The 143,198-nt window shown below is 41.7% G+C and overlaps 7 protein-coding genes and 2 long non-coding RNA genes across 17 annotated transcripts; 3 read left to right on the forward strand and 6 right to left on the reverse strand.

The window, feature by feature from the left end:
• Nucleotides 1–3,889: 3,889 nt before the first annotated feature.
• LOC109204092 (hepcidin) lies at nt 3,890–4,725 on the reverse strand (the record flags this gene model as incomplete). Its single annotated transcript, XM_019364294.2, has 3 exons — nt 3,890–4,175; nt 4,341–4,427; nt 4,513–4,725. Coding segments are annotated over 3 exons (393 nt in total), but the record flags the coding sequence as incomplete, so codon positions are not given.
• A 3,409-nt stretch (nt 4,726–8,134) lies between these two features.
• On the reverse strand, nt 8,135–8,870 carry LOC109204255 (hepcidin-like). 4 transcript variants are annotated; one of them, XM_019365028.2, is made up of 3 exons: nt 8,624–8,870; nt 8,448–8,519; nt 8,135–8,311 (listed from the first exon to the last, which is right to left on the reverse strand). In XM_019365028.2, exons 1-3 carry the CDS (start codon nt 8,708–8,710, stop codon nt 8,216–8,218), a joined length of 255 nt encoding a protein of 84 aa, XP_019220573.1. In that variant the 5' UTR covers nt 8,711–8,870; the 3' UTR covers nt 8,135–8,215. The 4 variants fall into 4 exon arrangements, with proteins under 4 accessions (XP_019220573.1, XP_019220572.1, XP_019220571.1 ...); XM_019365027.2 differs by having other exon boundaries at nt 8,448–8,522; nt 8,624–8,865; XM_019365026.2 differs by having other exon boundaries at nt 8,448–8,525; nt 8,624–8,865.
• A 132-nt stretch (nt 8,871–9,002) lies between these two features.
• LOC109204258 (uncharacterized) lies at nt 9,003–9,800 on the forward strand. The gene is made up of 3 exons (XR_002063852.2): nt 9,003–9,285; nt 9,371–9,457; nt 9,623–9,800. It is a non-coding gene; the product is annotated as an uncharacterized LOC109204258 (long non-coding RNA).
• An 11,751-nt stretch (nt 9,801–21,551) lies between these two features.
• LOC109204254 (putative uncharacterized protein DDB_G0289963) lies at nt 21,552–24,378 on the reverse strand. The gene is made up of 3 exons (XM_019365021.2): nt 23,794–24,378; nt 23,222–23,266; nt 21,552–23,129 (listed from the first exon to the last, which is right to left on the reverse strand). Exons 2-3 carry the CDS (start codon nt 23,259–23,261, stop codon nt 22,273–22,275), a joined length of 897 nt encoding a protein of 298 aa, XP_019220566.1. The 5' UTR covers nt 23,262–23,266; nt 23,794–24,378; the 3' UTR covers nt 21,552–22,272.
• An 18-nt stretch (nt 24,379–24,396) lies between these two features.
• LOC109194331 (uncharacterized) lies at nt 24,397–30,893 on the forward strand. 2 transcript variants are annotated; one of them, XR_003222090.1, is made up of 4 exons: nt 24,397–24,585; nt 24,796–25,109; nt 29,902–29,988; nt 30,154–30,893. It is a non-coding gene; the product is annotated as an uncharacterized LOC109194331 (long non-coding RNA). The 2 variants fall into 2 exon arrangements; XR_003222091.1 differs by having other exon boundaries at nt 24,796–24,967.
• LOC100534415 (hepcidin) lies at nt 25,732–29,110 on the reverse strand. Of its 4 annotated transcripts, none has more exons than XM_025911268.1 (3): nt 28,873–29,110; nt 28,697–28,768; nt 25,732–25,984 (listed from the first exon to the last, which is right to left on the reverse strand). In XM_025911268.1, exons 1-3 carry the CDS (start codon nt 28,957–28,959, stop codon nt 25,889–25,891), a joined length of 255 nt encoding a protein of 84 aa, XP_025767053.1. In that variant the 5' UTR covers nt 28,960–29,110; the 3' UTR covers nt 25,732–25,888. The 4 variants fall into 4 exon arrangements, with proteins under 4 accessions (XP_025767053.1, XP_019220569.1, XP_019220568.1 ...); XM_019365024.2 differs by having other exon boundaries at nt 28,697–28,771; nt 28,873–29,105; XM_019365023.2 differs by having other exon boundaries at nt 28,697–28,774; nt 28,873–29,105.
• Nucleotides 30,894–31,379: 486 nt separating the features above from the next.
• LOC100697183 (uncharacterized) lies at nt 31,380–37,470 on the forward strand. Its single transcript, XM_025911618.1, has 6 exons — nt 31,380–31,897; nt 31,993–32,061; nt 32,198–32,286; nt 34,851–34,947; nt 35,053–35,130; nt 35,872–37,470. The coding sequence occupies exons 1-6, from the start codon at nt 31,811–31,813 to the stop codon at nt 35,971–35,973; spliced, it is 522 nt and encodes a 173-aa protein (XP_025767403.1). The 5' UTR covers nt 31,380–31,810; the 3' UTR covers nt 35,974–37,470.
• A 4,831-nt stretch (nt 37,471–42,301) lies between these two features.
• Nucleotides 42,302–103,774, reverse strand: rspo2 (R-spondin 2). Of its 2 annotated transcripts, none has more exons than XM_005472586.4 (6): nt 103,538–103,774; nt 102,659–102,945; nt 75,781–75,969; nt 67,689–67,832; nt 67,233–67,421; nt 42,302–43,837 (listed from the first exon to the last, which is right to left on the reverse strand). In XM_005472586.4, exons 2-6 carry the CDS (start codon nt 102,756–102,758, stop codon nt 43,722–43,724), a joined length of 738 nt encoding a protein of 245 aa, XP_005472643.1. In that variant the 5' UTR covers nt 102,759–102,945; nt 103,538–103,774; the 3' UTR covers nt 42,302–43,721. The 2 variants fall into 2 exon arrangements, with proteins under 2 accessions (XP_005472643.1, XP_003453515.1); XM_003453467.5 differs by lacking the exon at nt 103,538–103,774 and adding an exon at nt 103,249–103,483.
• Nucleotides 103,775–109,858: 6,084 nt separating this feature from the next.
• eif3ea (eukaryotic translation initiation factor 3, subunit E, a) lies at nt 109,859–137,569 on the reverse strand. Its single transcript, XM_003453468.5, has 13 exons — nt 137,414–137,569; nt 136,190–136,307; nt 135,882–135,999; nt 133,058–133,100; nt 131,503–131,607; nt 126,776–126,901; nt 126,288–126,412; nt 123,127–123,253; nt 122,436–122,537; nt 118,315–118,424; nt 111,743–111,845; nt 111,141–111,275; nt 109,859–110,015 (listed from the first exon to the last, which is right to left on the reverse strand). The coding sequence occupies exons 1-13, from the start codon at nt 137,501–137,503 to the stop codon at nt 109,980–109,982; spliced, it is 1,338 nt and encodes a 445-aa protein (XP_003453516.1). The 5' UTR covers nt 137,504–137,569; the 3' UTR covers nt 109,859–109,979.
• Nucleotides 137,570–143,198: the final 5,629 nt, after the last annotated feature.

Below are 143,198 nucleotides of genomic sequence, written 5' to 3' on the forward strand. Positions count from 1 at the left end.
CAGGTGATAAACAGACTCACATGCTCAAGATGGTGTCTAATCTTCATGAGCTCTCTTGTGTTTGTGTTAGTAGGGTTAATGCATGTTCTGCTTGTGTGTCTGATTTTGTATATGTTTCTTTTTGCAGCGTTTCAGATCCCTTCATAATTTTCCAACTTAAGCAGTCAGTTTTCTGTTTCCCAGGTTTGCTAACCCAAATTTTGATTTCCTACATTAAACAACAGCACTCTCTGTGTTCTCACCCCCTCTCACTCTGTTGTCCTCTCCCACTTCAACAGTCCAACAGCCGGCAGTTCTTCTTCAGCTTTGTCCTGCGTTCCACTGTCTCTTCTTGCCATTTTACTCAGAAAGTGGCAAATGTCAAACTCCAACAGTCTCCTCAGTTCTCCTCAAACGTTCTTTTCACAAGCACAGTGAAGTTGCAGCTTGTTGGAAACACAGTGACATTCATCCAGTCAGTCAGGATGATGGTTTGCTCTTCTTCTCCGATGCTGTTTGTCCACACTGCTGCTGCTTGCTGGGTCTCTCTGCTCAGGACTTTGCTGCTGTCTCTTTATCTGCCATGTTATTTTTCTTTGGAACTGCATTCCTTGTCTTCAGGGAAGAGTGAGAGCTCGCTTGTGAGGTTGAGGGACACATGGTGCTGTAAATAAGTTAGCCAGAAACTTGGCCTGAAGGTTTCCAATGATGTTAAACTATAACTTTCTTCCGACCGCTGCATGTGGAAAATTGATCCAGGTCTGCTTTTCATCTGAAAGTGACAAAACTAAGACATTTTTCATTATTATTATCACTGCTTAACCGACACACATCACTCTCTCTTTTTTTTGAACTCTCCTTTCTTAAAAGCAGAAAATGAGATTGTAGTTGTTCTTGGCTGATAAACACAAAACCTTTTTCCTATAATTATTTCTCATCTACAATGTAAATTTTGTCTCTTTTTTTCTCTTTACAATAGCTGGTGACCTGCAGAATCACCGCTCTCACAATTAGAGACAATTACTTTTACACAGCGCACACACACACTGCGACGTCAGGCACATTCACACTCACTTTTTTCATCTGCTTAAATAAACTATATGGCTGATGATATGTGCCATGGTGATCCATAAGTATGATCATAAGTTTATTTAATTATTTTTCAACCCATCAAAACAAATAAACAAAAACATGATGCTGATGCTATGAACACTCTACACACGAGTCAAGATGCAGGAAAACTGCTGCGCATCTGAAAGACGAAGCTGAACTCACGGATACGCTACATACTGGAGTTATCATAGTTCTGTTTCCCTTTCTTTGATGAGTTCTCAGCCAGCTCCTGATCTGACAATGTGTAGCTTGCTCATCAGCTCAGAAGAGACCGCAACGCAACCTCACACAGTGGTTGCGTGCTTTGCCCACAGTGGCAAAGTCTTGCACTTTCAGCTTCTCCATCATGTAGTTTTCAGCTGCTTTACACAGGGTTCAGCATAATAGTTGTATTCACAGGTGTGCTCTATATCTCAACAATGGCTCATAATAAGACGACAGTCTTTCAAACAGGTCAAGTGCCTCTATGCACGTCATTACTTTAAATATTTGCCTATTTTACTTCATCTCATATGTCATTGTACTGAATTTGAGCAACCCTAAGCTTAATGCAGATTGCTTTTAACACTTATCCACCTCAATTAAATCTGTGGTCTGGAGCACGGCTGTTGTTGATCAGGGCAAGCTAAAAAATAATCTAAACATGTGTGTGTATTGGCAGTTTTGACGGGTACTAATCATTTATTACAGGTGGGGTTACTCAGGCTTGCGCTTAGGACACTCTCTAGCATAGTGACCCCTTTCTCTACATGCATAGCATTTCTCCTTCCTTCTGTCATGTTCCCACCTAAATCCCCGCGGGCCTTCACCTCTCTTATTTCTGCCCCTATTCAGCCCTCTTCCAGTCTGTCCCTGGAAAATGATTTTATCTGCTAGGGAAGCGGCGACTGCAGAGTTTTGTGACTTCTTCTGTGTTTCTTTAATTCCTTCCTGTGCACAGCGGGTGCAGTTAATGCATGTGAAGGACCGGTCAGAGTTATGATTAACATTTTGCTTCCTAATGAAATCAGCAATGGGTGGGTGAAAGCCATTCACCAGAGCATAGCTTAACTGCTGCTGATGTGGGCTGGCCTTCTCTGCACGCTCTTCAAGGCTGCTGTGTTTTCTGAAAACTTCCAACATTTGAGATTCTCGCACGACCAGTTTACGCTCATGACAATTATGAGAATATAAATGGCTCGCGCTGCCGGGAGTGAATTCTTGCATGAATGTGTCATCTCCCTGTGAGGCAGTCTTACTTGCTCGGGGACCCATGATAACAACAACAACCGTGTCACAGACCGCGCCTGCTCCGCAGTCATTCACACAAACACAGCAACACTCTTTTGGGACCCTAACGCAGTCACGCGACTCAAAACCCAGTGAAGGGACGCTCGGGACACAAACCCAGGGCGATTTCAAAACCGGACACTCACCGGACACTTGGGCCCTTGGGCAATTTGACCAAAACCTCTCTTTCGGGACCCTAACCCAGTTTTGCGGCTATAGAGTCGCTCTCTCAACTTACTCGGCGTTGCTTAGCGTGTAATATCAGCCTCGGATCCTGCCGATCGTCATTCGTCGAGAAGAGAAAACAGACAGCTAATCCACCGACCCAATGACAAATTCTCACGTCTCGCTGATGTCAGGGTTCTCTCCTCGGTGAATGCCGACTCCAGGGATCCGGCTCGGAGGACCAATTAATGATAGGTTTATAGCTTAACCCGATTCGCTGGAACGTTGAAGACAATGTAATTACACAGCAAAGCAAGACACGAGTAGGCAAAGTTCTTTATGTTTCCGTGCACGGGGAGGCCTGTCTGGAGCCAAGTGTCGTTCCACCCACATGACCTCCGTCAGACTCTCAGCCAGGTTCCCCATAGCACTCCTGTGGTTACATGAATATGCATAGGATCATTAACATATAACATATAACATTAACATACATAGGTATACATGTGAACAAAGAATACCCTGTGTGTGTGTGTGTGTGTGTGTGTGTGTGTGTGTGTGTGTGTGTGTGTGTGTGTGTGGGGTCAAAGCATGACCCATATATGACTTCCCTAAACCTGCTGGCCTGGAAGTCCAGCAGTTCATCTAAACAAAAGGCACTTAGACTACAACACGTTTATCCTACCATAAAACAATAAAACAAGGTACGACCTCTCCCATGCTCCCAGAGTGTGGGTGTGAAAGCCAGAACACTCTGTAATGCACACAAAGCCTTTTACAGCCTACTGAAGATCACACATCCTATCACTACACAATCGATTATACACCTCTAAGCATATATGGTTAAATATTCCTAAGCATAAATGACAATCAACATTACAAAAACCTAACACACACTGTGAAAACACCTCCAAATGAATTCAGTGAAAGGTTGTCAAGATAATGTCGTCTAAAACATTTATGAATGAACTTGTATAGAAAGTGTTTCGAGTAAACAGTATCTAACACTTCTACATTCTTTAAAAAAAAGTATGCTTGATTTAACTTTCTAATAACCAATGAACCAGTCCATCAGCTCAAAGCTTTTGCACATTACTGCATTTTTGTCATAATTAGTGGTAATATTGAATGATGATGAAATGCTCTGTACTCATATAATTACAAATATGGGAAAATATGCTCACCTTGCTTTTGCTATCAATGACTTGGCTCTATTAACAGGTTGTACCACATATTATATGGGCAAGAGTATGAGGCCACAACTCTTAACTGGCATCAGCACAAAAAGTGTACATCAGGAGCTTCATGTCACTGGTTTCCATTAATGTTTCATTCTTGTCAGACAGAAACAGAAACAAACAGCACATGTTGTAGTATAGTGCCACTGAAGTTTAATATAATAACATACTGTAGTTCCAAATGCTGCACTGTTCACTGTTACAGCAGGATCACCAGATGAAGAAACACTGTCAGACTTTAACAAATGCTAAGCAGTCAAATCATTTCAGGTATAACCGTCTATATTTAGTGGTTAATGTGAGAATCGCAGGTAGATATTCTCAGAATCTGCAGCACAATCCACAGACACCAGAATTGCAGCAGCCGCAGCAAAAGCAACACTTGATGCCACGCTTCTGTCTGTGGTACGGCGTCTGTGTGAAAGAGGACAAGAGCAGAGAGTTTATCTTCAGCAGTAAGTCACTTCATTCTCTCTATTTTTACATAAAGCTGTGAGTGCAGAGTCTATTTTAAACATCTGCCTGCATTTGAGAGATCTCACAATAACTGTCTGAATTCATTTATTGAATTAAACACACCAGCCATGAGTCAGCTGATACCTCCTGATGTTCAGCAGCTGGACCGTCATTGTTCACAGCCTCTTGTAGCTCTTGCAGTTCTCGTATCTGTAGAGAAAGAAAACAGATCTTAGCATCTTCACAACAAATTCATGCAGAAGAAGCACATTACATGAATTTAAGAGTCTGTTACCTCAGCAAATGTGGCAGAGCTCTGCTGAATGCAAATACAGATGAGTGCAACGGCCACTGCAACTAACTGAACGCCTTCATCTTCAGGAGGTTTGAGTGGTTTAAGGTGGTCAGATCCTTTGACTCTCTCGTTGACTCTTGTCAGCTCCTTTGTGATGGTTGACTGAGGGAAAAGGTGCTGGTATTTATACTCATTTGCTCCACTGCTGCCTCGTCACTCAGAGTACAGAAACTACTGTCGGGAACACGCTTGCATCAATAGGACTGGGAAAACCCATATATTTAAACATCGGAAGAAAAGGTCAAAGTTCATGCCGACTGAGAAAAGTACAGATTTTCTCATTCCTCAGGAATTTCCCATTCCCAGAATTTCATAGTATAGGAAAATAAGGAGTTTTGCAAACTTTTGCACCCCCGGTATCTGTGGAGTTTGCTGTTTGTTCTGAGGATTCCTGCTCCCAGAACCACTCAGTATTAACAAACTGTATGTCACAGACAATCTGTGAGATTATACTGTTTTAGTCACATTGTGTCCTCAGTTACTGCATCACCTACATGCTTGTATTACACAGTTTATCACAATAAACTTTAAGGTTATTTAAGTATAATGTGCATTTTTGTTGTCATTTTAAATGTCGATTTTTCCTTTGTTATACTTGTAAAACTGAATGTTATCCATCCATCCAGCCATCCATCAAAGCTGTCATAGGGCTACAAGCAGACTCAACAATACATACTAGATTATGTATTATTGTTGGGTCTCCCTTATAATATAAAGTGCCTTGAGGCTACTGTTGTTGTGATTTGGTGTATAAATAAAATTGAATTGAACTGTATTTTGGAGTAATCATTGAAAATGTGTATCATTAAAATAGTCTTTCCAAGTGACATGGGCATGAATGCTGGTTAATGCTGAACATGCAAGTTCTGTTGCAATCTTTCTAGGGAGATGGGAAATCTTCTGACAATATACAGAGAGAACTGAGAAAGTGTTTGCCCTAAGCAAAGTGAAGTAGCAACACTCTTACTATGCAGATCTGACCACAACAAAAGCATAAACGGCATTCTATATAAAGAATAGAAAAGTGTAACCTATTGGAGTGTTAACTGTTGGCACTTTCACCTCACAGTGAGAAGGTCCTGGGTTTGAATCCACTGGTTGGCTAGTGCATTTCTGAGTGAGGTTTGCATGTTTTCTTGTGTCTGTGTGGACTCCCTCTGGGGTTTCCTGTCAAACTTGGATGTTAGGTTAAACATTCATTTTGAATTAGCCACAGGGATTACTGTGAGCATGAATGCTTGTTTTTCTGTGTGTGAGCACTGTCTAGGGCAGGGGCCACTTGTGGCCCATGGCACCCCTACTTGCAGCCTGTATGGCATGAAGAAATAAAAGGCAATTTTTTTTGTTAGGGAGGATTTGTTTGTTGCTGAGTGCAATGTTAAAGTAAGTTCTTTAAAAATAAAAAAAATGATTTTTTATGAAAGCAATATGACAGCTCATTTGAGTTTGAGACTCATGGTCTAGAGCAGGGGTCACTAACAGGCGGACCGGAGTCCGAGTCCGGACCCAGACGCCATCCTATACTGACTCGAAACCATAGTTAACAAAATATTAAATTACTTTTAATTGTGACAGGCGATTCAATTTTAAGCGGTAACGTTACCTTGTATTAATAGACCAGGGAATAAACAAACCAATTGTGTGCGAGTTAAGCCACCCACGTGACGCTACTTAGCCAATCAAATCTGTGCATTCAAGGCGATCGCAACGCTGAATGCACGTAGGCTGCATCATCTTCTTGTATACCGATTATGTCACAGCGTCGGACGAAGGCTGTCCCAATTCGTGGACTCCTCCGAATCCGGCCAACAAATGCGTCCTCCTTTTCCCCAGATTTGAAGGATGGGTCGGGTGTATTCTTCGTGGCCCACCATATCCCAGAATTCATACCGCGGCCCAGCCAATTCCAGTTTCCAACAATGGCGGCCACTACTAAGTTTTAATATTACTCTTATTAATCTTTGTGGGTCACTAAATAAACGTTAACATTTTCAGGCGAGAAAGTAACTGTGTAAACATCAAATATCTGCTTGGTTTATCAAGACATCGCATATTTGCAAAAGTGCTCCGACGTTTTTGGAGATTTTGGTCCATCAGAAGTGAAGCAGCAGCTTTCTTGGAAGAGCTGAAAAGTCAGAAAGCAACAAACTTTTCTCTCTTTTTAAATGATGAGAAAAACACGGATATTGTGGCCTTTTGTGTTGATATCACTTTACACCTGAATGAACTGAATTTTAAGCTGCAGGGGAAAGACAATTCGATGTGTGAACTGATGACAGCTGTCGCTCCTTTCAGAGGAAACTTGAAGTGTTCAAAGAAGATCTGCGAGGAGACTATGTACACTTCTCAACAGTGAATGGACAGGTTCAGGGACAGAGAGATGTGTCTCTTTTGTTGACTTTGTTGATAAGCTGATTGAAAACTTCAGCAAAGGTTTTGATAGCTTTGGACAGCACCTCACCATGTTCATAAAGAACACATTTCTCACCACTGATGTCAGAGGGTTCTTAAAGGAAGTCACATAGCACTTCAAGTGGGCAAATGCTGGGCCTCTCCAGATGCAACTGGTTGATCTCCAAGCAGATGTGGCCCTGAAAGAGCAGTTTGAAAGAACTGAACCTGACACTTTCTAGCTCCAAATGGTCTCTGAGACAGCTTTCCCAAATCTGAGGAAAGTAGCCCTTTACATCTTGACCATGTTTGGCTGAACATACAGCTGCGAGGCAGCTTTCTCCACAATGAACATAATAAAAACTAAAGATCGTTCCAGGCTCACCAATGAGCACCTACACATGTGTATGAGAATGGCCCTGACACCATTCCAGCCCAGGTTTAAAATCCTGGTAGGTCAAACTAAAGCTCAATTCTCTCATTGAACAACAGAAAGTGGGGAAGTGGAATATAAGAGCGAAAGAAAGAGAAACTGTAAAATTGTTAAGATGTTTTGATGTTATCTGTTGAAAAATGTATTGAGACTGTTAAGTCGAGATGTGAAAGATAAAGAAAAAGGGAAACTCAAGCTGCTGCTATTTTTTCTGAAATTAAGCACTTTGTTTTAAGATGCACAATTTAGCCATTTTATTTATTTTCTCTAATTCATTTTAAACTGCAGCGCTATATCGAATGTAGGCCCACTGTGTGTTTCAGTGTTAACAATAAATTTTGTTGAAATTTTTTAAACTTATATTTTTACATATAAACTTAAACTTATATATTGATAAAAAAAAAATAGGCTGCTTCTGTATCACAGTCATAACGCAAGTTAGACATTATGATGTCCCGGACCTCTGCTTGAGAAGATTTTCTCCAGCTGGACCTCCTCAAATTTTAGTTGAATACCCCTGGTCTAGAGTATACCCTGTACCGACCAACCAGAAAGTAGTTCTGAAAATAGATGGATGGCTGGATGGATGGATAACAGTCAGTTTTACAAATGTAACAAAGGAAAAGTCTACATTTAAAATAACAACAAAAATGCACATTATATCTAAATGACCTTAAAGTTTATTCTGATAAACTGTGTAATGCAAGCATGTAGTTGAGGCAGTAACTGAGGACACAATGTGACTAAAACAGTATAATCTCACACATTGTCTGTGACATACAGTTTGTTAATACTGAGTGGTTGTGGGAGCAGGAATCCTCAGAACCTGCAGCAAACTCCACAGATACCGGGGGTGCAGCAGCCACAGCAAAAGCGACACTTGATGCCACGCTTGTGTCTGCTGTTATACAGCATCTGTGGGAAACACAAGAGACATGAGCACAGAGTTCATCTGCAGCAGCATCACTGCTCTTTATTTTCACCTGCTCTAACAAACACTTTCATTTAGCTGAAGTAATTTGGCCACATTCATTCAGTTAGTGTTACTTACCTTCCATGAGTCCACTGATGCCTCCTCATGTGCTGCTGCTGGATAGTCCATGCTCATTGGCTCCTCCAGCTCCTGCTCCTGCTAATGAATTGAGTGCAGTAGAAACCACATTGTAGCATTGAAACAAACATTTGCAGCTTGTAAGCTAATACACTTGGTTAAAGTCAAGTTCTTACTTCAGTGACTGGGACAGCAGAGCTCTGCTGAACACAGATGAATGTGAGCACGACGGCCACTGCAACTGCAACACTGAACGTCTTCATCTTAGGAGGCTTTGAGAGGCTCAAGTTTGACTCTTTCTCCTGGTCTGGATGATTGTTGTGAGCTGAGTCCTTCTGTCTGATGGTAAATGTGTGCAGAAGTGCTGATATTTATACTGATTTGGGCCCCTGCTGCCTCGTCACTCACAGCTCTTACTCTACCTGATTTCAGGAACATTGCAAAATTCCTTATTTTCCTATGCTATGAAATTCTGGGAATGGGAAATTCCTGAGGAATGAGAAAATCTGTACCTTTCTCAGTCGGCATGAACTTTGACCTTTTCTTCCGATGTTTAAATATATGGGTTTTCCCAGTCCTATTGATGCAAGCGTGTTCCCGACAGTAGTTTCTGTACTCTGAGTGACGAGGCAGCAGTGGAGCAAATGAGTATAAATACCAGCACCTTTTCCCTCAGTCAACCATCACAAAGGAGCTGACAAGAGTCAACGAGAGAGTCAAAGGATCTGACCACCTTAAACCACTCAAACCTCCTGAAGATGAAGACGTTCAGTTAGTTGCAGTGGCCGTTGCACTCATCTGTATTTGCATTCAGCAGAGCTCTGCCACATTTGCTGAGGTAACAGACTCTTAAATTCATGTAATGTGCTTCTTCTGCATGAATTTGTTGTGAAGATGCTAAGATCTGTTTTCTTTCTCTACAGATACGAGAACTGCAAGAGCTACAAGAGGCTGTGAACAATGACGGTCCAGCTGCTGAACATCAGGAGGTATCAGCTGACTCATGGCTGGTGTGTTTAATTCAATAAATGAATTCAGACAGTTATTGTGAGATCTCTCAAATGCAGGCAGATGTTTAAAATAGACTCTGCACTCACAGCTTTACGTAAAAATAGAGAGAATGAAGTGACTTACGGCTGAAGATAAACTCTCTGCTCTTGTCCTCTTTCACACAGATGCCGTACCACAGACAGAAGCGTGGCATCAAGTGTCGCTTTTGCTGCGGCTGCTGCAATTCTGGTGTCTGTGGATTGTGCTGCAGATTCTGAGAATATCTACCTGCGATTCTCACATTAACCACTAAATATAGACGGTTATACCTGAAATGATTTGACTGCTTAGCATTTGTTAAAGTCTGACTGTGTTTCTTCATCTGGTGATCCTGCTGTAACAGTGAACAGTGCAGCATTTGGAACTACAGTATGTTATTATATTAAACTTCAGTGGCACTATACTACAACATGTGCTGTTTGTTTCTGTTTCTGTCTGACAAGAATGAAACATTAATGGAAACCAGTGACATGAAGCTCCTGATGTACACTTTTTGTGCTGATGCCAGTTAAGAGTTGTGGCCTCATACTCTTGCCCATATAGTATGTGGTACAAACTGTTAATAGAGCCAAGTCATTGATAGCAAAAGTAAAGTGAGCATATTTTCCCATATTTGTAATTATATGAGTACAGAGCATTTCATCATCATTCAATATTACCACTAATTATGACAAAAATGCAGTAATGTACAAAAGCTTTGAGCTGATGGACTGGTTCATTGGTTATTAGAAAGTTAAATCAAGCATACTTTTTTTTTTTTTAAAGAATGTAGAAGTGTTAGATACTGTTTACTCGAAACACTTTCTATACAAGTTCATTCATAAATGTTTTAGATGACCTTATCTTGACAACCTTTCACTGAATTCATTTGGAGGTGTTTTCACAGTGTGTGTTAGGTTTTTGTAATGTTGATTGTCATTTATGCTTAGGAATATTTAACCATATATGCTTGGAGGTGTATAATCGATTGTGTAGTGATAGGATGTGTGATCTTCAGTAGGCTGTAAAAGGCTTTGTGTGCATTACAGAGTGTTCTGGCTTTCACACCCACACTCTGGGAGCATGGGAGAGGTCGTACCTTGTTTTATTGTTTTATGGTAGGATAAACGTGTTGTAGTCTAGGTGCCTTTTGTTTAGATGAACTGCTGGACTTCCAGGCCAGCAGGTTTAGGGAAGTCATATATGGGTCATGCTTTGACCCCACACACACACACACACACACACACACACACACACACACACACACACACACACAGGGTATTCTTTGTTCACATGTATACCTATGTATGTTAATGTTATATGTTATATGTTAATGATCCTATGCATATTCATGTAACCACAGGAGTGCTATGGGGAACCTGGCTGAGAGTCTGACGGAGGTCACGTGGGTGGAACGACACTTGGCTCCAGACAGGCCTCCCCGTGCACGGGAACATAAAGAACTTTGCCTACTCGTGTCTTGCTTTGCTGTGTAATTACATTGTCTTCAACGTTCCAGCGAATCGGGTTAAGCTACAAACCTGTCATTAATTGGTCCTCCGAGCCGGATCCCTGGAGTCGGCATTCACCGAGGAGAGAACCCTGACATCAGCGAGACGTGAGAATTTGTCATTGTGTCCGTGGATTAGCTGTCTGTTTTCTCTTCTCGACGAATGACGATCGGCAGGATCCGAGGCTGATATTACACGCTAAGCAACGCCGAGTAAGTTGAGAGAGCGACTCTATAGCCGCAAAACTGGGTTAGGGTCCCGAAAGAGAGGTTTTGGTAAAATCGCTCAAGGGCCCAAGTGTCCGGTGAGTGTCCGGTTTTGAAATCGCCCTGGGTTTGTGTCCCAAGCGTCCCTTGACTGGGTTTTGAGTCGCGTGACTGCGTTAGGGTCCCAAAAGAGTGTTGCTGTGTTTGTGTGAATGACTGCGGAGCAGGCGCGGTCTGTGACACGGTTGTTGTTGTTATCATGGGTTCCCGAGCAAGTAGGACTGCCTCACAGGGAGATGACACATTCATGCAAGAATTCACTCCCGGCAGCGCGAGCCATTTATATTCTCATAATTGTCATGAGCGTAAACTGGTCGTGGGAGAATCTCAAATGTTGGAAGTTTTCAGAAAACACAGCAGCCTTGAAGAGCGTGCAGAGAAGGCCAGCCCACATCAGCAGCAGTTAAGCTATGCTCTGGTGAATGGCTTTCACCCACCCATTGCTGATTTCATTAGGAAGCAAAATGTTAATCATAACTCTGACCGGTCCTTCACATGCATTAACTGCACCCGCTGTGCACAGGAAGGAATTAAAGAAACACAGAAGAAGTCACAAAACTCTGCAGTCGCCGCTTCCCTAGCAGATAAAATCATTTTCCAGGGACAGACTGGAAGAGGGCTGAATAGGGGCAGAAATAAGAGAGGTGAAGGCCCGCGGGGATTTAGGTGGGAACGTGACAGAAGGAAGGAGAAATGCTATGCATGTAGAGAAAGGGGTCACTATGCTAGAGAGTGTCCTAAGCGCAAGCCTGAGTAACCCCACCTGTAATAAATGATTAGTACCCGTCAAAACTGCCAATACACACACATGTTTAGATTATTTTTTTAGCTTGCCCTGATCAACAACAGCCGTGCTCCAGACCACAGATTTAATTGAGGTGGATAAGTGTTAAAAGCAATCTGCATTAAGCTTAGGGTTGCTCAAATTCAGTACAATGACATATGAGATGAAGTAAAATAGGCAAATATTTAAAGTAATGACGTGCATAGAGGCACTTGACCTGTTTGAAAGACTGTCGTCTTATTATGAGCCATTGTTGAGATATAGAGCACACCTGTGAAGACAACTATTATGCTGAACCCTGTGTAAAGCAGCTGAAAACTACATGATGGAGAAGCTGAAAGTGCAAGACTTTGCCACTGTGGGCAAAGCACGCAACCACTGTGTGAGGTTGTGTTGCGGTCTCTTCTGAGCTGATGAGCAAGCTACACATTGTCAGATCAGGAGCTGCTGAGAACTCATCAAAGAAAGGGAAACAGAACTATGATAACTCCAGTATGTAGCGTATCCGTGAGTTCAGCTTCGTCTTTCAGATGCGCAGCAGTTTTCCTGTGTCTTGACTCGTGTGTAGAGTGTTCATAGCATCAGCATCATGTTTTTGTTTATTTGTTTTGATGGGTTGAAAAATAATTAAATAAACTTATGATCATACTTATGGATCACCATGGCACATATCATCAGCCATATAGTTTATTTAAGCAGATGAAAAAGTGAGTGTGAATGTGCCTGACGTCGCAGTGTGTGTGTGCGCTGTGTAAAAGTAATTGTCTCTAATTGTGAGAGCGGTGATTCTGCAGGTCACCAGCTATTGTAAAGAGAAAAAAAAGAGACAAAATTTACATTGTAGATGAGAAATAATTATAGGAAAAAGGTTTTGTGTTTATCAGCCAAGAACAACTACAATCTCATTTTCTGCTTTTAAGAAAGGAGAGTTCAAAAAAAAGAGAGAGAGATGTGTGTCGGTTAAGCAGTGATAATAATAATGAAAAATGTCTTAGTTTTGTCACTTTCAGATGAAAAGCAGACCTGAATCAATTTTCCACATGCAGCGGTCGGAAGAAAGTTATAGTTTAACATCATTGGAAACCTTCAGGCCAAGTTTCTGGCTAACTTATTTACAGCACCATGTGTCCCTCAACCTCACAAGCGAGCTCTCACTCTTCCCTGAAGACAAGGAATGCAGTTCCAAAGAAAAATAACATGGCAGATAAAGAGACAGCAGCAAAGTCCTGAGCAGAGAGACCCAGCAAGCAGCAGCAGTGTGGACAAACAGCATCGTAGAAGAAGAGCAAACCACCATCCTGACTGACTGGATGAATGTCACTGTTTCTCCAACAAGCTGCAACTTCACTGTGCTTGCGAAAAGAACGTTTGAGGAGAACTGAGGAGACTGTTGGAGTTTGACATTTGCCACTTTCTGAGTAAAATGGCAAGAAGAGACAGTGGAACGCAGGACAAAGCTGAAGAAGAACTGCCGGCTGTTGGACTGTTGAAGTGGGAGAGGACAACAGAGTGAGAGGGGGTGAGAACACAGAGAGTGCTGTTGTTTAATGTAGGAAATCAAAATTTGGGTTAGCAAACCTGGGAAACAGAAAACTGACTGCTTAAGTTGGAAAATTATGAAGGGATCTGAAACGCTGCAAAAAGAAACATATACAAAATCAGACACACAAGCAGAACATGCATTAACCCTACTAACACAAACACAAGAGAGCTCATGAAGATTAGACACCATCTTGAGCATGTGAGTCTGTTTATCACCTGGTGTGATGCAAAGACCAGTGGACTCATAGCACATTAGTTAAGAAAGGATCAATTAATAGCAGAGAAGTGTGTAGGAAAGGCAGCTTTAAGAACATGCCCTGCTGGAGATCCAGCTCCAGACATATCCATTAAACCTGCCTAATAACAAACACACATGCAATGAAAATCAGCTTCTCTCTCATCAGTGTTAAAATAGTGTCAATTTAGCAGACACTTGTTATCAAATGCTGAATTTATCCAATGCTGACAGTTAACTCTCTAGGTTACAGGACAACAGTTTAATTTTTGTGAAAAAAAAAAAGATTCTGGTTTGACCAACCAGTGATCAGACAATAAATTTAGTTGTTAATATAGTAAATTGGGAGATGCTTTCTGCTTGATTGATGCAGCACAAGTAATTTACTGTATGGGGGAAATTCTATTTTTGTGATAATATTTTCAACATGCATTTCTGTTGTCCTGTCAACTTGGTGGGTTAATAGCCGATATGCAAATTAGTTGATGGTTCTTAGATTAATGAAAGGTGATTGAATTCTAGCAGGAGTGAATGGGATGTGTTGGAGTGTGTTAGAGTGGAGACTCTAAAACACTGAGTTTCCTGTTGTGATGTGCGAGTGAATCCTGCACCCAGATACACAACTCTGAATACATAAGAACAAACTTCTTTTGTGAAATGCATGACAACATGTCACATGTTTCATGATGACGGGGAAAATGAAAAACTGAATAAGATGGGTCTGTGGCCTAAATGAGTGAAAAGCACAGACCTGGGGATTAAACTCATATCTAATAACATATTAGGGTTATGTTGTGTGTTGTGCGGCTGATGGTTGGTTTGGAATTAATCTAGCTGATGATTTTTCTTTTGTTGTGAAGTTGAGCCTGCCAATTAGTATGATGGTATGATAAATCATGCCAATAGTATGATTTACCCTCCTGAGATGAGGAGCGTGTGTCATGACTTAACGAGGCCTTTTTATTTTGATACTTTCACAGTGCACTGAAAGTTTTGTTTGATGAGCCCTGTTTGAGCAGATCTGCACGATTACAACAGAATACGACACGTCGTCGAGAAAACTGTTGCAAGTGGGCTTCTCCATTAAAATGGGCTCAGGAGAAAGTCACTTATTTGGGACAATTAGAAAATAGGTCCCTGCCCAAAAAAGGATTCAGCGAGGTAATCCGATCTAAATTCTTCTTTTCTTTTTGAAATGACGTCATTTTGCTGAGGGTGCAAACGGAACGCGACGATGGATTCCAGTATCAGCAAAGAAAGAATGAATGAATGAATGAATGAATGAATGAGTGGAAGAGAAAAAAAACCTGACTGACTGGTAAAAGCTGATAAAAGCTGACAAGACTTTACTGATGTAACACGACGGTGCGAAGTTAACCCCCACCTGACAAAGGTGCGGATGAATCTATGTGTGTTTCTTTTTACAGGAGCAGGACGATGACAGCAGCATCCTAGGTTGCGTGACGATTTAAACTTTTAGATGCCACTTTCTGTGTTTGTGAATCTATCAGGGGTGTGTTGTTCATGGGCTTGTGCGCAGCGTTAACATTTACATTTCTTTTCTACAGCAGAGAGTTAATCATGTGTTTGATTATGTGAGTTACAGCAGGACACACTAATGGTTAATGTTCTTTTACTACAGGAGTACTGGGTTTATGAGTAAAGGGAACTGTGTTTACAGGCTATATGTTGATTATGCTATTACACTGTGTTCTTGGGAAAATGTTGAATATTATGGGGGAGAAGTGAAAATAGCGTGAAACACATCCTGTGTTGAAACCAGTGTCATTCCTTTTACAGCAGGCTTAACTTTAGGACCTTTTATAGCACCTCTGGAACCTGTCGACCTGTGCCTGACCACCAGGACTGTCCATGTGTGTTGTTAATGTTTGTTTTTTCTAAGAGTGCATGTAGAGGATTCAGCAGAGACGGACAAGTCACATGAGAAAGTAAATAAGAGATGCAGTGTTTATGGAATAGTTTAATATGGGGCTCATTAGCTGGCCACTACTGAGCTCCTAGTGTTAAATACGTGGAGTGACTTTGCTTAAGGGAAGTCACCGATTACATTAATGTTAACTGAGTACATGGGATGATCCGTGTCTGAGGCAAATTATCGCAATAATTGTATTTTTCTAATTTGAGAAAACCTGCACATGATACTTGTCCTGTTGATGCCGAATGCTTTATTACTCTTATGATACAATTGTTTATAAGTGTGAAGTTTGATTTCACTTCCAGATCTTGTTTTCCAGGCCATGATGGTGTGTATGCAGGCTCCTGGCGGAGCCGGGTTTTAAGCAAACTTAATATGCAAAACACGCTAACATCTTTTATTGCAGGGTTACGGAGCTGCTCCAGAGGAGATGCCGATGTTGCCTGGGACGTGATCTAGCTAACCTTTTTCTTTAGGACAGGAATCTAGGTTTGATGAGTTGACTCATGGGAGTGTCCATGCGTCAAGAGGGAAGGGTCCAGAATTACATGAATTACATGAAACTATGTTTTCTAAACTATGTTTTTTATGATTTTTGTGTGATTTGTGTGATTAACAGTTCATTTACGGGTATTAAACCTATGTAAAGTGGTGCATCCATGTTCAGATGAGGCTTTGATGGTCCATAAATGAAGCTCACTGAACTAAAGAATGTGGTTTGATGATGGTTTACATGCTTTCCAGATATAAGTTTTTCCTCCTAGCAAGGAAATACAGGTGTAGCAGTCAGAGTGTTGCTGAAAGGAATCTCCTGAGAAATCTTCGGAGGCCCAGTGAGAAGCAAACCCATTCCAGGCATAGCTGACAGCCCAGGCAGTGGTTGAGGTCAAAGGTCGAGCTGTTTGGGGCCCATCATGAGATCAGATTCCACAGCCACAGCAAGGACCACGAAGCTGCGTTGGAATGAGAGCTGTGCCAAGGGGGCTTTCCAGAGGCCAACAGAGGAGATTGTGGACAACAGGCGGGCACCTGAAGGATGAGGGGAGCGTGCCAAGCTCCAACGACAGCGCAGAGGGAGTCCAAGGATGGCATCATAATTCTGTGAAAAGCACGGGAACCAGAAGCTATGGTGGTGATGACAGCAGTTTCCTATGAACATCACCTAATGCTGTGTCACTGTACTGTGCATACGATGACACACTGAAGACTGCTGGGATCATAACAGCAGTAAGATAACTGGATCCAGCACCCTTTCCACAGAGGGTTTTCCTGCAGAGGATGGACAATGGAGGATATGTATCCCCCACAGGACAAGGAGGCCTGAAGTGAGGTGATGGAGGTTGGTAGAGGCCATAAAACTAGAGTGCTGAAGAGGTCTGCAGCTTTCACAATAGCTGAGACCCATGTTGACAAACAACAAACTCAACTGGTATGTTTGAATGTCTATTCTACATACATTTGGACTCTGGTCCTATGAACAGTGATGGAAACAACTGGAAGAGACATTTATGACGCCCTGCAGAACTTAAACCACTCTGCAGAGAGACGTGTGATTTACATGTCTTGCGGAGGAGCACCACCAAGCTGGAGTGATCTTGAAAATGTTAATTTCTCTTTTGACCATTAACAATTCATTTGTTTGCTCGTAGGATGCAGTTTACCATTGGATGAGAACTTGGATAACTTCTAATATATTTGTCAGACTGTGTACGTTGACATATGCTGAGTATAAAAATGTTTGCCTTGACACTGTCAGACATGAGGTGATCATAACTGGGTACTTTTCTAGCATAACTGTCAAAGGGGGGAATGTTAGGTTTTTGTAATGTTGATTGTCATTTATGCTTAGGAATATTTAACCATATATGCTTAGAGGTGTATAATCGATTGTGTAGTGATAGGATGTGTGATCTTCAGTAGGCTGTAAAAGGCTTTGTGTGCATTACAGAGTGTTCTGGCTTTCACACCCACACTCTGGGAGCATGGGAGAGGTCGTACCTTGTTTTATTGTTTTATGGTAGGATAAACGTGTTGTAGTCTAAGGCTACGTTCACACTGCAGGCGAAAGCGCATCAAATCCGATTTTTTTGACCCTATGCGACTCATATCCGATCACGGTATGACAGTGTGAACGGCACAAATCCGATATTTTCAAATCCGATCTGGGTCACTTTCGTATGTGGTACTGAATCCGATACATATCCGATGTTTTAGAAAGCGACTGCTGTGTGAACGGTCAAGTCGCATTAAATCCGTCTTTTACGTCACTGACACAAGACAGACGCCAATTATCAGCGCCGGAGAAGCGCCCGATAGGACATCGCGAACGGTTTCTTGCCATCCGGTGAAACTGTTAGGAAGACCACGTTGGAGAAATGTGAACATTTTATTTTTACTGTATTTTCTGCAGATTCTGACAGAAATCTGCAACTATCCTTTGAAGCACCGCTCCTCTAAAACAGCAAAACGGATCATTGTTAGGTCATCTACATTATTATGTAAATAACAAAATAACTTAAAGCAAAAATTTGGAAACATAAAGTCCGAAGTCTTTATATTAAGGGCAATCAGTCAAACAATATTGTTTGCTCTGGGTCTAAACAGAGCGAGTTGTGTGTGACATCTTCTTTTGCGCATGCGGGCCGCTTTGAGCGTTCACACTAGAGCGCGTTTGATGTCGCATTTTATGTGTAGTGTGAACAAGCAGACAAAAAAATCGGATTTGATCAAAAAATCGGAATTGAGCATTAAGACCTGCAGTGTGAACGTAGCCTAGGTGCCTTTTGTTTAGATGAACAGGTTTAGGGAAGTCATATATGGGTCATGCTTTGACCCCACACACACACACACACACACACACACACACACACACACACACAGGGTATTCTTTGTTCACATGTATACCTATGTAAGATGTTATATGTTAATGACCCTATGCATATTCATGTAACCACAATAAAAGGAGTTCTATGGGGAACCTGGCTGAGAGTCTGACGGAGGTCAAGTGGGTGGAACGACACTTGGCTCCAGACAGGCCTCCCCGTGCACGGAAACATAAAGAACTTTGCCTACTCATGTCTTGCTTTGCTGTGTAATTACATTGTCTTCAACGTTCCAGCGAATCGGGTTAAGCTACAAACCTATCAGTGTGCATATGAAGTTTCTAGGCTGCATGATTAATGCAGGAATCCCTCACATAGAAGAAAAAGAGAGAATAGAAAGATTTGCGTACAGCAGAAATTTGATACTGGACATAATAATAGAACACATCTCAACAATACTGAGGGATGTTGCACTGTGGTGAAACTATAAATTAGGTGTAACACTGTATAATGCCGTTTCAGATAATATCTGTACCAATGTTCCCTCTAATTTTTCACGTGTCTGAGCGAACATACAAACTCCCTGAGCGATCCCTTGGACCACTGTGAGCGACATCAGACGTGTGCACTGTGGTCGCGCCGGCATCTAATCCATCCAAGTTACATGGTTTATTAAAATAATCAAATTACAGCATTTACATTTATGTTAGACTACTTTTAATTAACTGATTTAGCCCACTTACAATGAAAATGTAAAAAAAATCTAGTCATTGACCTGTGTAGTATGTTAACACTATTGGAAGTAAAAATAACTTGAACTTCAATTTTGAAAACACAACTTTCTTTCTTTTTAAAAAAAAACTCTGACTTGTATTATGAGTCTGTGGTCTGGGAGAGAGTCCTGTAACTCTCTGTCTGCAAAATACAGTATATAATGACCAATGCTGGGCAATTAATTATATGGTTACTTCTTCAAAAAAGTAACTCAGTTTGGCAAACAACAAAGATTTTTGCGGCTATTTTTTTTTTAAAAATGCAGCCAAGGCATTTTTAAATAAACATTTCAAACTATTTACAGAACAATCAGCTGTTCTGCATCAAATTTGATGCCACACAAATTATTTGTGCCACTCGAAAAAATAATTTCTGTCCCCTATGAGATAAAGGAGAACAACAGCCTGATACCTGCAGGCCTGACAACAGGAGATGTATCACTCCTGTAACACCTGTAACATTCAGTACTCGCCTCATTGTTCTGACACACACAACAAAACTACACTACACACTAACTACACAAGATTTGTGCTAAACGTGCAAATGTCTCACATATCAAAGCACCGCCGTCACTCCTAAAAGTTCCCCCCGTTTCTTAACAACTAGATGCCACGTTGCCATATCATTTTTTGATTGGTCGACATGGTACTTTTTTGGACAAATAGGAAAGGGAGAGGGGGGTGGAGTTTGTTTTTGCTCACGGAGAGTGGAGAGTGCTTTGGAGCCTTTTTTCTTATAAAACGCCGTTTTTACCGTTTATTCCGCAGTAAATATAAATAACGATAGTATTCAGGAAGAAAACCAAACATTGCATATATTGTTTTTATCACAACTCTGGTTTTACGTGGCCTATCAACACAATTTAAAAACTGGTATAAAGTCCACACTTTTTCCGTCAATTGTTCCGTCTGTCCTGCTCACATCTCCAATGGTTGGAGATGACACGTTGTCATTAACGTGGCTTCACTCCACATCAGCCACGCCGCTTTGCCAGCTAAAAGACCGGTGTCAGCACATAAGGACGCTGTCATAGCCTGTCAACCACGTTGATTAGCTGCGTATATACGAATGTAAATCGCATTATTGGCTGGACTATGGGATAAGGTGGCATCGTTCTAATACAATATGGGAGCAGCCAGTCACTCACTGACTAACACTGCAAAACAGGATTGTTAAAGTATTAATTTTAATTTCAATTCAGGTTAATTTTTTTTGTGCGCAACACAGATTTTCTGTGCGCAGAGACCGTGCCAGCAGTGCGCAATTGCGCACGTGCGCAGCTTAGAGGGAACATTGATCTGTACTATATGTGCGCTGCATCAGTTCTGCAGAACATGTAAGCAAAAATATTTCACGACACTTCAAAAAAGCTCGAGTAGCTGCATCATGTGGATGTAGCGTATCACAAGCAGGCTCAAAGCCAGTACAACCAAACGTGATCAAACATCAGGCCAAGCTGGAACTGATTCCTATCTCCTGTAACTTCTACAACACTGTCCAATAGAGACACATGAATGAAATGCAGTGTCATTAAAAACACTGATGATTTTTTTCATATTCAATGATCTTTATTTAAAAATGTAATATATTTACATCTGAATAAAGTTTTAGGCATCACGCTGACTGATGGATGGAGAATTCCCGTTGGATTGTTCCCATCACGACCCAGGTGATCAGTCTCTTGATAGCTTTTCCTCTGGTTCCTGCTCTCTGCTGACACTCCTAGCTCTAGCCACGTTCTCCATTCCCTCTCTTTAAACAAAGTCTTATAAATAGTTTAACCATGTGCATTGAATCTGCATTTGGGTCTAAGCCTTCTATGGAGGGAATATCTCTACACAGTGACATCCATTCAATTTTCAATTCAATTCAATTTTATTTATAGAGCGCCAAATGACAGCAACAGTCTCCTCAAGGCGCTTTATATTGTAAGGTATACTTACAAAGAAAAACCCAACAATCAAATGACCCCCTATGAGCAAGCACTTTGGCGACAGTGGGAAGGAAAAACTCCCTTTTAACAGGAAGAAACCTCCAGCAGAACCAGGCTCAGGGAGGGGCGGCCATCTGCTGCGACCGGTTGGGAAGGGGCAAGGAAAACAGGATAAAAACATGCTGTGGAAGAGAGACAGAGGTTAAAAACAAGTACAATTCAGCACAGAGAGGTCTATTAACACATAGAGGGTGAAGAAGAAACACCCAGTGCATGATGGGAATCCCCCGGCAGCCTAATGCTGGGCATATACTGTGCGATTTTTGGCCCATTTTGAGCCGATTTTTCAGTCGTGCGACCGTTTTGGGGATCGGCCCGAGTTTGGCCTTAATCACGTGTCGTGCATCGTATAAATGGGGTAACGAGAAGCGATTAACACCTCACGACCAGCTCCCAATCATCAATCGTTTGGTCGTAAGGAAATCAAACCTGTTTGAAATCCTGTCGGCCATCGTGAGGGTGTCAACGCAGCGTCTCACACTGCGCACGCGCAAACACAGAAATAAAAGCGAAAAGACGGAACAGCACGGCAGTGCGACGTGTGATCCGGACACAAGCGATGGAGGCACGACTTGTAGAACTTTGGCAAGGTCATCAGAGCCTTTTCGACGTGACCTCACAAAATTATCGCGACTGCAACAACCGTGAAAATAGTGTAAGATTTTGTGTTTTAACCTTCGTGCTATGGACGCACAGTGTGAGCACTCAGGTCGCACAGAGCATCGGGCCGTATAGTGTGAGACCCTGCATCGTGACCTACGAACTTCTAGCCCCTGCGAGTCAATCGGACAGTTTGAGCAGGAGCTGAATAACGCGACTGAAGAAATCGCACAGTGTATGCCCAGCTTATTGCAGCCTGCAAGGAAGATTCAGGGTCACATGAGTAGGCCATCAGCCTACTAAAAGGATACTGAAAACGCCGTCGGAATAGTGTTAGTTGTCATCACTGGTGCTGGTGGACTCATCTGAACACCTCCGAAATTTGCAAACATGCGAGTTTTCCTCTTCTTCCTCAAAATCCTCTCGGGACCGCTTCCTCGAGCCTCCAGTTTCATGGTTGTCAAGCTCTTCAAGTGCGTCTTCAAAAAGTTCATCACTACTGCTCTCGGAGTTTGCAAGCCTGGACTTTTTGCTATTAGGCTCTTCTTCATCTCCATCTTCCTTTCTGGACCTTTTCGTGGATCCAACAGGCAGCTGTTCTTCTTCTGGTACCTGCTGATTGATGTCCTCATCAGCAATATTACCAGCATGAGGACAGCCCTCGCTATCAGTGTCACAGGCAGAGATGAAGTCAGAGTCGTCATCAGAAAACTCCTCGCTCCATCTGAATCTTTTGTTTGGTTCCAGATCTTCTTCATCCATCTCTCTAGGCCTCCTCCTGGATACACCTGGCTGAGGATCCTCTTCTGGGATGTACTGGTGAACATCCTCACAGTCTTCAAATGCCTCATCAGAATCATCATTTTCAATGTCGACAACAACATCATTATGATCATCATCCAGTTCATTGTTGTCAACATTGGCATTATTGTCTCTCACATTAATATTGTTAATGTTTACATTGTTAACATTGCCGTCATTGAGATTATCAATGTCAAAGACATCATATTGTTCCTCTAATTCATCTAACAGCTCATTCAGCCTCGAAAAATAGATATTATAGAGAGCACGATGAAGACTGTTCAGTAAACCCCAGAATCCACCAACAGGTTCATAAGCTGCTTCATAAACTGGTTCATAAGCTGGTTCCTGATCTCCACTTGGAAGATTTTCTGGGTTAACCTGTCGGCCTGCAAGATCATTTTATCTTTTAATTAGCATTCATAAATATCTGCTGAAAATCAGTTTTTCATCAATTTCAAGACTGAGTACATGTGCTTACCATTACGGTTATTTTGTGATTCATCTCCTCTTCCATTCATTTTGACTACAAGGAACACAAAACAACAATGATCATTAAACCTCAACTCAGAATGTTCAGCGAATTTGCTTTTTTTGACAAAATGCATATAGCATACATAAATGTAATTTTTTGTAAATTACTAAGATTAACAGCAACAGTATTTTGTCTACATCAGCCATTGTAGAAATTGATCTGATGTAAACAATAACGTGGCCACAGCGTGACGTCAAAAACGGCGCACACTTTTGACATTGCCTGAGTAAATCTCCGTTTTCCTCGTCCACACATAAACACAAAAACGTACTTTTCAAAAATCTCCACCCTGGCAGGAGTTTTTAAAAATCTCACCTTTCAGTGACTCAATATGCTGTTTAGGTGTGGACGAGAGGCCCAAATGCATAGACAAAGCTTCAAACATAGCCGTGTACATGTGGACGTAGCCTCAGTTTCTCACAATGTAAAGTACATAAATACTGTCCTGGCCAGCAGGAAAATCAGGCTTTATATTTAAGTAAATGATCTTAAGTTTATAAACTGAAATCTGAGCTTACTTTAGTTCTTGGTAAATTGCAGAGCAGTTAATCCTCAGGGAAACGTAGAAATTTCACTAGTCGTCTGCTTTGGTTGCAGTGTCTCTTCAGTTCTGTTTTCATATGCTGATGTTTTCATCCAAAACATGTTTAAATGCTGTGATGTCATTTTAGCATCAAGGCATCACTATGGCAACCAAACAACATGCATTAAATGACGTTCCAAACAACAACAACCAAGCTGTTTTCAGTGCTTAATATTTAACATGTCTTTGTTATAAACTTTATTTGTACAAATCTGTGATGTTGATGTGCACAGCCTGGGATTCAGACCTCAGAGGGTTAATCCAACAAATCACGAAAAATTAGGTTTAAATTTTTGTTCATGACAGTGCAGATTTCTGACATTTTGTGTACTTTAAGTGTAGCCCTGGCTATATAAATAGGTAATTTATTTAAATAGTTCATTTATATTGATAGTTAAATGCAAATGTTCACTGTGTTCAATAATGTGTATACAAATGCCTGTAAGGTATGTGATGTGTGTCAGTTAAATGCACAACCTTTTTATTTGTATTTTGAGGTTTATGTCATTATTTTTGATACGGTATTGATACGTACTACAGCTCCAGTGAACCCTGAAGTAGTCTCAGGTAGAGGGGGTGGGTGGGGAGCTGTGCACTCTGCAGGAAGCGAGAGAGACGAGAGCTGAACAGTGTCGAGTGAACGCAGAGTTCATAGAAGGGCGACAGACATATTTTCGGATTGACGGATAGTTAACTGGAGTGAAAAGCTGTTGTACCCTACTGTGAGGTAAATGTGAATTTTGTCTGACACTTGTACCATATGTTATTGTGTAAAATGGACTAACTGCTAACCGCGGTTAGCCGCTAGCATAACTGCTAACATAGCCGCTAGCATATTCGCTAAGATCTTGTTCTGCTCTGTTTTATTAATTAAGCTAATGCTAAGATTGAATGTTATCTCATGTGAATTGGCATTTAGCGGGGTTGTGTGATTCAGTAGGAGGAGACGGACGTCTTGCTGGCGTGTCAGAGAGGTCCCTTCTACTGGTGTGCTGAAGTTATGTGTTCACGTGGGAGCACGTGGAGAGGACGACTGAGTGCTGCTGCCGCGGCCTGCTGGTAGCCTTGACCCAGTTTCCCCCTGCTATCCCCTTGAACTGCCTGGAGGTGTGAGTACTGTTTGCACGTGCTTTTTATTTTACTGCTTGGCAACAAGTGAAGCGACCATATTGTTTTAGGTCCCAACGCACCCGAGCCACGACTCAGGCCTGCAACGAGGGGTTTGCTAGCAGAAAGACTGTAGCACTTGAGGTGTGTGTGTGTGTGTGTGTGTGTGTTGGTGAGAGTGCGTGTGGGCCCACAATATTATTTGATGATTTTGTTTCTGTTGAAGTAGATACCATACCATTGTTTAACAAACTTTATTGATTTTACTTATTTTCTTTTGTGTTATTAATTAATCATTCACTAAAGTGGAGTTAACTTTATAATTGACCTGCTTGTGTGTGATTTTATTTCCATATAGTGTAGTTTTATTGCATATTTTGTACCATAAGCATTAAAAAGGGAGTATCAGTAGGAAAGTAACAACAGGAACCCAGGGCCCCTCTGTGGGACGGGTGTTACATAAGCATTTAACAATTTGATTATTTTCTAACAAAAAACTGTGTGAAACTCAAGTTAGACCTGTGTTTGTAAATGAACCGCCCCATGTTGTGTAGCTTTCTGGATTTTATACTTATTGGGCTACATATTTATTTATTATACAGGCTATACAGTACATAACATCAAAACTCACATGTTTTATGTAACTAAAGTGTTTAATTATGTGGGCTACAGACCAAATCAAGTTATGGACTATATTTATATGAAAAACGTGTATACTTACTGCATTTGAATCATTTTAACCATATGTAACCACCTGCACATTATATCTAAATGACCATAAAGTTTATTGTGATAAACTGTGTAATACAAGCATGTAGTTGAGGCAGTAACTGAGGACACAATGTGACTAAAACAGTATAATCTCACACATTGTCTGTGACATACAGTTTGTTAATACTGAGTGGTTGTGGGAGCAGGAATCCTCAGAACCTGCAGCAAACTCCACAGATACCGGGGGTGCAGCAGCCACAGCAAAAGCGACACTTGATGCCACGCTTGTGTCTGCTGTTATACAGCATCTGTGGGAAACACAAGAGACATGAGCACTAGGGCTGCACGATTAATCGTTAGAAAATCGCGATCTCGATTCATACTTATGTGCGATCTCATTTCCAAATGACAACGATTTAAAAAAAAAAAAAAAAAAAAAAAGACGACGACGACGATTGTACCGCAGGGCTCGCAAATCGCTAGCCCGACGTCCCGGGCTACCGATTTTTCCAGTCGGGCTACCAAAATCTATCTCAGCCCTGCCCATCGGGATATCATAGGAAGGAAAAATATATGTCAATGCTTTTGCATTCTTTCGGAAATGTAGGTGAGTAATTATGTCATTGGCATCGATGAGCCACTGCCAATATGTGACATACTGAAATCGCGTTTGAATGTGCGCTTGTTTTTTGCTTTCACTTTGCGATTGCGCGAACGGTGTGTAGAGAGCGGCAGCACTGATTGGTGAGTGACGATTATTTGCGCAACAATTCCTCTGACATCGTCTTATCAGTCGTTAGCTTACTGTGCAAACATGACAAGTGAAATCTCCCGCAGCAAGCTTAAACATGTGAGAGGTTGATCGCGCAGAGAATCGCTGAGCGCTATGTGAGTGCGTGTGTAAAAGCAGCAGGATATATATTTTAGTTCTGCTGAGCTAAATAAGACAGGTCAGGGTGAAGAAGTGACAGCCAAAGGAAAGCTTACCACAAAACGGAAAAGTTATGACAAATCAGACTATAAGGCAAAAAGAAAGTGCAGCTTTATAGTTTCATGGACAAAAGAATTTCTGTGGCTGCAATATGACAAGCTAAATAACCAGGGCTGCACATAAATGGTCCGCAGGTGCGCATTCGCTGTCAAAATAAAAAACGCGCACAAGATAAGAAGTTGCAACGGGCGTTTGAGTACATAAGATTTTCTGGAGAAGGACAGACATTTGTTTAGAACTCTTAAAGATGTCGAAGAAGCTCCTTTAAGCAATTACTTTGGTGTTCCTCCACCTCCAAAGAAATGTCAGAAGAAGTCCGAACCACAAAAGAAGCGCGTATTCTCTGAAAAGTGGTTGCAGGAGGTGAGCTGGCTTCAAACAAATGATGAACGCACAGAGATGTGGTGCAGAATGTGCCGTGAAAATCCCACTCTAGCGGACAAAAACAGTGCCTTTTATATGTACGCAAACACGCGTTGCAACTTCTTATCTGGTGCGCGTCTTTTATTTTGACAGCGAATGTGCACATGCGGACCACTTATGTGCACCCTTGTAAATAACATAATGTTCTGCCGGGTGTGTTGTTGCTTTTCCCTCGATTTCTGAGTCGACAAGCGACTTTGTTACTGGGACCAGTAATTTTAAGAAAGACCCCCATTAGAACCCATGAGAAATGCAAGAAATGCATTATTGCTCAGTCTGCAATATCTTTCCCAGAACAAACACCAATTGCAAATAACATACTGAAAATAAACCTGAAAAATCTGTTTAGAACAGCGTACTATGTTGCAAAGAGTGAACTACCACTGGCAAAATTTAGCAGTCTTTGCAAACTTCAAAAAGCAAATGGCCTCGATCTTGGTTCCACTTACCCCTTACCCTTGACTTCAGTGGAAATTTCAGATTCAGGATCTGACACAGACTGATTCATGTTCTACACAGTTCTTACAAGTTCATAGAAATTTCTGTTCAATTAGAACCAAGTATTTGAGTTGATGATTGTAATTTTTATACAATGTTGTAATTTGTGTTTCAACAATTTTTTGATTAATGTTTTGTTTCCGTTACAATATTATACTTTAATGTATAATATTGTAACGGAAACAAAACAGGAAACAAAACATCAATCAAAAAATTGCTCTATTTTTTTATTTGGGCTACTTAAATTTATTTGGGGCTACCAAAAACTGAAGAGTCCCTGCCCGAAGGGCTACCAGAGATTTTGAAATTTTGCGAGCCCTGTACCGCATTTTGATCCGGGACGTAATCTGCATGAAAACAAGCGCTCACCCTTCCTGCTCAACAAATGACATGGGCGGAGCCTTATACCACGTGATACAGAAGCTGTGCCGTGATGATCAAATTGGCAGGGAAAAAACATCGGAGAACACGTCAGGGATGACGAGAAAGTAACAGGAGAAAATTTGTGCCGGTCAACCACCCAAACATCAATAACGGGAACCTTATACAGCGCTTCCCTATACACGTCGAACTCCCGCAGGCTCAAAGAAATTACGGAGGCTATTACTTATCACCTGACCAAAGATATATCAACACTGCAGAACGAGGGATTTAGGAAAATGATCAACACCCTAGACAAACGCTACACAGTGCCGTCCCGCAACTATTTTTCTATTGTTGCACTACCTGCTCTATACACACAGTGTCGAGCAACGGTGGAGACCGAATTTCAAGCAGTACAACATTTTGCGGCAACCACAAAATGTGAGGCATTTATTGTTTTTATTTTTATTTATTGTTTTTATGTTCAGTTTCAACTGTTACGAAGTTGATGTGCAGTTAATAAGTGCAATAAATATTTATATTGGAAAAGAAAATCGTGAGAGAATCGTGATCTCAATTCTAGGCAAAAAAATCGTGATTCTCATTTTATGCAAAATCGTGCAGCCCTAATGAGCACAGAGTTCATCTGCAGCAGCATCACTGCTCTTTATTTTCACCTGCTCTAACAAACACTTTCATTTAGCTGAAGTAATTTGGCCACATTCATTCAGTTAGTGTTACTTACCTTCCATGAGTCCACTGATGCCTCCTCATGTGCTGCTGCTGGATAGTCCATGCTCATTGGCTCCTCCAGCTCCTGCTCCTGCTAATGAATTGAGTGCAGTAGAAACCACATTGTAGCATTGAAACAAACATTTGCAGCTGGTAAGCTAATACACTTGGTTAAAGTCAAGTTCTTACTTCAGTGACTGGGACAGCAGAGCTCTGCTGAACACAGATGAATGTGAGCACGACGGCCACTGCAACTGCAACACTGAACGTCTTCATCTTAGGAGGCTTTGAGAGGCTCAAGTTTGACTCTTTCTCCTGGTCTGGATGATTGTTGTGAGCTGAGTCCTTCTGTCTGATGGTAAATGTGTGCAGAAGTGCTGATATTTATACTGATTTGGGCCCCTGCTGCCTCGTCACTCACAGCTCTTACTCTACCTGATTTCAGGAACATTGCAAAATTCCTTATTTTCCTATGCTATGAAATTCTGGGAGTGGGAAATTCCTGAGGAATGAGAAAATCTGTACTTTTCTCAGTCGGCATGAACTTTGACCTTTTCTTCCGATGTTTAAATATATGGGTTTCCCCAGTCCTATTGATGCAAGCGTGTTCCCGACATTAGTTTCTGTACTCTAAGTCAGTGTTTCCCAACCACTGTGCCGCGGCACATAAGTGTGCCGTGAGGAATGATCAGGTGTGCCGGTGAAGATTATCTTGTTACACCTGATTAATACTCTAAGCAATCAGCGTAAGTGACGTTTGGTGGTGTGCCGTGTGATTTTTCTGATGTGAAATATGTCCTTTGGCTCCAAAAGGTTGGGAAACACTGCCTTAGAGTACTAATCAGCTGGAACCAGTTAATCTTCCACGGCACACCTATGTGCCGCGGCACAGTGGTTGGGAAACACTACTCTGAGTGACGAGGCAGCAGTGGAACAAATGAGTATAAATACCAGCACCTTTTCCCTCAGTCAACCATCACAAAGGAGCTGACAAGAGTCAACGAGAGAGTCAAAGGATCTGACCACCTTAAACTACTCAAACCTCCTGAAGATGAAGACGTTCAGTTAGTTGCAGTGGCCGTTGCACTCATCTGTATTTGCATTCAGCAGAGCTCTGCCACATTTGCTGAGGTAACAGACTCTTTTAAATTCATGTAATGTGCTTCTTCTGCATGAATTTGTTGTGAAGATGCTAAGATCTGTTTTCTTTCTCTACAGATACGAGAACTGCAAGAGCTACAAGAGGCTGTGAACAATGACAGTCCAGCTGCTGAACATCAGGAGGTATCAGCTGACTCATGGCTGGTGTGTTTAATTCAATAAATGAATTCAGACAGTTATTGTGAGATCTCTCAAATGCAGGCAGATGTTTAAAATAGACTCTGCACTCACAGCTTTACGTAAAAATAGAGAGAATGAAGTGACTTACTGCTGAAGATAAACTCTCTGCTCTTGTCCTCTTTCACACAGATGCCGTACCACAGACAGAAGCGTGGCATCAAGTGTCGCTTTTGCTGCGGCTGCTGCAATTCTGGTGTCTGTGGATTGTGCTGCAGATTCTGAGAATATCTACCTGCGATTCTCACATTAACCACTAAATATAGACGGTTATACCTGAAATGATTTGACTGCTTAGCATTTGTTGAAGTCTGACAGTGTTTCTTCATCTGGTGATCCTGCTGTAACAGTGAACAGTGCAGCATTTGGAACTACAGTATGTTATTATATTAAACTTCAGTGGCACTATACTACAACATGTGCTGTTTGTTTCTGTTTCTGTCTGACAAGAATGAAACATTAATGGAAACCAGTGACATGAAGCTCCTGATGTACACTTTTTGTGCTGATGCCAGTTAAGAGTTGTGGCCTCATACTCTTGCCCATATAATATGTGGTACAACCTGTTAATAGAGCCAAGTCATTGATAGCAAAAGTAAAGTGAGCATATTTTCCCATATTTGTAATTATATGAGTACAGAGCATTTCATCATCATTCAATATTACCACTAATTATGACAAAAATGCAGTAATGTGCAAAAGCTTTGAGCTGATGGACTGGTTCATTGGTTATTTGAAAGTTAAATCAAGCATACTTTTTTTTAAAGAATGTAGAAGTGTTAGATACTGTTTACTCGAAACACTTTCTATACAAGTTCATTCATAAATGTTTATCTTATCTATGCCATTAAAACACTGTGTATGCAGATCTATGTTATGGTTAAGTTTAAAGTCTTGTGACATCTTCCAATAAGTTACGTCAGTGTGAAACATGGATCAATCTTCACTAATTTTGTTATTTTTACCATTTTTTTCCTACGGTGTCATGTATTATTGTAAGGTCTTTACCTTACAACAGCGGTCCCCAACCCGCGGGCCTCGGACCGGTACCGGTCCGTGAGTCGTTTGGTACCGGGCTGCGAGAGTTGAGGCTCAGGTGTGAAATGTATGGTTTTCATGGTTTTTATCGGTTTTCAGCGTTATTTTGTTATCTTTTTTATCGTTAACTCGGTTTTCCTGGGTCTTTTCATGTGTGTTATGAATAAATCTTCTTTTTTTCGGTACCGGTACTAGTTTTATTTTGTTGTATTTATCCGCGACACCTTAAAGGCCGGTCCGTGAAAATATTGTCGGGCATAAACCGGTCCGTGAGGCAAAAAAGGTTGGGGACCACTGCCTTACAATATAAAGTGCCTTGAGGCAACTGTTGTTATCATTTGGCGCTACATAAATTAAACTGAATTGAACAGAATGTGAAAATGTTATATTGAAAAAGTGTCTTTTGTACAGTGTTTTGAAGTGATATACAATGTTTTATAGTGACATGCAAATCATTTATGCTTATTCATGTTCATAATAATGCATCTCTTTGGGCAAGAGAATCTCCAGTTCCTCAGAAATTTCCACTCCCCGGGGTCACATAGGAATTATGGGAAAGTTAAGGATGTTGCAAGCTTGGTCCTGAAATCAGGTAGAGTAAGAGCTGTGAGTGACGAGGCAGCAGGGGCCCAAATCAGTATAAATATCAGCACTTCTGCACACATTTACCATCAGACAGAAGGACTCAGCTCACAACAATCATCCACACCAGGAGAAAGAGTCAAACTTGAGCCTCTCAAAGCCTCCTAAGATGAAGACGTTCAGTGCTGCAGTTGCAGTGGCCGTCGTGCTCACATTCATCTGTGTTCAGCAGAGCTCTGCTGTCCCAGTCACTGAAGTAAGAACTTGACTTTAACCAAGTGTATTAGCTCACCAGCTGCAAATGTTTGTTTCAATGCTACAATGTGGTTTCTACTGCACTCAATTCATTAGCTGGAGGAGCCAATGAGCATGGACTATCCAGCAGCAGCACCTGAGCAGATATTAGTGGACTCATGGAAGGTAAGTAACACTAACTGAATGAATGTGGCCAAATTACTTCAGCTAAATGAAAGTGTTTGTTAGAGCAGGTGAAAATAAAGAGCAGTGATGCTGCTGCAGATGAACTCTGTGCTCATGTCTCTTGTGTTTCCCACAGAAGTTGTATAACACCATACACAGGCCTGGCATCAAGTGTCGCTTTTGCTGTGGCTGCTGCACCCCCGGTATCTGTGGAATTTGCTGCAGGTTCTGAGGATTCCTGCTCCCACAACCACTCAATATTAACTTATGAAGTTTCAAAATAGTCAGTTTTAACTGTGTTCATAGGATGAAACATTTTGATTTTGATTTGGTAAGGTTGTATTGTCTGTCTTCAGTGATGTGACTGTATCAACATATTTAATCACATGTGTGTACTCATTAATCAAGCCTGTCAATAACATTAAACGGTACTTCAGAATAATTCTTTTGCTCTGAAAAACAGATTTTATTACACTGCAGCTGATAAAGAGCAGCTTTAAGTTCAACAGTAGTTAGACTAAACATGAAGTAGAACATTACTTCAAGTTACATTTTTACATGGATGGCCTATAATTTGAAGTCATTATGTGGCACTACATAACATTTTATGTAAATATAATATAGACAGTTCAATCGTTATTCAGTAGTACTTTTCACTGTATAAGAACACAATGGTATATGACAGCAAATGTGCTATGGAGTGTTGATTCATCTACTTTATGCAGCTATAACTACATTTATATAGATGCAACAGCTGAAAGCAGAAACCAGCTAAACAGGTTCCTGCCTGGTAAAAGCCTGTATTTGAGAGTAAGCACTTTAGACTTTGGCCTCTCCATGCTTGGGACCTTATATTTATGGCAATGGTGTTTGGTTTTTTTGATTTAGAAGTTAATTTGTACATTTAACATGGAAGTCTATGGGAACTGGCTTGTTTTTCGAGCAGAAAAGTAGTACCAGCTAGTGGTTTTTGGCACTAACATCTTAGCTTTATATTTTAGCCCTGGAGTTTTCTTTTTTTTGTCAAACATTTAGATACACTCATTATGGACATAAATTGAATTTATGAACACACATGGTCAGATATATATACACAGGCTCTAATATATAAATAAATTCAAGCTTTTGCAACTAATTCTTGTTTTAAGGATATTTTCTGTACAATCATTCCACCCTGGAAAAACAACAGTTCAAAGAAGGCATTAAAAGCCCAAAGTTACCAAGACATTCATGCCCATGATGAGTGCATGTAAACTTTTGACCACATCTTTATTTCCCGTACAGATCTTTTGATCTGATGATGGATTAGACTTTCTCCTTTTGTTTCCATTTGTGGTTCTTAACAAGTTGGTTAACAATTCACAGTGTAGGTTTGGCTGTTATGTAGCCGATCATTTTCAGTGATCATTTATTGGTGTGAAGTGTTCAAACGAAATTTGATCACATTAAGTAATGCATAAGGGGGAGGAGAGGGGGACTACTTTTATCAGGACTTAGAGGAAAAGGTAAACAAATCCCAGCTGTATGATCTCCATTAATGACAACACTGCAAGAAGCTCTTATTTTTCTGAACAGGTACTAAAACACTGCACTCATTACTCCTCAGCAGGGGCTGGAATCTTGTTTAAAAATAATGAAATCATCCATCAATTCATCAATATTTTTTGGGGGGGTTGTCTTTCTCTCTTTATTTCAACCTGAGCCAAAAACAGTGGTCCTTGCAGCTACTATAAATGACACCAAAAAATGAAGTAATTATTCCTTATAGTCCTATTAAAAACAGTTAAAAAGGCAGAATGTATTCCAGCAGAGCCAATAATCCTGCTGTTGTTGTTGACACAGATGTGCTCATTAAGATAAAGCTAACAGGTCAGAGGGGTCATAGTACATGAGACAGAGTGGAGATAAGGGATTTTGGTTATTGCACAAGATGTTTAGTAAAATTCAAAAGACCCTTTCAAGCTTTATCAGAGTAAACACACCGTGCACTCCTGTCATTCCTGCCATTATTGATTTTGGTATTTCCCTACAATTTATTTCCTTGAACAGATTTCCATTATTTAAAGTGATTGTAACAGAGTGACAAAATTTAAAGATAAGCCGTTTGCTCTGTGTTTAAGTTGACAGTTATATGACATTTGACAGCATGTTAGGATCTTAATTATGTGTACAGAGTATTACACATTGACATCAAATATATATTCTGTATCATAAAACCATATTTCCTGCATTCAGTGCAGTTGTCTGAGTGCAGGAAACTGATTCATACAACTGAGGGAAAACTGAGTGATCAGATTAAATTAAGTTTGTATTAGACAGTAGCAAACTACATTATTTAAGCTGCACAGTCCCGTAAATGGTCAATATTGAAAGGAAACCCACGCAGTCTAGCATCCTCCTATAAGAAAGTTCCAAGCACTGGACACATTGATTTGAAATAATAATTGGTGTATAAGTAAAATAGTGCAGAATATAGGTGACAAACTGTGTACTGTATTAAAATGTTGCACTCATAAAAAATTCAATACTATGGCTGAATTAAGGAATTAAGATTATTGAACAAATACGGTTCGCACCAATGCAAAGTACAGAACATTTTGTCGTTTGGGAATTTCCTATTAACATATCCAGCATCATTTAAGTAGTGTTGCAAGCCTTTCCCAAGAGGGAATAAAGTACTGCCAGTGACAAGGTAACACTGTATAAATAACAGCATGATCAGTAAACAGAGCCATTATGCTCAAAAGCGCTGATAGCAGAAACTAAAAACTTCAACTACTCTGACAACTTAAACTGCTGAAAATGAAAACATTCACGGCTGCAGTCATCGTGGCTGTCGCACTAACTATTTGCATTGAGGGGAACGCTGCCTTCCCATTCACAGCAGTGAGTAGCCTGCTTGATGTAAATTAAGATTTATTCCTTTTTATTCAATGCTCATCAGCTCTGTGTGTTTTACTGTGTTTCTACATGTATGCAACTAATCAACAGGTGGAAGACGTAGAGGAAGAAAAGAGCACTGATGATCCTGCTGCAACGCAAGAAGAGACGTCAGTAGAAACATGGATGGTATGCTGAGTTGATCAAATACTTAAAATAAGTCATGGAGCTTCAGTTCATTCAATTTCTAATCTTCAAGTAGCACTTCAAAATACAGCCTACAACCTATCCTGTAATTTTACAGGGCAATTGTTTTTTTACATTTAGGATGCATTTTCAGTACCCCAAAAAATACTTCAGTGAAGCAAAATAAAGGAGTAGCAAACTGAAGTTTTAAAGGAAAAAAAGTCAAAGAAAATATACGTCAAGTGTATCTGAGGAATTAATAACTGAGATATTTTAGAGGAAAGGACAAACGGTGTTGCCCAATCTTACATTGCAATTTTAGGGGAGAGAGCTGTATTACTGTATCATTACCCCAACCACCCTATATTACACGGCAATTACACATTATTTTGGTGTCCACATTGTGGCTAGAAATATGTGCCAGTAAACATTGGATTTAAAAAACACTGCAGAATTTGTTTCTTCTTTCCTTTAAAACCTCTAGTTGTGACACCCCTGACGTACTGTACCTACACCAATTCAATTCAATTCAGTTTATATAGCGACATATCACAGCAACTGTCACCTCAAGATGGTTTATATTGTATGGTAAAGACAATACAATAAGACAGAGAAAACCCAAACAATCAAACAAACCTCTGTGAGTAATCGCTTGGCAACAGTGGGAAGGGAAACTCCCTTTTAACAGGAAGAAACCTCTTTGATATATTTATTGTTCTGACATATTTCTAATTTTTTTCACAGATGCCGTTTGACATCGGGGAGAATGGCGATGCTAGCCCCGTCAGATGCCGTCATTGCTGCGACTGCTGCCTGCTCAGTGGCTGTGGCATATGTTGCCAGTGAGGCTCAGATTTGAGTAGCTTCCATCAAAAGCAGCTTTACTTTCTTATCTTCAGCTAAAAATATGATGTATGTATTTATCCATGCTGTATTTACTATTATGTTCAATAAACAACTGTGATGATTAGAAAGAGGGAGTGTCTAGGGACAAACAACAGAGGCGGCTGTATTTTCCGAGGGTGGTCTGCTGTCCAAGTGCAAACCAGGCTCAGCTCTGCAGTGGTTCACTTATTATCCAGTACAGAACATGGAGGTATGGCATCCAGCCATGGTGGTGTGCATGCTATTGTGTTACTTTCAGCATGGCTGGATCGTGCCTCACTATTATAATGACCACAAAGGTCAAATAAATGATGCGGTGTTAAACCGGTGTAGAAATAATTAGGGAACACACAGATTCAGGCAGTCTATCTGACAGAGTTATGAATGGAGGGAACAATATGCAAAGACGTCAACAGATTGCAAGTGACATGCAGAACAATGGCAAACCCTGTGGTTGGTGTTTAAGCCCGTGTGATTACAATTTAATTACCCCCAGTACGCACAGAAGTGCATATACACAAAGAAAAACACACACATTTGCTTACACGCATGCACAGACTACCAGTCTGGAGCCTGGTGGACTCCTGCTCTGATCCCACCCTCATGCAGCCTTGCAGGGGGCTGAGAGGCATGCCAGGCTTGCCTCACGTCCAGACGGATGCCCGTTGTACGCCCCCATACCGACAAAGCTGCTGCCAAACCACACAAGGAGATAGTAAATGAGTGCACAGGGCTCTGTTCAGCTTCCTTACACACACAGAGACACGCACACACACCATGTGGTTTATTTTATCTGACTCATACCCACATACACATATGAGGCACAGTGCAGGCAGGTAGCAATTAGGGCCCTGTTCATCGGTAAATGCAGTACACTACGTCTATAAATCTTTTAAACTAGTGATATTTAAGTGTGTAAACTAAACTTCTCGGGTGGTAAGATGAGGAAATCACACAGTGCTGCTTTTTGTTGGTGATTTGATTTGCAGGGGATGGCGTTTAGCCAGAAAAATAATAATAATCATACAAAAGAAAGTCACTTTAGATCTTTAAGACAAACACAAGTGGAACAAAGAGCTTTATGTAGCACATAATTACTGTGCTACAAACTCTTGACCTGATGGCGGCACTAACTGAAATGTCTGGAAATAAACATAGACATGACAATTCAAAGGGGACGCCAGCCCATCTGATAGTAAATGTCATTTACAAATAGTGAGTAAATGTTATTTGAAGATTATTGACCTGCCCGTGGTGTCAGAAAGCCCCGCTTTCTGTGCCTGCACTGTCTGTGTCTGCATTGTTCTGTCTGCTGTTGCACTGTTTTTTGCCATTTTTGCACACTTGCACTTTATGTAGTCCTGTACCATGGTCTTGGAGGAACGCTGTCTCGTTTCACTGTGTACTGTACCACTGTATATGGTTGAAATGACAATAAAGCCACTTGACTTGACTTCAGCAGGGGTTAAAAATATCAATTATGTGCTTTCCATCCAAATTTGGGACTCAACTTTTACTCTGTGGTTAAGCGAATGCTAAATATTTACAGGCTTGTTTCTTTATAGGAAAAAAATTGCAAGCAAGATGTTTAAAAAAAATGGACATCTAACACTGTGTGATAGGGACTTCAAAAAAGGTCCCTTGCGACTGGATCTACAGGGAAAAATGTCATTTGACAGCAGTTGTTTCAGACTCTTAACTAACAAATCAGTTATCACTTTCTCCAGTGAATCACTTAAACCAGCAAAGAGCAGAGTGTCAGCCAGTGACTCCACCGCAGGTCACGCTCGACAGCAAAGGCACGCGCACACACACGCTCAATCTGGGCTGGAAATGTCTGCGATGAGGTCAAGACCTCCCCTATAGCTGAGTTGATTAAACACGTTTCTACAACCCACACACTGCCCAATAAAATTTGCTGTGCTGAAGATGATGACTGTGCTGCGCTCACTGGGGGCATCACTGGCTCCAGTCTTCCCAAAGAGCCCAACCCAGGGACTTACGTACAACACCCTGCTTCAGCGGCTCCACTTCCACCTACTCACCATGGGCCTTAAGGGAGCAATCAACCTGGCTTCTTATTAGGAGGATAACGACCGTTTGCACATGTGTGTATATGTATGAATGAATATTTCTTCCACAGACCCTCCAAGTGGAGCCAAAGGTTGCTTCTGAAGCATGCTGCTGCATAATCCATCCCTGAATCAAGGAGGGGTGGAGGATAAACATTCCTGGACAATGAGAGCCTGCTTTACCCCCCGCTGTATTCATACCCCCTTAAAATCTGCTTACCCACAATGCAATACCTGGCTTAAGCGAATAGCCCCCCAGGAAGGAATGCAGTGCCACTACAGAACAACATATCCCTACACGTAGAAGCCACTAGTGTCAGCTACGGCTCACATAAAGCCCCTCTGGGCTCTGACTGAGTACATTATATCCCATTCAACTGGTCTTAATATACTTTAATAAGACCTGTTTTCGATTAATTCTCCCTTGAAACCAGTAGTAACGCAGCTACTAGGCAGTGGGCACATATAAAAATTGAATGAATGGAGCGGGGCTGCCAGAGAGTCAGAAGGGGGAAAATAGGAATCCTTGTGGATTTGTCCTCACCAGCTGGCTCTTGAGTCCAATATAATGGTTGTGCCCATGGCTCTCAAAGCACCAGTTAGAGGAAATGTTTGCCCAGCCTGTAATGCGTTTAAGGTGTGCAGTATGATTCATTTCAGGTCATAAAGCCCCTGTGTGTCACATCCTGAGTGGTATGAGCGAGCTGCTCTGCCTATAACTGAGCAGGGACAATGGCTTTGTGTTGCATTTGAATCCCAGTGTAAAAGAAACAGCTAGGTATTCCAGAAGAACGCGGGGTCGAATCGGCCAGGAAAAACAATAGTTAGGGCACCCTTAGGAATCGCCACGCCGGGTAGGTATAGAAATGCCTGTCTGCTCCATGTAATGGATGGTGATAAAAACGTCCCATGTTCTCTTCTGCACCTGCTGCAATGAAGCTCAACTGAAACACTACCAGAGCAAGTGACTCATAAATATCCCCATTTGTCATCCAGAAATTTAAACAAAAATATATGCGTGTCAAAGCATGGCAATATTAATGCACAAGGTGAGCATTACGACAAAGGGTCTACGTTTCCTGTCCTGCAGGTGAGGCCGACATAATGGGGCTACACGATTGCGATCATCCACGCAGGCTTAACCAGTGCGCCACTACTCCAACTCCGAATCTTTTTACAGTTTCCCATTTTGAATGTTTCTGCAGCAAAGCAAATGACTGTCACAGACAATTAGCTTTTATTGAAGACTGTATTTATTCTAGGGATTAACGTGTTCCCTAGCAACTCCAAATGAAGCGAGTTCCTGCATTGAGAGTTGACTTTGGATTGCATTGTTGCAATTAGGAGCGAGTTTAGTAATAAAAGTCACCCATTAATGCCACCATTTCGCAGCGTTGTACACACCATGATGTCTAACATATGGCAAACTTGTTCAAAATATTAAGATCTGCTTGTCCTTTGACACCAGTATGTTCCTACTCAGTGCTGTTTCAGCCCGTGCCAAACACCATGGCTAACCCACCAGAAGATTAATGATTCCAGATTTCCTTCAACTCACAGGGCAAAGCGATGGCTCATTATACAGTTATTAAAAACAGCAAATTATTGCAACATTTATTATCCAGGGCAATCTTATTTGCCCCACCAATGTCATAACTTCCACTTCTGCCATGCACATTGGAACGAATGTGTCACATATGCCACAACTGCTTACTCGCATTAAGCTGGAGCATGTTAATATAGAGCAGAGGTCTCTGCACCCCTCCTGTCATCCTCCTACTGTCTTGTGAGCCACATACATGGCCGACAGCAGATACACTTAAGCGCCATCCCAACCTGCTTTAAAAGCACTGATCTATCCGAATTCAAGCCCACTGGGTCATTTCCTGTTAGTGGTTTCACTTGTTGTGCCTTTGAAGTAGGCTTTAATAATAGGACCCAACAGAACTAATGAAAATGCTCTCTGTCAGATTAAAAGGGAGCTTCAGTCTCAGCCACCTAACCGCATTCAGCACAAACATTAAAAAAATCCGCACAAAGGAAGGCATACACACACTCACACACTTTACAGAAGTGGTTTGCACAGGGAGGACCATTCCTTCTGATGTGTGCATGACTGTTAACCTCCTCAACAACACTGAGAATTCCAGCAATGTCCTTTTTCTCACAGTCACAGAAAAACAAATGAGCGGAAAGGGACAGACCGATATTAAAGAATAACTATCAGAGTTTGATCGCATCGCATCAAATGTGCGATGCGATTCTTTGTACTTTCTTTTTTCCACTCTGGATGCTGCAATGTGTGCTTTAGTGGTGGTCTTGTGCTTAATGAATCCACTTCAGTGGAGTTCCTCTCCGTAAGCTGTAAGGTTTAATCCCCAAGTCTGGAGTAGTGATAGTCTGGCCCGGGAGATGACATCTGTGAATCGTTCATTAACTTGGAACCGGCAGCAGATGTCTTTAAAAACAACTTACTCAACATCTATGACATGTTTAATTCCTTTTATTTCATTTTTGCTTTGCTTCATTTACTCATGGGCCCAACTGGTAGTTTATTGGCCTCCCCTTTGCCATCTTCAAATACATTTTTTTAGAAAGTAACATTTTACGACAGCTCTAGATGGAGGCCTAAAACTATTTAACACTACTTGTCTGTCAAATAAAGTTTTTCTTTAGGCTTGCATCTGGGTAAGTTTGTTAGCTAGAGTTAAAGTTAGCTACCTTTAGACATGCATTTAATTACATATAAGGTAATAAAGGCCATGGGCTGGCCATTGATGTTATTCCCCCCCCAAAATTGGCTGCTTCCAAAAGCCCAAATAACAAGACAGAAAATGTGGATTTTTGAAAAACTAAAGGAAAGATCTGAATGGGAAAAAATCATGCGAGATATCTACACTGATACGGACTGGGTAATGTCTTTGGAACAAAAGGATGCCACATTGTTTGGTCAAAATGAAAATAATTAAACTACAGAGCGCAGATTTGAAAGTCTCCCTTAAAATCAGAGTGACAAAATGATGAGGCAGGCTAGTCCCTTTTACTGGAATTTCACTGCAGCAACTCACTAGTTTGTATGGCCCCCTAATGTTCCTGTATGTATGCCTGACAACATCAGGGCATGCTCCTAATGTAACGACAGTGTCCTGGGCTCAGTGAGCCCTATCAGTGACCTGGCAGCACCTGACCTGGATCCTCTTTGTGAACTTAACATGCCAGCCAAAAATTATTTCTTTGCTACAGTCATACAGGGCTTATTGAAACATTACTGACATTTTGTATTGCGTTTGATTAAATGTTTCTATTCTCATTGTTCTAATGTCATGGTAGCTAAAATAACCAAATGTGTTAGCTATTCTTTTGACCTGATAACCTTTTACTACATGTCAGTTTTGCGGCTCCATAGCAAATGTGGCTTGGTGGAAGTGTTAAGGTGTGAAAAGCCTCTTGGGTAAAGTCTGCTGTGCCACTTGGAACACCTGTGAAAGATCTTCATGCACTTAAAGCTGCATATTTGGCCTTAAGATAGACATGGAGCCCATAAAGTGAGGGGTATTTCAACACTGACAGGCTCCCTGTGGAAATATCATATGTGATTTCGGGGGGGTTAACCATAGCAGGAAGACTGTGGTCTCTTTCTCCCAGGATGATATATATGTGACACAGCATGATTCATCTGCTACTGGGCATCCATAAGCTGTCTGGCAGATTTGGATTTTTTTTTTGCTTTCATATTTTATGGGATGGCGATTACGCAGCGTGGACCTCGGGTTAAATTAGCCATGACTTGCATTAGAACATGCTCTCTTCACCCATATACCAGATAGATTTAGCATAAAGCTAAATTTTTGTGTGATTATTTAATGTTTTGAAGATCACAGAAGTAAGTGCGACGTGCATCACTTAAGTTGGTGATCGATTGTGTGTCGCACGACAAAAGACACAGCCAAACGCAAGTTGTTAGGAAATTATAGTGTAATGCTGGAGATGGATGAGCCACCAATGACATCCGCTGGTTTTGTAGCTTTCACGAGGCTACGTCATAGTGAATTACAAACCCTTAACGGTGCTGTCATGCTGTTAAGGCCTAGTCGACCATATCCAATCCTTTGGCTGGAGATACCGCTTGTCTCATGCAGTATGACATGACGGATTTCACAAATGTTTTTGAAATCACTCGATGGTACTCGGGGAAAAAAAAGACAAGAAAACTACAGTTTCAGAGTTTAGCCACATATATTATAGCCACAGACAATAATGAAAGGCTTCATCATACAGTCACATGAAATGTTTTTTAATAAAACACAATGTACACATATGCAGTCCTATGACCATACATTTGCTGGATCCTAATCAATAAACCTAGAATATGTCAAAGCATAGTTTTATTAGTCTTGTTTTTTTTTCTTCTTTAAAACATCAAAATCAGTAGATGAGGTCAAATGAAAGGAATACAACACCTGCGTGACAGACGAGAAAGCGTTTCCACGTGTTAAAGATATGCACTGTTATAAGGAACGCAAAGAATATTTCAGCATATAAGAGTAACAGTATGAGGCAAAAATTCTCACTGAACCAAAAAAAAAGTACAAAACAGAATTAATAAATAAATCAAATATATACCATATAAATGAAATAGCTATATGGTGGCTATGTTTATTATTTGTTTTTAATCATTTTAATCTGTAGCTTGTATTACAACCTTTTTTTCTCTAAAACATTTAGAACGATGAACGAGTCAATACTGAAAATACAGTAATAAGCTTTCAATATTAGATCAACTATGTACACGAGTCTGTTGCCATGCTAGTTGAACAACTAAATTTATTCTTTTCTTCTTCTTCTTTTTTAGTTTTTTAACCACACTATACAGTTAGAGCATAAAGCGGTCTGAACGTAAACAGTTTGTGCTGAGAATAAAATACTTTGCAACTATGCATGGTAATTTCTTTTAATATTACTCTCAAAAATGTACATAACATAAAGGCCACAATGGGAACACTTGTCTCCATGAATAAGGAAGGTAAGGATAGCTTTGACATAAATATAGGGAACAAAAAAATAGTCTCTCTCTCAGGTCAAGATGCCATTTTCTTGTCCATAAGCATCGTTTTGCTTCGGTCGAACGTATCCTCGAGCGTATTTTTAAATCTCTCCCGAACAGTTTAGCTCGCCAACTCCCTCACAACCTCACCGTCCCCTTCCTGGCTCCTCCGCCTCCGCGGTACCTCTGGTGGCTCCTCCGTCTTCCGTCACCCCAGACGCTGAATGACATTGTTAATGACGATGAAATGAGTTCGGTAATGTCAACTGTAAAGATCCACAAGGTAACAAGGCTGGGAGAACAGAGTCACCTGGCTGGTCACTGCAGCTAGGGGAGAATTAGCAGGAGGCAGAGGCATGAAAGCGTGTGTTTGGTGTGGTTGTGGTTTAGTGTTGTACTTATATCACACGTTATATGCTGTATATTGTTGGACTGGCAGATTTCTGAGTCCTGGTTGGCAGGGCGAAGGTGGGATAGGGCTGGGCAGCAGGTGGAGAGGTGGCGGGGTTCGTGATAGTCGTCAGTCAGAATATAGGTGCAGCAGCGGCTAGCAGCTTTGCGTTGGTTCTTTGTTCACTGGGTAATTTCAGTCCTCACTGGCTGGAGCGTTTAGAAGCCAAGTGGTCACTGTGCTGGTTCTGGGCTCGAAACCGCAGCCTCTGCTTGTTCTTCTTCTTTGGCTCTTTGGATCGATGCTTTCCTGAACCACCTGAGCAGAAAAAAGAGAGAAAAGATTTTCCATTTTAATCATTACCCTCAGGTGTGAGATTCTCTGAGTGAGAGCGATTTTGTGTTTTAGACTGCCTCATGTCAAACTCGTTCTCTTCTTTAGCCTAAGGTTGGCAGGTCATTTCGGTTAATTTTATTATTATTAATCTATGGCTCTCTTCCACAATGTGTATTTTCTCTCGCCCCACTCCACTAAATGGTCACGGCAGATGGCCGCCCCTCCCTGAGCCTTCTTTAGTTTGAGGTTTCTTCTTGTTAAACAGCGAGTTTTTCTTTCCCACTGTCGCCAAGTTCTTTCTCTTAGGGGTTTGTTGTATTATAGTGTTTATTGTAGGATCTCAGCAGGCAGCTGTTTTAATGTTTTGGTGCTATATAAATAAAATAGAATACAATTGAATGGTGTTTTGTATCATGCACTACTAAATCCGAATAAAGCTCCAAAATGATAACTGTGCTCATACATGGCTCTCAATGCTCTGTTTTTATTTCTAGGTTTTTCCATGTTCTTTAGTTCTTGTAAGACTGTGGTCAGCTGCACGTGATCAACCAATATATTGCCTGTATTTTTATTTAAAATAACAATCATGCAATTGGCATATGGGTAGGTGCAAAAAGCTGCTTTTGAAGGAACATTAATGCGCTGTGAGGCCGATTTTAGTGCAGAACAGACTTATGGAAAAGCACATGCACAATGTGCACCTCGCATGCTTAAATGGAGAACCGTCCAAGAGTAATGAAGTTTTAAAAAGCTAAAATAATCAGTGCTTGTTGACAATTGGCTTGTGAGGGCCCTAAAAAGGTACGTATGTGAACTTTTGCCAAAGCCTGCATTATGTAAAAAGCGAGTCCTACGTTAGGAAACATCACAAATGAGGTCTTAGCTTGCTCCAGCCCTCAGAACTGAACCCCAGTTTTAAACAAACGTCTGTACAGCCCAACACTTCACTGTCACTGCAATAGAGAGCAGCGATAAGTATGGGAAGTTGCATAACTCTTTTCCAAGTTGGAAAGGTCCCCCAGCCCAAGGTTAATCCATCCCAGGTTTCACTGGGATGGGCAAAGCATGCCGGGAACTGACTTCCTGCTCTCATGGAAGCGTGTGTGGTGAAGGATCTGCACCCAAGGCTCTCTGTGACAGAGAAAACTCTGGCTACTGAACCACAAGGCAACCAATCTGGCTGCCAAGGCCACAAATAAGATAACGAGGTGTGTGTGCAAGATGTATGTGTGCAGAGGGAGGAGAGGGGAGGCGGGTGAGTGTGAGGGAATTTAGGGGGAAAGAAAATCTAATGGGGGGAAAAGTGGAGTAAGGCTTGGATGATGAGAAAGATATCTGGATCCTGATCTAGAACACAAAGAAACAAGCCACGCTCTGGGTCGCTGACAGGGGAAACACAGGAGGAAAGTGCTACAGAAAAACAAGTCTCATATGGTGGCCTTCACCGCTTAATTCTACGTCTTATTACAGCACTTGTTTAAGCTTTTGTCTTGAAAATGTGGCCATATCTTTAATTGCCTTCTCACACTGTATGTGCTGGTGTTGCGTTGGCCCTTAAACGCACCCATACAAAAGACTGTTTTCCCGTTCTCAGGGCTGCTCTGTGAGGTAGATTAGAAAATATTCACTCGTTTAAGCTGACACGCATGAGAAAGCAAGATATTGCTCTACTAACAGGGTTTCCCAATGAATAATACAGATGCATGCAAACATCAAACCATCTCTGAGTTATTTCCTGCAATTAATCTAATCTTGTTATTTTCAGTCACTTTGCCAATCTGAAACATGGCAATAAAGTTTCTCGCACACAGCTCCTAGTTAACATCACCCTTTGAAAACAACTTTCACATCTCTTCCATCAAACTCTCATGCCCTTCAATTGAAAAATATTGCCAGGGGACTTTGTACACTTGCTTAGCTGATTCTACTCTAGATTTTTTGCGTGACTTAATGTAGAATAATATTAAAGTAAGTCTGGAGCTCAAAGGCATTTGGCCTATAGGTTCATTTTCCTAATTGCTCTTTAAAGAGGTAATTTTCATTCAAAACAGTGTTGCTAGGTGCCTGATAAACATGGCTTTCAGTGCAATCAAGTCAGGATAAATTACATTTGACAGCAATAAAGTACACGGTGCTGCATTAAACTCCTTCAGTAACGGGCAAAGCCCTCGTGGGCCATTCCTTGGACGCAAGGCTGCATTTAAACTGAAAAAGCCTGCATTTACAGCAATTGCTTAAAACAAATAAATATGTGAGAGTTAAGTTAAAAGGCTCTCTTCCTGGCTAGTTCAGGACTGGGCAGGGGATCTGTAATCCAAAGAGTTTTACACTCACAAAACACACACACAGAAACAAACTCAGCAACCGCACAAGCAGGCTGACTTACAGAAAATCAAAACAGAAGTCCACAAATTAATAGTTGCACTAATTAATTACAACCTGAAATGCCTGTTTAGCACCTCTTCTACATCATGCACTGCTACTATCACAAATTTTATTGAGCTAACTTTAACTTCTTGTTGTTTTAAATGATTGTGAAGAGAATGAAAATGTGAATTTTCAAACAAAACTGAGCTAAAACCAAAGGCAAAACAGAAGCTGCAGTGTAATTCTACATGTAATGCCTAAAGCTAGTTTTCTTAGCATTATTTTTTCCGCCCGCTGTGCCCCTGACCACATTTTCACTTGCGCTTCTCTCGAGTGCTTATTGTTGCCTGGTTACAAAAATATCTCCTGCCCGGTTTTTCTTCTCCTCCTGCTTGATTTTGATTGGTTAGTGTGGATACTGGCATTGTTCTGAAAGTTAAAGTGTTGAAGCCAACTGAGTGAAGAAAGTAAACACACACACACAGACAGACACTGATTGCATTTATTTCCCACAAAAAGACAGCTAACTACCTAAACAATGGGAATGGTAGATACTGCGCTAAATAGGGCTAGAGCTAAAGCTAAGGAATTTGCCATCCATAATATCATTATAAATTTTTACATGATATAAAAATGTCATATCACAATACCAATGATATTAGCAACACCATGCATTTACATTCCCAAGCTGGCACAATGACACAAGCCCAGACATGTCTGACAGCGAGAGCCACATGTCAGTCTCTGATGATAATTTAGTGAAAAGGGAGGTACTCCGATAAAGCTTTGCAAAATATGCAAGAAAACTGTTCTCGCTAAAGGAGGAAACAACAAATTGTTTTGCCACTTGAGGCACGCCATCAAGTACAACCAGGCTGTAAAGCCAAGAGAGCTGGAGATATGCCACCCAGAAGTAAACAACTGGACCCCATATGACAGGATGGAAATTACTGACTCAGTTACACGGTGGTAAAGGCGGGCTTTGAGCAAATGGTTAAAAAGCCCGGCCCAGGTTACAACATCCCAGGTAGGAAATATTTTTCAATTTCGATTTATGACGTGACATTGTGGCAGGTTCCAGTATTAGATTATTTTAGTCATTGCTATTGTTAAACTAAACAGTTAAACAGTTGTGTTAGAATTTTACTTAAAATTTACACAGAAAACACTATCTGGGCTACTTTACTGTGTCACTGGATATAATGCTGTGTCAGTATGACTGCATTGCTAATGCTGGCACCTTGTTGCAATATGTTCAAACTTTGAATTAAATAGTCTATCATCTATCACAGTAGCTCACTAAAAAAGGATGGAAAATTGAATCCATTTTGTTTGCAGTAATAAATGCTGCTACCTACAAGCTCCAATCACCGATAAAATCACCAGTTGCCCACGTCCAATATAACTTTGGATGAATTGACATTCACTGTGCGTTTATACACCACTGTGCATTGAATAATTAGCTATTATTAATCTGAATGTTTATTTAAAGGAACTTATTCTTTATGGTTGGTAACCTTTGCATTCAAAGTCTCAAAACAGTGCCTCCATCGTTAGCGCCCTCTTGCAACTTTGTTTGAAAAGCTTTTTTTCCTGTTCAGTCTTTTGGCCTGTGACTGCAGCAAGTTGATGACAGCCATCAACAATGAGTACAAGTAAAATCACCATCCTCCATATGGGATATAGGATATATTTACCATTTGTTACCCAAAAAACTTTACTTTAGCATTTGCTTGAATCCTGACTCTCTCCACTGGCTCCTTGTTCTTTTTATCATTAATTAAAAGGCTCTCCTCTCACTTTCTTTGTCTTCAATATTTTACCTGTCTGTGTTCCCACGTTTCCATCCCAAATGTTTCTTTTGGGGGGGGTTTGGTTTTTATTTAGCAGATATTGACAAGTTCAGACTTTTCCAAGCCACTAGTGATTCCTTCCAATCATACTCCTTCACATCAACATTACCAGTACATTTCAAAGCTAAGCTCACGCCCCCAAGCTAACTGATAGCGCGTCATAAACACACCTCGACAGCAAATTAGGACCATATTTCATAATCCAGTCTCAACACTGACAGCTAGAGGGCAACCACTCCCCACATAAGCCCCTTCCCCCCTGCATCTGGTGCAGTCCCAGTGTGATGTTTTATCATGTCTACCCTATGAACTCCAATTTAGCCTTTCCTCAGGGCACAGTGCACACTGAGCTTTCATCATCTCATATTTACGACCGATGTAATCACTTAAGCTGATTACCAGGGTTCACAGAGGAAACAGTTTAATTTGCATCAATTGCTTTCAAAACCAAGAACAAATTCATAAATCTTACAGCATGTAAAGATAATTTTGTCTTGGAAGGCACAGTGGCCTTCAAATCATTCTCTGTCTTTGTTTTGCATTGAAACTGGCACTGCAAGGATCGAATCAAAAGAACACGGCTTTTATAAGAAAATTATCTCCATTTTAAAAAAAAAAATTCTCTTTCCATTCTGGCTGCATTTACTATCAGTAGAGCAAAACCGCAACTTCACCAATGTTTGGTTCTCCTCCATAGATACAGTCTTCTTTGCCAACTTGACGTTCGCATTCGGGTTTGAACTGAAAAGTGAATCAAACAAACAAACAAAGCTCTCAAGAGCAAATCAAAATGTTTTTGCATTTCGGAATCAGAAGCAGAGCCTGCGGTGGGATTGTTATTTACCGCTGTCAAAAGTGACCTTTGTGGAATTCTTTTGTGTATCAGTCAGCGTGCGAGCGCATGTGCGAATGATGTGCGGCATATGCCCTGTATGCTCGCGAGTCCGTGATCATGAGCTTCTATATCACCTTCGTGAGCTTGAGAAATACTTTGTGTCATTTCCAATTTTTTCAGCTGCCAAACCAATGAGCAAAGAGATATTAAACCTCTCCACAGGCACCGTAGAGGACGTTCCTCAATAACCTCTTAAAGCCATTCGGGATCTGCTACTTTTTCTTTTTCTTCACTATCCTTCCCCTTTCCCCTCTCCATGTCCCCGACTTTCTATTTGAGGCTCTCAGTATGGTACAGCTCCAACTAAGAGTTAAGTGCTATTAGACGTATCATATTATTAGGATCACACTCCAGAATAATATCTCTTTGCGGAATGGCAATATGACTACTTGTCCAACTGATGCACTGAAAGATAATCAGTCAAATCCATATCCAGGAGGAAGGGGGCCAAAGCCAAAGCTCCCTTCATCTGTGTCAAAGCCAATATGTTTGTTTTGGAAAAGGGAAGCAAATTGAAGAACATGTATAAGTTTACATGAGAGAAAGACTGCATCATGCAACAGTGTCGTATTCCTCTGAAATCAAACTTCTATTTACTTTTGTCACCATAAAGAGATTTTCCTGCAAAAGTAAAAAAAATACCTACTTTTTTACCACTAGCTCACGTGTTATTGTGAGCCTGTTGCTACCTTACCCTATCGTCACAACCTTCTAAAAAGAAGCAACACACCAACCAATGGGCAGGCCAAGTGATTTCATCCACTCACGGCTCGGGCAGCAGCGCAGGAATCAAAGGCCTAATCTTATCTCCTTTGCTTTGCGGTTTGAGAACAAAAATCGATGGCTGACCTCGAGAAGGCATTAAGACATACGGTAAATGGGATCCTACGCTGCTGAAAACTTGCCCCTGCTCTTCTGTTACCCCGTCCCTTCACTCGACACAGACAGTCAATTAATACGTTTCGGAGAACATGGAATAGGACTGGGGGCAGAGCAAAGGAAAAAAAACCAACAAAAAACCCAAAACAACAACAACAAAAACATGCAAACATTTTTGAAGAAGATTCGGTGGGACTTAAGGAAGGTAAAGCCGGAATTTTTGGCGGCTCGTCTTTTTCATAAACAGGCCAAAGCGGAGGCCATTATTTGTGAGGGAAGGAGAGAACTACTGGCGCCAGTGAGATTTGATTTCAGTGGCAGAAATTGGATTAGCAGCCATTAAGGGCCTCCTCACACATACATTTATAATGCTGTGAAGGGGAAAGGATCTGCAGCCAGCCAGTACTCACACACCGACAACTCCTCTGTCTGGGAAAAGGTTACGGACTGACACTGCCCTATATTGCCGCTGAACTCAGTTTGCAGTTGATTTATAGGTGGGACATAGCCATGTGACCTCAGCTGACCCGTGGTTCATTAAGGCGTGGGCCTGATAGGTAAGCCAAAACTTTTAATGGCGCTTTGTGCTGTTTGTGTCCGCCTGTGGGGAAAACGCTGCAGAAGGGTGATTTGACATTTGGGAACAAGGGGAGCGTACTACAGGATGAAATTATGTATAAAAAGAGGCCACAGTTTGTAACAGATACAGATGCGAAAGGAGAAAAAGCTCCAGTATTTGAAGTACTGTGGCAGAGACACAGACGTCAGATAGTAGGAAAAAAGAAATCAGCCCCTTGACAGAGAGGACAATCATTTACAAGATGCTCATCTTGCCAGCCAACTGACAAAAGGCCCTCTGCACAGCGTCACTTAGCCCTAACAAGGTTATTCTGGATCACACTCTTTCATTCACTTTCGTTCCGTCCTCCTTCCCTTTCCCCCCATGCTCTGCTTACTATCACCACGCTGCTGGCCGAGAATGATTTAAAACATACGCATTCCGATTTAAAAAGCTAATGTTGAGATTAGGTCGCTCATTATTTTCTCATCTATGACCCCGGCAGAGGATAAGCGCAGAGATTTTAAAAAGCAGGTTAGCTCTCTGCTCGGCTCTTTGATGCCTTATTTCACTGACAGTAAGTTAAAGTGAAAACTGGACTCGGAGATTAGCGTCTCTAAGCAGAGAAGTCCTGGTAAAATATGCATGACTGACACGGTGATTAATGCGCCCGATGGTCAGCACAGACATTCCCCCCCCCAGCAAGATGCAGCCGCAACCTGCGCAGGTCGGCTACAGAAGCAATAAAGTTCTCCTCCATCAGTCTACTCAGGGTTCAAAGTCATGCTCAACTGCTTTGCCCAATACACTAACTGTTCCCTCGGGTTACCACTGCTGCTGGCTCGAGCACTCAGAGTCAAGTTATTAACAAGAAACCTTGACAGATGCTTAAATTAGACTATCTTCCAAAGAAACTCCAAAGTCAAATCTTGCCTTCCAGAGATCTTTCCTCACATTTACTCACTTAAAACATTCCAAAATGTTGGAAAGTCAGGAATTAGTTCTTCCTGCTGTACAAGAAAGCACACAGTGGATTAATTCCTCAGGCCAGATTTCCAAGTTGGAAAATTGGAGCACGTATCATTTCCCAGGTTTCTGAGATACAGTTTACTGGCACAACATAACATGATAATCCTTTAATTAGAGCTAAGGTAACTACTCAGGACAGAGAAATAACATGCCAATGAATATAATAAGAGCTAGCGTACAGTATATGCACATATGAAGTTTACCATAAAAGATGTTTAGCTAATCATAGTAAAGTATGACTTTTCTAACTATTGTTTACGATGGAGGCTAATTACATTAGTTTAACAATTCATAAACAAAAGGAATTATATTTTTTACATTATGTGGCCCATTTACAAACAACTGCAAAGCTTTCAAAACTACACATCTTTATTAATCAGTAGAAAGAGAGGACGGGTGAAGTATCCTGTTTAAAGCTGAAGGTGTTTTCATTACAGAAAATCAGCAGCTACTGTATCTCAGCGGCATGAGCTACCGCCATTACTATCTATTATGTCAAATTGTAATGTGTGTATATTTGTGTTCATCATGTGTTCATCATGCTGAGTGTGTAGCAGGGATTTATTAAATACAAGAAGATTATTTTTAAATGCATCAATTTGATCGATGTTTTGTTTGCTCTGTTAACTAGTCAGCTAAAGATGCCAAATACCACAACAGGGGCTGTTGACTGATGTATCCATGGTTTTTTACAAAGGTTTCCCAATGCCGCACGATCAAGCACACCAAAAAAAATGTAAAAACCACGGTGGAACAAATTTATAATCTACAACCTTGAGAAGAATGCTATTTTCTCATCTGGCTACTGGGCTTAAGAACAGACATGATTTTGGCAGATCGTGTTGACCGATAGAACATCAGTTCAAAAGAGGTTAAAGTGAACCACTAAAAGAGCAGGATGTTCTTTCACTTTAATACTGTATCACAAACACGCTTGATTGAAGAAAAGAGCCCCACGCAGGAGCAAGATGGTTCCTTACCAGTCCCTTTAAGAGCTGACTGTCTAAAGCTGATATTGAAAACTTCACCTCGGTTCTTTGCCTCAGTTAGCATCCCGTCACTGGACAACAGGTCAATTTCTACAGCAGAAACGGCTTCATATACACCACACAAACACTTTACCTCAAAAAGCTATAAATGCTTCCTCTAAACTGCACTGAGCAGATGCCTCATCAGTAGACAACCGAACACAGCGATACGGGGATAGATTTCCTCATCCTCAGTGGTAAAGCGGTTCAGTCATTATTTCTAATCGTTTGGTGAGTGTACCAGACACAGAAAAGGAGAAATTAGGTCTCAGGGGTTAAATTACATGACGTAATCTGGTTTCTGGTCTGTGACATCCTGCAAACTGTTACGGTTTTCCCACTTCCACTTGGGGTTGCCAAAATGTAACGACTTGGGAGCAGGAATCGTACGCACGCTGTCGCCCCCTGCAGCAACGAGAGGCCATCTGAACATAGGCCTGCCGCTAATGCGAATCAGCCTCTTCTCAACTCTGAAGACGTGCCTGCTAGAGAGGTACGACACTCACTCTTCATTTTTCAGTTTGAATTAGGGCTGTATAACTGATCATTATTGATTTTTTCTTTCTTTCTTTTTCTTTCTGGTAAATGGAGCCTTGCTGTATTGCGGTAGCTTTACACGGCTCATGGTGTCATGAGGGTAACGTCAGCAGCCAGTCTGTGAACAGGCATTAAGACCTGCCTGCTGAGTCTGATGCGCCTGGAAACCGCAGGGCCCAGAGAGAAATGAGCAGCCCCTTCTGCGGTCTGCTATCTACCGACTGACTCATCGACACATCTGGGCCTAAGTATATGGGGGCTGCGCTGCCCCGTGGGCTCTTGGGTAAATGAGGGATAATTAGCTCTAGTTGACTTTAATGAATGGCTTAATGTTGTGTTTCATTTCTGATGAGAAAAATATAAAGCACAGCAGTTATCAAAGGGAGGCCCCTGCCCCGATGTTCCTGAAGGCTTTGCCGCTGGCATGGTCTATTTGTTTTTGCATTTGTTGTGCGCATGGGGGAGTGAGCTAAAGCGAGCTACAGTGTTCAGCAGTTTAAAATATGAACATGGATCCAAAGATCAGGGAACTTGCTGGGATCTACAGTACAGTAGCAAATTCATTATTCTAGACAGTAAGCTATTACAGATGTCAACTCTGTTTGTCTTTACTCAAAGATAGGAAGAGCTACAGCGCTCCAGTTTAATTTCCATGCCTTCTATATTAAGATGAGATCTCTATAGAGTCTTTGATCCGTCTTATAATTTCCACATGCGGTGATATAAAGCAGGAAATGTGCTGCAGAGTTATGATAGTCATCCATCTTAGTTTCCGATAAGTGCTTTGCATCGAACTGATGAAATTAAACTTTTTCAGCAAACACATGATCGAGCATGGATTCATTTATTCTACTGGACACTCGATAACAAGATTCTCAGAAGCTTGTGTAATATAACTGCCATTTACATTTCTGTGTCTTTACAGTGATGTACAGCCGCTTGCTGCTGTAGCTCTTGATCTTATTTGACGGTTCGGTTTCATGCACTTGTACACCATCCACCTTGTCCTTGATACAGTTAATCAGACTTGCGATCCAGAGGCAAAAGCAATAAAAAAAACCACTCTCTCCAAAGAACCTCAGCAATCTTCCTCTCTGTACATAAACAGGAACATCAGCAGAATTAACTAGGCACCTCTAAATGCATCCTGACAATAGATCAAGGCAAGAAAAGGAGATCATACTATGGAGGTGAAGTAAGTATTTGGAGCATTTATTATTTGTCTGAGGAGGGGAATCTGCATCTCCAGGATTTGTTGAGAGTCTGGGGCTCAAGTAACGCAGGGGGTCAACCCCCAATGAAGCATCCTGGCTCGGGGATTTACCTGGATCAACCACCTCCTGTGAGCCTTGAAGGCCTGAGCAAGAATCTCTCTGCGCAACAGTTCCCCAGCCTCCTTTATAGACAGGAATAAAATGGGTGTTAGCATACGCACGAGGGGGCACACAATAAGGTGTATTAAGAGTGGAGAGGGCTTTTTGTATCCCCGTTTGCCAAGTAGCATTCATCCCAAGTGTTTCTAGGCTTAAACATGCAATCGATAGCATAACCAGCTAACTAGCTTACGCTAAACAGCATTGCTTCCATCATAAAAATAAACAGTAATTTAAGGAATGTGTGGTCTTGCATTTGTGCTTTACTGTACTTACAGTATTTATTGCCTCTTTTCTTTATTTCTAAGTGTATCGTCTGCTATTGAATTAGGCTTACAATCAGCTTTTTAGCAAGCTAGCTAATCAACTGTTCTCAACTGTGTCATTGACTGTTTTCCAATGTGTTCGCGTGTGCGTGCACATGCTCCTCTAATTCCTCCTTGTATACATCATCCTGTCTCTCTAGGTCTGTAAGGGAATGGGGAAGGATATAGAAAGAAATTGTTCAGCAAGACTCCCTCTTTATATCTCAATTCTGCACAAGCCTTTTCATCCCCCACCCCTTCTCTCTACTGGGAAATTTCAGGAGGAAATCCCTCACATGTTTGGACGTGGAGCACAACTGTCCCGAAAGAGGACCAGACCCTAACAAGCGGGGAGCCAAACTAAGTCAGATGGGCTTAGGCACAAAAACATAGACAGGGGCCGTCAGGATCATGGTGAAATCCCTGTGCAATGGCCAGTGATGAAAGAATCAAGGCTGGCAGCCACTTTTTTGTTTTCCTTGATTGTTCACCTAACTCTCAAAGGGTGCTGTTGTTCAGTCTCCTCCGGTGATCCCAGAGACGGAACATATTTTTTGATAAAAATAGTTCATTAGTTCACAAAGGAAGAAAGGGGGGAGATGCGTTTGATGTTCGCTGAGCTCCTGTTGCACAGGGAGAGAGGTAAAGCCAATTCAGGAAGGGCTTGATCCTCTCTAAGGCCTGTGCTGCATCAAACACTTGTCAAACACCAGACAGACAGACAGCTGAGTGGCTCTGACAGATCCGATCACAGACACGAGCAATAAGAGTCACTGCCGGCTCAGCTCCTCTATCCAGGCACCACTCATTCCCTTGTCAATAATCCCCCTTAAATTCACAAGAACACAAACAGAGGGCTTTTAGGCATATGGCAGACATTTTCTTGTTGTTTTTAGCTGTGCATGATTACAGTGCAATTTCAACAGTCATTTCATGGTCTCACCTCACCAGGGAGAGAGAGTTGTGTACTCCAGCATCTGTCATAGATGCAGCAAGAGAAAGGAATCAAATCAAAGAAAAACGTAAGCGCTCTCTAATCTGAAAGAACTGTCTCAAGGCCTGCTGGGATCATGGTCCTGAACCTTGCCACCCAGCGAGAAGGAGCATTTACATTTGAGGGGATTTGATATGGTACCTGGAATAGGTTGACTTTCGTGAAATGGCCCATTCAGTCGTGTCTTGAAATTTTCTTTGGATCGCTATCATATTCTGTGCACTAAACGGGCCATTTTAACATGACAGAATATTCAAAATCTGAGAAAATGCTCTTTGCTCCACTAAAGCCAGTGTGCTAACACAGCCTAAAAGAGGTCTGGATAAGCACCATTTGCTCTTCTGCAACTTCTCCAAGTTTCTAGAAATTCAGCCAGATCATTTCTGTTGTGTAATTTCAGTGACAGACAAGCAGACTAAGAGCACTGAAAATGTATCATGTGCAATCAAAAATGTAAATTTGTCTGTTATTCTCACCAGGGTTGTCTCTGTGAGCCTTCCAGCTCTTCTATTGCACGTGGATTGCTGACTGATAGTCCCATTCTGACAATCTGCATGTATGCATTAGCAAATTCACCATCCTTAGACCTCAAACTTGAGCTGAGAACAAACCTCAAATAACGTGTCAAATTGGCCCAACTTTTATGTCAAGGATCATCACCGATGATGAGATCTGGGTCACTGGCTATGACCCAGAGACCACACAGCAGTTTTCAGTGGAATAATCTGAATTGTCCAAGCCTGGAGGCGGTGAATCAGATCAGAAGTACAACCAGAAAACACGCTCATCTTTATTTTCGATTTTGGACTCCGGGGTCAAACTGTCAACACGGAGTGCTAATTTAATGTCCTAAGTCATCTGAGGGGAAGAAATTTGGCGCAAATCACCATAACTGTGGTGCAAGCCATCGTCTGACCAACGGCATAGCACTGATTAGAAAGACGTTTTTCAGTCACACTGACATAATTGTCATTCAGCACCCACCCTGCTTGCCCTTAAAATGAAATCCAAGCAGGAGTAGGATTGCTGTTTTGACAAACTGGAGAAGACCTTAAATAACCTTAAAGTGTAATTTATGGTCCTGCAAATGTGTCCGTCTGCGTACACGTTTCCCTTTGGGCAGCAAGCGGAGAAGGGGTTTTCACCCACCGCAGACGTGCTCCCGTGTAGTACTCCAAAATCCCAACTGCACGTCGCTGGACGCGGATGTCGTACGCATGTGCCAAATGTTGATTAGTTAACAAGTGGGCGAAACATGGAGGGGAGCCACAGAGGAGTTCAGTGCAAATAGGAAAACCACGGAAAACTTCAAAAATCAAAAAAATAAAGCATGAAAAGTACGTTGTGTATTCATTTTCAGTTCAACTTTCGTCTGTTGTAATGTCAGTCTTCGCCACAGATGGCTCATAGACCAATAACAGCAGACTGGATGTACTACATACTCTGACTCAAGAACAAAACCTTCCAGTAGACTGTGCACCCTGAATTCTACTTAATGATCATAGCAGCATTTAGATCCAAAGTGTGTGTGTTACTTTTTAAGTGCAATGTTCGGTGGCCTTGCATGGTCAAACGAACTGTAACTGTAAAAATAAAAAATAATAAAAAACACTGAAATAGAAAAACTCTGCAAAAGGAAAAACACAACAGAAGTAGAAAAAAGCCCAAACTCTCACAAAACACAATGGAAGTGTTTCTGGGGACACAATAATGTGACGGACCAGCTGCTGAAGTATCAGATAAATGTTTGCTATTAGCCGTTTACTGTTAGCATGTCACTTTTGGAGCTGTTCCGTCACAGTATTGTTTCTTCCAAAAAACCTTTGTTTTGTGATTTTATTTTATTTTTTAGCTTTTGCACCATTTTTCTGTTTTTGTGTTTTATTCAACTTCTGTTGTGTTTTTTGAGCTTTTGTAGAATTTCTCTATTTGCTGGTGTTTTCTTAAGTTGCACTGCATTTAACCCCTCAGGAACACCGTAGAAAAGTAGCTACAGAAATATTATTGCACTTTGTTTACATCAGTTCTCTGCTAAAACCCCAAATAAAGAGGAAGGTGTCATCTACCCAAAGAAATACAAAGATGCTGCATTGTATTATTGTTGTTTTCTAATATATCGCATATAAAATAACAAACCATGGCAACATTGCATGAATTGCTATTTGCCCTTATGCCACTTGTAATTGTCTAACAATAAAGAAATACTGGTGAGCCCAGGCTGTAAAACTACTGGACATAGTGAAGAAGTAAGCTTTAACAGAATCAGATGCTTGCCCTATTTTTTTCAAAACTAGACTCATCAGGTAGTCAAAAACCTGAACCCAAATGCATGGCAACAAGGCTCAGTGTCTGCTGGGATGGAAAAAAAAATAGGCAAAAGCTTAATAACATGCTAGCATTTCACCTTCAATAAGACACTACTTAGTCAGTATTAGCTTATATTAGCTTACAGCTAGATCTGTCCTGGTCAAGTGGCTAAAAATCAATCAAGTTAAATACCCTACCTGTCACTCACTCCAAATCAAAAGCATGTAAGAAGCTTATAACTTCAGATTGGCTCGTGGAAGCTACTTTGTGCTTGTGTTTTTTGTTCTGAGTCTGAGCCTGTTAGGCTCACTAACATGCTTTAATGCATTCACTCATTTAAGCTGTCATTGTTAACCTGTGACATTACCCTGGCATTTTGCTTTTATTTGTGTGCTGATGAGAATGCCGTGTTCTTCAATGCTGGTACGCTGGGCCTGGCCTCTACTTACCACCGTAATGGCTGTGCTTTTAGTCTGCACCCCCTGTATTTGTCACTTAGTTCACACAGACACCGAAAAACACCCCAGACATACACGCAGCCAACGGCCAGCAGGCCTATACTTGTTCTTTGTTGTGTCTACATGTCTCTGCGCTGGGTCCACGTTCATGGACATGAGTGGGTCAGAAGCCACAGCCTCTCTCTCTGAATCACTAGCTGTAATTAAACGCTGTGATGGCTCTATAAAGACACTCAGTAGCAATGGAGAAATAAAGTGAAGGCGATGGAAAGAGGAGGAGAGGAGTTGAGTGGTGTGGAGTGGAGCTGAGTGGAGAGGGGTTCTTGGAGGCTGAGCCAGTGCAACTGTGGACCAGATGTTTTCAGGCTGTCCCGTTCGGCTCCTCGCCTGCCTTCTATTCTCCTCAAGCCAGACCGCTTGGAGAGCGAGGACCGCAGAGTGCCGCTTCAAAACAATGTGCGCCACGCGAACACGTCCTCCTCCGTGGCATGCACTTTGTTCCTGCACTGTGATATGTGATACACAAGCACTAGCGTGTCATTCGAGTGCGAGACAGGAAAAGAGAATGGAAAGAGGGATGAGGGAAAGAGTAGATAATGCGGTGACTTGTTCTGCCTGTGAGGTCTGTTTTACTGTTTATCGGTGTCTATTACACGTTTCTCACACTCGGGCGGTGTAAACGGGTGCGCGCACGTGTGCGTACGCATCCTCATCTGTCTGGCGTGTTGTGGATGTGGAGATGAAAGCGTTCGTGGGCCCCACAGGAGAGCTGGCAGCAGCGGCCGACTGGAGGTCTGGCAGACAGAGAGAGGCGTTGCAGGGATGGGGCGCGATCAGACAGATCTCTCTTTGACCAGTTTGGGTTATTTAAATATGAGGTGACAAACCCTAACACGGGCCTGCTTCAAGCTATGGGTGCTTCATATTTTCAGACTGGAGAAGAAATGATGGCTTTACATTTTGCCTTGTTTCAGCTTTAAGAAACTACAATAAATAACAGAGTTGACTCTTTTCCTGTAATTTCATCCTGGAAAAGCCTTTAAAACCATAGTAACCTCCAAATACATAGCAATGAACTTAATAAGCATTTTTTTAGAGGGCAAACAGGTTCCATATAGTCACATATTTTACAAAAGGCCAAGGAGTGCTACATATATAATCCATCCCAACTTCAAAGATCAAATCAGAAGCTGTTGCCATCTATCCTTGTAAAGACTGTGTCTTGTCTGCAGTTAAAATAATAATAATAATAAAAAAAAAATCACAGGGTGTAACGGCACCAATTGCCCATCAAGGGGTCGTTGGTCGTTTTATGGTCATGACCGTTTCATGGGTAATATCAGCCCATATACTGCACAACGGGGGGGAAAGCTCTGGCTTGTGGGGCATGAGAACATGAAAACATTCCACTACTGTAGAACATCTCCCCTCCTCCACCTCCTCCCTCTCTTCCACCACCTCCTTCTCTCCCCCCACCAGTTTGCTGCCACTTTGTTTGTTTGTGTACGTCTGTTTTTGATGGGGTTGTTGATGTCGGCCCATATGCCTCATTTCCTCAGCCAGAAGACGACAACGGAAGCCGCGCAACCGGCGCGGCGTCCCCTCGATCCCGACAGAGTTCCTCTCTGAACACAGGGCACGCAACATATTTCAAGTCTTTAAACGTACAAAAGAGTGAGTGTGATTTCAGTGAAACGCCGTCTGCAGTCGCGGGCGAGCGCAAGCATCAACTTTTGGCTGTGGGCTTCAGCTAGCTCGCATTAATGGGAATAAGGACAGCAGTAATGCACATTTCAGTAAGCCGAGTCAAACAAATAAGAGGACGTCTGTATCTAATGTGCGTACACGAGTCTACAAAAGGCAGTTCAGCAAAACCGCAACTTAACTGGGCCAAAGAGTGTGAAAAAAAACAACAAAAAACCCTCACACCCCTCCTCTTTCTTCCTGCTTGGAAAAGACCAGATGACAATAATGTGGAGCCCCAGTGAGTGCCACTGACCCCTCCTCTTCCAACTCCCTCCCCTCCCTCCATCCCTCCACCCCCCCGGTCTTTGAAAGGCCTCCACATGTTTATGGTTCATGCCTGTGGTATGACGATGGATTCTCCATATAAAAGCCAGCAGGATCATGGGTGTTTCAAATATTGCTCTCTGAAGACAGTTGCTGACAAAATGACAGCAGCCATATTTATTTTGGTCAGAGAGCAGGGGCACTTAGTGGGAAGTTAATCAGAGACACCCCTGTTTCCCCGCAGGGTTCCAGGATCACCCCCCCATGCCCTATAAGGAATGTACCCAGGGAAGAGAAGTCTCTAAGAAGACTACTGGTAATGACTTTCTCCTGCAGTGGAAGATTTAACACCACCACGAGAGGCCAGAAAAACAAACCCAAAGGTTCGGTTTGAGACCATCGGCATAAAGCAAGTGTTGATGGTCTGTCCAGACAAGAGCCTAGACAATCAATTTTAGGGAGATATGAAACACAAGCGGAGAGATGGGGAGAAAATCATGGCACAAATGCGGACACGTGATAGATGAAGTGTTAATTTGTGCGCGTGACCGTGGTGGTGACCGTAACTGCCATTGGCGCTGAGATGCCGGAGACCTGGCCAAGGCAGTGACAGGTTGATGTGTCTGTCCTCTTCACCCATGCTCTTATTCACTCCAGCACAGCACAAAACTTCCAAAACACGCTCACCTCAGTTTTACAGATCCACAGCAATGTGTGCAACACATGGAATTTGTCATGTTTAAATTAATTCGCTTTTTTTTTTCTCGTCTTTCGTCTGCCCCAGATTTGGTAAGAATTTAATTAAATCAATGATTGATGAGTGTTTGTGCGGTGGGTGGTGGTGGCAGGTGGGCGTCATCACAGTCAGACACCAACTCAAGCCCGTGTGACCGCAGCCAAACCATCAATGCTGTCCAAAGGAGGCAGAGTGCTCCCGAGGCCCTCTCACCAGCTACTGTGTCAGCCCCTATGGAGCAGCCTTATTAAATGAAGATTAAGCCGTGGCTCCATCAGTCACAACAGGCTGCACTGAGAGGCACAAATAATCACTATGACAGGGTGGCGGCCAATTAGGGCTCTCCTTCTGTCCTGGGAAAGCGCTCCTCACTCCACTCCCGCTGGCGGGAAGAACTGATCCGGATTGTCCGTGATGTTACCCGGGCCAGAGATCGCCATTAATCACCACCTGCCATTGTAGTGCGGTAGAAATCAGAGCGAAACTTGTCATCTGTGCACCAGCTCCCCTGACTTCCTGTAGCGCACACCCGGCGAACATTAATTGGAATAATGAGATAAGTACACAAAGGGAGAGGAGTGCAAACCTTTACTGTCGAGCGCTTTGGGTAGAGTTTAGAGCGGTGTCTCGAGCAGAGCTCTGTCGTTGTTTGGCTTGGACCCACTGAGCTGTGAGCTTTTCTGCTGAGACGAGAAGACCACGCTCCATCATTTAGGCTCAAGTTGAAAGTGTGCATCTGTTTTAGAAGCAAAAAAAAAACAAAAAAAAAAAAACACACAAAAAAAAACCTGGCCTCGTGGTCGAAGGCTACATCTGACAAAAACACACACAGAAATGTGTTTGGATGTCGGGTTTCCAAGCCAAACACAGGCCAGACTCAGATGTGATCATGCTGAGTGCGTAACTCAAATACTCAGAAGTGAGTGGCATCTTTCGCCAGAGCTTAAACCCCTTGGCTCGGTGAGTATAAACACCAAAATTGTGTGTCACACGCTCATAGGCATGCATATAAACTGCTCGCTTAAATGCGAGCGTTGCCAGAATCCAGAATTGTTTGGGGTTGCGAGCGGTGTTTGCCACAGACAAAGCGGGCTGAGCTGAGCTTCCTCCAGAGCGGATTTAAGGCAATCACCATCCCTCTGTGCATCATTTTACAGGAGCAGAGACTTTCGAGCAGATGGCTCGCAGACGGTGAGGACTAGGGGGGTCCGCAGTACTGTGGATTCACCGCAGAACCAGACTGGGTTCAGACAGAACCTGGCATAAAATCCCACCAGTCAACCAAATCTTCCTGGAGTCTGGTCTATCCAGGGCGGATCTGCGTTCCTTTTAGTCTCCTACACCAGACTGTTGGTAGTGTGCCACTGCTCTGTCACGTCCAATGGCTTAAATGGAGACAAAGGACCTCAAAGGCCTAGAGATGTCACACTGCAGAGGAGTGATGAGGTGATACACTGATTCTAAGTGGGTTTATCCTCTGCTACACCCCTGCCTCAGAATGTATTAAAAAAAAACCCTCAAGGTTCAAATTGATGGCATTGGGAATGGACTGAGCAGCAGGAGCAGAAGAAGCAGTTATCACAGTTACAGTATAAACATAAACTGCACAGTTAAGTTATGACAGGCAGTATTAGTGGTGGCTGGATCCAAACACTTAAATGACTGATGGGATGGAGGGCTTGGCCTCAGCTGAGCCCTACAGCAGAAAGGGTTTCTCTGGTTACACATACGAGAGATCAATACTCCCACTAAGGCCTGCAGCTCTCCCAAGTGCAGGTACATAATCCAATGGCCAAAGATAATCATTATATGCTCCTTCTCTCTTAGTCTTCCTCTCTTTTTCTTTCCATGAGGTCAGCGATGTGTCTGCGAGTCTTCACGGGCTCAGAGTAGCAGTCGTAGAAGCATTCTGACTGTGCACTGAAGCACATTGTTCTAAAAGGCCAGATCCTAAATGTCTTTTGGTTATCACTTCCAAATATTTGCAAAGCTGTAAATTTTTACTATTCCATAATTTCATATTGTAAAACTTTTGTGCTTGTTCGGCTAACTTTGGCCTTGGCCGCAAATATCTACCTTTACCTAGAAACCTAATAAACAACTATGGAAATACTGCTCCAGCCCGCTTATTCGTTGCTGTCTGAGAATCTGAGAGCTGATTTGCAGAAACGGTTGGACATGAGCCTGAATTACAATGGCCCATTTGTGTTGGACTTTACTCCCTCTTAAATGCCAAATCGGGGATAAGAGTTTTGAAGGCTTTAATACCTTATGTTGTTTACACAACATTTAATGTCACTGCCATGGCCGAAGCGGCCGTTGTTCAAAGATTACAGTAACGTGACTGGGAAAAGAGAAAAAGCTGAGGCAACTCCAAAGATGGTTTGATAGGCAGAAGGAAAAAGAACTTCAAATGGGAGTCAAACTCGTCGCACACATCTGCTTGTAAACCAGTGAATCTGATGACAGGGGGCTGCTGGGAAATCTCTGTAGGGAATTCCTTAAAGGCATCACCTATCCTCTCTTCCCATCAACACACAAGTCAGGGAATGGGAGGAAGCCAGTCTATCTGTGCTGATAGTGTCCGAGCTGCTATTAATAATGTCTCTTTATTGTTTCTAGCCTGGTCGGAGCAATGCTCCAAGGATCCAGAGGCTATAAGAGCATTTTACCATCTCAAAGGTACAATGAGTTGCCATGGTGGTCCAAATGTAGGTTATTTTTGTAACTTTTTTTTGTCATTTCCACCTGGAAATGACAGGATTCCACAGTTTTCACAACCAAAATGTTCCTGGCTAAAGAACGTGGCTTCAGATGCTGAAAATATACACTAATTATCTGTCTACTCATTCTATGTATTGTCATGCATGCAGTACAGTTGTAGTGCTGCAATACCATTTCCTTTAACAGAACCCTTCACCGCATGTTTTGTCTGTCCGTGCGCCACAAACCTGTGTAATCAGGATTCTGCTTTCCTAGCAAACACTGGCCCAAATGGATCCCAGCAGTGCGAGTGATATACGGTGTTTACACTGATCGGCAACGTGCACTGAAGACATCAGACACGGTTTACACGTTCAATGTTAAAACTCACCTCTTGACTTTATCTGGGTTTTACTTTTTCTCTTGTGCCCATTTTACAGGGGGATTAAATCTCTGCAGACACAGAAAGGGAACGAAGATCGCTCGTGTCGCGTCTGTTTGTGCCCTGCCTGAGCTGGGAGACAGGGATCTGTCTGTGACGTCCAGTGTAATTTAAATACGTGGCTGTGTTGAAATGCAAGCCAGGGTGATGAGATACGCATCCCCATAAATAGCGTATAGATACATGCTGCTTCCTCTTATTTTCTGTCTCCATTTAATCCATAGCATCTTTACAATGTGCAGTTATACAATCCTGTGCTTGTGTCTATGTGCTTTATGTATAAATAAAACATTGATTACTGCATTGCTAGGTTTAACTGTCAGAGACAGACTCCATGACGGTCCGACATCCTTTAGTGGGACCTGTGACCAATTCTGGTATTCTTTGGTGAATGCCAATCGAGCTACATGGTGCTAAACTGAGAGCACAGGTCCCACTGAAGGACATCACGCCCTCCTGTGCACGAGTAGCCCAGGACACACTGGAAGTCATTCTGTTGGGCTCTGGCAGCGCTCCTCCTGTTCTTCCTCACACAAGGGAATAGATACCAGTCCGGTTCTTGGTTGAAGCCCTGTGCAGCTTTCTTTCTGCATCCTCCAAAATTTAGAGACTGCTGAAAGACAGCAAATCTTCTTGCAGCAGCACTTGCAGCAGCACATATGCAATGTGTTGCCCTGAAGGAGCTGGACTAGTAGAGTAGTGATAAGGATGCCAACAAAAAGTAGAACTAAAGAAAAATTAGTCTGAAGAAAGTAGAGAACAATGGACTGCTGTCACCATCTGCAAAATCGTTCCCTTTGCTGGCAGACACTGTTCCTGCCTGTCCGGTGCACCTGTTGTCAAGCAAGGTGAAATGGATTCAAAATTCTTTATGCTTCTTTACTGTACAGATTTATATCAGTGATCGTTAACAGACTTTTTGTTACATTTTGATGATCGAGTATCATTTTCTGAGCAATGTATTTTCTCAGATAATTGCATTAAAATCAGGCCAAGAAGCACAGGCACCATAAACTCTCTAAAGGTTCAAGTTCAGTGATTGAATCAGTTTCCAGCATCCTCTGCCAGCATTGGTGAATGTGGCCATGCCCTTAACTTTAAGCACTGATGCAGTTTAAAAGCGTAAGTTGAAACAATCCGAAGATGTTTGGCAGTAAAAATTCTCTTCTTACGGCTGTAATGTTAGCTATTTTAACATGGGAAGCTATGTGGACTAAGCTGTATTTGGAGCCACCCTCAAGTGGACACCTAAAAAACTGCAGTTTCCGCCTTCATTTTTCAGTCCCGGATGTCGCTGCTTGGATTTCACTCATGGACATGTGATTATTTGCCGGCGTCTGTCGGCTGAGCTCCCATGCAACAGTTCTAGATGTGTGCACTGCTTCTCCTCCCATTTACTTCAGCAGCTTCCATTTTCACATTGTATTTATTTGAATTGTAGAGTGTTGCATTTCACCGGCCTTTGCCAAGAAGGGATTTTTCACTAGCAGTGAGGAATTAACAACACATGCCTAAGTCTGAAATTTGCCTTTATTTAACGGGCCACCGCAGCACTTCACAAGCCCAGAGAGCCCCAAGATGCACACACAGTGACACTTTAACACACGTTTTGTAACCACTAGAGATGTAACTCAAGTCACTGGAAAGGGAACTGTACTGAGAGGTTTACAAAGACTGGATCATCAGGGAGCAGTAGCGTTAACTAAGATGGACATGGGCAAGTCTGCTGTCGAGTTTTTAAAGAATCCAAAGGGGAAAAAAAGCTTTTGCTACGCACTCTGTTCATAGTTAACAACTCTCCATCACCGACTTCATGCTTGAGATAACTGACGACAGTAACCATGTACAAAAATGCCACATTTTAATTAAAGGAGGTCATAAAATTTCTTGGAAAAGGTCAAGCAGGCATGGCAAAGTCATGAAGAGGTGCGTGGGGGTTGGGAAGAATTTCCCTGACAAACAGCAGAGTGCTTTAGGAACTAAATGTGCCATGGAATCACAGTTTCCAACCCAGACAGCAGCAACCGCCTCGGTACTGCTGAAATATGAGAAACTATCAGGGTTTATTTCAAGTTTATTTACTCTTTCACCACTTCGCTAAATGACCCTCCCATTCAACGGTCTAGGCCAAAAATGGAGAAAAATCCTCAAGGTTAGAATATTTTCCTCTTTCTGTTAAACACTGTTTTGACAGGCTGAATGATATCTGCCACTGTAATTGCTTCCTTATTTGGTGAATTAAATATTTACACTTGGCCTATTCTAATCCAAAGTTTATGAGAGACGTAAAAGCACATTAAGGGAAAAGACATTTATTTTAAAAGCACTACTAACTGAGGCCGTCACCCCAAATGGTGTGTTTGGACCATCTAAGAGAAAATGGTTTACTTTTTGAAAAAAAAATATTTCCTTTAGCTCTATTTGCACACTGAGAAATTCCAGATTTGACTTCTCATTTAATGGCCTGACAAGCATGCAGCACGCACCGCAAATATCTCTCGAGTTGACGGGAGGAAACAGAGACGGCCATTGAGGAAACCTGCAGTTCGTACTTTGAAGAGTTCCACTGAGGAGATGGAAGAGAGGGGCGAGGAAATATACCCCAGAAAAAGAGCAGGCTAGCTTATGGCCGCCATGGAAAAACTGTGATATTTCACGCAAGGAAACGTGACGGCACACCTCAAAAAAAACAGATGCTGAAAAAACAGGTACAGGAGTTACATGAGACAGGTGGAACTCTGACAGGACGGGAAGAATTCTCCTTTGGGATAAGTGCACTGTTTTCTTTAATATTGGCCCGAGTAGAGCAAACCTTAAAGTGAGTGTGGATAAAATCGGGACTGACTGACAGAAAGCCTTTCTCATACACAAAAAGCAACACATGGCTGCATAACTTCCTCACCGTTCCTGCAGTGCCGCTTGGCCATTTTGCACATCCTGGACTCGGCGATGGTGGGACAGGGTATTGTGTCCTTGGGTGGTTTCTTTACAATGTGCCGCGTTCGGGTCTCCAGACCCCACTTAAAGCCACAGGTTTTGTTTCTCCTGGTGCAGGCTCCCCATTCGCTCCACTGACCCACCTCGCAGCCCTCTGCAGAGAAAGACAGAAAAAAGCGATGTGCAGTGAAACCACAGCACTATTAGGGGTCAACACAGAGACCCCGGGGGTCAAGATTAATGCAAGCTGAAGGAGCTTTTACTTGGATGCCATAACTTCTTTGTGTGTGGTCCCATTTTTTTTTCTTTAATAAGCAACTCACACTGAGAAGTTATAGAATACTGTTTACAGATAAAGAAAGGTGTAAAAGAGAAGGTGGCGTTTCCACTTTTTTCTACATATTTGTTTTGCTTCACATACCTCCACACTCCATGGTATCTTCCAGCGGGGCAAAGCCCTCGGGGCACTTATCAAAGCAGCGCCCTTTGTGTAGGTAAAAACCCGACTTGCACTTGGTGCAGAAGTCTTTACTGAAGCAGGACTCGCAGTTCTCTATCCTGCACCCTGGAGGGAGAAGCAAAGAAAGAGGGAGAGTCATCAGCAAGCCTCTCATCTGGAGCTGATCGAGAGCTAAGGGGTTTTGGGGAAAGGGGGAGGCCTTGAAGGAATTATACTGTCTCTCCCACAAAAAAAAAAAAAAAAGTCGATAATGCTTTGTGATTCATTTCTCTACGGAGCTCTAGTCTATATCATAGGACTTGTTTTCCCTGACATCAATGTGTTTTCACCTTCATGTTCTTGTTGCGCAGTGAGCGAACAAACAGTGTGAAAATGCAGCAGCAGAGCCGGTGAGGAATTATGTCACGCTGACCTCTTTCAACAGGATGAACTGACATCCAGCACATGAGCGCACATGTTTTCAACTAATGCTCATGCTGAAACAGGAAGAACACATCCCGCCGGAGCTCTGAACCTCTGAGTCCTTAATATGCTGTCGTATCACTTCACACGCTTCCGATCTGCGTGCGTTTCCATAGCTAAAGATCATTCGGAACTCGGGTTTTCATTAAACGGCGAATAGTGGCTCTTGATCACAAAAGCGGACGACTCTGAGTGGATGCTTTGGCTACAATATGAAAGGGTGGCAGTGCGTTTTTCGTTTTTATTTTTGGAGGGGAAGGTGGGACGGGGACGACAACATTTTCTATTGCACAGCTAAATAAATGCTGAATCCTTTAGTCAGCAAAACCAACAGCGCACTTATCCTCCCACGCCACACCCTGGTGCTGCACATGACACCCTGTGCCGCGCTTGCAAAGAAAGGCAACGGCAATATGTCATCAAGCTCTCTGCAAATAACACATCAGGCAGGGCGAAATTACAACAACCACACCAACGGGGCGACGCACAGGCCCACATGATTAGAAGGAGCCTCCCCGGGGCTGTCTAATTTATGTCGCTACTCAGAAACACTATGTGGCTCTTTTGCCCAGTAAGTTCAGAGTGAACCAAACCTATAACCTGCAGGCACCATCCACCTCAGACTGGAAGGCTGGGTTCTTGTGTAGGGTGTCGTCTGCTCTGCTGATTGTGTCCTGTATGGGGATGCATAAGCTTACATGCTTTTTCTCCCACGTGTTAGTGGTGGAGGCTGAGGGCTGCTCTTTTATCTGTGACCCTTGCAGGGCCCAGAGATGGGAAGGTTCTCACAATCACACCCCTTAATTACACCATCTTCAGCTAACCATCAGGCCTCCTCCTCGACATTCCTCCAAAACAAGGGGGTCCCTCCCGCTCCACTTTGAACCCTAAAGTATGGCCTCTGCCCACTCACTCTGGTCTCACGCTTTCCCGACCAGTCTAAACAAACCATGGACACACACACACACACACACACACACATACCAATAAGATATGGATAGTTATAGACCCAATTCCACAATAAAGCTGCACTCCACATTCTGAAAAATGAAGGTGCACTCATCATCAATCACTCGCGCCTCGAGCTATTTCCTGCTTTCACACATCGCTTTTGCGTCAATAATTCAATTATCTGATAATTGTATTATTATTATTCATGTACATATTTTCTAGTTTCATTACGGATTTTCTGGCGTTGAGCAGGCCAAGCGGTTCTGTTATAAATGCACTCTGCTGTTCTTTTTAAGTATCCTGCCTCTGTCTGGATAAGGAAGTTAAATCAGCAACGCTTGGGTCTGATACAAAACAAGCCCAATACAGGGAGCGAGCAAATAAATCACAGCGCTAATTGGAAAGCACAAAGCTGTCTTTTTACCCCTCACACTTCCCAGGCCTGTCATCACCTGAGAGACTTTTAGCTTTCGGACCAAAAAATAAAAGAGGGAGCAGGAGAACAAGAACATCTGGCAGTACTCTGAAGCACTGGGGCTGTTGTGCAATCCTTGGTTATTGACAGTAAATATGAGCAACCCAGATGTGCGGAGGTTTATGTCCTTGCAGAAGCAGCATAAGCACTTGACAAGGTTTTTGATTAAAACATCACTCTTGGTTTCAGTTTTTCAGATGTAGCCAGGCAAAGGCTCAAACACCCGGATATCTAGTTTTCTAAATAGCAGATAAGCAATGATGTCATGCTGGGAAATGGATGAGGTGGACGACAACATCAATGCAACTGCATGGGAGTTAGAAATGAAAGTAGGCAAAGCCGGAGGGTCAAAGGTCGTCGGCAAGAGGGGCCGGTTAGGAAGGGAATCCCTGTGACAGACATTCAGAGTCCAGCTATCAGCCAAAAGGCTATCTGGAACAGCGTGGGCTATCTGAGGCACCGGAGAAGCCCCTATACTGACCACCAAGCAGCTCAGCAGTGAGACGGCTAGTCCAGCAGCTCCAGAAACAGATACAGGGGAGTGGGTTCACTCTCCCAGCGGGATTAACCTCTGGACCACCTTTAAAGTCTTCATCTAGGTGCCACAGGGAAACTAATGAGAAATAATGAGGTCATCAGATCCCGGTGAAGGCCCGGTGTTCCTGTGACTTAAACTTATTATCATCATTATCTCCCAGCCTGGTTCTGGCTGTGACTTATATGGTGAATACTGGAAAGAGTGTGTGTGTGTGTGTGTGTGTGTGTGTGTGGTGGTGGGGGTGCAGGGCAGAAGCCTCATACTTCAGCCCTGAGTCAGTGAAGTGGCTGAGGATGCTCAATATAAAGAGATGTCGTCAGTGCTTCACCCCTGTTACAATGTCACTGCTTCACTTTTCTTTTTTCTTTTTCATCTGATTTTGCACTTCAATTGTATGCGGTTTGCACGCCAAGTGCTTTTGAAGTCAAGACATGAGTCACCGAGTGTCACTTGTCATCTAATAGCACATGCTTGGCAGAAGGAAGTCCCTCAGCTGTGGTCTGGATGGGGAACCCACTGATTTGATCATGGACACTTGAAGCTCCGTGTCAGATTCTGTCAACTTGCTGTTCCTCCACTGGCTCACAGCAACATGTGTAATCACTTCATTTATTGACACGAATCCTCGCTGTGCAGAGAGAGATGGTGTTAAATCATATTGTTCCTCACAGGCTTATAGCTGAGCCCGGAGTTGGGCTGTCAGGCCAGTCATCAGTCTACCGAGAGAGCCACCTCCACAAAACTAACCAGACTTGATGATGCACAGCAGGAGTGTCCATGTTATAAAAAGGGCCTGGCAGAGTGAGGGGGAAAACAAGCCCTATTTTTCCATCTTTCTCATCCAGCCTAAGTCGAACAGCTCTGACCTACTCTACGGGCCCTGAATTTGGCTGACATGAAAGCTTTGGCTTGCCCGCTGCCACCCAGCTATGTCGTGTGGGGCTGCGGACGGCAGAAGTTCGTGGCATCGGCCAGCGCTGCCATGTTCTTCCCGACACTCTCCATGCGTTTTTTTTCCACATGGGTGCACCTCCACACACAAGCGCAGAGCAAGGTGGAGCAGACATGATGTTTCTGTCAGTCAGTATCTCCCAAAGAGAGATCCGGGATGACAGACATGTCAGCAGGTCCTCGTAGTTTCCTCACTCCAAAAGGCACAATCTTGTGAGCTCCTATATTCCAGCATGTACTCGCAGACAGCTCAAGCTTCAGACGGTGGTCAAGCATAGAGAGCCCTTCCACTCTTGCACTTTGGCATGCATAATTATGCAGTGCTTTGAGAACAAACCCAATTCAACTCTGTGTCTGGGTGTAAGGTCCTGGGAGCGGGCTTGGTTTGGTGGGCCCGTTGTATTGTCTGGCAAATCTGAAAGTGCGGTTAGTAAAGCTGTGATGATTAAATGTCCCTTGGTGAAGCTCAAAGGCCAAAAGCAACTGGTCTTTTTGTTGGTTAGACTGCAATGGAAATACCCACATGCTCAGAAGTAGAGCAAGGAAAGGGGAGCTTAAAGGAGAGAGTCCTGCCACTGTTGCCAGCTAAAGGCAGCAAAAACTTAAGTACCTTTACGCACACTTGTGCCCATATGGTTAACGATCATAATGCGTAACGGATCTCCAACTCAAAAACTTCCCGAAATGCACTTTGAAACTCAAATGATCTTGGAGAGGTTGCATCCAATGAGCTTCTATTTTGACCCATAACAAAAAAGAAAGAAGTCTCTAGAGCACAACAGACTGGCACTAACTTAGTGGCAATTTTTAAATCACATTTTCAGGATACTGGATCTCAGGCCTTGATTTGACTGGTTGGTGGTTGGCAGTGAACGCAGCGTGGGGTTTTTAAAGCTGCTGCATTGGGGTAAGGCAACTGTGCTGGCAGCGAGAGTATGTCTAGCAGTGGGGGGTCTGTAATACACCCCGAGGGAGGAAGTCTTCAATGCAGCCCTGCACTCACGCTGACCCTCTCAACACTTTGTCTCATACAGAAGACAGCTCTGATAGTCGCCTTTCAGCTCATAATTCTTTCAGCCAGTGAGCTCGCTTGTGATAGCAAATGACAGAATATGCTTTGGCTGAGGAATGTATATTAAAAGCAAAGTGTTATGAAATGTGACTTTGCAGAGAGCGTGACTGCTCTACATTCATGCAGATTTGGCTGTACACAAAGCAGCGCACTGTGTGACCGTTGCTACAAATCTTCCCTGCAGAGCAGTGGGCTGACACTCACAGACACCGGTGTGGGGCCTGTTCTGGGCGACTGATAAGAACCCCCGTGGATAACACTGGAGTTACAGCATATGGTTTATGGCTCATATCAACCCATTCATTAGCTGCTGAAAGGAGTTCCAGGGGAGCAGAGGTCCAAGAACATAAAATATGGTCACGCAGAAAGATATTATGCAACAAAAAGACATTACTGACGAACCAGCTCCATCTCCGTGATGGCAGTAAACACTGTGGCTCCCATGTCTCGAGCCTCTTTGGAACCTAGCTGAAGTGTAGCTGCAAATGGGCTTCCAGTTACGTTATGCCGCGGAAAGCAGAGCTCCCATTGTTTCGGTCTCTAATTATGGTGTTATCTTCCCTGCAGTGAAATGGAAACCCCCCAGAAAAGTGAGCATTAAATTTAAAATTCATCATACAGCACAGCTTCTCAAGGTATCCAGAAGAAATTCGAGGAAACATTTTAGTAACAAGGAGCAGCAGTCAACGTTGAGTTCTTTGCGGATTTGCAAAGAGCAAAGATTTAAATGATCATACATTACAGTATTGCTGTTGGCTTCGATTTTAGTAGAACCGCATTATCACAGTTTTTGAGTTCTACTGCACTGGCGAGCACTTTCCAAAGACACGCGAGTCAGGTGGACCAGACTGTCTGCAGTGCACAGCAGCTGGGTGAGAATGTGATCCTCTAAAGAATGAAACGCATGAATGACGACCTGTTAGAAGACCAGAAAGCCACAAGAAACCTGCTTTCCAGATGAGCCAGCTGACCCTAATAGAGATCAACCATAATAGCGCATTTGGAGGATCTTTAACTAACAGTTGTAGTCAAGGATCTCTATATTTATGACCAGGAGCTTGACCCCGAACAGCAGAGAAAGTACATCTGACATCTAAATTTACAGTCTGAACCATGGCATGTTCAACATAACAGTATACATGCGATTTTTGTATATGTCTTAGATTCCTTACCAGTGAAACTACAGCCCCCTGTGGGGCTTTCCTTGCTTTATATTGCATAACAATGTCAGTTTATGGTTTTCCTTTAGAAAAAGTGAACGTTAGATTTCACAGAGAGAGTCCCCAATCCTATCGACCTCTTGCTTAATAAAAGATTTTCAGGACAGCCCTCAAAAAAAATTCTTGAATGCGATAAGATCGCACAGACAAACTCGGATTTAATAATAAACAGCTGTCCTCTAAGTGATTTCAGAGGCAGTGCTTAAAAAGCCCCAAAGAAACAGGGCACAGAGAACCCTTCATCATCCCCATTCATGTCCACTGTGTCTGAGTTCCAGTTGCCTGCATTAGCTCACAAATATTACCTTCCAAGTCGATAAAATGTCCACAATAAAATGGTCGGATGCCAACTGTTTAGTGGAAATGACACACAGAGCGCAGTTGAGAGTGAGACTCAAATAGGAAACCGGATTAGAGAGCCACAGCTGAAGCAGCTATCACATCAAAGTAGTTCTCGCTCTAAAGTCTGATGCTACATGACAATACAAGATGTTGTTCTATGAGCAGTTTGCATGGCCAGTGATCCAGATTAACTTCCCACACATCAGGATCCGTTAAAGTCAAAATTCAGCCTGTGTGGGGACGGTGCAGTCAGGAAAGCAGGGTTAAAAAGTAACATTTTAAAAGACGTTTTTTCTCTCTTCGACCAAGAAACAAGATGTCTTTCACTTCTAGTTTTCTCTGAGTAATGAAAATGGGATAAAGTGACTTTGGAGCCTTTAGGATTTTGCCTCTAATGTGGGAAAACTGATGAACTATGAGCATGCAAAGAGCAAGGCTTTTGTTTGTGGGTATCCAATTGATACCAGCAGTCTGCTAAAAGACACATTTAAAGTTTCAAACTGCACTACAAGATATTTCTGCAAACCTTTTGTGATCTTGTTATCCTAAATCCAAAAAAACATCCTACAAAAAGGAAAAACGGACCATCGCGAATAATCTCAATCTCAATATATTTCCTCTATATTTTTAATTTTATTTAGTTAGTAAAGGGTTTAGCTCTTATCGTTTTCTCCACTGAAATCCCAAAAGAAAGTGATATGAACCCAATGGCCAACATCTAGTAAGAATGGGAACAAGCTCACCCACAAAACACTGATAGTAATTAAGAAAAACGTTGTTTTAAATTCATTCATGAATTTATATTTGGAACCTTTTATAGTACTAATTTCTGAACAGAGCCTCAAAGACTGATGAAGAATCACAACCTGACCAGGTAAAAATGAACATGCGCTGATGTTCCACTGCCAGATTTCTGGACACTGAAGTTTCACTTTCAGTAGAGGCCATTCATGGCTTGAAGGGAAAAAAAGGGAAGTTTGGCTGTAACATGCTTTTATTTTAATATCAAAATGAGCCAATCTATATATTTGCATCTAGGTGGGCTACGGTTGCTGCATGTCAGTGGCAAAGGTACGGACACCCTCATCTGGGACTTCATTTCAGTACGCCTGTCAAAAGTTTGGCCTAGGATTTCAGTTCCACTGTTTTTATATGAAACACTCAGCCAACACCTATAAAGGTCCTCTCTATTTCTCTCCGGCCATATTTCACGTTCGGAAAGGTTAAGTTATGAAAGTGTAACATAAAGAGGAGCAGGACATATTTGATTGACGAGCTATTGTTAATAGTGTAATCTAGAGTATGGAAGACCAAAGGTGTGGTCCAAAACACTATGCCTAATGATGAGGTGATATTTAATATGGTTTCATTACTCAAACAGTAAATAAAAGTAAGTTAAGTTCCGAATTATATTGCCTTTCTCTAAATACACTATTAGTCTAAGGAGTATTGCCACTTTTATTGCTTTGCTTTTCTTAATCAAACTCTCCAGTCAATGCACAATATATTGGTGGGTGGCCTGCTTTCTGTTCACAGGCAAAAAAATGTCTTTGACTTCCAAGAAATTACACTGTCTAATGAAAACCTCAATCCACAAGCTCCGGCAATCAGTCGTTAAAACAAGTAAGTTTCCTTCCCTGATTCTAACATATAAACATCTTTCTCCATATTGCATAGTATGTCCAAAAGGACTGTTTTACTGTACTGCTGTTTAATGTGGCCCTAAAGCTAGTTTTGGCCTAATTGCCCTTGCATTTTGGTTGCATTTGTGGTTCGATTTCATGCCTTCAGACAACCTCGTGAGACAGAGGCTGCTAAGACAAGGCTTCACCAGTTACATCCACCTGTGTGAACGGATGAGCCGTTCAAATTGTCAGGCATGTGCGTCTCCTCTGAGTAAGTTGCAATAAATCATTCGCTGTGGGAAAACGGGAGGTGGTATTGTATGTCTGGCTAGGGAGCCGAGGGTGGAAGGAGATTTTGGGGAGTAAAGGTGGAGTGTATGAGGGATGCTGGGTAGGTTAAGCTCGATAGGATCTTACTGGAGCACATGTTGAGTTCGGGGCTGCGCATGCCGTAGTATCCGGCCGGACAGTCGTGAAGACACTCCCCGTACTGCCTCATCCTCTCCCTCCGCAGAAACAGGAACAGTTTGGGCTGGCAGTTCACACAGCCGTTATCCCTGGAGCACACCGAGCAGCCTTTACAGATGGGGTACGCACCATAGCTAGCTGCAGGAAGGACAAACAGGGGGGGTTGGGGGGAAGAAAGAGGGTGATATAGGAGCAACAGTTGATTAGAATCCGGAAGAATCTGTCACTTTTTTTTCGATCAAAGACTTTGTTCACACAAAAACACAGATTTATATTTCCTAAAAACTTTCTGAAATCAGCATTTGTGATGGATCCTTCATTGAACAGTGAATTTACCATCATCACTCAATGATCATCAGAAACAAATTAATTTTATTTTCAGTGCGTGTGTGTGTGTGAAGGGTGTGTGTACAGCGACTGTGAGGTCAGTACTTCTGTGAGCTCGACTACCGCTGGAAGATGTAACTTCCACGGTGGTTCAGATGGCTGTTTATTCTGAACCAGCAACAAAGAAGCAGGATTCCTTCAGAGCCTCGTATCATTACTCATCTGCGGATGACCGTAAGTTCACCCGGTGACAGGGACGGGGTGAACAAGAGGCAACACACTCAACTGTGGGAGGGCTGACCGTTAGAATAATACCTAAGTACAAGAGTAAAAACCCAAACAACCATAATAGATATATCAGCAGGATATCCTTCAATTCATAGTAAATATGTCCAATTCAACAATTTGTCATTCATGCAAACTCTAGTTCGCCTCTCAGCATTCGAATCCTGATTGGTTATGAATGTGAATATTGCATTAATTCTGGTCAGAGCTGGCCTCCTAAACGATTGCGTTGAGACAGCCGATGAAAGCCCCCAGAACCGCAGCGGCTCTAGCCTCAGCTCGAGTTGCCTGCAGAAGACAAAGGAGCCAGTAAAAAGACAGTCCTTTCTACAATAAGTGACTTTCAATGTAAACTCCTTAGCATCCCGTTTACAGGAAAATGTCCTTGGGCCATTCCAAACGAGAGACACTTCAGATGTTCTTCAAGCCAAGTCTTGAATATCACAGGCAGGGACTGGGTAACAGCGGTGCTTATATTGTGCGACCTACCACAACGCTTAATAAAACACTGTGCAGCAAGCTGGACAAAGCCTGAGAGACAGAGCAGAGCACGCCTGCATTACTGGCCATAGATCCACATATTAGATTTCTCTGAGGGGATTCAACCAGACAAAAGTGAGCGCTAAGTGGGCCCATTGCAAGCATCAGTTTGTAATCATGTGAAAATAAGTCAGCGCATGTCGGAGGCTGCCTTGGTCTCATCTTTTTTTCATTTGTTTTGTTGGAGCGCTGGGAGACAGTCTTTAGAGAGGTATGCTGGCTCTGCCAAACTGTGCTCGTTCTCCTGAAGCCAGAGTGGATGGAAGTAAGATTAAGTGCTAATCAGAATGTGTCTCTGATGGTCTTTAGGGATGAGGTTTACAGCGACACTCCATCGATCACAGCAGCGCCGGGATGTGCGCTCCAACTCTATTCATCACACAGACTGGGGATGGTTCATCTCCAGTCGGCACTTGCTCAGTAAGACATGAATGAAAACCCCAAATTAATACTAGCGTTGGCTCTTCCAATTCTCAGATGGAAAATCGTGTCTTATGTTCAACTGTCAATCCAACGTCCAACATTTCAGTTGTGCCAATGCAGCTCCAAGACGGCATCCTCAAAGTCATCTGGCGCATGCAGGTGCGTCTTACCTAGCATCTAGTACAACTGGACAAATGTCAAGTGCTTTCCTGACCTTACAGAAAGTGCTATAATAACGTGCAGGAACTTAAAGCCGATTTCTATTTCCCGTCAGGTAACACTATCGCTATCACCAGAATCACTCCCCACAATATATCTCATATTTCATTCTGTCAATCCTTCCATTCTGTAAGACTAAATTGCATCATTAGATCCAACCTCAATACTCAACTATATATTCCTGTAGAATACGCAATCTGGGTGCGTTTACAGCAAACTGACATTCGCATTAAACCAGTCACTGTACTCCCGTCTGCCCTTGCTAAATCTGAGCATAGCACTGACAGAAAAGGAAAGCCAACTTGGCGAAGGTAAACCTGTCAGGCTGGAAAAGTTTATTTCTGTAGCGCGTTTCAAGCGGGCTCAAACCTCTTAACACTATGCTAACAAAACTATCCTAACAAGAATGAAAGAAAAACACTATCCGGGCCTGTGGTCATCCCAGACCATTGGCAGGTCAATCAACAGGGAAATTATAGTTATTGAAAGGCCTTTTGATGAGCCTGGCTCAAAGTTCCCGCTCATTCTTTGCTCTCCGTTGTTTCTGCTTGTTGCTAATCTCACGGTAACGGCAAGTGAGGACAGCGCAGCTATACGCCGTTTGAATGAAGCATTTCCCGTGTCCTGGAATTACCATATGACTATGGGGAAAGTAGAGAAGGAAAGGCTGAAGGTGGTGGAGAGAAACTCTTTTGGTCCAGATCTTGGGGAGATTAGCTTGTGTGTGTGCGTCTGTGGAAAGGTTTGGAGGTTTAGGCCACAGGTATGTCAGGAAAGAGGCCACAATTCACAGTGTCTGGAGCTACGCTGTCCAACTCACGTCCCACACTACCGGCATAATGTCTAGTGCACTTTACATCAATCTGCCGACTGCCAGCAGGTTTCAGCCATTCTTAAGAAAAACATCCAAATGTGCTCTGATTTTTTTTTCTTTTTTTAGAGCAGAAGAAAAGATACTGAAAAGTAAATGAACAGACGTCTCCATATATTACAGCAGTTTAACCTAATTTGGGAGGACTGTATAGTTAGTCTGCTAGAGAATATGTTCCAAATTGTAAATGTGGTCCCTTTTTCTTTTGGCATATTATGTCTTTCCTATTTTCAGACACCAGGTCTACTTAAACCCAGTCTATCTTAATGCTAAGTGTGTTCAGACACATGTTCCACGTTCTTCTTCTGTTCTTCACGCCCATGCTCTTCTTCTGTCAGTCACTTTGAAATTAAACTGACCCACAGATGTAGAACAAATGGACAGAGTGGTCAGCATCTCATTATGGATACCAGCTATAACGTATAGGGTATGTATTTTGAGACTTCAGGAGAGGACTGCACATCATTAAAAGCACCACTCCTTTCACATGATAAAGTGATGTCGTTTACGATTTCAACCACAAAGTGCTTATTATGTGAAACAAAACAAATCCGCAGTTCCCACTTCTGACAGCTGAGTAAAGATCCCTCTGGGCTTCAAGTACTCTATTTACAAAAGACCAAATCCATACGAACATCGCTGAAAAAGCCTCCACGAGGACATTTTAATACAAAAACTTAATAAGCGCCTCAATGTGTCATGTCTACAAGGCAGAGCGCTGTGCAAAGCTGCTGTTCTCATACAGGAACCACATGAAGGACCCCTCACATATCGTCTTCCTCAGCCTTCACAAATATACTGTGACAGCTAAACCCTGGTAAGTCCCGAGGGAGGAAAATACCTTGAAATCATTTGCATTTATAAAGAGAATTTACATAATGGGTACATTTTTAAAAGAAAATGTGGGCATTTTGGGGAAGATTACGTCTGTGTGCATTATAAAGCAGAAGCCAGTTAGCTTAGCAAGATCTAACTTTCCTCATTACAAAAACTGTCCTAAGTTTAAACACAGTACATGGCAAGTTAATTTATAAATAATTTATAAACTTTTGGACAGATTATTGATATGGCTACATTATGATTATGTTGTTTCCCTATGCCTGAATATTTATACTAAATTAAGTTAAAGCCCTGCTAACTGTAGCTACATATGTAGCTTACAATATGAGCGCAAGACTGGCCCAAACCTTATTTAACCCTTGTCAGAAAGTGTACTTTCCAGTGTATAGGGGAATTTTTAGACAGAATCACATCAATTCCTAGAATTCGAACAGTTGTGTGCCACTAAGCAGTGTCCTTTCAGCTAATTTACAGAGGATTTCCCTTTTCTTCATGCTTCTATCCAACTAACTATCCAAAAACCTAACTGCACCTGGCATCTTGTGGGCTGTCTTCGCTAGACTGAGATGGCAGCCAGTTTGGAAACTCTCTCATGTTATAAAAATATAATAATCACCAAAATTGAAATTGATCATGTTACAGTGAAATATACCATGCAGTTCCAACACCTGTTTTATTTTAGATGAACAGCATTTAGCTTAAAGGTTTCTGAGAGTGACAAAGACAGAGTGTTGTTCTGGAATCCCCTTGAATTGCATTACTTAGACATCAACTTTCTCCAAATGAGGAATGACCAACTTGATGCCCCAACACAAAAATACAGAGCTGTGAAAATGTATTGAATGGATGGTTACAATTAGAGTGGAGATGACAGATCTTGTAACGCAAGTTTACATGTTTGGCTAGCATTAGCACTGTCAACATGCTCTAAAATCTGTCAAATCTTCTAAATTTCAAATCTTTTAAATCTCATGTCAAAAAAGAGGAACCCACAAGATCAAGATTTCCCTTCATTAAGATCCCATACAGGAAGTTTGGCCATAAAAGTAAATATATAGGAGTAGAAACAGTAACAGCTAACTAGCGCAAATGACTTTCTTGACTTCATCCACCAGTTATGCATCTACTATAGGATGCCACTCACATATTCGACTGGGAAAGCACCCAGTCAAGAGTCATAGCTATGCTAATCAAGTGGTCAAGGCTGCAAGACAAAATGATTTATAAACCTGCTATTAAGTATGCATGCTGTTCATCTTAAGTTCGTCGAGCAACACTTAGAGTCACAGCATAAGAATGACAACGTGTTTGGAGCGCGGCAGCTTTCGCTTTTCAGCCTGGGAAATTTAACTGCATGCAGTTCAAGAGTAATTAGGGCTGCTTTGAGATCAAGTAAAAGAAAAAACACAAACTCCATCTCAGGTAGATTTTAATGAGTCCAAAGCCAGCGTGACAGATTATGCTCATGGCTGCCAAAACCATCAGCATACGCCATGAGGTTCCACCCACGGTCAGCTAACTTCCTGCCTTGCACTCACCTACTGTTACCCATGAAAACATTCATATTGAAACATTCCAACTTTCTGCAACCCAAAACCCTAACAAGGCAAATTGCATATAATTTTTGTGTTTTTTCTAGAGCCGTGAACTTCACAAAAAGAACAAAAGACATGTTTTAGTAGGTTTCAGTGATGTAGGTATTTTTTTTAGATTGACTTTGGTAACGAATCTTAAGTCATTACTGATGAAGACTGATTCTCTGTAACCATTTTCAGGCCCTTAATATATTTTATTTTAATTTCCTTAATTTTGGTAGGATCCTTGTATTTATGTTTTTTGGGATATGTTGCTTTCAGATGCAAGGATTTTTTGGTTGTCTGTGGCCAAAAACATTTAGAACAAAGCAGTGACATGATTCTTTTTCACGCCTCTGCTCCTCAGTTCAAGTCACAGCGTCATGCACTCAGCAAAAAGTAATAGACCGTAGTTTACCTTGACACCTGTCATTTTAACCCAGCGCTAAATAGAAAACCAGACTGTGGGCTAGCAAAGAGTGCGTCCCGATTAACTGCTGAGGTGATGCAGAAATGCTACAGACTTGTATCGGTATCATAACACGGCGGTGAATTCCGAACTCAGCAAAACTGAAGACTGGTGCTTATATTAAAACACAACTCTTTCTATTCTCACAGTTCTGCTTCATTTCTCCAAGGGCCCCTGGTATTTAAATCTAATAATGCAGACTGTGAATGCAGCTATCCAGCAGGCACGCTGTCCATTATTTGGAAAAGGCACTTTACAGTGCAGGACACATATATACATACGAGGAATCTTGACATCATCCAGTAACACGGCAAAAAAAATATCAGCCGCTTCATCTATATTATCCATAAATGTCACATGGTGAAGAGGCATGGATGGAAAACCTCAGGTTTTGGAGTAGCAGCAGGTCACAAAGACTTGCACTCTCATGTGGAAAGCGCCACATTCACCAACAGAATTATACGCTTTCCTCGTGGCACTGGGACTATTATTGTTTATTGTCTACCTCACTTGTTCCCCTTAAATGCTGGTATAAGCTTACTGCTGCTCCACTTAAGGGGAAAAAAAGAGAAAGCATGGGACAGGGAAAGGGCATATACAGGACAGCGCAACAGCCTCCAGCTGACTGGCGGCGAATCGTACCAGAAGGAGCAAAGCAGCCACTTTCTGGATCTCTTCAAACCACCAAACTATCGAGGATTACACTCTATAGCTGTAGCAGTGTCGGCCCTCGCACCCGCAGTTCACCAGCGGTTGTAACATCTCAACATTGTTCGAGCATGGAAAATGACATCAAACGACCTGCTTTTCGGGCCCGCGACTTTATTTGTCATGAATTTGGAAGTCGCACTTAGCTTAAAATTTGCGGAGAAAAAGCAGAAGGGGTAAAAGAGGGGGGTACTTTGGGCCTGTGTGCTGAAGGCGCATTTCTGTTCCAATTTAGCAGAAAATATATTGGACTTGCCTCTGACTCTGTTCCAGCTGGAAACAGTCAGGTTTTAGGATCTATGCTTTTTTCCCCCCAGTTTACTTTAACAGATCATACTGTAAGCACATGTTTATAATTTGGGACAGTCCTGCTGCTTATAATGATTTTGCAGCATGAGACTGAGCAAACACATTTTGCTGTCAGACATATTAGCCCCAGCCAAAGTGTTCCTGTGACACAGATCCACCGTGCGACGCAGGCAGCTCGGGGATTTGAACCCTCACTTAAAAGGGTGGTTGTTAATGTAGTGGCGAATGGGTAAAACAGGCAGCTATGGTTCAAACAGGCAAGTGGAAAAATGGCAACATGAAGGCAACACTTTTTAGTGCGTAATAAAACAAAAAGTCAAGCTAATTTAATTTGGTGTGACTCAACAGGTCGGGCCACAGTGCCATGCAGGTGAGAAAAATAGATTTGACTCACTGGATAACCACGGATGCAAATAAATAGAAGGAATAGTTTGACATTTAACAATTTTTTGAAGTGTTTTTTTCTGTTTGTGTTTTTTCCGAGAGTTAAATAACAAGATTGATACTGGTAGGGTTAACGTGTACATGAGAACTAACATGCTAGAGTCTCTGGTGGTTTCCCTATTTACTGCTCTCAGCTAAGACATAAGTTTCAAACTTCCCATAAAAAGACAATTTATTTGCTGTACACACATAGATTCAACATGATTAAACAAGATAAAACAAATTAAATAGCCTAGTGAGCTTTCAAGGGAATGTTGGTTGTTTTGCAGCTTTAAAATTCGTGCGGCCTAGCTCTATGTCCCTATGTCTCTGTCACGTCAAAGTAAAAACAGGACAACAACCTCTTTGTGACTAGGAAACCCTGGTGGTTGTACTGATTTTTTTTCTGCTTTTGGCGGCCAAATGTGAGTATGAGCAACTGGTCACCCAGAAGTTAAGCAGTCAACATCCTCAAACATCCTTTAACCACAAGGGATTTACACAGGTTGCCTGGTGGGAGGCAACCTGTCTACAAACCAATGCGGCTCAACGCAGACTAATTGCAATCACTCTTAGACAGAAGGTGAAGGTTTTGGTGAAGGGTTGCAAATAACTAACATCTGATTTATAAATGCAGATAGATAGAAACATGGTGCAATCAGTCTGAGTGAGTCTGCGCCAACGAGTTTAACTCCTCTGCAACACAACCCTTTGCAAAAGGAAGCGCAACACCTGCTGTTGTTCTGGTTATATTCCTATATAAAAGCAAGGCTGCCAAGAATCTGACTCCATCTACTACTGTTTTATCACCAATATTATGCACCAAAGTCACTGTGAACACGGCAACTGACTGCAGGTAGTCACAGAAATGGTCACAGTCTTCAAAGCAACATTTTAAATGCAACAAGGTGGCAAGTTTATTCAAAGTGTGATTTGATCCTGTCCTTCCTGATTTTGCAGCTGGTCAAATAGAGATACATTGAGAGTGTTTCAAAGATAATCTGGAAACACTTTGCACCTTCAGCCCATCTGTCCAGTTGAACTCTCAACCTTTCACTCCTTTCAAGTCTGTATGAAGACCCCAAGTTAGTTCATTTCCTTATTAATATCTTTAAGACTTAAGTCCCTTATTCGGGTCAGACACAACATCTGGATTCCTTGATGTGAAAGAGACCTTGTAATTCCTGTTTGGAAATTCGTAATAAAAGATGAATCACTAACCTGCTTCTCGCAGTGTTTTCACACTTTCAACCACAGTGATGGACACTTACACCCTTCAGCCAGTGGAAAGCTGCTCAAAAGCTGGTCATATATGAGAGGGGGAAAAAACAGAATGACCTTGATGTGGTGGTCAACTAACGGCATCGCCTCTTCATTGTGGGTTGCGGTCCCATAAATGTTTTATAATTTTGCCTTGCCATGAAAACAGCAGAATATCTGTTTGCAGTCCGTGTCAACATTATTTAAACAATGCAGTGAAACAATGCAAACCTCTAATCATGTTAAACTTTTGTTCCAGTGGAGTAAAAAAACCAAAAAAAAGTCCATCCTAAAAGAGTTGTGACACTTTAAAAAGCATTTGTTAGGAACGCGACATTTATGGGCCCATTTTATTTTTGGTATATTTTATAGATTTACAGCACAGCTTTAAAGTGGTTTTAAAAAAAAACAGACAAAAAAACAGTGTTAATTGTAGCACTTTGACACTATTAAATGCAAAAATATTCCCTGTTTAATGCACACGAAATGTGTTCTTTTTCTTGCCATTGTTTCAGTAAAAACGAAAAAAAAGAAAGAAAAATCAACCTGTCTGCTGCCTGTGATGGGTCATCATCTGTTTTTCATTCTCTTGGTGGTTAATACTTGTTTTATACACTTCCACTAGAACTGGCCAGTGCAGGTGCAAAAGGATTTTGTCGTATTCAATCACTGGGGCACTGCAGGAGTTAATTGATGAGTCACGAAGATGGACTTTATCACCCCCTAAACAGGCACCATGAGATGAACATGTGGTTTGCATTTCTTGCTGGCTCCATTTCCTCTTCTTGTCTATCTTTTTTCACCATTTCTAAAAAGGTGATGATGTTCTTGTGAAATACCAGAGTTATTTCAACCCATTTTCAGCAACTCACACCAGACTAACGATGGTGCCAAGTGAAATCGCCAGGTTCAGAGCACAATAACAAACAAGCAGTTGGATACTGGAGATTTTATCAATATCAAACGTTGTTTAAACCAGTGTGGCGATGGAATGTGGACATTTTTATGCTTTTTTTTTAAAGGACTGGCCTGGATGAATTATGGACCTCTTTGTAAATTTGTGCCAACAAGACATTGACCTTTAGTTGCAAAACTACATGGAGTATAATAAATCGTTTTATGGTTTTTATTCGTGAGAGTCCAGAGGTGATGCATAGCACATTTGGAAAGGATTAGATCAGTTGTCCAGGATGTGGTTGCAAAATACAGTTAAAAAAAAAAAAAGAATCTGCATCATTCAAACATGGCAACGTATGGAGTAAGCTAATTGCAGATGATGGTCTATTTTCAGTCCTTGTACCAGATAATTTTCAGATCCGTTTTGTTGTTGTTGGTGTTGTTGTTGTGGTTTTTTGCGAAGCTACTTAACAATGACTTACAAATTATTCAAGCACAAAAAAATGCACCTAAATCAAGTGAGTGTGTCGACACATAACAGACAACATAGCCAGGCAACAGTTATAATAGTGTCCTTAAAGACTTTATTACTAGCAGCCTGTCACAAAACATATAATTTTGTCCTATTTCTAAAGTAAAATCCAGGAATAAAATAGTATTTTTGATTCCCAAAGAGATTATAGCTGAAAACCTGGCATATCTCAGTATGGTGTACAGTGGAGGCCAGAAGAACTGGCAGTGGTAGTATCTGAAAGTCATATTCTTTAGAAATAGGAAAAAAAAATACAGCAAAGACCAGACACAGGATTGGCAGCAGCTTCATATTTCAGCATGACAATAATCCCAAACACACTGCCAATGCAACACAAGCATACATGGATGGTAAAACATACAGTGGGACACTATCAGTCATTGACTGGCCTCCCCAGAGCCAAGACCTAAACATTAGTGAAGCAGTGAGAGATCCAAGAGCCAACATCCAAAGAAGAGCTTTGAATGTCTTTCAAGAACCCTGGGAAGTTATTCCTGAAGAATGCTTAAAGAAATTCTAAGAAAGCTTGCCTAAGAGAGTTCAGGCTGTGCTGAAGAATAAGATAAGATAAGATAACTCTTTATTGTCATCGCACAGTCATACATAGTACAGTAGTACAATGAAATTGGAAAACTGTCCTACGTCGGCACTACATATAACACAACACGACACGATATGACACATCACAACGCAACACAAACAACACAACACAGTATATTAACTTAGTAAATAAAAAAAGAAGACTGGTGGTGGTCAGAGGGCCCGGTGGCGCCTGTGTCCGGCAGCCTCGCCTCTGTCAGTGCGCCCCAGGGCAGCTGTGGCTACAATGTAGCTTGCTATCGCCAGTGTGTGAATGTGTGTATGACTGGGTGAATGACTGAATGTAGTGTAAAGCGCTTTGGGGTCCTATGGACTAGAAAAGCGCTATACAAATGCAGGCCATTTACCATTTACCAATAAGTGTATGTGTATTGCACACTGTTATTATTGCACATTAATTATTATTGCACCTTGTTATAAATATAAATATTATTATTGTTATTGTTTTAAACATTGTTACCTCCCCCCTAAAAAAGTCCAGGGAGGTAGCCAATCAGGTCAGCTATTTGCATTGATCAGGGCTATTGCCCTATTGTAAAAGCTGTCCTTGAGTCTGTTTGTTCGGGACCTCAGCAGCCTGAACCTCCTGCCAGACGGCAGCAGCTTAAACACCCGGTGTCCTGGGTGTGTACCGTCCCGTAGGATGCTGCGTGCCCTCTTGAGACAGCGAGTGCTGTACAGGTCCTTCAGGGAGGGAAGAGGATGTCCAATGATTTTTTGGGCCATATTGATGACCCTTCTGGAGTGCCTTTCTGTGTGCTGTGGTGCAGCTGGAGAACCATACACCGATGCAATATGTCAGCACACTTTCAATGGAGCAGCGGTAGAAGACGGTCAGCAGCTCCTTCTTCAGGTCCATTTTTCTGAGGATTCTCAGAAAGTGGAGACGCTGTTGGGCCTTCTTTAAGACCGCAGAGGTGTTAGAGCTCCATTGGAGGTTTGTGTCTATGTGCACACCCAGAAACTTGATACTGGAGACCCTTTCTACGCACTCCCCGTTGATGCTGACAGGCTGCAGCTCAGACTTCCTCCTTCTGAAGTCGACTACCAGTTCTTTTGTCTTGGTGGTATTGAGGTCCAGGTTGTTATCTACACACCAATCTGACAGCCTCTGAACTTCAACTCTGTACGCCGTCTCATCTCCCCCAGAGATGAGCCCCACCACGGTGGTATCATCTGCAAACTTGATGACTGCGTTGTCTGGGTGGGTACTAACACAGTCATGTGTGTACAGAGTGTACAGTAGGGGACTCAGTACACAGCCTTGTGGAGAGCCAGTGTTGAGGCTGAGGGCTGAGGAAAGATAAGGCCCCACTCTAACTCTCTGTACACGGTCTGAGAGGAAGTCTCTGATCCAGCGGCAGGTGGTAGAAGGAAGTCCGATTTCCAGCAGTTTAACTATTAGTCTGTCCGGGAGTATCATATTGAAAGCAGAGCTAAAGTCAACAAAGAGCAGCCTGGCGTAACGGCCCTGCACTTCCAGGTGAGAGATGGTGGTGTGGAGCGTTGTAGCAATGGCGTCTTCAGTTGATCTGTTAGCTCTGTATGCGAACTGGAGCGGGTCGAGTGTGGGTGGCAGGCAGGACATGATGTGACGTCGGACCAGTTTCTCGAAGCACTTCATTATAACAGGTGTTATAACAGGAATAAAGATGGTCATACCATTGACTTTCAGGCTTGTTAGAATGGTACAAACTTTGTTTTTGTTTTACATTTCAGCGAATCATGGCACCCATTTCCCATTTTCCTAACAAAATATAAAAGATGAGGAGTAGCTGACAACTTTTGCACAGTAGTGTACATCTAGGCAGTCTGATATCAGGAATGTCAGTAGATTAACAGTTTTTGACACTGACTGAAAAAGCATAAACTACTTATGAAGTATAAGACGTGCAAAATAAGAAATAATTCCCAAAAGAAAGAAAACCACTTGGAATTTGTATAGTTCAATATTTACACTCCCTCAAATTCACTCAAGCTGTGGGAAAAATGTGTTCTCAGAACAAGGAAGAAATGGCTGAGGGGAAAAAGCTGGGTGGAGGGAAAGGTGGAGTGGCTCTGATTAGCCCACATGTTGGTAATTTATCACACATAAACCTCACACCTAATTTTCACACCTGTAGCTCAACGTGTGGGTAGTCTAGTAATTCACTCACTCACACACGCACCTACACACACAGACACACACTCTTACGCCACTGGGTGGGACTTGGCTGTGGGTTTTCCCAGCGCAGGAGGCGACCGAGGACATCACAGGGATCAGCAAAGTCATCGGGCATGCTTGGCATATTTGCACCCCATGTAGCTTCTGCTCCATCTCTCCCACCCTAACACGTGCACACGCTTCCCTCCCCATGTGTCATCACCTTGACTAAACTCATCTCCACTTCTAGCTCACACGTCTGAAAAACAAAAAAGCTTGGACGTAAATTTTTCATACTTGCCAGAAACACATTTTTGGAGATCCAGATGGAAGATAATCATCTTTTGCCGAAGTGTCACGCAAAAACAGACTGTAAACTTAAGGTTTTGTTACTTCCTATCGCTGGCTGACAAAGCTGGGAAAATAAATTATTTTTTATTTTAACGTAAGTAGAAAAAGCTGGATGGATCACACTGAACTGTTAAAAGCGGAACTCAAAAATAAAAATATAAGAAATTGCCATCACTGCTGTATTAAAAGCTCAGATTTTTACTTGAAAAAATTAGCTTACTTTTAAATGTTTAGCAATTACAGTAAATTGTGGTATTAGTGGTAGTGAATAGTAGCTGCAGGTAGGGCAAATTCCAAAATCCATCATTGTAAAATTTGATTACTAGGCTTTACTTAAAAAATAAATTATACAAACTTACTCTCTCAAAAACATTTATTAGCCTCAACTGAAGATGATCAAGGTATGCTAACTTGGTTTTTTTTGTGACCATTACTCAAGGTCGAAGGTGTAAAATAAAAGTTCTCCTTTCAAGTTAAACACACTCTATTCAACTTTAGTTGGATATGAAATATTGATTGATTACAGATAATGATGACGATGACACACTGTGCCCCATACACCGCGCAGTTTATCTTTATATAACCAGCATTTCTTAAAGTACAAAAGTCACATATTCAGACTATAATAAAGCAGGAGTTTTGTTTCATCATGCATAATTGTGACTTTGTTTTAGTGTCAGAGCAGGTCGGAGTAGGGGTCATCTTAATACTCTATACAAATATAGGTTTTAATATTAAATTCAATATTGTGTAACCTAATCATGTTTTTTATGCAAATATTCTGCAAAGTAACTTTAAAAAAACATACAGTATTTTTATCTTAAATGTAAAAGAATGAAAGTTTAAAGGAACAGTGAAAAGAAACGTAGAAACAGTAAGAAACTGGTTTTGGAAGTTAAGAAAACACACTGAATGTTAGATCCAGGAAAAGACTGCCAATTGTGAGGACTCGCATAAATCAGCCAGTTACTAAAAGCTTTGACATTTTCTGTTCGCAGCACAGAGTTTCATTATTTTTTTTTCTTAGGGGTAGCCAAATTTCGGGAGACGGGAGCAGGAGCAAAGAGCTGCCACCTGATGGAATCTTCATTTTCATAGAATGGGTTTGAATCAAGGCATTTAGCATTAAAAAAGAAAAAGAGAAAAAACGAAAAGAACATGAACAGCTGTTGAAAAGTTCTTCCTTATTAAGTGCTTAACAAGATACTACTTCACACCCCCACTTCACCCGCTGAGGCCAAAAGGGAGATCTGAAGTGCTTACCAGGGTCAAAAGTGGAGAGCACCACAGGGGACAAATGGCAAAGACCTGGTCTCACTTTCAGTCGTGGTGCCTGACACTGAAAAAAAACCCAAAACTCCTAAACATCAAAGCCACATTTTTCTCTCTCTCAAAAAAAAAAAAAAAAAAAAAAAAAAAAACTGGACTGGATCCAATATCGACTTTTTCACGGGAAAATACCGCAACCTTGTTTGTTTTCTCACTTAACTGCCTGCTGCCGGCTTTTCGACGAGAGAAATGGCCACAGCACAGGTCATTAGAAGGCTGAGACTTACATTTCTTTTACTAAAGCTGCCATTATTTTGTTAAGTTCTCATTAACTTAATTACCAGAAAGCGCACACATACACAAAGAATCTTTAAAGAGAAGTTCATCTGAGGTACTTCTCAAGTCTGCGATGTACAGTTTTGCGTAGAGCCGCCTGCTCCTGTAGCAGGTGCCTGGGTCACATCTGGCCTCATGTTTTCGCACCACCACAAACCGGCACCTGAATGGTTGGCACTGCCCAGATTTCTTAACAGAAACCGGCTTGTGTTGGCTCTGAGAGGCCAGGACTCAGCCCGCGGGAGGACATGTTTCTTTTCTTATATTGCCTTTTGAGAGAACCTTGGAATAAATGCTTTCATAACGCATGAAGGATGAGGGAATTTTGCTGTAGATGAATTTTCTTTCAGCTCAAATACTCCACGTGCTCTTCAGTATTTGACTACTGCACCCAAAAAACAAAACAAAAAAAAGAACACAGGCTTCCAAGGAATGTGTTAGATGTTGCAATAAGATTTAAGAAGCCGATACTTGCATCCAAAACCCTCTGGGTGGTAGAGGGTTGTCAAGTCTGTCGTTACATGCAATGGAAACAGATGAATGGATTGAATGGCTGTGCTCGCCTTTTACCTGCACGCCGCGGCGTTCGCTGCTACTATGAGCAAATCAACTCAATAAAGATTCAGTGTCTTCCTCGTCACATATAACTAGTAAATGTTGAAGTTAGATCATATATTTTTCTTATTATATTTCACGTCTCTGGCTTTCACCATTTGAATACAAATGTGTGCACTCATCCTCATTGCTGATGCTAAGCAGCCCCATGCTGTCCATTACACTTCACTAGTGTTCATTACCGCACCAAGGCGGTACCATCTCTGAAGCCATTAGCTGGTAAACATATAAACTACACGTGACCCTTGTCCACAGATACCTATTAGTTATGACTCCTGCTGGTGACAGCTGTTTACACAGCTAAGGCCGCATGCTCCTGAGCCCTGGCACCACTCCAAATCAAATAATATCCAGTTAAGGAGAAGTCAGCCAAGATGTAACACAAGTGCATAACTAGAAGGGGGTGGGGGGAGGGTGAAGGAATCTGACAAATGTTAATGGACCTCTTTCTTTTTCTTTTTTTTTTGTTCTTTTGAAGCTTATACTTCTCTGTCTAGCATTTGTCTCTACCACAGTCGTGTTTCATTGTCTGCATCTTAAAACAAGATTAGTGAGAAACCCTAATGGAGAAAGAAAAGTCAAAGGCAGTCACCACAATTGATGTGCTGTTTGACAAGGCGCAACATAAAAATGTGCTGCATTAAAATCATAACAGCTTAAAAATTTTCTCCCACAATTAGACTTTCACTCGTGTGTGTGCGTGTGCATTTGTGTCCAGAGCCCACGTGGCATGCAGCCAGAGGAAAAAACAAAACGAAACACAAAAGCATACACTGGCTTTAGGCAGCGCAGACAACAACAAGACAAACAGCGACAAAAATGCCCCCCGACCACAAAATACAACGGTGCATACAATACAACAAAATGAACTGTGTTACAGTGAACACAGCTGTGCCCATTCTGTGAAACAAATGGGACTGCATCTCATTCAGTGACGGACAGCGTTACCCAAAGTGTAGTCTTGACTGAGAGGGGAGGAAACTACACCTAACATGTCGTTCTCATATTAGTTCAGTGATAATTGAGAGCGCGCTCCAACAAATTGCTTCAAAATCTCAGAGACTTCACGATTTGCTCTGGTGATTTAAAGCATCAACCTATTCTGTGAGTCCCACATGGATGCAGCTTCATTTGTTAATTTGTCAGTCATTCAGCCAGGTTTTTCCTAATATTTGCAAGCAATATCTAGGCCAATCACAGGGGGACAGCCGGTCCAAGTGTAGCCTACTTAGACTGTTGGAAATAAACTTCTTACTGCTGCAGCGTTTACACTGAAGCTGCTTTAAGCAATATCTTTTAGATTAACAATGGACTGAATTGGTATTTGATGAAACAATCCTTCTTTTTAAGCAAAGCGAAGAAGAAAACAAGTAGAAACTTAGTGAGTAAAATCTGCCTGGCATAAAAAATTTACAAGGACTGACATTAGCAGCTTAAGTGTTGCATATATTCTGTAGAAGTTTGCACAGACCCCAGCACAGTAAAAAGAACTTGCTACTCTGGTATTTGTCACACGGTCAAAAACAAATCTCAGACTGATCACTAATGATTTAACCAGACGGCTAGAAAGTCTACATAGCAAACCACGTGTTGCTAGCATGTTGGTTTTGGTACTTCGATCGTTCAATCACACCTTAAACCAGATTTGTTCTGCACATGTGGGAAAATGCACGTGCTTCTTATTACTGCTTCAGTTTAAAATTAATTGTTTTCTTTCTGACGCTGGGTTAAAGTGTGTATGTCAATGACTTTTATTGTGAAATGCATGAAGGGGAAGAAGCCCACAGCAGAGCCCGTTTACAGAGAGCCTGTTGATTGCTAGTACTGGTGTTTCATGAAAAGCGGCAACTACTAGTGCTCAAAGAATAGTCAGTGAAAATGAGTGAATGAAGTTAAAAAGCTAACAGAGAAAACAGCTAAAAAATACTAAACTGTCGTTACATGACATCACACTATTACACTAGTGTGATGTAGACACTAATTTAGTTGTTTCTTCTAGTTAGTGTAACTTTCTTTGTCTTTGGGCGTCATTCATAGACAGTTTAAAGGATGGATATCATCCACTGGTTTCTGAAGTCTTGTTTAAAGCCTCAAGATTAGCATTTTCACTGTCATCATCTTGGTTTAAAGAAATAAAAATCAGATGTGTTGAGGAGGTGCAGACCTGACTGTGAAACTACTCTTTGGCATGTGACTTGTCAATAATGAATTGGCAGCCAATGAGCATGGATAATCCTTCTTTTTTAAACATAGTATAACAAAGATTTGCAAATCAGACAGTTTTCTATTCAATACGTCCCAAAATGAGTGACTGAGCCCATAAACCCACCAGGAAAGTGTTTGCAGAGGTCAAGACAGAAAACGTAATTAAACTTAATTATGACTGGAAGTTGTTTTTGCAACCACAGCTATCGCCATCTTGTGGCCTTTAGATGGAATAAAAGTTTATGCTTCATTTAACCAACCCAATGTCTAGGGTTACTTTTACATTACCACTAAAATACCAAATAAATAAATAGTTTAATTATTGATTAAACTAATTTAATTCATTTTTATAGTTAATGCAAGTTTATTTTTTCATTTTGTTTTCTTAGTTTTCTTCTTCTTTTTTTTTTTTAACCAAAACAGTGTTTAAGATGAATTTTCTATGTAATTATTTAATTTGACATTCTTAATACAAATAAAGATCAAAATTATTCAGAAAAAATATTTTTCATAACTAGTCAAATAAAATATTAATTTTAATCCTAAAATGTTAAATGAGAGTGTAGCAATTTTATGTACATCAGTCACAGTGTACGTGTCGGTGACTTTTATTGTGAAATTCACAGAAAGAAGCCAACTACAGATCCCATCTATAAAGAGCCCATTCATTGCTAGTATCACATACTGCATGTTCCAAACCTGTCAATTCTGATAAAATAAACACATACAAAAATAAAACACTGTTATTTGGGAAGGCTCGGGGGGGATTTTATGTCGAAAACACATCCTTTTTCCAACAAATAACCAGCTCCCAATAGAGAGTCACACCTGCGGCACCAAAGAAACTCATTGAGCGAAAACTTACAAAACATCTGTGTTGGCTTTTTTTTTTTCAAGCTCAAGGTCGGGAATGAGCTCAGATACTGAGCGTACATACTTCCAGTTTGACAGCTAGGATGCTAGCCATTTAGCGAGGAGTTTAAAGACACACAGAGGTGCTCTGTTATCTCGGATATAATCGCACAGCTCATCAAGCTGAGTGACAAGTATTGGGGTGTGAGACTGAATAAATCTGACAGGAGAAGAAGTACACTCCACTGCCTTGAGGCTAATGTTGCTGTTACTATAGCTTCCATTACAAGATTGATCTACAATCTTGTTGCTTTGCTCTGATAAGAGACAGACCAGATCTTATCCAATCCTTCCTCTATCGTGCACTCTCTGTTCCCATCACTCCTTTTTGCTCCTTCTACCCCGACCTCCTCATAAGTCTACAGGGTATGACCCTCTAAGACCTTTTTAAATCCGACACGCACGCTACGTTGCTGTCGGTCTGTTTCCTCCTCCTCGTCCTCTGCCTTCCTTTCTCTCCACAGAGGGAGTCAGAGAGACAATGAGCTAAGCATCAAGGCCCAGTAATGACTCCCAGCCCTGTTCCTGATTAAAAACACGCCGGGTGCTTCTGCACTCCGCAGGCAGCTATGAGGCCTTCCTCTCCTCACACCATGAGGCTTGAGAGTTAGATGACAGAAGCACAGGCCAGCCTCAACACAGCTCCATGGCCAGGAAAACAAAACCAAAAAATTTTAAAAAAAATCCGGTCTAAGCAGGACACGTTGTATCATTCAAAGCTCTTGTCTCAACTAGTCCAAGTCTAATTCCACAGGCAAGTCCTTATTTAGTCTGAGGGTGCCCAATTACCAACATTAACCTCAAACTCAGCCAAAACCATAACAAAGCCATAACAGAGGGTGCTTACAGTCCCCGCCAACGATGCATCAAGGGTGGGGGTAAAATATCTTGTCACGGTTACATGTAATTGAAAGTGCGTTGGTTTTGTCTTTCACACAGTATACGATGATACTGGCAAACCAACATAGCAAGAAAAGCGGATTTTGTTGAGCGTTCTTCAAGAAAGCACATCACTGCCACTCCATAGATGGCTGTACCGCACCACGCAGTCAGCAGGCGACAGTGGGGGCCGCAGTACCTTTACCTCTCGGTGTCCATACTCAGGCCACCAAATTACAGGCGAGCGCCGCAGAGAGACGCTTTATTGCATCTGACCAGCTCACTTCCTCTCCATACCAAAGGCATTGCATGCTGAGCTTTATTTTGATGTGGTGTGTAAGCATAATTAGAGGTCCCATAAAAGAAGGGAGGGGGGGAGAAAAAAAGGAGTCTTGTCCATCTGTCGAGTGTTAAGGGGTGGGCACGGGGGTAGCGATCAGAGAGCCCCATGCCTCCTTCTTGTTAGAGCCATTCTAACAGGCACTAAGGCAAGCAGCCCTTAGCACCAAACTCCAGTCAGTGTGTGTGTGTTTGTTTCTGTACATGCTGGTGTATTTTCTCAAGGGGCCTCCTTGAGTTTCAGATTTCCGGGCTTTGCAGATCGATGCAAAGTAGGTACTAGTCAACACGCACACAAAGGATCATATCAATATGGTAAACAAGAGCACATACTGAGTGTGGCTTTTTCTAGAAACACTATACATTAATCTTCCTTCCAAAGGCTCTTGGGCCCTAAATGATCCTCTAAACATTAAGAGCCAGCAGCTATAAAGAAATGGAATATTCATAAAATATCTTAAATTACATGTTATGTGTTGTGAAAACACATTTTTTGCTTTCTGGTTGTCATTTTATGCTGTGTAGTGCTGACTAAGGGCACCCTAACCCTGACCATTTCACATATTGGAGTAATAAAAGCACACGATGTGATAAATGTGCTCAATATTCTATTATCTATGTTATGTATATTATGTACATTTTCCAAAAGTTACGATTTCTATCAATATACTTCTGATATCTGGACGTTTAACATAAAACTTATCATCAGACTCAAGCTAGCTTAAAGCTAGCCTAAAGCTAGCCTAATTTAGTGGTTCTCAAAGTGTGTGGCGCGCCCCACTGGTGGGACGCACAGTTCTGGCAGGTGGGGCGCAAGTTACCTGGCAGAAAAGTCATGTTTAACATCAGAATCACTTTTACGGCAGAACAAAGAAATTTGCGGCAGTTGCGTTAATAATATGCGCATCCGCTGAAAAGTTGCACCTGCGTGTGTAAGTCGACAGCCGCAATAAAGAAGTGTACTGAAAAGTGCAAACATGTGGTCGGGTCTGTCGTGCATCGTTTACAGCGGTGCCGAAACCCAGGATTGGAGCACCACAGACCCGACCACATGTTCGCACTTTTCAGTACACTTCTTTATTGCGACTGTCAATTTACGCACGCGGCTGAAGCTTTTCGGCTACAGCCTACACACATCAACAACAACAACAGGACCCACTTAATTCTGTTTTAAGCCGGGAAGGCGTGATTGGGGATGCCGCTCAGGTGCGTCTGCCTCCCCCGCAGCCGTGCCGCAGACCACGCCCCGCCACAGCTCTGCACTCAAAAACAGGCTCACTGCAGCCACTAAGAGTGAAAAGTATTAAACTCTCACTAAATCATATATTTTTCATCTCTGTTCACAAGTTTCTGGATTTCTTTTTTATAAGGCTAAGACCGAACTTTATTTTTCCATGTTTGGCAATGTTCACATTCTGTTTAACTTGTTGCTTTTTTGAAGAAGTGGTGCAGACGAATGAAGCAGTCTAGTGACAAAAGTTACAAATAGTTGTTTGAAATGAAAGTTGTTTGTTTAAAACAAAAGTTACTGAAGGATTCAGTGTGAATGAGTTTATCTTCTAAATAAAGTTGCAGCTAGGCTTTTCTGTCATTGTTTTGTTTAGATGGGGCGTGAAAGTATTTCTTCCTGCCATGTGGGGAATGATGTAAATTTTGAGCACCACTGGCCAAATTTAATGTAATAACTAGAAGAAGGAAAATAGGAAAATAATCAACATGTAAAGAAGGAAATGTATGTTTTTATACAAGTTTTTATACTTCTTAAAATGTGAAAGAACAGCTCAACACTCAACCTATTCCTTTTTTTTCATGGAGGTCATGAGAAAATTAGGTATCACTGCTATGTCCATTATGTGAACATGCAGCAGCAGCTAATAAAACAATCACATTTATCTAATAAAACAGTACATTAATATTTACACCATTTTACAACTTTTTAATAATAATTACATTGTTGTAGAAACCTTAAAGAATACTGTATATACATATTTAATAGTAATAAACTAGAATAACTGCAAATAGCAAATCCAAGTGCAGTAGTTTACTGCAGTTTAACACAAACCTATGTTACAGGGAAAATCCCAAAAATCCCACTAGTGTAAGTGTAGTTTTTACACTTTCTGTAGTGTGTTAAATTACATTGTGTTAATTAGTGAGCTTTGCGGGTGGTTTTGTTGCCTTTGGACAGAGTCAGACTGACTGTTTTCAGCGTTTACACTAAACTAAGCGAACTGGCTGCTGGCATCAGCATGATCTAACTCTCATGTGAATGAACACTTTCTTAAAATGTCCAGCTAGTTAAGCCTAATTTTAATGCTTTGTTTTGTGTAAAGCGAAAGGGGAAATGGCTCATTTTAACAATTCCCATGATTAGATTCATTGAGGAAAAAGAACACAATAGATGCCTATTGTGTTCACATCATTACCTCTAAACAGCTCTTCCCTGGATTCTTTTAGAGGTGTGTATTAGTAATGTGAGAGGTAAGCAGCCTGGAAATGCATTCTGGTGTAAGCTTGAGGGGCTCCATCCCCGGCTCTGGGCAGCTCTCCCACCTGGAAGGACCTTGTATGTCTTTTTTTTTTTTAAATACTCTTTTTGTTTTGTTGTTTTATGTGTGGCACTTAGAAATGATTCCCAACATTAGAATCTTTTATGGCCCAATAAACTTGAGAGAATTGGACCAAATTGGCTGGTCATATTTAGAAGCTTTATAAGGAAACGTATTAAGGTGTAATTGCTGCGAAGGAACAGGCATAGGTGAGGGATGCAAAAAAAAAAAAAAGTCTTCACACTCTGGACAGACACTGTAGTTTTTGTCTGCTGCTGAGAGAGTCCAGTCACCATGAGGAAACATGGAGTGTGTTATAAGATTTTATATAATAGCTTTATTTTATTTCACATTTCCGAAAAAAAAAAAGAATTTTTACAGCGTGGTAACACATAGCCTAAAATTGAAAACATCTGTTTGGCATTTAGCTTTGCCAGTATATGGGATCCTCAGATGACAATAGTTGAAAGTTGGAAAGGAAGATCCCCATGTGTATCCCCCTCCCAACCCTCCCACCCAGCCTCCCTATCCAAAAAAAAAAAAAGGAGGGGAGGAAAATTATGAAAGAGGGCCCGAATCTGGAGATGGAAGAAGTTGATAGACAAATATGAGTACATCTCTTACCTCGCGATCACACGCTCATAAATTTAAAAAAAAAAAAAGGTTATTCAGCCAACTCAATTCATTCATTGGGATTTACTGAATTTTTCAGATGGTAAAACAGTGGAGAAAAAGCAGATCAGATCATCCTACTTTGTCGTGGAGCCCAATAAAGAATCCAGATCTGTGTCTCCCTACAGAAAAAAGTTCATGCCACTGCATGTTTTTTCCTCTTGCTGGGGTTTTTTCAGCAGTGTAGCATGGCACCAACGCACTGAGAAGCCTTTCACCGGCTTCACCTGATACCGCTGGGACTTGAAGCGGGAGCTGCACTACAGGCCGGGATCGACGTGCAGGTCAGACAAGGAGCTAGTCTTTCGACAGAGTTCGGAGGCTGGGTCAGACTAATGTGATTTATCAATACAGCGCATAAGTGAATCATTGTCCTTAATGGCCACGATAATCCCCAAGACAGACCGTGAACATGATTGGTTGAAGAAGGTGGGGTGGGTGAAGGGAGAGGATGTGTGTTGTGGACCCTTCATCATCGGTAACATGCACCTGCAGGGTGTCCATGTATCTGCCAGTACGCTTCCTCTCTCTCTCTCGCTCACTCTCTCTCTCAGACACACACAAACACACACACACACAAAGATTTACACTTCTCGAAGCTTAGCTGACGGGGCCTGGGAGAAAAAAGACAGAGCTCTGTTCCTTGACGCTGGAGCTCGAGCTCAGGTCAAGACTCAGCCCGCTGTAATCCCTCTCAGGTGATGCTGTTCACATTCAGCCACTTCCAGCTGATCTGCTTAAATATGCCTTCCTCATCCCCTAAAAAGCCCCTTCCTCTCTCCCCTCAGCACAACCTCCAAGGATGGTGAGTGAGAAGGACGGATCTCTGCTGAGATCAGATCCGATGGCTTTTCAGCATTTTCCAGAGACCAATCACGTGCTTCACACGAATAAAACAAACGCGCTTTCAAGTGTTAGCTATGGAATAAGAAAGAAAAAAAAAAACAGACAAGTGAGGCTGCAGTGCTAACATCACCTGGAGTAGAGTGGCATCATGTGAGAAGGTCTTGTTAACAGACGTGCCATCTGCAGGGGTTTTTCCCCCCCACACGCACTTTTTTTCCAGACTAGCGAGGGCTGGTTTAAAAGCAGCTTCTTGGAGCGTTCCCTGTCATTCCCCTTAAACACTTAATCAACAGATTATATTGCGCTGAAGTGCTGTGTTCCAACATTAACACTTACACCCACAAACCTGGGACTTTGTGCAAGCTTTCAGCACACACAAGTCCACAGGCTGATGTGCAGGGCTCAGAAAGAGAGCGCACGATGTGCTAGTAGCTTAGCTGCATCTAAAAAGAAACTCCACCAAACTTTTGCTGTATTCTCAAAGTAAACCATAGAATCAGTTAAGAAGAGTCCACTACCTGAGAGTATCACGTTTTCACTCATTTTCAGTGACATCTTGTGATTTTTAGCACACACAAACACATCCATGTTGCAAGTGTCATGCATCTCTAGCCTCGCCCCCTCCAACTCTGCTACTCTGCATTGGTTTAATCTAATCACTTTGGTCCTTCAAAAGAAAGCACACAAAAAAAGAAGCATCTGAGAATACAGTTAACACAGTTGAGTAACAGATTACACAGCTGAATCTGATCTGAAACATGCTATGACCTGCTGGGAATTCAAATTTGGGATTTCTGGCTTGATGCACAAAGGGTTAACAGTATCACATGGCAACTTTTCACCACTCTCGACTGCCGTTACCTATTCATTACCAGTTAAAACGGCTTAGGGCCCCACTGTGTATCCCTGTTCCTTCAGGCAGCGCTCCTACTCGAGCCTGATTTTATGGAGTCAGCAGGTGGCATCATTAGCCAGAGAATAAAAATGAAAAGTAATACCCTTGTGTCTAGCTATGATATCATAGCAGGGCTCGTTGGCATCATTTTCCTGTTTCTAGTGGGCAGGATAGGGGGTAAGGAGGTGTAAATTTAATATATTCTGTCATCTGTTTTACTTTTTTTTTTTTTAAAGTGTATATGCACAATTGCCACAGTCAAAACGAGAGGCTGATTCATGCCATGCAGTGTGTGAGCACCACCAGACCAGCCCAGAAAACCACACAAAGATCCCAATCTTGACCGCGTGCCGGGGGTCACATGCAACGGCAGCGTTACGCCTTGACAAACCCACCCGCCCCCATTCCCCTCATTATGATGGCATCTCCATTCCTTACACCTCGCTCAGTTATGCGGCTACGTGCGCCATAGCATATCAGTGGCAGAAAAATTCTCTTTTCTTTTGTTTATACTCATCAGTGTTTGGTAAATTACGCAGGATGTCTTTCATTCCACATTACAGCAGTTTCGCCTGGGGGAGCTGAGCACGGCCAAACTGAGTTTTAAACGTGCCTGGGTCTCAACACTCCTGAAAGCTTTGGATGGCTTCCCTGTGCATGCCAGACAGGCTGTATATAAAGCTGTCACAGGAACCTTGAGGGCTAGAAAAATATTCAAGCATTTCTAGGCCTACTGGACAATGATCTCTTACACATGCTTCTTTCAATATAACCGTGATAAATAAAGGAAGGAAGCAAATACTGAAGACTTGGCTGACTGCCCACTGCTTGCTAGGATGGCAGTTTTGGCCCAAAGTGCTCTATGTCCACCCCCCTCTCCCCCCCTAAATACAGACACACACACACGAATACTTTAAACATTACAGTAAAGGCGAAACCTTTGCACGGGGTTAGCATGACAAGTGTAACATCCGCTCTGAGAGTGAGCGGTAACAGTGTTTAGCTTATTGTCCTCAGCCTGAAGCTGTTCTTGAGGTCAAATGTGTAAGTTAACCTTTTGATCTCGTCCCCGCTGGTTAGGCCACCCCCCAGACCTCTTCCTTCTTTCTCGCTCCGAACTCTCCCTCACACACAAACAGACAGCAGCACAGATAAAGAGGCACCTAAAGACAAATGTGCACCGCTGGATTTGCTGCTTGACCATCCAACCCTGCAGATTAAAGGCGCTCTTAAGGGCGAAAGACTGCTCTTACCACGTAAATGGCACTCCGCATCTTGTGTGCTATCTAAAAGTTGCACGGTGCAACGAGAGAGAGAGATGCAGAGAGAAAGAGAGGGGCTGAAAAACGTGTGTGTGCCAGTACCCCGCAGTGATTGCCTGATTATTTGCAGATGGGCAGTGGAGGGCTTGCAGAGTGTGGAGGTTCCCCCTGGCATGCAGCGCACATGATTAAATATGTGATTGCCGTACAATTTACAAGACACCTCCCCCCCCTCACACCCTTCGACTTTAAATGAGTTTTTCAAGTGTCCTACCTTTAGACACGGGTTGTTAGCGCCATGCGCAAACCGGACCACATTTCCTCTCACGGTCACCCTAAAAAGGATCTCGGCAATGTGTTGTGTCACAGGTCTGAGGAGGGCTCCGCGGGGGCCACTTTCCTAATCCGGCTGGCTCCTCATTCATTCAGAGTATAGAGTGGTATTTACAAAGGTGCTGATCCCCCTCCCAGCCCCTGACCCCCCCTCACAGCTCCTGCGCCTCTGCTGGGTGATTGTTATGCGCATTTCCTACCAACTGTTCAAAGTGGTTATGAGATCAATTAAAACCAGCTTAAGGTGGTGGCTGGGGGGGGGGGAGTTGAGATGTGCCATCCATAAGTGTGAGGATGGGGATTCCGTATCTGTCCACTGAATAAGTCACCTCCTGCTCTCTACAGACCCAAAGCGCTAACGCTATTTATTTATGTAGCGCTTTACGTGCCTCCAACACACTGCACCTTTTCTGGTACCAGAACATCCACAGATAGCCTGAATTAACGCTAATCCAGTTCGCTCTTTGTCATTTTGCTTGCGCGTGGCCAATTTTGCGCACATTTTACGCACCAGTTACCGGCTCTGAAATCATTAAATAATGTGGAAAATCTTATTTTGGAGAGGTCAGTAGGTTACATGAGATGCTGTAAGAATGAGCTGTAGCTCAAACAACTATTCGTTTTTTCTCCTTTTTGCATGGATTTCTGGAATGTTCTGGGTTGGATCGACGGCACTAAGTTACGTGCGTTGAAAACAAAATTCAGATTTAATTTCATTTTTTAAAAGAAAAACTACAACAACAACAACAACAAAACCCAACAACTTTCCGCCCGTGTTTAGTGCGCACAAAACAGGGGCTACAAGTAGGAGCGAAGAGGACTTTTTACATAGTGTGTGAACAACCTTGTTTAGGATAGTTACCTCCCCGGACACACACAAACTCTTTGCGAACCCTTAAAAGTGATGCTGCTGTAATACTGGAAGGTTTTAACCTTCTAATTACCTCTTTTGTTTCTCCTCCAGCGGTGCGACGGCGCCTGACAGTTGCTGTACTCCATACAGTTCAATATGATCAGGGCAAATGAGAAGAGTCGAAACTGCATCTGGACGGCGGTGTGTAGCTCGGACTCCAGTTAAAATCTCGAAATCTTTGTAACGTCCTCCTCCACGTTTCTTTAGCTGGTCATCGGATGTGTCAAACATAAGACGAGATGTGACATCGTATCAAGTCGCCGACTGGGATCATTTTATGGAGCGCGCAGATCCTCACTGAGTAAAAGTGTCCGTGCGCTGAGGGGAGAATGACAAAGGAGGTTACTGTGATAACAGTGTAACGACATCAACACCTTCCCTAAACACTGATGCGTGGGGATGATAGAGGAGTGCACTGAAGCCCCCCCCCCCCCCCCCCCAAAAAAACAGAGAAGCTTCTGTGTGTTAATGTGTTGGAACAATCGCAAATGTAAAGCTCAAAGGGCACCCCTCTTTAAAAATAAAAATAAAAATAAAGGCAACTGTGCGTGGTGGTCGCCAAAAAATAAAAAATAATAATAAAAAAAAATAATAACGCTCCGTGAGTAACGTGATGTGTACCTTTCACAAGATTAAGTGCAATTCCGCTCCGGTTCCACTTTCAGCTTCCCACCTCTGAGTGCAAGTGCGAATGGGGAACGTGCAGCATCCCTCTCTGTGTGTGTGTGTTTGTGTGTGTGTGTGAGAGAGAGAAACTTGTGTCTCCAGAAGAGAACAGAGGTCCGAGGAGGAGGAAAAAGGTGGTAGCGGTAAAGAAGGGGAGGTGGTGGAGGAGAAAGAGGAGGAGGGGGTCCTTTCCTCCTCTCTGTAAAGAAAGGGAAAAAAATTGGGGAGCTTAGATTCCGTTTACCTGCGTTTCCTCTCTCAGGCTCGTCCACTTGGCTTCCAGCAGAAACACATGTGTTGCTTGTTTGAGAGCGTAAAACGAGAGCCGGTGAAGTGAGTCTGCGTTTTGCGCGCTCCTCAGATTGAGTGGTTGAGGACTTGGGACTCCCGACCGGTCCTGATGCTCGCTGCTGCCTTTTGCCAGATATAAGCGCCGTGTCCCTGTCACGTGTGGAGACTCTTCCCGTTGTGTGTTGCTCCTTATTTCAGATGTTCGAGATGACATTTCTTGTATTCCCCCCACCCTCCCTCCTCTCCCCTCCTTCCCCTGGCCCCCTAGCGCAAACTCGGCCACACTGGCCGATCCGAGGCTGCCTCTGGGTCCTAGTGAGCATTAAGAAAAAAGCTGGATCGTCATTCAAGAAGAAAAGAAAAAAAGTTGATGTATTCTTTTCTGGATAATGGGATTGCAGTCCGTATACAATGGACCTTTTTTTTTTCTGCCAAACGACAAGAATATTTAGGACCCAAATTATCATCCCAACACGCCCCTTTCCCCTTCGGCAGAAGTTTAAAATCAAAGTTTTTGACTCCTCTCAACTAGAGATGTAATTGCTGCACAGCCAATCTATCTCGGTTGAGCTTTATTCCACTGACGATGGCCATATTTAATAATTAGAGGTTCGCCCCACGAAAAAGAAAAATTATCTGCATAATCTATGGTAATAGCATGGGTAAAGTCAACCATATGGTCACGCCTATTTTACTCCAACCCCCACCCCCTCTCTGAAATTAATGCTAATCGTCGGAGAGGCTGTAATTGTGGAACTTGGATCAATCATTCAATCGTTTCTGGGAGTTTTTCCGCTTTTCCCCTCATGCCGGGCCTTCCAGGGTGACCCACGTGACCCCAAAGAAAGGACATATCCAAGTTGGTAAGCCTTCTCCTTCAGTCAGGAGCGTCTTACCTCGTGGGGAAAAGCTGGAGCTCGTCCACTACCCCCCACCCCCCGTGACATTCAGACTGCCGGCTGACCTGCAGATGAGTGATTACAAAGGCCAATGCACGTATTAAAGTTGGTGACGGAGTGCTTCAGGTAAAACAGCCACACACGCATAAACGTGGCCGTGTGCAGAATACCATTTCTCCTGATGTTTTCTGACCCAGTGGAATCCAAGTTGTAAATGCTCTACCCCCTTCAGCCACTAGGTGTGGCACTTAATCTTTTATTTATTTCAGGAAAATATTTTCATGTGAGAGCAGCTCCGTTGTCCACGTCGGTGATCCTACAAGTGGGAGGTCAAGAAAAAGGAAAAAAAATAAAACAGGGCAGATATATTCATTCACGGATGCCGCTACATGGATTGCAAAATTATATTTCTTCACCCACTTACACTTCAACCAGCAGAGCCGCCAGGTCGTTTAAAAAAACAAAACAAAAAACACATTACTACTCAAAAACCCGGTGGTACAAGGCACCATTTGGTCACTAGAACCGAAAAAATGTGAGTGAGGGAAACCTGTGTTTTAAAAAAAATAAATCCTGAAACTTATGGTGACCTTTGTCCTCACTTTGTTTATTTATTTATCCAGACATTGTGGTCAGGAGGCCTGTTAGCCACAGGCAGAGCTGCTGGTTTGGATTTGTCTCTAAAACAACATCTAAGAGTGCACGGTTAAGGTGAATGTGATAATTTAGGCCTCTGGCACTTTTATTTTCATGATGTGTCATGGAGAAGGGGGTCGGTAAACCAATCACTTTATTCTCTCCATCCCTCCCCTCTCGCTCCTTGCAGTGCACAGAAGTGGGGATGAGGGGGGGTGACGTCAGCATTTGGATGGTCTGGCTCAGAGCCCTCAGTGCCATAACAGCAATGAGGGGAGCTGCTGTTCACTCTGCTAATCAGAGATCCAGGCTAGATGGTCTCCATCGTGGGTTTTTTGTCACAGTTTATTTAGTTAGAAAAGGAAAAAAAAAGCCACTGCACAGTGGTCATCTACAAGTCAGAATATCCAAAATGTCAAGGGCAGGATGAGAGTGAGGCAAACTGAGAAAGTTCAATCTGTTTTTAGCAACTTTCCATGTTTGTGGCTCCAAATGGAAAGAGGGAAACTTCAATATCCCAAAATAATCCAGCATGACATTCACAAACAGAGCTGAAACATTACAGTCCACTTGTGCAAACACAGTTTTAGAATCACCATAAATCTAGAAAACAAAACTGTCTCCCCTCAGGGTTCACTTTAGGAGCTCTTCCATTAGATTTAACTGAAAACGTGAAATAATGTGAACAGCTACAGTTCACCTGCTGGTGAAGATCACATGAAGTTTTGGAACAGCTAATAAACCTGACCTTTAAGGGAGACTGCGTTGTATAACGTGATTCTATGTATGACAATGTGCCCACGTCTGATCAGACTTGTTTTGCATGTGTTTTATCTAGAGATGGACCAGTTTGTCATTAATCTTTTGTGTCCGTTTCTGTGGTGCTTCGAATTCCAGTTCCTTTTTTTTAATGAATAAATCCAAGCTCACTCAAAAACAATGATGAAGGACTGAAATGCTTCAAAAGTGGGGGGTTTTTTTCCTGCAATGAAGACATTACATTTCCCTTTAATAAAATGGAAACACACCAAAAATCCTTTTTTCAAAATCCCCCTGGCATCAGCTATTGATTATCAACAGTCCTGTTAAAAATTAAGTGCACCCCTACTGTTTCCATAGGAAATATGAGGGTAAGTAGCAGCCAATTGCAACTAATCAGCTACACCTAATTAACTGATCATCAGTTATAAAAGACGTTGCGTTGGCAGTTTGCTGGTCTGGACCATTCCGTTGTGTTAATACAATGCCACAATCTTCACAGTAAATCCACCCAAAGGTGAGACTGTGCAGTGCTCAGAGAAATATGTTAAACTAAAAACAAAAAAAAACTAAACAACCCCCCCCCCCAGCATATTAGCACAAATACCTCATACCAACTGTCAAGCACAGTGGTGGAGGGGTGATGATTTGGGCTTGTTTTGCAGCCACATGACCTGAACAGCTTGCAGTCATTGAATCAATAATACTAAATCGTGTCGTGAAGTACACAATGATCCCGAGCACAGGAGAAGATCTACAACAGAACGACTGAAAGAGGGAAAAAAAAAAAAAAAAAATCAAGGTGTTGGAATGGCCCAGTCAAAGTCCAGATATCAACCTCAACGAAATCCTGTGGGGTGAGCCTGTGGCTCTGTATAAACGAATACCCACCGACCTCGATGAACTGAAGCAACACTGGAAAGAAGAGTGGGCCAAAAATCCTCCATAATGATATGAGAGAGCAATAAAGTCATACAAAAATAATTAGTTCAAGTTATTCCTGCTAAAGGTGGTTCACGAGATCATGAGATTTTGTTTGTCTGCGTGTACACATATTAATACACACACACCCACCTATCTATATATACACATACACACATGCAGACCCTTTCCAAAAAATTAGAATATCATGGAAAAGTTTATTTATTTCCATAATGCCATTCAAAACTTTAAATTTTCATAGACTATAGATTTACGGCTCACAGCTTAAACGATTTCAAGTACTTAGTTGTTTATTTGTTCATAATTTGGGCTTCCAGCTCATAAAACCCACGAAAACAGGAATTCAAAAAATTAGAATACCGTGAAAACATCAGCCCTAATTTTACAGGGCATGAATGTTTTAAATTGAGTGTCACACACAAATCATCTACTAAACTCAAAGCACCTGCACAGGTTTTCCCAGGTGTCATTAAATTGCTTCACTTTGTTTCAATTGTCTCAGGTTCAATATAGTGAAGACTGCAGACTTGACAACTGGCCAGAAGAGCATCATTGATACCCTCCATAGGATGGGTAAGCCACAGAAGTTCATAGCTAAGGAAGCTGGCTGTTCACAGAGTGCTGTGTCTAAGCATATCAATGGAAAGTCTAGTGGAAAAGCAAAATGTGGCAGGAGAAGATGTACCAGCAGAAGAGATGACAGTGGCCTTCAGCAGATTATCAAACAGAAGATTCAAGAATCTGGCAGAGATCCAGCTTCAAAAACCACCACATTTAGATGCATCTGGGAGATGGGCTACAACTGTCGGGTTCCTCCGGTCAAACCACTTCTGAGCCCAAGCCAATGTTGGAAGAGACTCCACTGGGCCAAGGAGAAGGAGGACTGGACTGTTGGCCAGTGGTCCAAGGTCCTCTTTTCTGATGAAAGTAAAGTGTGCCTTTCATTTGGGAATCAAGGTCCAAGGGTTTGGAGGAAGATGGGTGAGGACCAGAACCCAAACTGCTTGAGGTCCAGTGTGAAATATCCACAGTCAGTCATGATTTGGGGTGCAATGTCCGGTGCAGGTGTTGGTAAATTCTGCTTTCTTACATCCAAGGTCACCGCAACAGTCTAATGTTTTAGAGAACTTCATGATTCCTTCTGCTGAGGATCTGCATAGAGATGCAGGTTTCATCTTCCAGCAGGACCTGGCCCCTGCCCATACCGCCACAAGCACCAAAACCTGGTTTGATGGCCATGCCAACACAGGCCTTCACCGGCCAGCCGGACCTAAACCCCATTGAGAATCTATGGGGTATTATCAGGAGGAAAATGAGGTCCACCAGACCCCAAAACAAAGAGCTGACAGCAAGCATCAAGGAAATCTGGGCTTCCACAACTCCCAGGCAATGCCACGCCGCATCGAGGGAGTGATTAAGGCAAAGGGATTCCCAACCAAGTATTAAAGATTGACATATCGTTTTGAAAGTACCCCATTTTGATTGACTTGATGTGATCCGAACTTCTTTTTCTTTTTTAAATGCAAAAACTGAGCAGTAAATGCTGATGTCTTCACAGTATTCTAATTTCTTGAATTCCTGTTTTTGTGGGTTTTATGAGCTGGAAGCCCAAATTATGTACAAATAAACAAGTACTTGAAATCGTTTAAGCTGTTGGCCGTGAATCTATACTCTATGAAAGTTTAACGTTTTGAATTGAATTATGGAAATAAACTTTTCCATGATAGTCTAATTTTTTGGAAAGGGTCTGTATTCATACACACACATACATATATATAGTTCAGTAGTCTTTACTTTACATGCTGGTGAATTTAAATGTGGCTTTAATAAGCAGCTTTATTTATTTACCTTTTCATTTATTCTGTTTGTAACTGTGATAATTATTTCCAGCCATTGAAGATAAATCTACATTTTAGCAGATGTGTCTGTATCACTAAAAATGTTAGTACTTATTAAATTCTGCTAGTTTTTTTTGTGTTTGTCTTGATGATAACCCTTTCAAAAGAAACAATTCAATCATAGTTAAATTCTGATTCTGACATCACACCTTTTCCAGCAAAGCCCAGAAGGGATCTCAGTTAAAAATAGAACCGATTGTGAAACCCTGCTCCAATACCTATGTTTACAAAGCACGCTGAATAAATAAAACGGGACATGCTGTGTACTTTGAACAAAACCCACTAAAAAAAAAAAAAAGAACAAAAAAGAAAAAACGGGTTTTCATATTTCACCTCTAAATGTACACAGTGCACTTATGTTTGTCAACCGAGCTGGTCTGTGACGCATTATGAAAGAAAATAAAACGAGGGAAAGCGCCTATTATCGGTCTGTCCTGCTGCTTCTTGGATAAGACAGTGTCACTCAAAAGGAGGACGTTTACGGGTGAAGCACACATACGGGTGATCAAACACTCTCTGCACTTTCTGGAAAGTGCAGGTGTATTTTTTAAACACAGAATTCCTTGTTTAGCAGTTCAGTTGCATGTAGGAAGAAAATTAAAGGCACATGAAGGATCGACACCCTGTTTGTGAGCAATAAAGAGGGAGTTAGGGAGAGTCAAAGGACTTTAGTTATGAGAAGGTCGAAAGCAGAGAAAAGCGGGGGTGGGGTGGGACATTAAAAAGATTGTGTCCGTCTGGCTAATGGTTCTTTATGGCTCCCTCATGTCCTCAGATGGACAGGATGACTGGCACACAGTGTGACCACTGGTAACTGCACATCACCTCCGCTGCCCCCCCCCCTTTCTTCAGCTGACATCCCACTCAGGGAGGCTGCCTGCCACAGTGAAGTGAACCACTAAAAACACCATAAAACCGACAGACTAAACAGCCATTCATCATTACAGAACACAAATGAGCCGCATCACACGCACTAGTCTTAACTGTCCCACTCGGTGACTCAATGCGAACATTAAAACTTCATCAAGTATTACCGGAGCAAAAAAAAAGGAAAAAGAAAAAAAAAACCAGAAAGTTCTGACCACTCAAACCTCAAGTGCAGATTGTAATGTCCAGAAATAAGACAATCATGGGTGAAAATGGTTTTGTTGGTCACTTTTATTGAATTGGTGATGACTTGAACCAAGTGCAAAACAGTAATCTGCTCTTTGAGGGACAAGTGTGGAAAAAAGATGCAACACCACAGGGCACGGGTGATCCATCAAAATCCGCTTTCCTGACCTGCCCAGCTCGGTGTCTGCAAGAGAAGCGTGAAGAAAACATCACATTTAGACCATTTGCACATCACTGCGAGCGATCAAAACAAATCTTTCTTGTTGACTGTGGGAAATGTAAAAAAAGTAACATACATGTGCAAGCAGTTATATGCTGACGTTTTCCCCTTGTCGGGTGTGTGTAATGTGTGTGTGTTCTGTTGGTGAGTGCTGGGTGGCTGTGAGAGCTGACAGGGACCCTAAGCAGCTGGCCCACATGGTAGGCTGTAAATGTTCCCTATATGCAAGTAATTTGTAGCCTTAAGGACAGCAGGATGTAATCGTGCTCTGTGAGTTGTTTGCAACCTCTCTATTTTAGTCTAATTACAAAAACTCCTTAATGAGGGGGAGGGGAGGGGGGTGCTTTTTTATAGGATAAGTTTAGGGTTGCACTCCCGCTGCAGACATTCAAACAATAGGGAGGAGGCTAATTGAGCACATCAAAAGATACTCAACAGGCGCACAGTTAACATGCTTGCTGTAACTGCCTGGTCTCGGTCCTGTCGGGCTGCCCGTCAATTCGCTCTGACAGATGTCAACTTTTCAGGGAGTTCGGAGCATCATTTTAGCATTGTGCGTAGCTGCAATATTTGAACTGCCTACATAGCACCATAACGTGCAAGGTCAACATCAAAAACAGACTTAAATGGGATGACTGGACCCCGAGCCAGACATCTGTAACAGGTCCTAAGTGCAGAAAACTCCAGACTTTGACTAATGTTCACCAAAGCCAGAGTGAGGGTCCACCTTATTTACGCTGCTGAGCTGAGTCACTGAGCTCGGGCCTCGTTTTATGGTTGTTTGGAATCTACCTTGTCATTAGGCCTTTGAAGAGCAATGGAGGGATGAAAGCATTAGCTCTGTTAAACTTGCTCTTACTGGCTTTATTCCGTGTAAAGAGAGCTTTTGTTGATGGTTGTTCATCAACATTCTTGAGCCTTGTTCTTCTGAGCTGATCATTTGAGGTGCTTTGAACTACCCTGAGTGCACGCTGACCTTCAGTGTGATCGGTTAAGTGAGTTTTGCTTCCCCTACAGCGACGAGCAGGGAGTGGAGATTTGTGTGAATTTTTTTTTTTTTTTTAAATGTACACTTTGTCCATTACTCACCTCGTTTCTGTTGCTCTGGGCCTGCTTTTTCTCAATGTTCATGGCCAGCATTTGGCTGCGGAACGAGAGGCTCTTGGTCTTCTCAATCACCTGCTGGTAAGGCGATATGGCGTTGTTCCCCATGACCACATGGCCCTAGAAGAATGGATAATAGCCTCACAATAATGCCAATAACTTTAAGTCTCGCAGGCATGCTATTCTACAATGACCAACCAGAAGTATCACATAGGTCCTATTCGTTTCTACTGTAGGCACATCAAGATAATTCTGTGTCATTCTGGTAGACTAGGCTATGATTTACTGATTACAGAGAACTGTTGCGATGGGTATGCATAACATGTAGGATCAACATAGAGCCTCATAAAGGGAATGTATCAAGGCTCAGATACTGCGGTTACAATGTCCTTATAGCTACCCTTCCATTTAAAAAAAAAATAATGAAATTTTAAAAATGAGGATAGCGTTGGGCTCCTTTTCCCTCCTGAGGTTACACAGAAGTGGTTCTGAAACAGCCCCCAATTTGCTGAGATTTGTTTTAAAGGATTTGATTCATTACTTAAGCACAGAGCTGACTGATTGAGGAAGAAGACAGAGGGTCTCACCAGTTTGGAGTCTATCTTGGCATCCAGCCTGGCGTTGCGGATGAGGTTGACGATCCATCTCTCGGCTTCCTCGGGAGTCATGTTCAGTTTGTCTGCCAGCATGCTGTTGAGGAAAAGGAGACAGTGAGCTCTAACCTGGTTCGGTTGAAATAATTCAAAGTAACATTGATATTAAATGTTCTAGAGACATTAAAGAGTTCCCAGAGGATGTGTCTTTGGTCAGCAATTAAGTTAGAATTTTAATTTGACCAATACTTTTAGCCAATGACAGGATATCGGCAAAAATCAGCTGTTCTTGTGCATTAGTGTACGTGTATGGAATAGCACCTTTCTAAGTGGTAAAATAAGGTTGTAAAAACATACCTGGTAAAAAACAATGTTAGCAATATCGTTGTAAGTAGTTTAGGATGCTAAACTAAATGGTTGTTGTTTATGAGCCTTTTTGAAATTGTCTTTTTGTGTCTGCAGCGACTGTCAGGTAAAAACAAGAAAAGAAATTTAAGAACAAAGTGCTCCATTACAACAGTAACAACACTCATACTGTGTTTACAGATTGTATTCTTGTTATCAAATACGGACATGAAAAATCCCAAGCAATAAAAAAAAAAAAAAAAAAAAAAGGGGAGTAAAATCCTCTCCACAAAAAAACCCAAAACAATGTATGTAGATCGAACTGGCACGACTTCTGCATGAGTATCAATTGTTGTAGCTTGAAGCACTACGCTGAGCCACCAGTCCAGCAAAGTCTAAAAAACAGCTGATAAAATCTCACACTTTAAGAGGGATATCTTTTAATATAAAGTCACGTGAAAAAGAACATTTTCACAGAATTCCAAGCAGTCTTGTATAGCATAAGTACACATTTACTGCTTCCATAGGAATTAAGAGGATGCCAGGTGCTTCCAATCAAATGCACTTGAGTGTGAGCACCTCTATAAAAACAGAAGAAGAACACACAAGACTTCTGGAACAACATGCTTTGGACAGACGAGATCAAAGTGGAGATGTTCGTCCTACAGCATGCACCTTTGGCAAAAACCAAACATAGCATATCAGCACCAAGACCTCGTGCCAACTGTCAAGCACAGTTGTGGAGCAGTGATGATTTGGGCTGATTTTGGAGTCACAGGACTCATGGAGTTGAACATCAACAGTACAAAAGTATTGTAGTCAAATGTGAGGCCATCTGTCCAACAGCTAAAGCTTGGTCTATATGGGGTCATGCAGCAAAAGAACGATCTCCTGCACTGCAGCAAATCTACAACAGAATGGCTGAAAAAGAAAAGCATCAAGGCGCTGCAGTCGCAGAGTCAAAGTCCAGATCTCAACCTGATTGAAATGTTTTAAGAGAGATGTGCATAAATGATTCCCCACAAAAAAATGAACTGAAGCAATGCTGCATAGAAGAGCAGGCCAAAAACTACTATGCCAGAGACACAAACAATTTCATACAGAAAACTGTTACTTCAAGTTATTTACACTAAAGGTTAGTCTAATCTACTAAATCATGGAGCTATACTCAATTTTTGAAAACTGCCATTTTCAAATAAAATACATAAAATACCCCAACTGAATTTTACTGTTAATTCTCAGGTAACATTTAGCTTCTGGAAACACTGACTTCAATTAAATGTAGCTGCTGTGTGTGCTGATTCATGCATGAAATATGTTCTAGCACCCAGTAAATCTTATTTAATGCTATTCTATGTTATGACTGATGTTGCACATTAGGTGCCAAATGACTGGTTATTATTTCCATTTGACAAAGTTTATAAATGGCCAACATATTGCGCTTCAGGCAAAAAGTACATAACACACCCAAACACTTCTAATGGTGCCCTGCTAATGGGAGCTTGATTTACAGACTTGTATGAACAACTCAATTTGAAGAATGGGTACTACCCCATGTTGTGAACCTCTGTAATTATTTAACCCTTTCTTTTTTTGTAGCTCTGTCCAGGAAACACTTTGTCCACCTGGCTGCTAAAGCTCATCAGACAACTCCAAACAGCAAATGTCCCCTGAAGTAAAAGCCAGGTAGGAGACCGGGCTGCTCTTTGATAGAGCTAGACGTAGATGTGTCACAGTATAAGGCGGGGGTTATGAGGGTGGCTGGCATTCTTTGATCCAAAGCTTTCCCCATTGCAGCTGGCTTCCCTTGCGGCTTTCAAAATAACTAGACCCCCTCGATACCCCCTTCCCCCTACATTTCCTGCCTCTTTCCTCTTGTCTGACCCTCACCACCCTCCACGCCTACCACATTTCATATCAGGGCCCCAATAAATATTCCCGGCCGCTTTGAGCACTACTCAGAATGACTACAGCAACTCTCATCTCAAAACCATGAAACCAGCCCTTCCCCTGAGAAGCACAAATCCTGCTGGCACAAATGCATAAAGTCGGTATTCCTGCAAAAAAAAAAACCCAAAAGCATAGGTTAAAAAAGCCTGTATAAAACAACTGACTTTGTTAACGATCACTTCCTGGTCCATTAACCACATTTCGCGAGACCCCTTCAATAAGTAAGAATCTTCCCAGACCACACCACTTCACACGCCATGCCTCAGCAAACAAAGTCAACCACTAGTACAGATTTCAACTGTCGCTCTCAGAGGCTTATTTAAGACATTCTTTTAGTGGGAAGTAATCTTATTTTGGAATTGTGATATGTCTGTCTTACCTCAAGGCTTAAAAACTTTAAAAAAAAAAAAGACTACCACTTTCTAACCCATGAATGTTGGTCAAATGGTGGCAAAACCACATAAAGAAGGGAAGTGAAATGATGTCAGTGTCTGGATGAGGCATTAAAAGCATAAACAACAAATAAAACGCATTACCTCAGCATAATGAGAAAAATAGGGTTTGGTCTCCAAGTGACAGTGCACATCTCTCAACACTTACACCACAAGTGAAGTGATTGAGAAGGTGGATAACAGGACAGAAAAAAGGCAGTTGCGAGGAGTTCATGAGTATCCCAGCAGCCCAGAGGAGGGGAAAGGATATGAGGAGACTGATGAAGCTGTCATTCATATCAACAAACCTTGTAACATTAGCTCTGCCGGACAGCTGATTACACTTCAGCTCATCAAACCTGTGGAAAATGATCCATGACAACAAAATTGCTCTGATGGATCATTGTCCGGAACGTCACAAGTTCGTGTGTTGGTTATTTAAAGACCCAAGTTTAGGTTTGATGGATAACACACGTCGGTGATCGCACTGACACCATTTCACATCAGCAAGTGTTAATTTAAAGTAAATGATGCGCTGATGAGTAGCTGCAGCTCACACTGTCAACTTCGGAAATTCAAGATTTAGATTTCACGTTAAGCGGGAAAAAAAGTGTGTGTCTACATGATGTTGAGCTCTGTGAGGCAATGTGTTGCAGGAGCTTGAAGACAGTCCTTAATAATTCTGTATGTGGGATCATTAACATGGTACAGGATGACTTATTCAGTAACTTTAGGCAGGCAGACTGGAATATAAGGGGTACAACTGTAAGCATCAAAAGCACCTAAAACTTTTGATATTAGTAACAATTCTTCAACTATTTATTTAACAATTAAGTAATCTAAAGCAAATTCAAAAGTAAATTTGTAACTGGTTCTAATTTCACCCCAGTGATTAGGTGATTGCTGCGCAGGAATACTGTGGGTGTTTTGTTTGACAATTCAGGAAAGTCGGGACGCATGTCAGTCAAGTCCAGGTCAGATATGGTGATCAAAACAAACATGATCTGGTTTCCTCGCTGGGGACTTGAGCTAATCCTTAACCCTTCTCGCTGTTGTCTTTGCAGTATAACACAGGAACACAAAGTGCCCCAAAAGGCCCAAGGCCTTGGCCTGTACGAGTCAAAGCCCTCTAATCTAATTTATAAAATAAAGTCTGGCAATGTTTTCCTCCCAGGAAGCACATTTGTATATCAGAGCAGGGTAACTTTATCTTATGTTCTAGTGACAGTGTTCTTCAACAGCTAGCCTTACTTATATCTCAGAGAGAAGGAAGAGGAGAGGGGAAGGGGGGGGGAAAAGGAAGAAAAGGACAGATGTGGGAGCATGCAGTGCGCAGGTCAGAGTTAACAACCCACACTATTGACATCTTTTGGCCTTAAAGCCGAACAGGCAGCTTCCACGCCTGGTTTTATTTTACACAACCATGATCCTGTTCCTTTGGGGAGAAGGATCACTTTCATTTCGACCCCTTACTCGCTCTGGCTCCTGAGCTTTCGACTTCAGGCTAGGGGACTCCTGTAAGTCTCAATACCAAGCTCACACTTGCACAGAGAGGTCAGGCATTGGGGTCTAATTCAGTTAAGAGAGAGAGCAGGATTGGGGGGGGGTGGGGGTTCTTCTCCAAAGTAGCCCCCTTCTTAACATGGCTGGCCTAAAATGAATGCATTGTTAAACACTAACATATGATAGTGTTTGGGAGAGTCCAAGCCATTTGGAGCAACCTCGTTTTCGGCTTGGGGTAAAATTGATTTTTCGGAGAAACCGAAATGATTGTGTGGTCTTTTTAATGACTCACTTGTGAGGTGGAAAGCTCTTCAGTGTTACTTCCAAATACACACGACACCCCTTCCAAATACCAGTGAACTGTTGTGTACAAAACAATCCAGTCATGAGCGGAGGGGGGGGACAAAACTTCCCCAAATGACCACGTCTCAAGCATTTACTCATAATGTCAAAGGACAAGTGTGCATTTGAGGTCGCAGCAGGGTCTTGCCACTGAAACATTTATGGAAGGACTAAGGAAATAAAGCCTGTAAATCAAACAAGGAAAGCAAAGCTAAATTGGAAACACACACACACACACACGCACGCACTCTTGAGACACTGAAAAGTCTAGACAAAAGGACGTGGGGTGGGGGGGGATTGCAAGTGTGGGCTAAATCACATTTTCAGTGCCTACAGTACATTTTACATAAGCCTTTATTTCATAAAATAACTAAAATAAGCCAACTTCTGGTCTACTTTTGTATCTCAAGCTGTGGGCAAAAGGCAAGCTAAATATCTGTGAAACCATCATGGCCAACAGCTGTAAAAATGTCCTCATTAAAAACAGCCATCAAATTCATTTGAATCTACGCTTGGGTGCAGAGGGCTTCTGGGTAGAGGACTAATGACTTGGAATTTGGTTGTCTGTCAAAAATAGACATGTTCTGTCCATCGTCATAACACCACCGAAAATAAACACGGAAATCCCTAAAACGACCCTTGGTTTGTGTCCTTGCTTCAGAAACCTCAACAAACAAGAGAGTTGAGGACACACAAAAAGGTGAAAAGTAGAAAAATCGCTGTTCAACTTCCTCTTTCAATGTTACCACTAACCTTTTGTGGTCCTTAACAAGTAAATGGATCCAATTGCACTAAGTCTGCCAAAAAGAACCAGGACTCCTAATCAATTCCAGACAATCTGCAATTGGAGATTTCGACAGGGCCTGATCATGTTCCATAGTTCAACCTTGACTACAGACCTCCACAGCTCTATGTAGCAGTCAATGCAATCATTTTCGTGTCAGAAGAAGTAATTCATTCCCTCTTTCCACTGAGCATCACGTGTTTGTGAACCATACTTGGAAATGCAGCCTTTCCTTCAAATCTTTAGCAGTCACAATAGGCCTGAGGGACGGCATACTGCTGTGTGAAAGCAGTGGAAAATGTGTACTGTAAATTAGTCTGGAACACTATGAACAACAGAATAACATATGCACTTCCTAACATCAGAGATAACACTTACAAAGACAAGCGTGATAGCTAGGAAGGCTGAATTTCTCTTTATCTTTAAAACTCTCTCAAATTGATGCCAAATCCTATAATCTTTCTTAATTACAAACAATTACTATAATCTTTTTTTCTTTCTCACCGCTAATGCTCACTATAATTAGCATTTACTAAATTTCTTGGTTTTGGGGATGGATCCAAGGTCAATTTTATTTTAATGTAACTAAATTGAATTTCAAGCTAACAGTCAAATTAAGACCTACAGAACCCCCTGACCTCCATTTACCCAGCCAAAGAGAGTTGAAATGTTTATGTGTACTGGAACAGCTGGGAACATCTAAAGCAATCCAAACCCTGACCTCTTACTGGAAGACAACTTGTAGTGAACTGGCCTTGGACAGGTGGTCTTAAAAGTTTAGTAAGCACAGCAACCTGTAGAGACCTGGAAGCAGTTAAACCCCATAATACTTATCCCCAAGATGTGTGGTGTTAGCATGGCTGTGCACGGAGAGGCCAATAAACACTCATTTCAGGAAAATTCCATTAATCGCAAAGCAGCTGTTCTTACTTCCTGCATCTTGAAGTGTAGCGATATTAAACAGTATTTCCTGTTAATCATTAATGATGTCAGTCAGAGTTTTCCTGTCAAACATATTCTACGGAGCAGCACAGAGACATTCACAGCTTTCAAACCGGCGAGAGGTGGTTTTTGGTTCAACACCCTCTTTGCAACTGACTTAATGTAGCAACTGCCAGCTGCTTCCAGGAATTACTTGCCAACTAGTTGGGGAATACACATTCTTCACATCCAATACAACAGACAGCTCTTGAGCAATGTGTGTTACCAACCTGATGCTAATGCACTGGTGAATTCTGCAGAAGGTCTCAAAGATGAAGAGGCGTGCGTTCTCGATGAAGTCCTCCAGGCAAGCAACCAGGAAGAAGTCATTCACAAGAACCTAAGAGACGGGAAGAACTTCATGTTAGAGCACTGTACAACAGGTATTAAAGCAATGCTTATTTCTATCAATGTAGGACACTGGCCTAAAATACACACAACTCTGAGTTTGGACCAGACAGAGTGGAAAGTCATGAGTGCTGCTTTACAGGTTTCAATTTGTCTGCCTCTTTTATTTAATGTCCTATTTAATAAGGGGAAAAAGAATTCAGTTCACTTAAGCCCAATTCCAACTTGTTTTTTGCTGTAGTAAATGGGGTAGGGAGAACCACACTGTCTGCATTATTGTTTCAGAATAAAGTTCCCTCTCTAAGTAATACACTTCAAAACCAACCACAAATCTTCAGATTCTACAACCACCACATGACACCATTCAGCAAGAACAGATCCAGCCACAGAGATGACCACCCTGTCAGCGACTTATCACTGGTCATCTGGTCTGTTGGTTCAGTGTCAACTCTCTCTCTCCTCTCTGTAGGATTGTCAAATTTCACAGCTACTGTCATCCAGCATCTGTAACACCACAAGTTCAATTCCATTCACAAATGACACTGATTTTTTTTCACCCATCTTTACTGTACAAAAAAAAAAAAATCACCTATGGCCAGTTACAATAACAAATACTGCCTCATTTTGACTCTTTGTTACTGCTGCATATGGCCTATTCATCCATTTAATCTCTTATAAATGTTCATGCCCCAACTATGGTCCCAGAGGTACTACTGTATGAAATGCTCCCATTTCCCAGTGCTTACTGCATTCCAACGCACCAGTGAGAGCTATTTCACATCACAGACCTCTATCTTCAAAAGTTCTGTAAGGATTACCAGCTCTTTGTTTTCTTAAGCCTAGAAAGCTGCTATCTGCACAAAATTCTGCTTGAATAAATCCCAACTACATGGCGCTATCAGGCAACACAGGTTTTCAGCTATGACAATGCTTATCTAAGGCTGATAAACTTTGAACAGTTAAGTGCCCTAATTATTGTCATCTGGGATTCAGACCACAAAGCTTAAACAAATTCTGGAAGGGGCCCGAAGAGCCCATTTATGTGCAATCTGAGGGCCGGACTATAGGTAGCCCTATACTTTTCATTCTTTTGCCATGCAAGCATCTAACATCTGACAGCGATTCCAGATTTGGGTGGAGTGGGAAAGAAACAAATAACAACTTGTACAGCCTAACCAAGCTAAACTCCCTATTTGAAAGCACTTGGCTCATACTTTTGTACCGGCTGCAGTGAACTGAAGTTGGGAGAGCTGAAAACAATACGCATGTCCTGCTATTACAGCAATCAGCAAATAAATGGGTGCCACTCTTCTCAGCGGATCAAATGTGAGGCACTACAAATGTTCATCAACACAAAAACCAGTTCCAGTGTGTAGTGGTTTACTTCAATCACTCCATGGTCTGTGAGATCCCTTAACCAGTGAAACTATTCTCTTGCGTGTGACTTTTCCCCGCACAAATGTCTCACCGACTTCAAACAAGACCATTTTGGGAAAAAACGCATGTTTGCATACCATCACAGTAATGCATTAGAGGTGCTGTTAAACACTTTTGGAACCACCCAACTTGCTAGACCTGTTGTGAATTGGACAAGGTTAATAGAAGCCTTTTGTGCCTACTGGACATGCTCTGATAAGACTGACAGGTAAGCTAGTGTTAAAAGCACCTGGAATAACTTGGGCTCTGAGAGGAAATTGGGAGTGAGCATCTGTTTCGAGCACAGTAGAGTCTGTAAACAGAACCCCATGAGGTAAGGTCAGGACCTACCCAGAGAGCTCCTAAAAAGAGCGTGCAAGTGTTTAACAAGGATGGTGATTGAGGGTGTGTGTCACGTCTTAGGTGAAACAGGATACGCTCTAATGTTGTTGATAGTACGTGTCATAGTTTAGCCTGTGAAGCCCTTACAGAAAAAAAATTTTTTCCCCACGCTGGATGTGTTTTTTTTAAGTACATAACCACATAAAAACAAATTTGGCTAATTAATTTGGCTTTAACTTCCTCATTTGTAAAGTAGCAATATGGTGAGGCAGATGACTCTCTGTATTAGAGAAAAGAGAATAAATCTAAATGAAACAGAACCTTAAGTATACCACTGACATGAGTTATAAACATTTTCTCCTAAGAAAGAGCCATTTGATCAGGCCACATGTTTTTCATTTATCTGCAAGAGGCAAAAGATGAAAAGGGGGCCAAATAGCCCTAAGTTTAGTCTTTTATTCCTCTGCACCTCCAAATTAGCAAGTCATCTGGGAAAGCCAAATTACAGTGTGTATGCAGAGAATGAACTAGGAGATCAAGTTCTACTAGATAAACACACAATATGTACATAGCACAACAATCAGTTAGGACACCTGCTCTGTCTTTAAATTTGATTACTTACCACAGAATGTGTCCAGAATATACTTTAGAGTATCCATGTATCTGATAAACAAAGGCCACTAATCCAACAATCTTTGCTCAACTGTGGCAACTGTCTAGTTTGAATGTTCCTATTATTTTGCAGTACAGCTCTGCTGTCGCACTGTATACCTTGTGGAATTCAAATGTAAAAACTGTGCAAAATCTAGAATTAACCTTAAGAAAAAGAACACTGCTGGCAATATTTGAGATCAGAAGATACAAATTAAGCCAAATAACTCAATTATGTACCACAGTGCCCAAAATAAAATTAAATTGACCTTAAAGTGAAAAATGAGTCAGAAGAGCCATTATTTCTTATTCACCCAGTCTAATAATGCTTTCAAATAAAAACCTGTGGCATTTTTAAATCTCTAGTGGTAGAGTGGGGCTGTTTTTCTAAGTGTGGGCTCCTGTTGTGCTCGTCTCACACTAAGCAGCAACCTCCAGAGCTAAAAAATGTAAACAATGCAAAAGTGCCCAAAAGAATTTCATGTTAAAACACCCAATTTTACAGCGCTAAAACGCATGTTTACAATCTGGTGCTGGCCTCTATAGATGGTTTCCCCCTGCAGAAAATAAAAATAAAAACAAAAAAAATAGGGGTGATTTATTTATTTTTATTTTTTTATACTTTTTTGTTACTCCACCAGCCCAGACATTGGTGTGGCCTCTTAGCATGACAGGTGTCCCAGCAAAGGCAGCTGTAGTGTCTTTTGTATATAGTCAGTAATATAAGAAGATGAACAATAAGCTATATGATTACTTTTAACTCTGGACCAAGTGGTGCGTTTCTACTGCAAATTATTGAAACTGAGTGTACGAAATCAAGGAGAACATAGACTAAATTAGCACTATTCTCTAGAAAAGCCTGAACACAGACCTTGAATAGGTTTTGGGCAAAAGAGGACAGAACGTTATTTTTATTGTGCATCATGTCTTTGCGGGTTTCTTCCACAAAGTGAGCTGTAAATCTTATCTTGTTCAAGGACAAGTTCTCAAATCATCATGCTGTTCAGTGTGTTAAGCTTTGTAGTCAACACACAAAGAAGACTTTTACTGTAAGCTACTCACATTTCATATTAAGTTACATTTCATCATTGCAAACCGAAATTGAAATAAATGCTCTGAACAGTGGTGTTTTGACAGATTTCCCTCTTAAACCGAGTGTCTGCAAGCCTCTGCGGAGACTTGTGCTTATAAAGCTTTTATTGTTAACGACTAGGCTGATGGGTCAATTACAGGCCATAGCATAATCTGACTGAAGCCTGAGTCATACAGTGTCCAAGGAGACCTCTACATATCAGACAGTGAGATACAAGGCCCAGCCTATCACTGCTCTGCCTCACTGGACCCACGCAGAACTGCGGCGAAAAGAATCGCTGTGTGAACGTGCAGAAGGTCACACACAGATGACATGATTACTAACCATTAATACTATGATGCTCTGTGTGAAAGTTCAGGAGTCTGACCCACAAATCAGACGTCCTCAGAAGACCTCCGTATTGTCACGCAGATGAACAAAAAACCAAAACAAAATTCTTTCTCCCTTTGGGAGCAAAATGACGAATTTACTGTTTGTGACATGACTGAAGTGGGTACTCACCGATTCACATTCCCTGAGCTTCTTCTGAGCACTGTCAAAGTCAAAGTTCACGTACAGGCACTCCACAAACTCTGTAATCGGATCTTTGTAGGTGTAAGACTCCTGAAGACATAAAAATCACAGGTACAAACACATTTATGTGTCTAAGTTAGAAAGTTAGGGCTCATCGATGGTAAGGGGCAAGTAGTTTATATAGTTATTTAGAAATAAATATGACAAATATAGCAAACATGAATCACTATCTGTATATGAAGTTCAAGCTGTTTGTAATGTAGTCAGAACCACCACCTGCTGGGCACAATTGCTAAATAAATGAAACCATGCTCTGAACTCTGAAGGGCTCTAAATCTTCTAAACTGACATAAGGCTATAGAGCAGAGAGTACTGAGGACATCTTTTATTCATTACCAACAGCCAATCAAAACAGTGCTTAGATCTCTGAACCAGCTACTGTCATTGGTAGATAAGGCACGGGCACACAACAGTTAATCAGTTTACTGCCATTCATCAGGAGTTCAAGGCTTCTCTTGCTTGACTCAAACTATAATATATACACCCGTTGTGCTTAAAGTGAAGTGTTAGCAATGCTATTGGATTACATGATCAGTTACCCACCCTTCAAAGCCGGTATGGCCAATAAGTAATGACCTAATAACTGTGCACCGTGTGACAGATTTTTGTGTTTTTTTACCTGTTGTATGACCTTCACCAAATCCTTCAGAACTTGCCGACGTTTACGGACATCCTTGTTTGTAATGACCGCTGTAGTTAGGTAACGCAAGATGTGGGGGCACATAGTCTGGATAGCATTGAGGTATCTGGAGTGAGGTAGGATGAAAGTAATCACTTATAAGACCAACGTAAGCATAGATGTGATCTTTACAAGGACACATAATATAACATTTTGAGATTCTTATCAGGCTCCTGGCATTTTGAACAGAGAAAATCCTTTGCAGTTAAACAGATAAATGTCCTAACAGGACCTTCATTGGGTCTGCATGGGTTCAAGTTTTAGCCATTTCTTTCATTAGCATCCTATGAGGGGGGAGAAAAGGGAATTCTGGCAAGAAGATACAGATCAGTGAGCAGGGACCTGCCCAGTAGCTGAAACTCAATCCAAGAGGGACTGATGCTCCAAGCACAGGTCAACTTGCTAAGGGCTGAACATGAGAGAGACAACCCTGTTTCAGGCTCATTCTAATCCCACACCAACTGTGGAGATACAGTTTCTGTAAAAACATGCTGTACGCACAACTGGCCGCAATATTAAAACCACCTGCCTGGTATTTGTGACACCAAAACAGCTCCAAATTAGAGACATGGACATTTAACTAGACTTCTCTCTGATAGCACTCTGTGGTATCGAGGGAGTCTGGGGGGGTAGCATCAGGTCCTTTAAAGTAATTTGAGTTGCAATGTTGAAACTACGTGGACTTGTTTTTACAACACAACCCACACATGCTCAATCAGATTGAGATCTGGGAAATTTGGATGCCAAGACAACATGGTCATATTCCCAAAACCATTGTTGAAAAATTTTTGTGGCAGAATGCAATATCCTGCTGGAAGAGGCCACTTCCACCAGTGAATACCGCTGCCATGAAGGGGTGAACATCTTCAACAATGTTTAGGTAGGTGGTATGTGTCAAAGTAATCTTAACATGAGTTCCAGGACGCAAGGTTTCCCACCAAAACATTACTCCAAGCATCACACTGCTTTCCATAGTGCATTGTGCTGCCGTCACTGCCCCAGGTTAATCACCAGCAAGCCCTTTGCTGTTCACATGGTGTAAAAGTACATTGTGATTTACCTTCTTTCATTACTCCATGGCTGAGTTCAGATCTGCTCGCATGCTCATTATAAATAGTTTTGACAGTGAACTGGAGTCATCGTGTACTCTGCCCAGTCTGTGGCTATCCAAGAAAATATGCACCAAGTTGCAATTCACTGTGTGTTCTGACAGTTTTGTAATACCCAGTATTAAAGTGCCCTTATCGTGACTTTAAGAGGGTTTGCAGTCCTTTAGTGTGCAGTTTAAATTTTTTTTGTAAAAGGTTAGACTTCCAAAAGCCACAGTCCTTAGCCAACTGAATTCACCTAAATTTTTAGCCCAGGTAGGTTTCATTCAGATCTCCCATAGCTAAGGCCAAAGGAGCACGTGTTACTCAGAGAAGCGGTTCTGAACCAGGCTTAATTAGCAAAATCAATTAAAAGGGACAGGGGGACCTGTGGCATTTGTGATGTTCAGTCTAAAAATGGCAGTGGGCTACTTGAAAAAGCCACTGTTTGCCTGGCTCCCTTTCCTGCTTTGTAGTTGCTTGACTCCCGTGAAAAAAAAGAAAAAAAGAAAAAAAAAAAACCACAACGCTCCCTGCTGTGTTCCTGATTAACTTACACCTACTCATTCTCCTGGGGGCTCCAATAACAAGCAATCTTGCATGAATCACTGTACCATAGCCTTCTTGGTGCATTCACTCTAACCCACTTAGGGGACTTTTTTTTTTTTTAGTTTTCAGGCAACAAGCATCACTGCACTGGTTTACTGAAGATGCTACTGAGGCATGCAGCCAAGAAATCAACTATGAGTTCAGGTTTCCTCTATTTAAGGAGGCTGTGTGAGAACACAGGAGCAGGTCCCATTTTACAGCTTGTAGGAAAAAGAAAGTCATGTCAAACAACCCAAGGAGTGATTTCAACAATCAAGCAACACAGGATGTACTACTGCAGTAGTGTTTGACCATTTTGCACCAGTCTTATACTTTGTTACTGGATATTATTTCCCCTGAGGTCTGCGCACTCTGTCAATAGTACACAAACAAGGCTTTGGACCAACATTTGCTGACTGCAGGGGTAAGGGAGGTCAAATGTGGAGCTGAAGGCCAACCACTGGTCACCAACTTCAGCCAAAGGAAGTACTGGTCAAGAGATGGGAAACAAGAGCCAAGCCAAGCCTCAGCGGGGAAAACATGAGGTTTCAAGACTGTGAAACTGCAAAGCACACAAATCTACCTCAGTTTGTCCAAACAGATGGCTGGGTGAGCTTTTCATGAGTAATTATTGGGCAGGCCTCCTTAATCATCCACAATAAAATTAAAAACTGAGTAAAATTCAGGGAACCAGACATTTGAGTGTGCTGTGTTGTGGTCGCCTGTCATACTGTCTGTGGAGCCCAATCATCTGTACAATTATACAAGCCTGCAATCAGAACAGGGGAGGGAGCTAAGACATCAAAATAGGTGGTGTGCAAATTTTAACACAGTGTATAAAGTTTCCGATCTGCGATACATATGGCCTGGTTCTCGACTTGGAGAGTAAACAGACCACACGAAAACACACTTCAGAAACCACTTTGAAAATACCAGCAGTGTTTCATGAGGAAGCCCACCACCAAAAAAACGTGTCATGACAGAAAACAGTTTCCCTCTAAATCAAGTTCAGCGTGTAAAATGTTTTATGAAGCATTTTGATATATACAAATCAGATAACACGTTAGAGGGTCAAACTATAACACTGCAGCCACAGCATATAATTTGTCAGTCACGGCCATTCTCAAAATGCAAAATGCAAAAAAAAAAAAAAAAAAAAGATTTCTAGACATTATCTCATTTTCATCTGCATTTGTAATGCTAAAACACAAAATGCCATTTTGAGTGTAGTTTAAACAGCCAACAAGGCCGAGGCTCAACCACACTGCAAAACTGTGCCTTTCTTCTTTTAGCCATTGTTCAGGGGAAATGTATCTGATCTTTTCAACTACTTCCTGGGATTGTTTCAACGGTTTTCAAATTCCTGTCTAAAAGAATGATTGAAGTGGAAATACTGAAAAAATATATAATAAAAATGGTACTTACTGTGGCTGATACAGAAAGAGCTCAATGATATTGTCCCTGCCCTTAGGGTGGTTGAAGAAGACAAACAAAGACCAGTGAATGAGCCACGTCCTTTGCTGAAGAGACTGGAGAGGGGAGCTGACGGTCTGGACACCCCCAAGGCCAAGGCAGAAACCCAGTCGAGCACGAGGAAAGACACGAAAGGTGGTGCAAAAGAGGCCACCAAAAGGCAAAGGAAAAAAAAGAAAGTAATTTTATATCACAAATATGTTTAGAGACAGTTATATTAAAGCTCTTCTCATCTTCAAAACAAAGAAATCACCTCGGCTTCCAAAGAAACACCAATAATGACTTAACACACAAATCCAAGTTCTTAAGCAGTCAGATGAGTGTGTGTGGCAAGAAATAAAACGCCACAGCAGAGCTGTACTGCAAGTGAAATGTCAATACAGGAGTCTATGTAAGGGAATCTAAATGTGGTATCAAATTCTGAGAAGTGGGGCATTTACGTTGTTATCGATAGTCTCTCTCAGGCGAGTGAGATCCTCCATGGCTGCCTCCCAGTTCTGCATCAGGATCTCAGAGGCCAGTTTGCCCCACAGCGAGTTCAGGGCATTCCTGTCTGTAGATGGGACCTTGGAACGGACAACATGATACATTTGTTAAACTGATGACACAGTCCCACCTGCAAAACAAGTGTTTTTCCACATTACTTGACAGACCAAATACTAATAAGGGTTGTTCTCATACGGGCTGGCAGACCAAGAGGCAACATCTGCATCCATACGCAGCGAGCCAGGGCTTGTCACCGTTTGCTTGGCTTCAGTAGCAGTGTTGTATGATGCAGTGACTTTTCTCATTTATACCCTTCAAACCAATTAAATTATGTCATGGCAGGGGAATGGAGCTTGACAGACAAGAGAAATGGATTATGAAAGACTTTTTAATAGAACCACATTCAAAGCACTTTTGGGTAAATTACCACATTAAGTAAGGACATATTTGAAGAATGTGTCACTGAAATTTCCTGAACAGTCCTACAGAATTATAGCATTTGGTTGGAGAGTTCACTTGACTGGGTAATGCCAATAAGGTCCTCAGGTTTAAAAACGCTTCAGCAAGATGAAACGTTCATTTAACATTTGAATTGTATTTATTGCAAGGGGCTACTTTTGACTTGTTTGCAATCAGAACTACTCCAAAGATTATATCTCACGGATTGATAAAATTAGGGTACGCATCGGAGATAAAAGACTGTTCTAAATGAATGTGGCACATAGGTCATGACTTTTTATTTGCTAGCATGGCTGTGTAGTTAGGATGTTGCTGAGTCAGGATTACACTGCCCAAGTCTGTGCAACAGAGCGGCACAGGAGTGATCAAATCAGTCTTCATTAATATTTAAATGATCCAACTTCAAAATATCCAAGAAAATTGGAGTTGTTAGTATTTCTTGCAAATATTGCTGCTCTTCATACAAGAAATGAAAAGTGCCACCCATCACCTTCAATAAATCTGGACAACTCCGTCTTAATCACAAGGTAATTAGGCTGAAATATGAACCAAGACTAACAAGACATCTTTGAGAGGATAATTACTCTCAAACGTGTTGCAGGCTACAGTGTCTGATTCCCAGAACCCAGCTAAAACAAACAAACAAAAAAAAGAAAGAAAGAAAAGAATCCTGTAATGAAACGCAGGTTGAGAATCCCTCTGAACCTCTGCGACACAATCACTCTGTAGTGGACCACTGGACTACACCCTAGGGCTCATGGGAAACTGTGCGCCACAGTAGTCCACGATAACACCAAACACCAGACGCATTGACATGAGTCAAGCAGGAAGTCGGGGTGGGTGTCTGTGGAGCGTCCAGAGAAACCTAGATGCTAACCAAACGCCCCTGTACAACATCGGACAGCTGCTGTAGTAGACTGTGAGACACGACAGATGCACACACGCAGGAAACGCTTTAAACAAAAAAAAAAGGAAAAATAAGAGAACAGGTTTCCGCTGAAACTGAAATTGGTGATTATTTGGCTATAAAGGGATTTCTTGCTTAGTAAAAACCAGCTACAGTCTGATAACATTTCATCAAGATGTTATAATATGAGATGATGGCAGGTAAAGGGAAAATATTTGGAAAATCTCTTGTGGTATTCCCCCAAAGGAGAAAACAGTAAGATGTTGTGTCCATCCAACCAGTCGGAGCAGCGCTCTTTGATCACAGAGCACGTCTCTGGTCTATAATGAATGATTTTTTTGAGGGGGGGGGAGTGCAGAAGTCACAAGAAAGATCAGCATTGTAGCTCTGAGAAGAAACTGGCTATGCTGCCGATATAAAGGTCAGCGTTTCATCTGTTCTAGTGTTTTGTTTTGTTTGCTATTTTTTCTCTCTTGGAAGTCCCTGCCTGCTACGTTTGGCTGACCTCCAGGTCATTATGGCAGCTTTCTACACACACACAGTCTGGCTTTTCACTAGTGGCCACGCTAGAAAAGTTTCAATACCTGGGTTTTTCCAGCAGTTACCTTAAGTTTCCATTGGTTTGTGAAATGGGCACATTTTCGCTGACTGACCAGCAACAATAAATTTACTGTGCTGGGGATCCGTCGGGATACTCAATCTTTATTCTTAACATTCAATCCCTGCATTAAGTGATGATATGAATAAGTTGCTCTTTTCGGGCTAGGCCACACTGTAACAAGACCTGAGGCATGGATTTTGCAAGGCTGGCTTCCTTCGTTTAATTGACTGGGTTTCCCACGTTAAATGACTTTATGGAACCTCACCTCTCCCATACGGAGGGGGGGGGGCAGACAAGAGGCCTGTGAGGATGGGAGGTCTACAAAAACACACACACAAAAAAAAAAAACAGGAGGGGGAGAGGGAGTAGTACACAGAGTCTCACTAATGAAACCCATTTCTACCTATCCCCCTTTCTAAAAAGCCTCTTGCATTGTCAAGAGTAAGCAACAGATATCCAGTTACAGAGGCTGGAAATGAGGAAACTAACAATTTGAGGGTTAAAAAAAAAAAAAAAAAAAAAGAGAAAAAGCCCTCTATGCTGGACTTTGAACAGCATACCTCAATTAGAGCAATTTTGGTTTATTTAGACTGAGTTGCAATGCCATAAACAACTGTTGTTGGGATAGTGGGTCATACGCCTTGCAAGCTTTTGAAGACTTTTCTTACACGCTATTGATTTGTCTCTTCCCTTAACAGATCTGAGCACAACAGTAAAATACCCAACTGCTTTGGGCTAAAAGAGTTGTTTGTAGGGAAGAAGGTCAATCATTGCTTAAACTCATTGCCAAGATTTTCAGGAGGGGGACAGAGACGTGCATGACTAGGCAGAGTCACTGACATCCAAAAGACAAGTTGCAGTGCCGTATCAAATGCTAATGAGGACAGAAACAACCAAAAATGGTCTTAATGTTTTTCATTCTAATAAACAGACAAAATGATGATATTATTCTTCCCATTCTGCCTGGCCTGCTTTAGCACAAGTCCTTGCTTTACCACACAGCTAAATGCTGACAAAAACCAACAAAGCTAGAACACAAGTGAGTGACACTTTGAAACCACCAACAATGCAGGCTGCTTCCATCGCTCATTATAGGACATTCAGCTCCGAGTTTAACTCACAAACACTTGATCTAAGATTACACACAAGGAGTAACAATAGAGTTTAATTTCTGCAGGGCATTTTGATTTATTCCAAATGACTTTAGTCAACAAATTGTACAAGCTTGGAGAGTCCCCTACGTGTCACAAAAAAAACACCACGACCACTGATCATTGCACTTACCAAAACTTGGCAATTGTGATTTCTTAATGCATCCAGGTGAGTCCATTCCCATTTTCTGGTTCTATACACAATATGTCTTTGTGTTTGTAAAGTAGAGGCCACCTGATATGGGCTTTTTTTTTTTTTTTCTTAAACAAAAGTGATACTAATATATCCTCCTGGGCATTTAAAAAAAATGTTTGTGGATATTTTTTCTTTCAGACAAATTAAACATAACCAGATTTCCCAGGCATTTTTGGGTGTAGTTATAATTCCTTAATAAGATAACATAACGATGCCGTTCAAAATCCCCCCTGCCCTTTTTTTTTTATTATTTTAATTGTCAGAACATCCAGTGGATTACTCATTTATGCTCTGCCCAACTCAGCTCAGATCAGCTGTTTGTGTTTTTGGCGTTCCAAACGTGTGTTGCCAACAGGGAAGTTGCAGAGTTCCTTTTGTTGGACAAAATAAGCATCATCAAAATTCATAGTACGGTTAAAGGGTGTTTCTCTTGTCTCTTTCTTACCTTTTTAATTTTCATTTATCAGCCGTTTTAAATACTGATACCAATACATTGGAAACATCTAATATTGGCCAGTACATCAGCCTCACAAATACATCAGTCAGGCTCCATTATAGAGGAAATAGGGAGTGTGCATGTGCACAAACAAGAATACTGGCAGTGGTCTCAGTGAACAGTAACTATCTTTCTCTGCGAGACAATCACTGGCATTACTCGACTTTGAAACATTCATCTTGAAAACTACTTAATAACATTTCGGCTTTGTCCTCCAGCTCAGCACTCCAAATTCAGAAAAGAAAGACAGCTGTATGATGAACACAGCTATTAATTACGTACAGTTAATTTTCATCCCCCACGATAATCACACACCCTCCTAGAAACACCTTGCAAATTGTATGAAACCCTCTTAATGGTAACTGGGAGATGCCTTGCATAACTAAGTACATAAGCTCAGAAGTCGTGACTAGCGACTCTCTGGCCACAGCACTCAAATCAATAAGCTGTCTACTGAGTCCCGCCCCGTGAGAAGACTACAGACAGATTATGCAGTCCGCCACTGATCACTTGGCCCAGTAAAAGATTCTACTCAAGTCCTAGAGCAGCAGTCTCCTCCTAATACAGAAGACGTGCAAGGAATTGAACAGGCAATGACGTAAGCTTTTCACATTCAATTACTTCTAAGTGTTCTTTTCCTCTGCTATGCAAGCACTGGCATATGGAGGAATTAAAGCTATCTGGCAAACCTAATGTGACGTTCAATTTTAATATATCAGACGAACGCCTTAAGCTAGTATATAAATGAGGACAGAAAAATAGTACTGGCACTCTGTTAAGTGAAGGGGTACCGGTTATCAGCAAATGTCACCATTCATGTTCGATAGATTGTAAATGTGTTGAATGTGTGCGACCAAAGCTGACAGCTTACCAAGACACGGAAGAAGTAGAGGTACTCTGCAGCACCAGAGTAGTTTCCACACTCGTACTGGAACTTGGCATACCTGTACAGAGTGTCTAAATACTCCTGACGAAACTGCAAGAGAAATGCAGCATAAACATCAATTTTACAAACAGAGAAAATGTGAATTGTTGACAACGTGAAATGGTAAGACTAAAACTTTATAAATACAATTTCTAAAGGGTACATTGGTTATGTACTGAGACCTTTTCTACTGTTAAAAAATATGAAATCATTGAAATGTTGACTGATTACCAAAATTATATAATAATTCTTTACATAACATTATTTGTACAGGTATTATACAGTTGTAAATTATGTTTATAAAGCTTTTGAACATATAAGTAAAGAGGTGATGTGGTGGTGGTGTCCTGTTTCACTCACACGTTAGCATTTTCACCACTTGTTCTCTTTTACTTTCTCTAGTTGTTTGGTTCAACTTAGCCTCCAAAACGATTTGGTTAAACTGAGAAAACATTGTGGCTTGGGTTAAAATGAAACAAGTTAGGAGAGCACGTAGGCGAGGCCCCTGTTTCACTACTGCCACAAGCAGTGTGTCACAGGAATGTGCTCAAAGACAACTATGTATCTCAGGTTTTAAAAATGGCAGCATTTCATGCCATTAGAATCATGATGTGAGCTTACCGATCAGGGACAAAATAGCAATGTCAAGCGTCAAACCATCACTGCATTAAGTAAAAATTAAATACTAGTAAGTTTAACAACAGTCATAACAAAAACTCCAGAGAAACCCAAATGACCTATAAATTAAATGACAAATATGACAATATTCTATATTTATTTGTTGCATTTGAATAATTTGTTGCATTTGAATAATTCCCTGTTGTGGTGGCACACTGCTAAATCATTTTTCCCCAATGAAAAGGAAGTGAATATTTAACCTAAAAAAAGCAAAAACAAAACAAAACAAAACGCCTTCCAAGATGTGGTCATATGAACTACATATTATATATGGGGCTATCATTTCAAGCCTACATGTCTTCCTATATTTAAATGTCCTTCCTGTCCAGTATTTCAGAGCAGCGTGAGCTGACGTCAAGCCATTCAAGAAGATTCAGTACAACCGTGACAGGCCGCGAGCGCCTTTTGCCGCCCAAGCCTTTCCCAGTGCATACTGAGGCGCTCTGAGCTTGGGCTGTGTCGAGGTACACTGAGGACAGCACGCAGGTCAGTGGGATACCGGAGTAGGAGGGGACCGATGGAGGGGAGGGTAAGAAGCCAAACATCACGGTAAATATAGAACCTCCGGCATTCTTGCGGCTCTATCCACGAGTCCCGAGCTACTCCGTTTATTCTTAACAATTCACCACAGAATGTAAATGTCCACAGAATTTGTGCAAGCCATACAAACCCCGAAAATGAGTTAAGGGTTTTGGGAAGTAATTTTGCATTTCCCTGCTCGGCCTGTCCCTCCCGCTTTGCCCCTAAAACAACCATGAGTTCACACAAGAGCCATGGGAAATGCAGCGAAGAAGTGAGATGTCAGCAAATCAGGCCAACTTACGTTATGTTTCTCTGCCAGATAGTCAAAGAGCATTCGTCCATCTCTGGAAGAAAGAAAGAAAAAGAAGAAAGCAAGACAGTTCCTGTAGTTAGAGACCATTTAACTTGAGTTGCCGTTTGGCTAAAGAACCGGCATTTAGACCATCATTCAGGTATATTTTTCCACTTTTGGGCTAAATCAAGAACCATACATAAATGAAGACCATTTCACTTTTAAAATGGTGTGATAGGCTGTTTATTACATTTGGTTTGGCCAACATAAATCTATGTTAGCCATGTCAAACAAATGATGTCTGGTGAATAAAGTGAATACTGATTTCTCAGCACAGCCTCTGTGTCTCTATGGGTTTGTCAAAATAAAGGAATGCACTGGCTTCCCTTAACTGTTCTGTCCTGAATGCATTTTACAACTTTGCCTGTGACCTAAAATCTATTTATGTGAACACCACATAGAAACTATGTGTGTGCCTGGGTTAAGTTCACTTTCACAGTGGGAATGAATGAGTATGCATTTACTGGCACAAGTGTGATGTTTGTTAAATGAATTTGATTTAGGCTCTGAAGCTAAAGATGGTTGGGTGGATGGTTTCTCTGAGCTCCTTTATATCCACCCTCTACTGTGAAATGTCAGCCCGCTGTCCACACTAGTAACACATATTGCGATCACTTAACACACCCACTAGCCACTAGCATGTGCATTTCTTGCCACAAAACACAGTTTCTTAATAAGGTTCCACATAAGAAATATCCTGAGGCCAGAAAAGATTTACTCAGGTAAGACAACTGGCCAGTAGCTGGGGCTGATCAGACTGAGGATAGTTATACCATCAGTGGGGATCCAGTTAACCCTCTATTAATCTTTAATTTCCTGACAAGCAGTTTTCTTGTAGGGTGCTTGAAAAGACTGTTGTTGTTGTCAATTGGTGCGGCATAAATAAAATAGAAAACACAGTACACCTGAGTTGAGGACAGAGGCAAAGTAACAATTTCAATTTGCTGGTGATTAGAGTTATATAATCACCATGTACCAGGCAGACATCCTCCTACTCCCTGTCCAGTGGGCGACTTCATACTAACAAAACAGTCTGTGTTGACAAGTAGACATCTGAACAGCAGCTCAGATTGCATTTAAAACATCCACAGATGACTGATGGTTGCTTTTATACACTGGTAACCCATGCTTGTATCATTTACTTAATTAAGTATGTAGGTTCTATATACAACCCACCTGGGGGGGGGCAGATGTATTTCTCCTCCTGCATGTGATGTGATTTCACTACATTTTTCCACATATTGCTCATGTTTGTGCTCTTACATGCAAAAGACTTGTTGCACATGTGGCAACAAGTGTGACTATACTCAAGTGTAACCACAGCTTTCCCAATCCTCACTAAGAGCAGGCTGTGTGTGTCTGTTGGATGGCGGTGCTGCTGCTCCTGCCCTTCACACACAAGCTCCAAAAGAGAGATCTCTCTTCTGGATTGGGAACATGGAAAATGCTTCATAGACAACCGTCTTAATCTTAACATAAATTAGAAAAGAAGTTGGTGAGATAAAATTTGCAAGATAAATTTAATGTAGTAAAGTTAAACAGGAAATGTGTTTTAGTTATTTCTCCAGTATTAAGAGTAAAACTGACAACATTACAACTTCATGGCACTCCAGTGTTTAATCATTGAAACCCTAGGCTGTTTAACAAACTGATGATGCAAAAGATCCAATCTGCTGCTTTGCACTCGTCAGGAGATGTTAGCACACACACACAAAAACCCCCCACCAAGCAATCAGTAGCTTGTCTACTCAAAAACCCAAAAGTGGTTTTCAGTGCTTTAACTCCAAACAAATGAGAACATAAATCACTGGTCATCCTAATGGTGATTATATTCCACAGAGTGTATCCAATAATGACAGATTGTTTATAGATATGGTAAAACATGATTTACTATGACAGCTGAGTTTGGATTCCAGCTTCAGAGGAAATCCAAAAAAAGCTTGGTAAGTGGTAACTTCAATACAAACTACAAGATGAGAGTTTTAATCTAACACACTTGGGGAAACTGTTTGATGGGAATCCTCTGTTAAACCATTTAACCTAAAGGACAAAGGACAACTTTTTTTTTTTTTTTATTTCCAGCACCAGGTGATCCTATAAACGAGGCATAACGTTACAAACAAGCAACTGCATTAAGCAGAATTTTGGTGGGATAAAAATGTCCTTTGGTATTAAAGACAACTAACCCCCGGTGAATTTCCTATTGTTTTATAAACCAAGAAAAGAATGATGTAAAACATAAGACACAAACTTTCCTCCTCACTTTGTGCTGACAGCAAACGAGCAATAACAAGACAAGCGCTAATACACTGTTGCCACTATCAGGCTTTGAATCTAACCCAACAGTTTCTACAAGTATGTGGCTTAAATAAACAAATATGCACAGCCAAAGCACAAACCAAAAAGAGATTAAACTAGAAAATGATCTTGATAAACTCTACACACTCCTGCCAAGAAACAAATGAACAGATAAAGCTGGATATGACTGTTTTAATTGAAATACCACAAAACAGTCCAGATAAAGTTAATCATATCTGCCTTTTTTTTTTTTTTGTTTAACTTGTGTCTTCCTAAGAAGGCTAAGTACATTTTTTGTTCAATATGCAGCTCCTTGGACTTCATAAAATCCATTAGCTATGCTGCTGTGCAGGTTTTACTAACCCAAGAGCCAGTAAATTTTACAAACTCCTCATGTTTGGCATAAAATCTGTTTTGGGACAGTAATTAAATACAGCTGAAGGATATGTTTAGAGTAGGAAATAACAGATTCTACCTGGTTGACTGCATCTGCCTTGTTGTCTCAGGATCTTCAAACATCTTCACAATGGGTTCGGTCTCTGACTGCAGCTGCTTTAGCTGGGCCACAACCTCTGACCTCTTCTCCTTCAGCGCTGACACAGGAAAGAGAAAGAAAGTCATTAGATGCAACAACACTATAAACTAGCAATCAATACCCCAGTACTAAAAATGGCTGTAAAACCAAGTTTACTGATAAATCAATTTTGAATGATGTGTGTAGAGTAGTGTATGTTTCAGCTCTGGAGAAACCGGGATAAGCCACTGAGCAGCACCACCACTTACTATGGGGAATTTCCTTCTCAGCAAACAGGCTTCTGTACACATCCATAGCAAAGTCCACCATGTTTGTGTCACTGAGGAGGTCCAATTTTCCACGAAGTAATTCCTGTTCATTGTAGATCTAAAAACATGGCAAATAATAGGAAACAGAACAGAGGACAGAGTGTTTTGTACATTAATTCAAACCCTGAGATTCAAAGTTACAAAGGCTTATTTTTTTTAAAAATTGACTATTATTACAAAGCACAACGTACTGAATAAATTTAGCACATCTCCTCCATAACGTCCGGCAATACATTAACACTACAGAAGCCACGATGCTTACTTCAAACGCTGACAATTATTTTGTATTTGTAACAGTGCTCTCTTTGGCTATAGCCGATTCAACTAAAGGCGGCAATAGTTAGACCAATAACATCTAGTATGCTATTTTCCGTAGATAAATAGTTTCAGACCACCGGAAAAAACTTGCTCGTCTTATTAGCTTTCTGCATCAATCTGCTGGCCACAAACGTTGTATTAAGTGAACCACAAACTAAATGGCTATCTCAGCACTGGGAATGATTGGGGTTTTTTTTGAAGTTGTTCACTTTTTCAGGTTTTGGGGTTTAGCTTTACCGGAGAGAAAGAGGACATTAAGTATGTTTCATCGCCCGGCACATTGACACTGCAACACCACTGAACTGAATAAGGACAAGTCTGGTACTACCGCGAAACAACTCTGTAAAACCAGCTGTTTCGAGTTTAGAAAACGTGGACTCCTACACTTAGCTAAACTTAAAACTTGCTTTTAAAACTTCAAAAAAAGCTTGGTTTTACCAGTGTAAAGTGAATCACAATCAAATGCACAACTTCCGACTCGGGTCTTTCAAATATGGAACAAATTGAATTCTTAAGTGTGACACTATAGCTCATAAAATCTCGTGTCATACGTTTTTTCTTCAGCCATATACATAAATTTTTACGCTAAACGTTGATCTTATTTAAAAAAAAAAATCCTCGACGTTTACAGGCTTTGCTCAAACGGTTACGTGTCCTTTATTTCTTTTACTTTGAATGTCGTTCCTACATTTCACACTTCCGGTTAAATATCGTTTCTTTACAAAGCGGCAAACAATGTGGCTCGTGGAGTACATGGGTTTTTACAGCAGCTTAAACACCGTCCTCTGCTTGTTAAAACACCGAAAAAAATGTACCAAAATGTTAACGTTTTCATATACATCGTACCTCTTTGACAGACAGGAACTCCAGCAGAGGAAAAACGAGATGTCGGTCTAAAAAGTGGGCAATTTTGGTAGTGAGGTCGTACTCCGCCATGTTTGCTCCGGGGGAAAGGGAAGTAGTAGTATGACGCAGCTGTCTACTGAGAAACTAACCAATCAGCGACATCCTCGCTGAGGAAAAAAAAATCTAGCAGTGGGTTTAGAAGTTTTTCCAAAGGTCAATATGATTTCGCGTAAAATTCTGCAGATAGTATGAATTTATGTTAACAGTATACCATTTTGGAGAGATAGGCTGTTGAATTTTGTTGGTATTGTTTTACAGCAGCAGGATAAAGAATAAAAATAGCTTATAATAATAAAAAAAAACGTTTGAGTGATTTTTTAACAGTTTTTTTTTAAGTGTATGTATGAATTTAAGACAAACAGCTGCATGAAGGTATAATACAGTAACTTTGATTGTGTGGAATCTTATGCCTGACAGGTGTGTTTACCTGTCACAGAAAGAAGACTCATTATGCAGTTTAATAGAGAATGGCAGGAATAATTTCCTGAAGCGTTCTTTATGGGTCGAATCAGTCTGAGGGAGAAGAAGCTCTGCTGCCTCAGAAGTGTGGAGTGGAGCAGCTGTGATGGGTTGTTCATGATGGAGAGCAATTGTCCTTCACTGACACAAACACCTTTACATACAAGCCAACGATGGTTCCTGCCTTGTGAATCATTTTGTTGATCCTGCTGGCATCTCAGGCACTGATGCTTTATGATGATGCATAGCAAACAACAGGAAGGTAGATGGCACTTGCTACTACAGACAGGTAGATCTCCAACATCTTGCTGCACAGATTAAAGGTTCTGAGCTTAGGAAGTAGTCTGCTCATCCCTTCTTGTACACTATACTGTCGGTGCTTCAGTCTGTCAGTCAGGTGAATGCACAAATACCTGTACCTGTTAACTGTTCCCAGATAGATGTAAAGTCATGGTTCTCAACTAATGTTCCCCAATGGCAAATACATTATTTCCAAGAAACGTGCATGCTTTTTAAAGTGTAATACTTAATTTTATTACTCCATGACAATGTGGTTCTTTGTCATGGAGTAAAGGACATGAGTTTTACATACAGTTTTACTCTTTAGCTGTGTTGTTGCTTATGTGTGGAAATGTGCATGTTTTGTTTTGTTTTTTTTGTCTTTCCTTTGCTGGTTTCTGAGAAGGATACATGACTGTGACTTGTAATAATTTCAGAATTCCAATAATTTCCTTGTGGTGTTTGTACAGTGAAACATTTCATTTATAAAGAGGGGTCCATGTGAACATATTGTTGAATGTGAAAACATGGGCTTTCCTCCAGACACCACCAATATTTCTGCTGTATGACTTCTTTATGGGACGAGAACGGTTTGAGGGCAAATAAAGTCATATTAACCACCACTTGCTAGCCGTCTAAATTTTAATGAAAACAACCGCATCGTTTTCCAATTATTTTCCTTTTCCTAAAGGTTAGAATGTCTTCACTGTGCATCAAAACCATCCCTTGTCCACCTTCATTTCAGCAGCCGCCTCATAAAGGTGCCCATGTGTCTACCATACCCGGTCAACAACAGCCAATATCAGCTACTGAATGGCCCATCTCTAATGGGTTTCACTGCTACCTTGTTTTCCTGACAACCACACGGCGCTGTCTTGTATCCCCACACAATTCTCCCCTTGTTAGCACCAGTCTCTCCCTCTTCCCCTTGCACTTCTCCCGCCGCCTGACTGCAGGTAGAAATGAGTCATAAACAGACACCACTCACCGTGGCCAGTTTCTGTTTTACTGGGTGCTTCTGACACAGCCAGCTCGCACTCAGTGGCAGCATGCTTTAAATGAAAAAGAAAAAAGCAAACACAGCTTCGACTCTCCTCAAACCTCTTTTTTGTTGTCTGCTTGGTCTCACGAATGGTTGCACAGTAAAAAGAGGTATCGGTGAAAATCATTCGGTCTGTTTGGCAAGTATGATTAGGGAATTTGTTACTGTTAGCTCATTCATAGATTTAATATGAGGCCAGTTTGGCTGCCACTTAGCTCGCTTTATAAGATCACAATAAAATACCTTCTGTGTTACAATATTCTTTACTAGATTTTGCTGATATAAGCAGGCAGCAATGCTTCTTTTTTTTATTTTATTGCTGTATTCATATTTTTACATACTTCCGCCTGTACACTTTTTTTTTGCATGAGTTCTTCAACTGTTTGAACTGATCTTTTGTTTAATCCTTAAGTCTGTTTCACTTTTAGGAACAATAGACCTTACACTTTTTTTTTTAGAAACCACGCTTCCAGTAAATATTTTATTTTTCCTGTCAAAATGTTAGGGACTGCACAAAAAAACTGCAGGAGATGGGAGAACAGGTCATAAAGGGGGCAGGGGTAATTTTGAATCTCGAATTAATATTTTTATTTCAGCTTTCCTTTACATAGTAACGCTGCTATAAGTTCAATGTGAGGTACTCGATTAAAAGTAATGTACCAGTATATGACAGAAACAATATAGCATCATTATTCTGACATGTGAGAGTGGTTTTCTGTGTCTACAGGAGAGTTCAAAGAAGACCTTAATCACCTCGAGAACAGGCTCACTTTTTCACAAAGTGAAGCGTGCCTTCTCACAGCCCTATTAATTTTCATCCAGTTACCGTGAAGGAAAAAACCTCCATATGGTCTTCCAACCTAATTTATTGCAAAATGATCAAAACCCAGTAATTGCTCCTTCATTAAACATAAATACGTGGAATATATTGTCCATTTAAAGTGTAATGTGAGTTGTGTACTTGCATTTTATGTGCAGGCCATAATACTTGTTATTACACAATATTGAATTAGGAAGCAGTGGTAAAAAAAAAAAAAAAAAAGTCTTCACTAGGGCAGACAAAGCCAATAAGCATTCTCAGATAGGTTAAATGATGTAGAAATGATGTATTTTAAACAGGGATTCAAGAGCCAAGTTGGACTGGTTTCTTTTGCTTCAACTAGCCAATCCTCACAAAAAAAAGGTACTTGGGAGGTAGTATTTTGGGAAACGTGAAGGGGAATTCTCTTTCCTCTCTTTTGACTTTGTTTCAGTTTTCTTCTCCAAAGCCACAGTAATGTTATTTTGCTAATAACATATCGATCACGCAAAAATATGTTAAACCGGTTCTTCCATCCAGACCTGAGAGTTTCTGAATGGTCATAGTATAGGGCATAAAAGGAAAAAAAAAGAGATTTTCTCTTTTACAGTGATCAGTTAATTGCTATCATTTTTCGGTTGAACACAACCTCAACCATTACTTTTTAATTTCCAACAGAAGTCTCAGAATACATAGTCGTGCACATTAAACAGCCCAAGACAGTGAACACAGAGCTATGTTCAGCTCATTTCTTTTCAAATGTCCAAAAGTAATATAACCTTATAATGTGTGATCTTCAAAAGATCTACATCACTCATAGGATAAGTAAACCTCAGTTAGACAACCAAAGACAATAGATGAAAATGTGCTGAAAAGGGGAGACAGGCATCAGATGTGAATCAGAATCAAAATCAGAAAGGGTTTTATTGCCAAATGTTGAGCAGGTTTACAACATTAGGAAATTGCTGCAGCACTTAGTGCAAAACATGCTGTAAGACAAACACTTAAATAAACATAAAAAATAAAAATTAAAAGTGCTAAGCAGATTGATATATACATGTGCGCAGGTGATGATCAGTGCAAAAATGGAAGAGATGCAGAGAACACAGTATAGGGTCATGTGTTTGTGGTGTTCATGAGTCCAATAGCAGAGGGGAAGAAACTGTTCTTAGGTTCTGGTCCGAATGGACCGGAGCCTCCTGCCTGAGGGGAGCAGGTCAAACAGACTGTGTCCAGGGTGAGAAGGGTCAGCTGTGATCCGAGCTGCACACCCCAGTGTCCTGGAGGTATACAGGAGGTGTGAGGTTAAATGCCACCGTCATGGCTGTCTACTGAATATTAAGCTGGAATTAGAGTGTTTTAATTGTTTAATTTAGCTTAACATAAGAACAAGAAACGGAAAATGACTGTAATTGACATAAATGATTATATCAAGCCACAGTTACTTCGCAGAAGTCACTGCTCAAGGAAAAAGAAATATTCAGCACAAACCGGTATGAAAACTATAGTTTTACACTTGAGTTCTGTATGGACTGAAGAAATAAGATACGTTGTGTTTATTGGTGGGACTTTAGCAGTTCTAGTAGGAAGATTTTATTACCTTGGCACAGAGGCTGGGTTGGCGAGGTGTTTCCCTGTTTTTTCCAATCTTTAGCCAGAGCTAAGCTAGCAGGCAGTTGGCCGTAGCTTCATATTTACCAAACAGATATTAGCCTGAACCTGTAAAGCCTGAACCATGAAATAATTACCAAAAAAAAAAAAAAATTATAATCATTTTTAACCTTTAGTGTGTTTATTGATTTTTTTGACAAATAAAAAAATATATGAATGTACGTTTATGAGTTTTGATTTCTATCATTTTTGCTACATCCACCACTTTTGTTCAATTTATTGTTTTAAAATTAAAAACTGTGCAGTTATTTTATTTATTTTCAGGAAAAGGTCACAAAAACTAATTATAAGGTTAGAAATGTGTCATTCATCTCATTGTTATTAACAAATGGAAAAGATTTCTTTTCTAAGGTTGAGGCTTGTTAATTGTTTTTGCACCCAGTCCTACTGTAATAGTTGTCTCCCAGATTTAATTCTGATCCTCTGTGTGGATATATTTCATGGTGGTCTGCTATCTAACTTAACTATGTCCTGCCAATGTTTCTTCAGCTTTGCCTTCTCCTTCTGCCAAGGTGCTTCACGGTCACCCCACCCAACAGAGTAACTAATGATTTTCTCCTGTCAGCTCTCAATGGTACACAACCAGGGGTAGTGAATGAAGACGTCTGAGCTCAAAGGGTTATCAAAACTTTAAACAAAGCCCATAAAATGTGGAGTAAATATAAACAGTCATCCACCATTTATGCCTCTGTAAATCAAAGCATGTGTGTTTTTGTAGGATGAAGCAGTTGCAGGCAGTGACGGGTTTGACCACACATAACATCCAGGTTCAGTACTGGGATGTTGTCAGGAACAGCAACACATTTCAGCATGCACACGAGCTATCTATCACTCTACATGTTTGTCTTGCAGAAAATACTTTTCGGCCTTAATGGGATAAACTCAAAGGGCGCTGGAGAGATGGGCCAAATATTCCATGAAAAACCTCAGCTCTTTGGTTCCCTGAAAGCTTTCTTGGTCAACAAATGAATCCAAGAGTGGGAGAGGAGATGACAGTGCCAAAGACACCCACCACTGGCCTCAGTCTAATATCTGTCAAAATATAAATCAATAAGATCTGAAGACAAATGACTCGGTGCTGGAGGTTGTAAAGCCAAGCATCCCTGAGCTGAATCTGAATTCCGGCATCTCATATGAATTTCAATGATTCTTTTTGTAAACTTTTTAGATATGCATCACCTCGCTCTGTTTGCGTGTCAGGTTATAAATCAGCAGCCCACACTCCTGATTCAGGGCCCAGTGCTGACTTCAGCACCGTCACACTCTATGGCAACGAGATGAAGGTTATCGACCAGGCCCATGGGCCAGAAAATGATACAAACTCCCAGTGTGCACCCAGTGGCACCAGGCAGAACATCTGTGCAACTGCACAAGTCACCTTGATTTGTCCTCAAAACACATCAGCAATAACACAGAGGATACACAAGGGAGCTGATCAGTTTTTGACCCATCTAATCCTTCCTCAACAAGCACTG

Source organism: Oreochromis niloticus, linkage group LG11 (assembly GCF_001858045.2).
Source record: "Oreochromis niloticus isolate F11D_XX linkage group LG11, O_niloticus_UMD_NMBU, whole genome shotgun sequence".
NCBI classification, from domain to species: domain Eukaryota; kingdom Metazoa; phylum Chordata; class Actinopteri; order Cichliformes; family Cichlidae; genus Oreochromis; species Oreochromis niloticus.

What these genes read in the sequence shown, in the direction of transcription:
- LOC109204255 (XM_019365025.2), bottom strand. Translation starts at nt 8,710, where the DNA reads ATGAAGACGTTCAGTGTTGCAGTTGCAGTGGCCGTCGTGCTCACATTC. An exon ending in CTGCTGTCCCAGTCACTGAA is followed by an intron (nt 8,529 to 8,623) that starts GTAAGAACTTGA and finishes TCAATTCATTAG; the next exon opens with CAGGAGCAGGAGCTGGAGGA. An exon ending in CATCAGTGGACTCATGGAAG is followed by an intron (nt 8,312 to 8,447) that starts GTAAGTAACACT and finishes TGTTTCCCACAG; the next exon opens with ATGCTGTATAACAGCAGACA.
- LOC109204254 (XM_019365021.2), bottom strand. Translation starts at nt 23,261, where the DNA reads ATGAATGGAAGAGGAGATGAATCACAAAATAACCGTAATG. An exon ending in ATCACAAAATAACCGTAATG is followed by an intron (nt 23,130 to 23,221) that starts GTAAGCACATGT and finishes ATGATCTTGCAG; the next exon opens with GCCGACAGGTTAACCCAGAA.
- LOC100534415 (XM_019365022.2), bottom strand. Translation starts at nt 28,959, where the DNA reads ATGAAGACGTTCAGTGTTGCAGTTGCAGTGGCCGTCGTGCTCACATTC. An exon ending in CTGCTGTCCCAGTCACTGAA is followed by an intron (nt 28,778 to 28,872) that starts GTAAGAACTTGA and finishes TCAATTCATTAG; the next exon opens with CAGGAGCAGGAGCTGGAGGA. An exon ending in CATCAGTGGACTCATGGAAG is followed by an intron (nt 25,985 to 28,696) that starts GTAAGTAACACT and finishes TGTTTCCCACAG; the next exon opens with ATGCTGTATAACAGCAGACA.
- LOC100697183 (XM_025911618.1), top strand. Translation starts at nt 31,811, where the DNA reads ATGAAGACGTTCAGTGCTGCAGTTGCAGTGGCCGTCGTGCTCACATTC. An exon ending in ATCTGTGGAATTTGCTGCAG is followed by an intron (nt 32,287 to 34,850) that starts GTTCTGAGGATT and finishes ACTCTGACAACT; the next exon opens with TAAACTGCTGAAAATGAAAA. An exon ending in CGTCAGTAGAAACATGGATG is followed by an intron (nt 35,131 to 35,871) that starts GTATGCTGAGTT and finishes TTTTTTTCACAG; the next exon opens with ATGCCGTTTGACATCGGGGA.
- rspo2 (XM_005472586.4), bottom strand. Translation starts at nt 102,758, where the DNA reads ATGCAGTTTCGACTCTTCTCATTTGCCCTGATCATATTGAACTGTATG. An exon ending in CTGGAGGAGAAACAAAAGAG is followed by an intron (nt 75,970 to 102,658) that starts GTAATTAGAAGG and finishes TCCTTCCTGCAG; the next exon opens with CTAGCTATGGTGCGTACCCC. An exon ending in AGATACCATGGAGTGTGGAG is followed by an intron (nt 67,422 to 67,688) that starts GTATGTGAAGCA and finishes CTTTCTCTGCAG; the next exon opens with AGGGCTGCGAGGTGGGTCAG.
- eif3ea (XM_003453468.5), bottom strand. Translation starts at nt 137,503, where the DNA reads ATGGCGGAGTACGACCTCACTACCAAAATTGCCCACTTTTTAGACCGA. An exon ending in TGAGAAGGAAATTCCCCATA is followed by an intron (nt 136,000 to 136,189) that starts GTAAGTGGTGGT and finishes TTCCTGTGTCAG; the next exon opens with CGCTGAAGGAGAAGAGGTCA. An exon ending in AGGCAGATGCAGTCAACCAG is followed by an intron (nt 133,101 to 135,881) that starts GTAGAATCTGTT and finishes TCTTTCTTCCAG; the next exon opens with AGATGGACGAATGCTCTTTG.